At 36.0% G+C, this 126,625-nt stretch overlaps 3 protein-coding genes across 5 annotated transcripts; 2 read left to right on the forward strand and 1 right to left on the reverse strand.

Annotated features, from left to right (window-relative positions):
• Positions 1–245: 245 nt before the first annotated feature.
• Positions 246–33,291, reverse strand: LOC145683378 (signal peptide peptidase). Its single transcript, XM_081754712.1, has 8 exons — positions 33,070–33,291; positions 31,036–31,134; positions 27,754–27,836; positions 21,032–21,206; positions 19,019–19,202; positions 12,711–12,831; positions 6,722–6,910; positions 246–773 (listed from the first exon to the last, which is right to left on the reverse strand). Exons 1-8 carry the CDS (start codon positions 33,250–33,252, stop codon positions 698–700), a joined length of 1,110 nt encoding a protein of 369 aa, XP_081610838.1. The 5' UTR covers positions 33,253–33,291; the 3' UTR covers positions 246–697.
• A 134-nt stretch (positions 33,292–33,425) lies between these two features.
• LOC145683368 (solute carrier family 2, facilitated glucose transporter member 10-like) lies at positions 33,426–69,622 on the forward strand. The gene is made up of 6 exons (XM_081754702.1): positions 33,426–33,590; positions 37,943–38,277; positions 40,523–41,211; positions 45,971–46,622; positions 51,958–52,090; positions 55,966–69,622. Exons 2-6 carry the CDS (start codon positions 37,959–37,961, stop codon positions 56,105–56,107), a joined length of 1,935 nt encoding a protein of 644 aa, XP_081610828.1. The 5' UTR covers positions 33,426–33,590; positions 37,943–37,958; the 3' UTR covers positions 56,108–69,622.
• Positions 69,623–91,972: 22,350 nt separating this feature from the next.
• Positions 91,973–126,137, forward strand: LOC145683386 (tRNA wybutosine-synthesizing protein 2 homolog). 3 transcript variants are annotated; one of them, XM_081754723.1, is made up of 6 exons: positions 91,973–92,350; positions 98,825–99,177; positions 104,572–104,722; positions 111,832–112,035; positions 112,434–112,497; positions 122,527–126,137. In XM_081754723.1, exons 1-6 carry the CDS (start codon positions 92,271–92,273, stop codon positions 123,043–123,045), a joined length of 1,371 nt encoding a protein of 456 aa, XP_081610849.1. In that variant the 5' UTR covers positions 91,973–92,270; the 3' UTR covers positions 123,046–126,137. The 3 variants fall into 3 exon arrangements, with proteins under 3 accessions (XP_081610849.1, XP_081610861.1, XP_081610852.1); XM_081754735.1 differs by having other exon boundaries at positions 99,025–99,177; XM_081754726.1 differs by lacking the exon at positions 111,832–112,035.
• The last annotated feature ends 488 nt before the right edge of the window (positions 126,138–126,625 follow it).

The raw sequence follows: 126,625 nt of genomic DNA on the forward strand, positions 1-126,625 counted from the left end.
GAATGAAATTGTGAAATGAAGAAAGTGGGAGGAAACGGGAGTACCCTGAGAAAACCCATGGACATGGTGTTTGTCCACGACAAAGTTCACTTCGAGCGAGCAGAGATCGAACCAGCGACCCCACGCACCAGAAGTGAACGCTCTGCCACTGAGTCACCGCGCTCCCAATTGTTCAAGTAATTTTAATGGCACTAAAATCAACAATTTGATGTTGGAAGGATTAATATGGGAAGAAAACAATGAACTAACCAAAAAATGTTATTTATTTGCTGTACATTTTTCTTTTTTGTTTCTGAACATAAATACTGTTTCTTCTCAGCATAAGCATTTTGTTACCTTCTGAAAAAGGAATTAATGGAAGTTCTGCAATAATGGTTTCGCTATACTTAACTCAGCAGTTGTTAACATCGATGTTCGTATAGTTATTATCTTACACGAAAAATGTGCGACAAAACGTTAATAAAAAAAAAAAATTAAAAAAAGAAATTCAGAAGAAAAAAATAAACAATGTCCCCTCTAACAGTGTCCGATGTATAAAAGACCTGAGAATCTTCATGCCAATGAATGGTCCTGTTTTGGTAGTAAAAAAAAAAATCATACATTCTTTATCATAACAAAAGATGATTTGTGCATTGGAAGAAAAATAATGTCACATGAATTTTATTCTTCGATTTCTTTTCCCCTTTCATGGGAACTACTACTTTTCTTTCTTGCTCTTCTTCGTTTCTTTCGCCGTTTCTTCTTCCACTTTCTCTGCGGGATGATCTTCGTATCTGAAAAGCAAACAGTATGTGATTATCAGTTCATAATTTCCTTATGTCTATAGCAGACTATTTCACAAGGAATATCTTAATTGTCAGTTTACGACTTTAACAAAAATAATAATAATTTCAGTTTCTGTTTCTTTAAATTATGCATGTATTGAATGGTAAGAGTTTATTATCTCCCAAACTACTTTTCAAATATAATGACTTTTGTTGCATTATAGTCGCAGTAACGGAAAAAATAGGTATATATTCGTGGACTTCTGTGTTAATCGTTCATCGAATAACTGATGCAAAAAGCGGGAAAGCTTTCGAAATTCTATAAAACAAACTGCTGAGCCATGGTAAATACTAGTCATAGAATTAAGTTATAAATAATGTTATTATTATTATTAAATATTCTGCCTGTTGGCAGATTCTGAAATTAATTGCATGATGTATACTTCTGGTACTTGACAATATTGTATTTTTTTTTTTTTTTCTTTTTGACAACTGTAATGCTTACATGAGAATTTCTCATGTTTTGTAAGCTAATGAAACAGGCTAATAAATGAATGAATGAATGAATGAATAGGAGACCCCTTTCCCCTTAGGTTAGGGTCTGGAACTGCTTGCTTTAACTGGCAATATTTTCTTCTCTTCTTATATCGATAACAACAATCATTGATAAGTTGTTCTTCCTACTTTTTGCTTTCCTTCTATCTTACTCTCTATGGCGGTACGAAGGCTTTTTTTTTTTTTTTTTTTTTTTTTTTGCAAGATTGTCTAATCTAGTTGACCTTTCTAGGACGATCCTAGACAAGAGTATCATTTTCTCTCCTACTAGTTTTGAAACATCTTCGTTTGTTACTTACTCTGTCCAATTTATCTTCTCCAACAGCACATTTTGAAACTAAGTACAAAGGTTGATTCCCTTATATTGAGTCGAAGTGAATGTGCAAGTGTACCGCGCATGCGCAATCCCTCACTGTGAGACTGTCACGAGGCAAACAACAGTATCTCGTTAGTTACGCAGTAAAGTACTGAGGTCGAAAGTAGTCTGATGCCGCCGAAACTGATCAGATTCTGGGAGTTGTACATTGTAGCCCTTCCTGAAGCTAAGTTCATGGCGCGTCGTCGCGTATCGTACAAATCTGTAAGGTGTGTCATTTTCGTCTACGGGATGCCATTGTGAATCCTATTACACGAAAATATGCGGCATAGAGTCCTGGGCTTACCATACCGACGCGAGCAGCTAGATACCAGCCTTCCGTGAACAAGATCCCGCAACTATTACCTGCAGTTCGGCGTATGGCGAAGTCCGAAAATACCCACACACAGCGTGCGATGACCAGGAAATGCCGCACATCACAGGCGACAATCAACCACCCCATTCACAGGGATTTATGCCTCATGATTATTCGCAAGAGCACCGAGCACGCCTTGAAGCAGTGTCATGTGGCTGAGCGAAGAAGGAACTCCAGGAGGCTGTATGAACGTCATTTCGCGGGTGATCAGTGGACGTTGGTTGTTACTCTTGATGAAAAGTGGATTTATTTCACAAACTGTACATGTGATGCCATTATAAACAGTCCTGTTCACGCAAAGGGCTGAAACACATTCTTCCGCCACTGTGCGACGAGATTCCTAAAAGGGATTCATGATTGTGTCCGGTTTCTCGTAGAGGAGGAAACCATTTCCGAAAGGTGGAGCGAAATGTCAAAATGAATGCTGCGTGCTACTCGACTCATATCCTGACCTAAATGTACCAGCATGAAATCTCAGCATTGCACGGGCAATATGTGAACCAGATTGAAATGCACCATAACACGGCGAAAACATCGCTGGAATTCTATCGCCGTATGGAACAGAAAACTGGAATTTCGGCAACTCCCTTCTCTGACACTCATGTCAAGAGTCCAGATAGCAGCCCAATGGACAATTCTACTTTCAGACTCCTCAAGCCGCACCTGTCCCATCGTCGATACAAGAGGAGTGGGATGCAATACCGACGCAACGTATTTTTTGATGCCGGGTAATAGTCTGTAGAGCTGACCCGCAGATCGAACACGACAGTGGTGAAGACAGCATTTCCTAGGTAAGTAGAACATTCAAATTCGGCTCAATATACATGAATCAAACTCTGTATTTCTTCTCTAACTTTCATAACGTCTAAGTCTCTGAACCATACAATTCCATGCGCCTGTTTATTTCAAAAATGACGTTAACTCAAAATTCCTAACTTTTCAGAAACGTTTAAAAGTTTCGAAACGCAATGCAAACAAATGGACGCAAGAACGACACTAAGTGCTATCTAGCGCCCAGTTTTGAAAGCACATCTGAAATTTTTACCAAATTTCATCAAGATTAGCTTTCATTTTCTGCTCTTAAGTCAATAAGGGCGATTTTTGAGTTATATCATTTTTGAAATAAAAAGGTGAATAGCACCTGACTACATTCTTCTTTACTTCAATGAATGTAAAGCCTGCTAGTTAGGAATGATCTTTTCTTGTTGAATGCCTCTTTTGCTACAGCAATTCTTGACCTGATGTCTTTGATGCAGTAAGCATCTCTCGTCAAAATATTTCTCAGATATTTGAAATGATCGACCTCTTCAAGTTCTCTCTGATCTACTCTGATCGTTAAGGGCATATTTCCACGCGATATTCTCACCTTGTTCATGATCTGTCCCCCAAATGGAAATCTCCAACTTCCGTTAATGCTTGCATAAATAATGTACTAGGTATTTTCTCTAGAAGTTTTACTATTATTCAAGTATTTCTGTTTCATAATATCGTTTGTATGAATCAAAAAGATGGGATTGCATGGACACTCAACCACAGATATTCGCAGATGTTATACATGGCCCACTTTTTTGATGCGATAGATGTCTAATCAAGTTCTCGTCACATTCATGCTTGTCCCTTCAACTGTTTCGCCTCCCTTAAAGTATTGTGCCGACGCGGTGTTGTTTACAAAATTTCTCTAGAAACGTCTCTGAACAATGGTTACCGAATAAATTCGAAAGTGTGAGAGCACACAGTTAAGACTTCTCTGTCGCTGATACCGCCATTTTGCATACCAGCGTACCAGCGCCGGTAGTGAGCAATTTCGAAAATGGCAAATTCTTCAGTTTGCCAAATAAAATTTGGAGAATTTTCCTTTAATGTAAGATCGGTATTTTTATAATAAATTCATTACAGTAATCACAGGTAACTTTCCGTTTTTTGAACCATTAATTTTCAGTTGTACTATGTTTTGTGAAACTATTCCCTTACGAAAGACTTCGTAGTAATAACGAACAACGAAAACATAACTACTTCTTAGTACTTCACAGCGAACGAAGAAAAGATTGCTACTGGATCCCTCCTGTGCAAGGTCCATACAAGTCAGGATTCTAGTTACCCACCTCCCGCAGATTCTGCTTTCCATTACCTTTCCATCTTATTGAATGAACTAAAAAACTCATTCCCAAAGGCTTTCCGAAGGCTGGTTCACGGTTATGTAGCAATATAATGTATGATATGCTGTCTATCAAACCAAACCGATACGACTGTATGTAACACAACAGAACGCCATGTGGTCATATTTCCGTACTGGGTTGACAACACAGTCGTTTCTTCTTTTTTTTAACATTTATGAATCAACTAAAAGAAATGAAACTACACATTATACATTAATAAACAGAAGGGATAATTTTCTGGTTACCCAATTGATTTTTTTTACGTAACCCGATATGCCTTGGTTAATGTAATCTCAGCGGTTTTCACTATCTAGAAAATCAGATTTGGCCATTCAGGAAAGAAATATCCCTTCATTTCTGGAATTTCCTGACAAACGTTCAGACTCAGCCGGAGACCAGGGAGAATGTTATTGATCCCTTACTCTGTCGATCCAGACCAAATTTGAAGGCGATTTTCAATTATCGGAAACACTAATTAAGACAGCCAAGGTACGAACAAGTCCTTTGAACCTCAACCTTTTCTCTGTCACGTCAAAATATTAGTAGTTTCATTTATTTCACACTGTCGTAGCCTATGTCTCCCCTTTTTCTATTTTTAAGGCAGTCGCTTCATTCCCATTACGCACAAATCTAACATCCTTGAGACTCCAATATCTCAGTAAGGTACCTGTAAACAAGCGACAGAAGGCCAGTACCTTTAGGTAAACTTTTGCGCTACTTGCAATTGTGTTCTACATGAAAGCCCTATCTTTGAACGATCATTTTGCATTGCAGTTTCAATTGCTAGCCGCATCCCTACAAAACTACACGATTAACTCTTTCCACACTCCTAGTAATTTTCCACAAACTCTCAACAGATCCCATAATCTGTTTCCTACAGCAATTTAAGCAACCCGAAGCCGCAAAAATCCTCAGCAACGCATGGGTACTTAACAGGTATGTGGGCATATGGGATACATCCAATACCAGTCTCACGAGATATGAAAGTAGAAGGGCGGTTTGACTCGCAGCCTAGTCCTGATGGATCATAATCTTGTTAGAGATTTACCGAAGAGGACTGGAGGATCAGCTCGGAAGAACATGAATATATTTTGACGTTTCATCCTACCTCGTGAATGGACAGTTCCTCATTGTAGCTGTAATGAGCCGATACTATGAATTCGCATGGCCAGCTCTCTATTTTCGAAAGAAAGATCCAGGCTTCATTAAGTGTCACCTCACACTTCCATTGCTAATCCATCAAATAGTATTCGTAGAAATCCGTAGATTATCTTTTCTTTAGCAGTGTGACTTTAAAACAAACGATGAACTTCGGCTTTATGCCCATACCTAAATTCGTACCGTGAACTGTGTAGTTCGATACTTTCACACGATTTGGAATAGTCTTCTGCTTGGTGGATTTGGTTAGTTCAGTAAATTCTTCACTTTCCCCGCAACCCCTGAGAGTGCTTTCGCGCATAATCTATTCATGTTCCTCTTGACGATCCTGCATTTTTGTTTTTGTTTTTGTAAGTCCCAATTTTATTCATTTTAGTGATAGTTAACTCCCTTCCAGAAAATAATCATTATTTCATATTGTATTGCTTCCATATTTGATTGCATAAGTAACTAAAGTTGGATAGGACAGAATTGTACCTTTCCAAAAAGGAATAATGTTCGGCTGCAATTCCCACAGACTTCACTCAGCTATATTTGTAAGGTTTGTGAGAGTCTGTACAACAACTTTTCTGCCTTCGCTCTCAGCATTACTGCCAGACGCTATAAAACACGCCACCAAAACCATGAACCCACCTTGCGAAAACTATTCAACCCGCACACATTTTTCGTACATGTGAAATGTCCCGTCCACCTTAGGCGTCCTGAATCATGTAATGCTTCACAGCCCATAGTTATTATAGAACTCCGAGGGAAAAAAAAAAATCTGTAGTCCCCATTCACTCACTTGTTCATCTAACCACTGCAACAAATATCCTTCTTAATACTTACGACAGCCTTCTGCCTCTGTTCTCTGCGAGTTACTACCAATCTTTCAAACCAATACAACATAGCACAACGGGTAGAATTATATTTTTATTTTTTTACTTTCGTTTTCTACTATAACAACAGTGACGACAAAACATTTTGATGGAGCACTAGCATCTTTGTATCATTAACATACATACTTTCTCCTTTACTGCTACGCGTAAGTAGTTCATATTTTTCACCTTGCCTACATTATTATTAATTATTACTTTTTAATTACACTTGTTAGCAATAAATTACAAATGAATTTTATGTACTTTTCATGTTGGCTTGGAATCTTACGAAATGCTAGAAACTAATCTTACAGTGAAAATTCAATCCATTGATATGCTGATAGAGAGATCAAGCGATCTCAAAAAAACATCTACAATATCTCCGTAGTGTGTGTATATACCCCCAGCTCGGATGTCTATACATGTTAATGGGCTACAACAAGACATTAATTTTTATATAAGGAAAGTGCAATATCTTTAGAAACCTTTTTAGTACTTACTCGAACATGGCTTTAATGTCTCCTTTCGCAACAGCCAATAACAGAGGAGTTCCTAAACATGCAGGGACTAAGTACAACAATGCCGGCTGGGCATGTTTAAATAAGTGCATTACAAAAATTGTTGATATCAATCCAAGGAAGTACGCCACAAACGTAGCATAAAAGTATGTATTGGAATTTCGCTTTAGACTGAAAATAAAAGAAAAACAATGAAAAACAAATCTTGATTGTTATGGATATTCTTATTAAATTTATTAATCTTTAAAAACTTACCTATTTATCAATACTTGTTACAAAACATATATACTTAAAAAATACACCACTATAAGCACTTTCGCCAAATCCTTTATTGGAGAGAAAAGAAAAATTGAAAACGGAAAAGTCTTAGGTTAAAGCCATATTCGGCTGTAGAGTCAAGTGGTTATGTAACAGATAGGAAACATAAAAAGTTTGTATAATAAGAAAAAGGATTGAAAACAATAAACGAAGAAATTACCAATAGTAATAATAATTACAGAAAATAAATAACCATCAGAAAATACAATATCAGGGTGGGTCAATTTAGAGAGAGAGTGAGTGAGTGAATAAGAGAGAGAGAGAGAAAGAGACACATTGGTACTATGTAAGGCTTATTCTGTGAAGTTCGTTTAGTTCACTGATCCTTTGCCAACGTTCCACGACATTCACAATCCCACAGCGATACCATTCAGCGATTTTGGAGGCCCAAGATCGCCCACCCAGTTTACCATACCATTAATTGTTTCAAACTGTTGTCCTTGTAGAAAATGCCCGAAGGAGTGAAACAAATAACCTTAACGGGCGAGGTCTAGGCTGTGTACGGACATACGAATTCAAATCCCAGCAATTTCTGGATACTATGCGTGACCGATAGTACGAGACGTTATCAATCTAAAGCATAACTCTCTTCCTGTTGATCAAAGTCGAGTATTTTCATCACATAACATCATGATCCATTGTAATTGTTCAGCGAAAAGGTTCTCATCCACAGGACAGCTGTCTGGAATGAGTTCCCGAATCAAATCTCTTTTTCATCTCTTGACAAGTTCCGACGGCAAAATCTGTTTAATATTTTCTACAGAATCCTCGAAATAAGTGAGTTGTTTGTCAGCCTACTATGGTGTCAGGTCGTGGGGCAGACAAATCTCGGCTAATGAAAATAATAACTAAGGATGCTTTGGGATGATCCTATCTGTTTTACCAATTGATGTGAACTTGTGGATGGATCGGTCGTTGCAAGCTGCTCAGGAGGTCCCTGTTTACAGTCATCAGTTTCTTGGCCTATGACTTGTCTTCAATATTCATATAGCCTGACCTAAACGGCACTAACTATTTTTGGACTGTCCGAATATTTACAGTTTCTCCCTTTCTTACAGCACAGATTTACTTTGCAGCTTCTGTAGCTGTCAACTCTTTCTTACAATGATGTCTTAACAGTATACTTATCAAGCTCTACGTTCGACCGTCTCAGTTTGTAATGTGGATGTCTACATGACGACTGACACGCATCGCTTATCATATTAGATCATGCTTGTGCCCGGTGTTTCCACGTAACAGAAACAACACAATACATTCAGATGGGTTCAATATTTGATTCACTCCAGTTTCTTCAAGATAAGGCAGAATGAAAAATGAGGGAGGGAAATAATTGTAATAATAATAATCATTATTACAGAGAGACGATTCAGTCTGTCACGCTAATTTTTAATCCTTTATTCAGGCTAATAGTTGTTGCTAGTTGCGCTCCTCCTGCCTAAAGATGAATAAGTGGGTACCACCTACATTATTGGCAGCCAAAAAGGAACAACGATTAACAGTCTGTTGTTGCTGCTGTCTCAGCACCGCAACACACTTATATTTGGTCTAGTGCTCACCAATGGCGAAAAGCGGCTCCAGTATGACACTCCCAAGCGTACCAGACATTGGTTGTCATGACGTAAATTCGTGCCTCATACCTGAAGACCACTGTGAACCCACGCAAGATTATGCTCTGCATTTGGTAGATTAGTCCCAAGTGATATATTACGAGCTTTTAATACAAGGCCACACTGTCACTACGAATCTAGAATGAAATTTCTAGTTTAACCGCTCACTGCACCGATCACTGCAGACTTGCACTCACATCAGTTGCAACTAGTGTAACATACATTGCAGCAGAAGGTGCTAACGCCGTTAAACGCAAGGTCTGTTATTCCTCCACGATGACAATGCGAAACTACACTTGACAAGGCCGACCAGAGATACCAATCAGCGACTTGGATGGAGACACGGTGCTATCCACCATACTCATCGGACCTAGCACTACCAGATAAATCACCTGTTCAATTCCCTGGACAATCACCTTCGCGGGAAATCATACAACAATCAGGCAGACCTGCGGCACGCATTCACAGACTTTCCGTCCAAGATACCCGAGTTTTATCACCAGAACATCGTAGCTGCAGAAACGTTGGTAAAGGGTGCTAGAAACTGTTGGAGATTACTTTGAGACCTAACGCTGAGTACCGTGTGCTGTAAAGTATGTAGGTTACCTTGTAGTTTAAAAGTCTTTTCAAGACAATCAATCTCGTGTAATTAATTTTACGTTAACTCAAAGCCTACAGGATAGGACTCAAAAGTAATGAGCTTTCATTCGAAAAGATAGATTTATTGATCTGATCGGTACAACTGACTAATAGTCTTCAAAATAGGCACCTCCTGCATCAATGCACTTCTGTAGGCGGCTTTTTCATGACTCAAAGGCTTCCCCGAAGAGCTGTTCCGGGATGGCTGCAAGGGCTGCCTTGACATTTGCTTTGATGTCCCCGATGGAGTCGAAACGCACCCTCCACCGTATAGGAACTACTGTTAAGGCCGATGCTACCGCTCCGAAAGCTGGGAGCCAACTGACCCGCGTTGCGCTGTGAAGCCAACACCCACCACCACCGTCGCTGTCAAGCGGAGCGCGCTGGAGGGTGCGCACGCGTCAGTATAAAGTGAGGCTCATTACTTTTCAATCCTACCCTGTATATCAAAACATTAATTTCGTTTCACAATCTTACAAACTATGCAAATTCAATATTGAAACTAGTAGTAAATCTATAACTTCTGTTTGCAATATAGGAATAAAATCAGGGATGGAACATATTTTTACGATACTGAATTCATATCAAGAAACAGCTTGTTGCTATTTCTGTTTTATCCATTATAGGATTAGTGCTGTAACCGGAATCGTAAAGGAGGTGGGTAGAGATCGGCCTCGTTGCGCCTTTGATAGTCATCAAAAGTAGTGTTCATAGAAGCCAGTACATCATATGAGTATGAACTTCAAGCAATAAACGATAATTTCTGTAAGATACATATGAAAAATATTGTAACAAGTCACATAAAGAATTCCGTAAATAAAGTATGGTTGTTTGAGCAAATCGAGGAAAGAGAACGATAAGTCACATTTTTTTAATTTTCGTGTAAACTGAAAACCCATACAATGACATCTGAAACAAGTTTTCGTGCCATCTGCAGGTATATTTTTAAAATTACATACATACTGTCCTGTGGATCCATTCCTACCCATTCCACATAACTCAATTTCACCAGAAGTGGCGCTTATCATTGTCTTCCTCCGAACCGCTCAATATTCTGCAAATTTAAACGATTTTTCGAACTTGCAACAATAATTTTATTACAAGGCACTTCATGAATCATTATACTTCTTAGTTTTACGAAGACTACAGTTAATAAGCTTATCAACAAGTATTCATGTACTGTGGTGAATGAAGCACCTCATACTAAAATTATTGTTGCAAATTCGAAAAAAAAAATGTCTAACTTGCAGAATATTGAGTGGCTCGCGAAAAGACAATGAAAAACGCCACTCCCGGGGTTAGGACGGGACCACAGATCAATATATAGACAGTTTAATTTTAAAAATTATATCTACAGATGGCAGGGGAAGCTTGATTGGTATTAGTCATTGCATTACATGGGAATGCTGAAGTTAGAAGAGCCACTCAAATAACCATGCTTTGTTTGCAGGATTTTTTATGTGACTTGCTACAATAATTTTTACATGTATCTTATAGAAATGCATGGACTTCATGTATTATAATATACTGACTTTTATGAACACTTTTTATGACTATAATGGGGCGGAGAAAGAACGATCTATACCCTCTTCTTTCCACTACTTCCGGTTTAAACACACACGCAAAACTACACACAAAACGCGTTCTTAGGACGCTGTATCTGTATCACAAAACTGCTTCTTAATGTTCTTAGCGTTTTTGTTTTATGGAAGTAAGAATTGAAACCGGAAGCACTTGAAAATTCCCAATATTTCCAATTTTGGAAGTGTGGCAAGTGGTGATAGTATCTTCTCTTGAGAAGCTGAATCGATTGCAAAAAGCCGCTTGTCGCTATCTATTACCGTTTTAGTTCTACGGCGATCAACGTTGAAACCTGAAACAGTTTATTTCTACTACTTCTGATTTAAACAGAGGGTTAATGGAGGATATATCACTTATTTTTGTGACGCTGAATCGATTGTAGAAACCGCTTTTCGATTAATCGATTGCAGAAACAGCTTTTTAATATATTTTGGCCGTCATTGTACTACGGAAACCAGTATTGAAATCTGAAATACTAGTAAAATTTCAACCACTTCTGTTTTTTTATTATTATTATTATTATTATTTTTAGAATGTTGCGGGTTTATTTCTACCACTTCTGCTTTAAACAGAGGGTTAACGGAGGATACATCACTTATTTTTGGGACGCTGAATCGATAGTAGAAACAGCTTTTCGATTAATCGACTGCAGAAACAGCTTTTTAATATATTTTGACGTCATTGTACTATGGAAACCAATACTGAAACCGGAAATACTAGTAAAATCTCAACCACTTTAGTTTATTATTATTATTATTATTTTTAGAATGTTGGGAGGGTGACATGTTCTCTTGAGACCGGAAATCGATGGCCAGAAACCATTTGGTACTGTTACCACTTTCGTTCTACGGGAAAAAAAGGATGAAACCGGAAAAGGTTGATTTTTACTACTTTTGGCCTGACTAGAAGGTTAACTGTGGAGGTGGAACCCATTCTTGGGACGCTTCTCCATGTTTTTTTTACCGTTTCTGATCTTCGCATAAGTCAGTATTGAAACCGGAAGTACTAATAATTTCCAATCACTTCCAATTTCGGTAGAGTGCTGCGGATTGTAATGATATGTTTTCTTGAGATACTGAACTGATTTTAAAAAACAGCTTGTCGCCATCTGTTACCATTTTAGTGATATGGTGACAAACGTTGAAACCGGAAATTGTTGATTTCTACTACTTCCGGTTTAAATCGAGAGTTAACAGAAGAGACGGAACCTATTGTTGAGACGCTGAATTAATTACAAAAAAACCGGTCTTCGATATCTATTACCGTCTTTGCTCTGGTATCTGTTGACAGACGGACAGACTTAAACGTTCTATAATACTTTCGACACTTATGCATAGGACAGTTTGCAAGTCTAAAACACTGAAAACCGAATTTGTGAAATAGATTTAGATTCCCCACTTTGGATAGCCATCAAATATGGGCGTCGTAGTAGTACCAAACTATGTGTTGTAAAGACCTTTCAAACGACATGTTCCTCAATCCCTATTTGCTATTTACAATATTTTATTTGTCCTTTGACTACCCTCGCTGAATTTTGACAACTCCAAATTTTATCCCTCTAAAATGGAATGCATGTGTTTCGGAATGTTTCATAGAACTGTTTTTTTGGCAAACAAGTAATCCTAAATTTACGGCACACCCAGTACTTTGACGCTAGAGGACAGCAGTTCCTTGCTATATTTGCTTCTAAAATTATGCTGATTGGTGTCGTCACGCGACGATTCTATGCTACACTTCAACTAAGTTCGTTAGTGGCATTCACTCATGTAATTTATAGATATCAAAAAACTACTATTTCAATAACAAAACAAAAACAGAAAACATACCTGTAATCAAATCGTAGAAGAAGAGCAATAAAAATACCAGGAATGACAATGTCTCCGAGACCAAGCATTGCAAAATTGTTCGCCTGTAAGCCTTTCTCAAGTAAATCTTGAGGAAATACCACTAAAAAAGAAATGAAAATGAGTAAATAATATCTACATTACAATATTATACAGACTTATATGAAATTGTGGAAAATTATTCTTTAAACACAGAGTGAAAAAGTGAATAACTAGACCGGAACTCGAACCCGGGATCTTCGATATACTGTGCCGATGTGTTAACCACTATGCTTACCCAGTTCGCTTCCCAGAACAGCCACACACTCTCACTCCTGAAGTCGGTGTACTCCACTATGACCACATGGCCTGTACCACAGCCTAATTCGGTAATATCCTTCTTTCATTAATAGATATACTCATTATGATTTGCTAATAAAATTGTACGTATTACAATGACATCCATTGGTCATGAAATTTAGTGAGCATTTAGCTTTATACGATAATGGAATTTGGTCTTATTATCCGAACTTTTCGTACAGTGCCTTCTGCTTTATAGAACCGACCATGCATTTTGGTCGTAGTAAGCAGCTGGTTCTATAGACCGGTAGTTCAATTAAGTGGAATCTACTGTATTCATGAATCATACAGAACTCTTACGTGATAAGGTTCCAAAAGTAGGATTAACATAGACATTAATATTTCGTCTTTTATTGATGAGCATCGCTAAAGGCTCAAAAAGGTTAAAGCAGCAAAGAATCAAACCACTTAGTGTAACGGTCCATTTGTGAACTTAAGCCTACTCCAGCGCCATCTGCTGCGCCCAGCTGAACTACGTCCAGTCTAGTGGTCAGCGCGCTGCAACGCCATGTTCTTAACAGGCACTCAGAAGCTTTCTAGACCTAGTGGCAATCACGTCTTTTATTCAAGTGACTCGCCAGGTTGCTTCACGACGCTGAGTAGACGCCGAAAATTGGGAAACATCGATCAGGAATCGAACCCGGGACCACGCGGATATGAGTCTAACGTTCTAACCACTAAACTACGGAGTTCCCTAAAAGAAGCAAGGAAGTTTAGCATGAAAGAAAGAACAAGAAAAGAGCACACACGCTCGAAACTACAAAAAGTCTTGATTTAGATGAACTACCATACACTAAGAAGACCAACTCTCTTCCATCTTCGATAAAGATTTTCAACAAAGAACGAAGTACTATGCTTTTGTTGAGGAGCATGGTGCTTCAGTGGTACAGCATTCACCTCTAGTGCGAGAAATTTCTAGTTCGAGCCAAGGCCATGTCAGTATGTGGTAAACAACCTGCCTGTAGAGATTCTCCCGTTTCCTACCACATTTACATTCTACCAATTCTTTAAGCATCATTCATTTTCAATAATTATTCTCTTCTTTAGCTTAGAAGGTATAAACGTAGGATGTAATACTAGAAAATTCATTTAATTTAACTACATTCCTGTTGTGTTAACGCTAATTTTAGAAGTATACCAGATAAGATTTTTACTTCATAAACAAATATTTTTAACTCATTGTTAACACACGTCCCATACCAAACGTACACTAATTTTTGGGTAATCCTGTCCTGTTAGTCTTTTGAACATTTTAGAACAAACACTACCTCCGTAGAAGTGCAAAGAAATCATTGACATAAAGGAAGCAACTTTTGTATTATAATAAGTACGATACACCCAAATACAAGTGATAAAATTTTAATTTGGATAAAGAACGCAGGAAACAATATACGTATGATTAATGATATTTAAAAAGTGAAAAAATGAACAACTAGACTAGGTCTCCAGCTTTAGATGTCGGAGTATTAACCACTACACTATCAGTCCTCTCCCTGCTCAGCTAGAGCCTTTCTGTTTCAAGTGTGCCTCTGCTGGCGCTGCTGTCAATGTATGTTTTCCCGTACCTCCCTCGAAAGAGGATGGATGTTACTCTGATAGCTGGATGCGGACAGAGTTACCACATTACAACATTCCGAATTATTTCACGGTCTTCGCTGTGCACTATCTTGTTAGCCATTCCAAGTAGCTTTCGATCTTCGCTCGCCAAGACCAAATGATTGAATGACAAATTGGCAACAAAACCGAGGTTATTCACTTCTCTCCCCAAAGCAAAGATAAGGTTTCCTTATAACGATGTAAATAATATCAATCTGTACCTGTTTTATGTAATGATCAGAGGCGTAATAATTGAGCAGAAATATGCATTTTGAAAAAGAAAAGGTTTTGTCGATAGATTTTGTTGATATGGTTGTTATGTAAAGAATAGTGGATGTCAAGAAGAAATATATTTGAGAAATGTGTGTGATGTATTGGTTTACAGCAGTCATCTTTTAGAATAAAAGGAGTGTAAGCTGTTAATAGCCATATAAAAGGTCTTGCTGTTCATAATATTTATTTAATAATAATAATAGTTCTCGTTACATATGGTGCCGGAACCCGGGACCCTGTGAAGGTCTTGAAGATTAGTAAAGACAGGGTTCGGACTTATGAACTTAAAATATACTTATTTGCGTAGCGGAAGAAAAATTGAGCGCAAGACCAATATGGCCAATGTACATAATAATGGTAGGTCAACGACGGAAGGTGAGAAACCCTCATCACTGCAGCTATTGTTCGGAAAAGAATACGTGGAAGAAACTATATGTGACATTAATTTCCAAGTATCTCCAGATTCTTATTTTCAAGTGAATACTTCGGGAGCCGAGCAGCTTTATACCTCGATCGCGAAAATGGTTGAGGTTGACGAAGAAACTTCCTTGATAGATGTGTGTTGTGTCACTAGAGGGATTGCACTTACTCTTGCTAAGAAATGTGCTCAAATTCTTGGCATAGAAATGTCGAACCATACAATTGAAGATGCAAGAGTCAATGCTGTGAAGAACGACATCACAAACAGCGAATATTTTGTTGGACGGGCTGAAGATATTTTGCTCACCGTAGTGGAGAATGTAGCTGAAAAGAAGATACTTGTTATTGTAGATTCACCTAGAGCTGGGTTTCATCAGAAGTTGATTAGTGAACTTACACACTGTCAGCTGATTATCTTATTCGGAAGACTAGATCCTGAAACACTACCGAAGGCAAAGAACCCCATTCCATTGTCCATTAAGAAGCAGGCCAGGAGGAGCATGTTACGTGACGTTGGGTAACAATTATAAATAATTTACTTGTTTCTTTAATAGCTCATCTATGATTGATTCATCATGAAATACTTATGTAGTATATCTATTGTCTTAAATATTTTTTTTGTTGTTCATTTATATGTCTTTATGATAATTCTAAAGCCCTATGTTTATCTTCATTTATTTGTTTGCTCCAAAAAGAGGGAAGATTATGCTTAGTTGAAGTTCATGACATTAATCTTAAATCAAAATCTATTTTTATTTGTTTTGTGTAGATAGTACAATTATTTTCTTTTGTTGTTTTGTTAATTTCATAAGTTATAATAACATATAAAAATGGCAAAAGGAAACGTTCACGAATTCTATTTGTCTTATCTTAATTAAATATTTGTTTCAATTTTATATTAATTGCAGATCATAATTCGCTATCATACAATCTGTACCTGTTTTATGTATTGTGATTGCTAAGATTTTTGCATATTATATTGCCTTCTGATTTTGTTAACATCTAATAGGACGATAGTCGTTATTTATAAATAATGTTGCCAGAACATGGATGACTATGTTTAATATAGATAAAAATGCCACATTATTTAATACGGGAAGGAATATGTAAGTAGTACCCTTGTAAAAACCATTAGATAGTTTTCATTCTTTTTGAATAGTCCCATTGACGATATATTTTTTTTTATTTTTTTTGAATCGACGTTATTAATATATAGATATATGATGATATAATTAATACTACATATAAAAGAATATAATATTGTAATATGAATATATAAGGATAAGAGAAGAAAAATAATTGTATTAATGCAATTTTTAAATTCATACGAGGGCTATTCAAAATATCAATATTTGGAATTTTTTTTTTTTTATCCAGGGTTCTTTCCTTCACAGTATTACTGTTACGTAATTCCCGTTCGAGCGACAATTTATATAACGATGTAAATAATATCAATCTGTACCTGTTTTATGTAATGATCAGAGGCGCAATAATTGAGCAGAAATATGCATTTTGAAAAAGAAAAGGTTTTGTCGATAGATTTTGTTGATATGGTTGTTATGTAAAGAATAGTGGATGTCAAGAAGAAATATATTTGAGAAATGTGTGTGATGTATTGGTTTACAGCAGTCATCTTTTAGAATAAAAGGAGTGTAAGCTGTTAATAGCCATATAAAAGGTCTTGCTGTTCATAATATTTATTTAATAATAATAATAGTTCTCGTTACATCCTCCGTAAGAGGGCGGCAGGGGTGGGGCAAAAGTATGTTTCACATATTTTCCGAGGGTTCACTTGAAATAAGAAAGGCTCTATATACTTCAACTCATGAGATTGATGCTTAGACATTAAACCTATAGAGGAATTAGTGAGAAAAATAGACTATTCCTTCATGTACCATACAATACATAATTCAACAACTAGAGGTGCTCTGTAACAGACATAGGCTGTCGGAAATCCGAGTTCGATTTACGATTTAGTCGTGAATTTATTTTATCCTTTGAATATTACTGAATTCATATAACACGCACAAAAACTTAAGAAAGGTGAGAATTTCGGAAAAAAAGCAACTTATACTAGAACTTCAGCATTTAGGTTCAAAAGTAGCGACACGCAACCACAGCAGATACGAATAAAGCCAAATGGATTTGAATTAAAGCCATTTTGATTTAATCTCTAATTTTAAAATGTAGAGAAATGTTTGCTTTCTTTAAAAATAACTCAGAACGCAGTGAGTATGTGCTAGTTTTGTAATTAGTAGAATACTTGCTCCAAATCAAGCTTGTCATCTCGGATAAGATTCTTTAAGCCTAGAACAGACATATACGAACAAGGTACAAACATTATACACACTTTCTGTCTAAGATCTTTAACAATTTTAGAAATTTCTCTAATAATTAAGTAATGATTTCTGATAAGTGTTTTTGAAATCTTTTCTTAACAGATAGATTACACTCAATTTTTCTTCCTTACACTTCTGAATTTACAGATAGACAAAGTTTTCGACAACGATCGAGGTAGTCTTTTTTCGTTAGTCTGTTCTATTCTATTGTATCTACTAAAGTTGTAAAATGATTTAAATCAACGGTGAATTCATTATAAGGTAGAAAACGAAATGCTTAAAGATGAACTGTAGATCCTTCCTTACTGATGAGAACGCCAATCCAATATCTCAGAATTTTTTTTAACTATGGCATAACACAATAAGATGGCCACTGGACAGGTTGGATGCCAAATCTCCCGTCCTTTTGGTGCTCTACTAATGAGACTACAAGTACAACGCCCCCCCCCCCTTTTTGTGTGTGTGTGCTACATTCCTCAAACACATACTGGCCAGTATTCTGCTGGCTATACGTAGAACCAGTCCCACAACGTTCACTATTTTGGTTGAGGAAACACTGAAATTAATCATTTAATTTACTTCTTATGCACTTCATACCAGCCACCATATTTATTGTGATCTTATCTTCCTCTTAGGGGGGTGGGGGCCGGTGGTTTACTAGTAGAGCGCATACCTCTGATGCGTGGGATCCCTGGTTCGAACCCCGGCCAAGCAAGTTTGTCGTGGACAATATCATGCCCGTGGTTTTCTCGGGGTACTCCCGTTCTTCCCACATTCTCATTCCACCGATTTTTCCATCATCGTTTACTTGCCTTACTTATCGTCTCCCTTAGCCTCAAGGGCATAATCGTGGGACATTAAGAAGGTTTGAAAGATCTTCCTATTACCCTTTAGTGCACATGAAATAATAGACTTCAAGCAACTACAGCTTATGAAGCTAGGAGTATGTACCATTGCCATCGACACAACAGGTCATCATTAAACCGTGTTTTGTTTTTAGCCATTTACGTTCAGCATTATGTAGTTTTACACTACTCTACATTTTGGCCTTCATGAAGGTCTCTTTTTCTATGAAATTTTAACTAGGTTTACACAGAACACGACAGTCGAATACACCCACTTTTTCTTTCAAGATGCTGTAACTTCTGTTCGACTACTTGCACACACCTTTTCTTTTCTTTCTTCTCGGAAAACTAAACATTCCACGTACAACGTGAGAGATGAAATTTCCAATTAAATATATGGCTTTGTCTCATTCTACCAAGTAGCCTCATTATATAAAGAACCATAGAAGATGTATTAAATAATGATAAACATACTTACGTTTAATAGGTGCCTCGAATGACTTTGCAACTGTTACCATAACGTTGGTTCCAAATACCCAGAAAATGTCGTAGAAAAATAGTCCACACAAAAGGATGCAGCCTGTCACTACGTTGTTCAAATGAAGCAATTCCACTCCATTTATGGCAAATGCAATTCCGAACAAGTTATTTGCTATCCAGTGCTGAAAAGGTACACAATACACATTGTAATTTGTAATCTGCTAATCTTGATTGCTAAAGTATACTTAATTCTACCAACAATTTAGTCTTTTAATCATGTTTCGTATTTTCAAATTCTGTTGAAAAGTCTAAGAACTAGTGGTTTCTGCATGCCATTTTAAAATTTAGTTCCGTCATTTTCAATGCCCAACATGATCCCCAGAAATAATTATTTTATTTATTCATCTACGAAAGGTGGGAGGCATACATTTAAAGTAGGAAACTCGTGTTATTATACAGTTCAAAACCTTTCGTCTTCGCGAATCCTATCGAGGAATTTGAAACTTAAAATATATAAAATAATAATTATGCCTGTTTTGCAGTATGGTCGACTACTCTGAAGGAAGAATACAGGCAAAGTATTTGAGAATAAAATCCTACGACACATATTCGGACTCAGCACTAACACGAATGGTGGAAACTTCTTAACGAGGAATTACAGAATTTATATAGTTTACCAAATATTGTTAGGGCCATGAAGTCTAGGAGGCTCAAGGTGGGCAGGTCATGTATCTAGAATGGAAGAAAGTAGGAAAGCTTTTAACATTTTTACTGGAAATCCAATCGGAAAAGGTCCATTAGGAAGACATAGGCGCAGATGAGAGAACGATATTAAGATGGATCTAGCAGAAATAGGAATACAAAGTAGAAACTCTATCCAATTGACTAAGAACAGACGTCGATGGGAGAGCTTTAGCGAATACGGTATTGAACCTCCGGGTTCTATAGGCCATAAAGTTAGTTAGTTTTGAAAATCGGAGATCACTAACCGATAATTCTTGGGAGCAGAATGGATGAGGGACCATCTGGCTATTCTTATTTTGTAAAAAGCCTTCTTATCTGAAAGACTTCTTTGCATCGAGCTGATGAAGGATCTAACGTGAACCGAACTTGGACGATTTCAAGTACTCTGTCAAAATTCTTTCCCCGAGGCAGTAAGAGAATCCTCAATAGTAAGCCTTCTATTGTCTACGATCAAGGCCTTAATAAAAACAATGTATTCTGCGGTGGTTATACAAAGTGGGTTTCCGGACCTTCGCAGATCTTCAGTTGACCATCAACCCCACTTCCATACAGTACAGTCAGCAAAGGGCTGAGTTCCCACAAACATGCTCCAACTGGCGATCGAATATCGGCATTTTTTCCACAATGTGTAGGAAAAAAAAAAAAAAAAAGGCTCCTCTACAGCGAAAGCCATCACTTCAGGTCAATATCAAAAAGGCTTTCTTTCGGAGGTGAATTTGTAGAAAATAAACACAATTAGAAGCTTGAAAGTTTGCACAGTTAAACCTTTCATTCATGTGTAATTATATTATTGTACCCTTATTAATTTTTGTGAAAAATGGAGTGAATTAGCTTAGCGAGCGGAAAGCGAATGAAAGGGTGGGACACAAAAGAACGATTTTAGATATTATTAAGAAGAGGATGAGAAACTGATGGGGCATTGGCTAAGAAGAAATTGTATCATTAGGGACGTGCTAGAGGTTATGGTGGCAGGAAAGAGTGGGAGAGGGCGAAGAAAGCTACAGTTGATGGACGATAACAAAACAGAAAAATTATAAGTGAAGACGAAGAGGTAGCAGGAGACCGTGGAGCATGGAAGCTACTTAGTTGCGGCAAATGACCTGTCAATAATGACAGAATACCTATGATGATGATGATTAAGTTCTGAACTTTTGCAAAACGATTCGTACTTACGATAAGGACTACGTATAACAAGGCCCTCACATTGAATCTACTTATCTACAAAGAAATAATTAGAAGGTTAGTAATTTATATACTCGATTCTTACCTTCTGCATCAAATACCATGCCCCAACTAAAGAGCAACACGCTAAACATACTAAGTCATGTGACGTAAATTGGTAATTAATGAGATCTTCCTGCAGGTCTCCCTGGCCTTGGACAAACTGCAGGCGATATGGAATGTTTGGAATTGCCGCTGGCACAAGTGAGCTGATGAGAGGGCTGCAATAAACAAAACAAAATAAAAATCAATGCAAAAACTTTTCTTTCGCATAACAGAAATCGGGGTTCACTCGAGTAAATGGTTCTACCAAACAGAAAATTTATAAATAAAATACGATGTGAAATCTGACCTAATCTGGAAATGTAAGAAAACTGTCACAATTTGGTAAACAGTAAAATCGTTTTGTAGGTAAGAATTACTACCAGTATGAACAAGCTTCTCACCAAATGACGGTTTGTCATATGAAAAGCTTTATTATTTTGTGCAGCAGAAAATAGATATATACAAAAAAGAACAGGAAGATGAATATGAAAAAATGAATTTGTTTAGTATGTTCTATTTTGCACTCTTTGCATGTTTGGTAATGTTTTTAAATGAATATTTTTTCACTCGCAAAATGAGAAAAAAAAAAACATACACACACACACACACAAAACACACTTCTCGCGTCTCTATTTCACTGCGGCTGGAGGATGCTAACAAGCTCCAAGAAAAGGAGCGGACGAGCAGTAGGCACGAGCCATCTGTTGCCAAAAAAGGAAAATTTTCGACCACTCTCGCAAAAACGAAAAGAAGAAAAAGGAACAGATTGCCTAAGCACGGGCTCAAACAAGTATTTTAGAAGCTCTAACCTAACCTGAAAATGTAAGAAATGTGTCAAAAATTTGGTAGAACCAAACTGAAAACCCTAACCTAATCTATCAATGTACAAAGTCTGTAAAAATTTGGTAGAACTGTCCAGGAATCTAACGATTATCAAGAATTATTTTATTAGAAAACACGTTATTTTTGGTAGAACAATTACAAAATTATTTCGAGATCCTAGAGAAATCACGTTTTAATTTAGTGTCGTTTATTAGCTAATACTACCTAAAGCAAAATAGAAGCTTAATAAAATCTAAGACTAGGTTTGTACATGATTCATTCCTCAAGAACACAGAAAGGAACGAATGTCTCACAGGTGCGTTATGGACATATTTTAAAACATCTTTTCTGATATTTATTTATATATTTACTAGCTTCTGGTGTTTCACTCCACATGTTTGTGCGGTATTTATTTTACGGTTAACTACTGTCAGGGTCTGAACCAAATTTGGTGGGCAAAAGCCCATCGCCTAAAGAATAAAGATTGCTATATTTGGTGCGAGAGCTCGGGCAGGAAAAGGCTCGGCTCGGCAACACTAGCTATGTTTTACGGCTTTGCACGCTGAGAGCTTCTGGGTTCGGTTCACCGATGGTGTTCCACGTGTTTACTAACAAAATTCCATACACACGAGGGGCTGATCAGAAAGAAAGGTTACAAAGCCTGCAGTGAAACGTGTATATGTTACTTCATACAACCAATACAGCCAACAGATAGTACATACATTAGGTTATTTTTCGACATAGTCCAAATATCGGCTCAGGCAATTGTTGCTCATAGAATGGATTTGAGATTTTCTTCCTGGTAAAAATCCTGTCTTTCCGTGTTCAACCACGTTGCCACGAACACGAAGTATTTTACCTGCTCGTCTGAAGCAAAGCAACGGCCTCCTAGGTGCTCTTCAAGTGGGAAAACAGGTGAAAGTCGCTTGGAGTGAGGTCCGGACTGTAGGAAGGGTGGTCGATGATGTCCCACTGCGCTCCTTGTAGGTCAAGCTTTTCTCTACCAGCCGCAAATTTTCGATACTATACTGCGACATACTGACGAGACATTACAGTCTCTCCGTAAATCGTTACCAGCTACCGGTGAATTTCAGCCGCAGTTTCATGTTTCGCCCACAGAAATCGAATAACTGAGAGGACTTCATCGCCAAGTCAGCTTCCCAAACGAGTCGCCATTTCTATTTACCTACAACTAGCACCGTAGGTGGCGGATGGCTGAAACTGCACAGTTGCCAACTCCATGTATATAATTACAGCACATTCCTCATTCCTTTACAACAGACGAAACTTCAGAAATATCGACCTTGTACAGAGATTGTTCAGCCTACGTTTCGCCATTTCGTTCCTTCCCCCTCCCGAGCAGAATGGACTCATCCGACCTGGCTTGTGGCGTCTTGCAGTGTTGTGCAGTGGCTTCGGAGTTGTTTTTCCGCACGGATGACAATAACGCACAAAACAGGACCACTGTTGTGAGTGTTGTGTTAAATTTGTTCTCAAGTGTGTGGGTTTCTGCTCTGTGACCAAAATGCCGCCCAAACTAAGCCGGTTTTGGCAAGGCTATGTTGTGGCTCTTTATGACGCCCACTTTAGTGTTTCTGTCATTAGAAAACAGTGCAAGAAGAATGGTTCCAACATCAGTTTAAGTGGAATAAAAAATCTTATTAAAAAGTACAAGGGCAACGAAGCTCCACCATTTGAATCACCAACGAAGTTGCCTAGGAAGCGGGAATGCACCAAGGCCATCTCCACCATGCAGAGGAAACTTCGCAAAATGGCAATGCAAGAAAATCCGCCAACACAAAGGTGTATGGCTAATCGTCTTGATGTGTCTTTGGGGACTGTGAACCGGACGTTATACCATCAACTCAAGCTGGAAAAAGTCATGAAAGCGCGGCCATCTTCTCACGGATGCCCACCAAAAGGAACGAAAGTGTAACGCCCGGAAGCTGTACGAACGGCATCTGGTAAAACAAATGTGAATGTACACTCATGTGGTAGATATGATTGTCGCATATCTATAACTGTCTTCTTGTAAGAGTATAATTTGATAATGATTTTGAGGGGTACTTTTAATACTGCTACTATGTGTATAATTGAGAAATGTATATTTGTGGTTAATTTCATAGGAAAAGAAGTATAAATACGAAAATCAGAATGAGTAAAACAAAATGTTGCTAAATGGAGAAGGAAGTTTTATTTTCGTTTTATTGTTCTTATCTACTGCACTTTTCACATGAAATTTGCCGCATACATGTCTTTGCCGATTATACACATTCTAATGTTATAAGAAATACCGGGCGAATTCGTTATCAAATTATATTCCTACAACAACATATTTATAGACATGCGACAATAATTTTGGACATGAGTGTACGTCGTAATGCTCGATCAAGCATGGATTTACCTTTCCGACTGCGGCAAACCAAAAGCCATCATGTACCGAGAGAAAGGCGCCAAGAACTTCAGAAGGTGGGTCCGTGTCTGTAAAGAATCTTTCCCAAAAGGGTTCATGGTCGTTACTGGCTACTGTTACCAAGGTAAACTAAAGATTCGTAGGGTGGCGAAGAACTGCAAAATAAATCGCAGTATTTTCAGGAGCAGATCATGCGGCCGACCTACGAGCATGAGATTCCAACAATGTACAGAAATGACGCCAATCTGGTGCGCAATCACATGGACAAGGCCTCTTCACATACCTCACGATTGTCCCTCGCATTCTACAGGGAGATGGAGGAGGCAAGTGGTATACAGCTTATATTTTTTAATGAGGTACCTGTTAAATCTCCAGATGCAAGTTCTATGGACTATTGTGGATTTGGATTACTGAAGCGGGCTTTGGGAAAACGGTGTGTGACAACTGTGGAACGATTTTGGAAAGCTGCGCAAAGGGAATGGGACAAGACTCCCCTCCCAGTTCTTCAGAGAAGCCTATTACAGTGGAAATTACGCTGTCGGGCTATTGTTAGGAACCAAGGGAAACACATCGAGCACTTACCGACCTAGCGCCACGGATTCTTCTAAATTTTTAGGTAAGTCGAAATTGGCCAAATGTAGACTGAACAACCTCTGTAACTTTAGTTTTTGATCCTTCCTCGTAGTACACTAGAGTTCCGTTTAACCGGATTTCATGGGACCGATGGAGTTCCGGTTGAACGAAAAAACGGTAAAACCGTAATAAAGGTATTTTAAATATATGCACAATACTGTATATTTGTACACAAATCTCAACGAGTAGTTGTTTCTTGACCTTTACAGTGTAGTACACGAGTTAAAGTAAAATGTTGATGGAAGAGAGTACAGCCAAAGCACCGTAACAATGAACTTTCTCTTTGACAAATTATTGTTAGACCAAAACAAATACTCCACTCATTCTTGATGTTTCTAAACAAAAGTCGCGCACGAGTAAAGGCTTATATATATAGCGAGATTGGGTTACCCCCGAAAATTCGACTAATCGTAACTGTGGTATACACGTACATAGTATAACTGCAGACATAGAAGAAAAATAATTTATATTGAGTGCAATAATAATAAAGATGGAAAAATATATTCTAAAGAATTCGCCCAAAGCCTGCATTTATCAAAAACCCGAATATACTGTTGGCGTTTCTAACTATGTTTTGCAAAATAAAAACTAAACACCAATTCAGCTAACATATATATATATATATATATATATATTGCGGAAAAAAACTACATATAAACTAACAGATATTTACGTAAAAGTACCATCTCAGCATTCAGTTGGTGGGGGAGCAGAGTGGTTCGGCGGCAGAGGGGTGCCCACATTTGCTGCGAAGTTCAATCCCAAGCCATATTAGTTCAATCCCAAGCCATGCGGAATTATGGTGAACAATAGCGTCAGTTAGTCTCCTCAGTGATGCCCCCTTACCTCACATTCTCGTTCCCCCAATTACTCTTCTCATTTGGTTTTATCATCCCTCTCTTTTGGCACAAAGGTACATTCGTGAGACGTTAAATTAGATTTCATCGCATTCTCGTGGTGAAACTGAGATAAGTTCAGGTAACCATAATCAAGGTGATTGATCGAGGAATTCGAAATCGGAAACTTTTCATGGCAAGCAAGAAAGCAACTAACTAAAATTATTATTATAGATTTGTTCAATCCCGTGCTACTTGCACTTCCGAGCTTTCGACCCTCCCCTGGAGTCTTGGTCACGAAGGACAAAACGGAAAAAAGAAAAATAAAAACATCAGAGGGAAAATAATAAAAAGCACGGAGTTAACAAGGTAAAAAAATGAACTGAAATGAAATCTTTGAATGTTATGTCCCACGGTCATGCCGGCTAAACTAAAGGAGACGGTGATGAGAAATGAATGAAACGGTGGAATGAAGAAAGTGGGAGGAAACGGGAGAAACCCGAGAAAACCCAAGCACACGGTGTTTGTCCGCCGGAGTTACCAAGGGGAGAGTGCTTACAACAACATGCTTTGCTAAAAACAACGATCAAACGTCAAATGATAATGATGGTGCGAGTTGCGATGTAGTTGAGTTGATTTGCACGTTCTTTGTGTAAGGTCGCAAACTCATTTTGATTTCTTTTTCTGCCAATGCCGTGTGAATATTGTAATTACTGGTTCCTATTCACCATTTAACCATCCCTTGTCAAAATTAAATTTAGTTTCTTAAACTGAATAAACAAATTTTCAAATATGAGTCTCTCTACTTAATTTTTGCCCCCGAATAAAATTTTTGAATCTTGTATCTTATGTGAGCTTCTTTTACATGTTTCAATAGACCTGACACCGGGCCTTTTACTTTTAAATCTCTAATGTGTTTCTTGACACGCATCTTGCAGTTCTTCTGGTTTTGCCTATGCAACTCTCACGCCAACTACATTTCATTTCATAAATACCTAACTTCTCATGGGGATTCGTGTTATAGCTCTTAAATTGTTCTCTTCTAGAGTTGGGGAGGGGGGGGGAGGTAGTCCAAAGTCGTATGGAAACTGTATTATGTATATGTATCTTATTCAATGCAGTTGTCAATCTGGGAAAAATAGACAATTCCACTCATTTCATATCAGCCATGTCGGTTTCAGGCCTATCGAAACGTAAATTCCTTATAACCTGATTATACCAATCAATTAATAATAAGATTGCGTAGTCATTCATACTGTAATGCTTCAATAAATGTCTCTATTTCTAAGTCTGATTCGAGAGAGGTAATTCAAATGGCACGCAATAGGAAATTCTTCCAAATATTTGCAGAATGAGTGGATTTATAATGGATGTACTGTGTGCCGGCTGTAGGCTTGTGGTGGACACTGGTAATGAACTTATTTATATTTCCTTTTATTGAGATCTAAATAAGTCGATCTTGCTTTTCATTTTCTACCGTAAATATCAAATCACGATGGATTCTCTTTAATTTATTCAGTAAAGAAAATCAAGCTATCATACGAGAAAGTACGTTGTCTACAGATCTGTAATAGTGTACCGTACCCAATATCCGTTCTCTCAGTATCTCATTCTTAAATATATAAAGTACGAAATTAATCAATAAAGGAGATAAATTGACACTGGATTTCTCGCGCTAGCCCTTGACGGTAAATATTATCCTCGAAATAGGAGCCGCGGTGGCTCACTGGTAAAGCGTTCACCTCTGGTGCATGGGGTCCTTAGTTCGACCCCAGCTCGAACCTAGTGAGCTTTGTGGTGGCCAAACACTGTATACGTGGGTTTTCTCGGGGTTCTTCTCTTTCTTCCCACTTTCTTCATTCCACCATTTCATTCATTTCTCATCATGACAGTCTCCTTTAGCCTAACTGGCATAACCGTGGGACGAAAACTTAATGATTTCATTTATACTATAAAAAGTAGAATATCCTTCAGATATAATTTTAAAAAGCTGAATACCTTGAAAAAAATGTAACTTACCTTAACAAATGAGAAAGTGCAAGTATACCCAAGAAGAAGAAGTATACTGTTAGCAGTAAATTTATGTACTCCTTAGAAAATATCTGAAATAGTAAAAAGTAAATATATCTTTGATCTGAGGATGCAAACACAGATAATAGGTATAAATACTACCAACTATCATTAAGGAAAAGTTCTAGATGCATCAGTATCTTTCATATTAGACTGAAACTAAGATAGGAAGGAAAACATAACTACTTGAATCAGTCTATTTATCATGATGTGCAAATATAAAGATTTCTGAATATGTGCTTTGCTAACTTAAGAGGTAAAATTATAAGGTAATTCCCTTCCTGCTAGTTTCTAACAATTCTGAATTCTTCTAATCTCTTTCACTGTCACAGTTACAAAGTTGAAGGAAGAAAAATCAAAGCTGGGTATCTTCAACGGTAAGGTCTTGCGTACGCGAAGAAACGAGTACTCCTTCCCCCCCTCTTTCTTCCAGGTGAATATTTTAGTAGTACTATTAGAAACACACACACAAGCAACAAAGAATGTTGCTGATTTTGCATCCTCTTACAAAACTAATAATATGAGGGGTTACCATTCCTTGGTGACCAAGAATTCCCTGACTCTTCCAGTTTACGATTTACAACTTTCTAGGCCTATATAATTTCCAAGGACTTTTTTCAAATATCTAGGCCTGACGATGCAAGTGACAAGCACGATCTTTGCGATACATCTGTGAGAGAGTCTTGTAGAAGTGACAAAAGGGATGGGACATTAAACATCTAATCCGGATGTTTGTCGAAACCGCGATGAAGCTCTTCCGGGGAAAAGTACTACCAATATGCACATATGAAATAGAAATAATATGAATCTTTCTAACAAAGGCCCAATTGAAGAACCTGGAAAATGTGAAAGCAAAATATCTGAAAACAGTGCTTGGGCTATCAAAATATGCTCAATCTCGCCACACTTACGTGATGACTAGGGAGACATTTCTGATATAAGACCTAAGGATGCAAATGCTGCTGCCATCTATACCGGTGGTAAAAAAAAGTCTCCTAAAAAGAACTTTATGTGAAAAGAAATGCAACCAAAGTTGAGTTTACACCACTGCAGCAATGCAAAATAAAGAACGGATACAAGAAGATTAGGATCTCCGCTATATGATAACTCGCTTCGCTACGCATGGATTTTATCACCTTATCTGTAGGATAAAGGTATTCCATCTAGCTAGTGTTTGTGTGTTTATGTGAGCTGTATGGGGAAAAGTGCGATACATAACTACGGTCACGAACTATGTGAATGACTAAGTGTCACATTCGCGATTCTGTTTAAAAGTTTAGTTACTACATGCACATTAGGTGCACTTAATAATGATTAAATTAATGTTGAAGAAAAAAAAAAAAAAAAAACAATATTTTTCGGAACCCAGGGGCCCCTCACCTAATGTATGTGCATATATAGGGAGAGTGTGTAGATGTGTTCTACAAAATAAACTAACTTATTTTTTAAAATATCTCCTATCAAACAGTAGGGTAAGACAAAAAGAGAAATGTGTTCCGAGAAGTAAAAATTTGTACTTAAACTCCATTACTTTTCCAGGTTCTACCAGATTTTCATTAAATTCTTTGACTTTTTAAAGACATTTTACGAGTAAGCCGAATTCTCTAACTTTTAAGGATACCCAGGTTTTCCACATTGGCAGTAACCTGAAACATATATGTATTAGAGCACACCTTCAGAAGTATTTTAAAACTTACTAAGCTATATTTATTTTCGTGGAAGTACAGGCAACAAGTAATATGTGTACTTAGTAACATGTGCAAATTATAATCAGCTGGCTCAATGTTTGCTACTAAAACAAACAAAAGAAAATTTACTTCATGCTCAATCTAATAGTCGTGTATCAATAGCCTTTACGTGTGCACATATGCATAATACATTTTTCTGAAGTATATGTGGAAAATGAATAGTCCATTAAAACCAAGTAAACTTAACACACGTGCTGCGGAAACAATGCCTGAATCTGTTGAATCATTAGAATACAACTAAAGGCATATTGAAGCTCCTTACCCGTCTTGACAACCAGTGTGAAAGCTTTCATGCCAAAGAAAGATACAAATAATTTATATGACACCTGAATATTAACAAATTCAGAGGTATATATTATAGTTACATGGGCGCATGGGGGGATATTCAAAATTAACAAAAAATTGGCTACTCACCAATGAATCCTCCCTTGAAAAATTTAAAGATTTTCACGTTTCGGAACTCTCAGCTGGTTCCTTCCTCAATGGCAAGTAAAAAGGATTAAAACGGAAAGGAGATAAAACGAGTAAAACCAGGAATACGTACCACTATATAAAAGTAACGTATTAAAAAGATCCTGAGATGAACAGAGCAGAAGGATCTTTTTAGTACGTTACTTTTATATAGGGTATGTATTCCTGGTTTTACTCCTTTTATCTCCTTTCCGTTTTAATCCTTTTTACTTGCCATTGAGGAAGGAACCAGCTGAGAGTTCCGAAACGTCAAATTTTTCAAGGGAGGATTCATTGGTAAGTAGCCAATTTTTTGTTAAATTCAGAGGTAATTTATATTTGTTTTTCTACGAATTAAAATCACCATATTTCAAATAAATATCAAAATGTAATGCATGAAACCGCACAATTGAAGCTATATTTTGTATTTAATTAGAGAAAAACTTAATTTATCTCAATGTTTTATGCAGATATTAGCTACGTAATTAAGCAGAATAACCTCGAAAAGAAATATACGACTGATATACAGCAGCTTGTATTAATCCCGCTGTATTGAACTGAAAGTATAAAATAATTTTTAGATTAGATTGTACCTATATAAAGAAATACGTTCAAGAAAACCAAAAGAACTGTATATTTCTACTTTATTAGATGATAATTACGTGGTGAACCGGTATAAATCTCACTAATCTCTGTGAAACATTTACAAACAAGATTTTACTCTAGTTTCCCTGAAGCTGCGGATTACTGAAGAAAATAATGCTAAGAACAATGCAAGTGGAACGGCATTCCATTTTGAAGGTAAGAGAATCCGAGGGAAAGAGACCGCCTGACTTCGAGAATAACCTTGCATCCGAATTTTCACGAAAACAGCGATCTCAGAAGCCAAATGTAAGGAGCAACAGATGTGAACATCTTATACGACTAAATAAAAGCACGTTTGGCAGTTTAGTTTAAATATATAAAAATGTCTATTATTAATGTTCATGCAAATATAAACACATATTATCAATAAGATTATGACGTCTGTTACCTGGAAGAATAGATACAATCCGAACAAAGCAGCGCTCGCTATAATAGGAAACATCGCTGCGTCTCTATGAGACATTGTGTCTGGCTTTTCTCCTGATTCCTGAAAATAAAATAAAAACAATGAAAAATCAATGGAAAAGTAAGCAATTGTTTTAAATAAAATTTTTAAAATGTCATATTACTGTAAGTTTCCACATAAAATAATATGACACATATGAAAATATTGTGATAGTTACAAACAGAGGATTATATTCACTGTGTAACGAAAAAATTGTAAAGAAAGAGTGGTACACATTGAGAATATATATACCTTGCATTTTCTGTAAAACAGACTGTTATCGTATTTTACAGGCGACCTAGCATTTCTCGATTAACTTTGGATGGGCATATATTTTAAGGCTATTAATATAGCGTTTTACGCAATATAGTTTAACATTTCACGTTTATGCACCAAGGTTAAGAGAAACAGTGATGATAATGCACAAAATATAGAAAAGAAAAACCCATTCGCATGGTGTTTGTCCATCACAAAACCTACTCGACGCAGGCTGAGGTAGGACCAGAGATCCATTCCTCCAAATGGCCACTACGCCTTACATGTGCGTCAATTTGCACCAAAAAAAAAAAAAATCTTGCAGCAATCGTTCGTTGTGATATAAAATTTCACGTGTAACTTCTGCCAATAGGCGAGTCCCTTAGATTGAAAAATTAAACATAAAAGCAAGTATGAACAGACATAAAGACATTCTACAATGTTTCATTACATAAGAATGAATCATAGATGACATGGATTTTTTACGTCGCCTGCGTAAACTAATTACTTGAGAATTACCCTTTCATTGTGATATAACATATCCCACACTTCATCGGTATCGAAACCGCTCATCTACACCAAGCGATTCAAACAAAATTTAACATGCTCTAAAATTACCCATATGTTGGCAGCGTTACTTTCAGCAACACAAGCTGATTAAAAAATCAAACTATATCAAGAATTCTTACGTGAAATTGTAGTGTTCCTCATTATCATCTTACAGAAGAGAGAAAATGGATCAACTTTACAATGCCAGCCCCAGCTGGTATACTCACTCACAAACCATAAATTACATTTAAAAAAAAATATATATATATATATATATAAATGGATCAAAATTTCCCTAACCTTCATCTAACCCGTGCCTACCCCTACCCTACTCTACTATACCCTTGCTCGTGGGTTTTCTCGAGGTTCTCCCGTTTCCTCCCACTTTCTTCATTCTACCATTTCATTCATTTCTCATCATCACCGTCTTCTTTAGCCTAACCGGCATAAACGTGGGACGTAAAACTCAAATATTTCATTTCATTTTTTACTATACTCTTTTAAAACAGCTCCACTTAACGATGCGCAGCAGAAGCGTGTTTTGTAAAGTTTACCCGAGAAAATACATAAGTACAAGGCTGAACATGCAAACAGTTAACAAGTGACCTTAAATGTAAGTCATGTTCTTGTTAAGGCATAAGTAGTCAATATCTAAGCATTAATAACAATGAAATCGACGAACTATATTTACAATCGTGTGAGCAGGGAATGCGGTTTCATTGTATGTAATTCATACATGATCATTACCGTTATGTTGACGGAATAACGCGGGCGGAATTGCCAACAACTGACACGTCAAGAAAGACTGACGTGTTCAAAAAAATTAAAACCACATAGGAATGAAAACTAAAGCCTATAGTAGCGTGTTTACTTATTACGAAATAAACACAATTACTGTCATGGTTAATTAGATTATGCGAAGCTATTTGCATTACTATCTATATTTCCCCTTCATAATATAAGCAATTTTGCTTGTTACATACATAAATTATTTTCTACAACAACAGCTTCCATGAACCAGACTTGTAAGTAATACGCTCCAAATTAACACACTGAAAGCGTAATTTCATACACTATACGTACATACCAATTACACATGCAAATAAATTGTGTGATTCAATATTACAGAAGTGACATATGTTCACATTTGTGCAAGGAAACACGTATCCTTACCTTCTGCTCCTTATGGTGTTTTACTGATCGGTAAGCTCCGAAGAAAATAGGCAGCAATGCCATTATTACTAAACTCCCGTATGCAACAGCCATTCCTTCTGGCGTCGCAGGTATTTTTGCTGTTGCATTAGCAGCATCTTCTGTCAAATTTTGAGACGCTGCATCTTTCCCTACGTTCTCCATGTTTATTGTGTGGCACAGTGGCAGAAACCTATAAGAATCTTGAACCAGACGGCAGGAGAAAGTTTCCTCCCCAATACTAATATATAAATTCTAAAAACATCTCAAAATTTAGTTCACTATAAATCTATTTTTATCATAAAAATTTGTAATATGCCATCACTGTCAGTAAACTTTCTTCCAACGAAATGTAAACTTGTTTCCGTGCTTGATCATCATTGACGGAAATCGAATGGTATCGAGAGTATAAAAATGGCTGAAGGTGTATGTTGTGACAGCTGAGAGTAGTGGGTGGAAACACTAGAACAAAAGAGTTCGGGAATGTGAAACTGTTTTCACAGGTGAGGCATGAGAAATCAGTATCATTTTAGAGAATATGCTGACCTATTAATGTTGTCAGATTATTGATTAAATGGGATTGCCATATTTGTCTATGCAGATTATGTTCAATCACATGAAAAAATCCAATGCTTCTAAAAACAAATGTTAGGAATCGTGTAGATGATATATCCAAACACGGACATAAATAGTTTTTTTTTTTTTTTTTTTTTTGTAGAATTTTATTGAAAAGTAAATATGTGAAGAACTGTTGTATACTATTACCATCAAATAAAACGTAAAGATCAAGTTTAGCTACATCATTTGAAACAATTGTTGCAATTTTTCCTTCTTATTGCCCTTCAAAAGGTTTGCGCTGAGGTGACAATACCCCACTCGATGCTAGTGTAGTTTTGGCGTACAATACTACATTTTCGAAGAATTACAGATAAAATTTGGAGCTGGTGTAATATTGGTGCACCACATTTTGGAAGATTTACAGATATGTAAAGACATGTTTATAAGGAACAAATTTCTGTAGAAGACAGAATTAATTCAAAGTAATACAGCTGTATTTTAGGTTTACAAGTGTAGAGTTACTAGTATAAAATCATTACAAGAAGGCCTATTTTGTGATGGATAAAATGAAGTGAGTGCATAAGAAACATGACTGTTAGATGCTTTTTTCCACCGGCGGTGTATTTCTGCACGGTGTACAGAACCTGTATTTTATGTTTACAGGTGGAGTGTTACTAGTATGAAACAAAATATCAAGTGCTCTTGAAACTCGTATCATTGCCAAAACCCATTTCTTTTTTACTATCCTTGCTTACGCGCATACCCACCATTGATGAAATGCCTTCCTTCAGACGCATCCTGGCCTCCAGTTACGCCCTGCTCTGACTCTGTTAGATAACATTCATGCTTTTTAGTGGACACGTAGGACGGATTGGTTTGTGTTTTTTGCACTGTAGTATTTATACCACACATCCGGAAGCCGTAGTTATACGCAAATCAGAAAAATAAACACACTGCTGAACAAGACTGCACTTATTTAATATAAAAACACATTTACACATTTCGATCTTCTAGCCAAGATCCTCATCAGACATCATATGGTACGTCTGATGAGGATCTTGGCTAGAAGATCGAAACGTCACATATAAATGTGTTTTTATATTAAATAAGTGCAGTCTTGTTCAGCAGTGTGTTCATTTTTCTGACTTTATTCGCAAGACGTATGACTATGATTGTGTATCAATATGCGAATCGTAAAAGAATTTAAAATTGTTAACAACGTCTTCTAGTAGTCTCCTTGAATTTTATATGCCAAATAAGATATTTTCATGTCTCCTAGCGGAAACATTTTAAAGGACAATAAGAAGGAAATCAGTGAAAGAATTATAATTTTTCAATAATTCTTTCTAGTGATGTGCCAAAAGTAAGCCAGTAGGACCCCACTTGGTGTCGATAATGTTGAAGGAGCCATCAGAAGTAATTCTTGAAAAATTACAATTCTTTCACGGTTTACGTATAAATACAGCATCTGAACTGCTGCGATAAAAACTACAGCGGAGAAAAAAACAACATATGCTAGCACGAATACTATTTAAACGATTCAGCGCAGGCCAAAGCTGGGGCGAGCCAGCAAGGGTATGGCAAAAAGGAGCAGTTGCGCCAGCGACGTGGGTATGCATGTTAGCGACAGTAGTGAAAACACGTGGGTTTTCACAGTGATACGAGTTGCTGTAGCACTTATAATGGTTGCACACTAGTAATACTACACTTATATACATAAAATTCAGCTAGATTTATCCTCTTACTAGTTAATCCTCTCGCCTGCAAAATTGGTTCCAGTATCATCCTACTTGGGGGAGGGGGGCCACACTTACGTTCATGAAATATTTTCTGTTATCACGAAATACACTCTTACTGTCTTAGAAGGCTGAGTATAAAACACGGACCAATTAAAACCGCAAACTACCTTGTACTAGGTGGCCACAAAAAAAGCACGAATGCTGCCTAACCAAATCATGGCAGGAGCACAGCACAGAGGCATGAATGGTAGTATAGTGTGCCTCCGTAGGGAGCAGGCACGTCAGCTACGGTGGGTATACTTGTAAACAAGGATAGTGAAAAAAAACACATACCTTGCTACCTTATACAATCTTATTGTGAGATCAATTAATTTTTCTCCCGTATATTTTACAAATTTATGTCGTCTAAAATAGTATAACGGCAGGGTTCTGCAACACTGACCCGCACGCTCATTGAATTATAATAAGGAAAGTAATCAACCTGGTTACGAACTCGTCTTCAGTCGCTATCGCTTGTTCGGCATTACTATGTGAATTAAGTATTGAGCTTTGATAAAGAAAGGAACCAACCTGTCTACTAACCCACCTTCACCTATGTGTGTAGGCCAGCGTTCTAAAGCTCATTCAACGAACCTTCTGATCCTGATGTAAACATTGTAGAATTGTGTTACTCCGCCAGTCATCGGATGATTGGCTATCGGTCAGCGCTTCTTTCGAGAAGCACGTGCTTGTACCCTGTCGATGTTTTACTTATTCCTCGCATGTGGCCATATTGTTAACTGTGATTCGCGCTAAAGTTGGATCAAAACCATTTTCAATGCATGCGTATTCTCTTTTATTGCATTAATTCAATTTAGTTCGTAGATAGAGTGTTGTTTCTGTTGTCTAATTCTAAGGAATTCTGGTAATGAACCTTATAAGCAAGGACTATTTTCTTCTGCCGCATGGGTGTTCTGAGGCTCTCTAACCAATAAAATAAACAATCACCACGTGTATTTGTTTACATGGGGAACTGAACGTTCCTTGAATAAACTTTAGAACCTGTCCTAGGATAACACCTTTGTTCTGTATAAACATGTCTTTCTTCATAGTATTGAATTTTACCTGTAAATTTTGTAAAATATGTACCTAAGCTTCATTGGTATCAACTAAAACATTACTGTTCTAGACCAGGGACTCCACACACTAGAAATGAGCGCCTTATCACTGAGCCACCGCTGCTCTTATCGGGTTTCATTGGTTAATCTGCTTCCGCCCATTACTTAAACTTAGCTTCGCGCTTTAAGGCCTACAGTTTCTTCAGTTGGTCTTCTCATAATGTAGTGGCTATATATTTATTGCATTTCAGTTGTATTTATATCTTAATTTCTTATATATATATCTTGTCTTATTTATATTTGTATTGTGTTAATAAGAGTTCTACATATTGTACGAAGGCGAATCAAAAAGTAAGTTACACTTCCAAGTTATGGCCATTTATGAAACCACCTACACATTGGCAACATGACTGCCTTCAGGTGTTCCCATTTAATTGCGAAGTATTTGTACTTCATTTGTTATTATTATTATTATTATTCGTGAACATTTTGAATATGTTAATTTCACTAGACGTGTATTGAGAATCAGTAGTGTAAGTAGTGTGTTTTGGTAAAAACATGTTAGAGGTATGTAGGTGTTGCAAGAGAGTGATTTACAGTTAATCTTTTTAAGTTCTAGTACCAATTTTTAGGCATAAAAGTTGTTTCTTCATTATTCGATTAAAAAAGTACAAATAAAGCTTTTTCTCGGTTTTTTTTTTTTTTTTTTTTTTTTTTTTTTTTTTTTTTTTTTGTTTTTTCGAGTCTAGAGTTGATTTTAAGTTTAACGTTCCTTTCAGCAGCGAGGCTATATAAGACGGGACCTACTGATCAACGTGGGATCTGAACCACATGAGCTCCCACTGGGAATCGAACTCGGGCCTCCCACGCCAGAGGTGCGTATACTAACCTCTTAGCCACGAAGGAGCTCTTTTTTTAAGTCTAAAGGCATTGTAGAACTCGTTACGTATGGTTTCACCCCTTTCTAACATAGAGACATAGGGGGTGATGACATAATAACTTTAAAATTTTTTTTTAAAGTTTTTGCCTACTTTTATTATTTTTTGGCGGGCTCACTTTTGCAGCTAGAAGATCGAAATTTTGCACACACATTCAGTGCGCCCCTTAGTATTTTTAAGATTTCTGCGTTAAAACAGGGGGGGGGAGATTCCAGAGGGGCAAAAAAGAAGTAAAAAAGGGATATTTTTAACAAAAAGTCCCTTTTTTCGTGATTTCCCCGCCTCACATACCTGATGGAGACATGTGAATAGTACCGTTTGAAAGGCTGTTCTATTCTGAAGAGAATGAGGTACGAAACATAATCCTAGGTTAAATAGCGATGATGCTGTAGGCGCTTGACTGAAAGTCTAATTTACCTTTTTAAAAAAGGCCAAAACTTAAAAGGGTTAATACAATAAACAATCAGTGGATGTGAAAGCACAAAGATGTTTCCAGCTCTTAATTTTATTATACTTGTTCCAGTTTGGTGCTGGAGAAAATGTCCGATGAGGAGGATACCACAGTGCTTTTAAATGAAATCAACAACCGGGAAGATGACACGGAGGAACCGCCATCTATTCATTTACCGTCAAATAACCTCCCCAACAATACAGAAGTGGAAAGTGAATACTCACAACATTATGTAGTGGTGGCATCAGGTGTTGCAGCGATTGGAGGCCTCCTGTTTGGTTATGATATTGGCATTATTTCGGGAGCCCTGCTGCAGCTCAAGGAAACCTTCAGTCTTAATTGTATCCAGCAGGAATTAGTTGTTAGTTTGATGGTTGTAGGTGCTATCGTTGCATCACTGACAGGAGGTAAGTTTCTTTACCCATTTTGTTGTCAATCCTATAGTACGATTTATTACTATTATCTCGCAATCTATTATTTATTAATGTTATTTCTGGCTTTCTGTTCAGGAATCGCATAGCTCTTAATCCAGGTAACTTCATAATTGCCACAGGATGCTGAATTAAAATGATTTTGATCGTAACTGCTCCCGAATCGAACTGGGGGCTACATGTTATACAGAAAACATAGTTGTTTAGAGATATCGTATTCACCTTCCAGTTTACAATAATAATTCAGGTTTGAGGTCAGCAATCTAAAGAAATCGAGATCAGATAGGGGCGTGCGCTAGAATACTGACTTCATATTTGATTGATCGGGGTTGGTGTTTTTTCTGTTATTCTTGTACCTTTACATTGTTACCCTAGTTAAGTGTTCCAATGCTATTTTGATAGGTGAGGTGTTCAGGGATGGGAGCCTGTAGTTATCGTTTGTAAAAGTAAAGACCTGAAAACTGGTGTAGCTATTCTTAGAGTTAGTATGTCTTTTGTAGTGTGCCGAAATGCAAGTTGTAACCTATCTACGTACTTCGGAAAGGTCTATGAAAATAGAAAATTAAAGAAGAAAATAGATTTGCATGAGGAAAGGTTGTATGACATTCGGAAAAAATACAAAACTAGAGAAAAATAAATAATACTAAAATTTCATGGAGATAATATAGATCAATTCTTTATTGACTTCGGTGTGTAGCTGTATTCATTTTTGCCTTAACAGGGTTCCTACTGGTCGGGGAAGTCAGGGAAAATCCTGCAGGTCAGGGAAACTTAGGGAAAAAGACTGGAAATCATGGAGAGAGTCAGGGAAATTTTATAAAATATATTTTTTCCAACATTAATTGTACATCAATTTCAGCTTAGCCAACCATTAATGATCACAATATGGAACGTTGCTTAGATTTTTATGGGTGGTAAGCAGGGCCGGATTTAGGCATGGGCCACATGGACCCGGGACCAGGGCGGCAATTTTTTTTAAAAAATATTTAAAGAAGATAAAACTATTGAAAATTCATATTTCACCAAGGACTCAATATAATAAGCGAAAGCTATATTTTATTGTCCGTGACTACGATAATATTGTAGCAGATATGGTCATAAGTCAGTTGGTTATTATGGTGATTTGATCAGTTGTCGGTGCATCTGCTGAAAAAGTGTGGTAGTAGGCAGCTCGACACTCATACTTTCACAAATTGACAAAAACTAAAGACCAAACTGTCTTCTTGATTTTGTTTAAGGATACTTCTAACTAACTCTATGGCCTATGGAACCCGGAGGTTCAGTGCCACATTCACAAAAGCTCTCCATTGACTTCTATCCTTAGTAAACTGGATCCAGTTTCTAAGTTGTATTCCTGTTTCTGCCACATCCATCTTAATATTGTCCTCCCATCAGCGCCTAGGTCTTCCTAATGGTCGTTTTCCAATTGGAATTCTAGTGACAACTTTGAAAGCGTTCTATTTTCTTCCATTCTGGCCACGTGACCTGCCCACCTGAGCCTCGTAGATTTGGTGACCCTTAGAATGTTTGTTAACCCGTATAAATTATGTAGTTCGTCGTTATGAAGTTTCCGCCATTCCCCACTCCCGTTCCTCTTGGCTAAGAATATTTGTGTCAGGATTTTATTCTCAAATACTTTCAGTCTACGTTCTTCCCTCTGAGTAAGCGACCATGTTTCGCAACTATACAGCACAACATGTATGATTATCGTTTTATATATTTTAAGCTTCAAATTCCTCGACAGAATTCGCGACAATAAAAGATTGTGAACTGAATAATAACACGAATCCTCTGCTTTTAGTCGACATTTAATTTCTTCGTGAATATTAGGATATTTCTAATTTTTCAGACTGCATTTAAGCTGCAAAAATTCCTACTATGTACACACTACATTGAAAATTGTATATACTAATGTATAAATAATAATTTTTGAAACTGAATTTTAAAACTTACAAGTATCCTTAAACACAAGGAAGAAGACGGTTTGGCAACTATGTAAATAAAATCTTGATTTTTTCTTCTTTCTTCAGGAGGTCTGTTTCTCATACCATTCTTTCAGTATATAGAAAGGAAAATATCAGGATCACAAGTCGAAAAAAATCAACGCAAGGTATATTAAGCTTTTATTTTCTATACTATATATCATTGCGTAAACAAAATGAATAAATTAACATATTATAATTTATGATTATACTTATAATATGTATGATTCTCTTTCCAGGTTCGATTATTGATCGTGTGGGCAGAAGATGGTCAGTCTGTTTTAGTTCATTCCTTTTCCTCCTTGGTGCCTGCGTACTCGCATTGGCAAATTCCTACAACTTCCTCCTTGTCGGCCGATTTATAGTAGGATTTGCTGTTGCTCTGTCATCTATCTCTGAATGCATTTATATTTCAGAAATTTCTCGACCGAACAACCGAGGAATGTTAGTAACCCTTAATGAACTCGGAATCACTTTAGGATTCCTTATTTCTTACCTTGTAAATTATTTGTTAATATCCACCGAGAACGGATGGCGAATTATGTTTGGTGTGAGTGGCATTCCAGCCGTTATTCAAGGTGTAGCAATGGTTTTTCTGCCGCATACTCCCCATTTTTTGCTGCTGCAAAGGAAGGAGCAGGAATCAGAAAAGGTCATTAAAACGCTTTGGGGATCGGAAGATGTGAAGCAAGAACTGACGAACATTCGACTGTCGTTAGCAGCTGAGAAAGACCACAACTGTTATACTCTGTGTGGCTCGGTTGACAATATGTGTGGACGAATGTTTATTGGGATGGGAATAGTATTTTTTCAGCAGTTTACTGGACAGCCTACCATTCTTTTCTATGCTTCCAAGATTTTCACTTTGCTTGGATTCTGTGGTAAAGCAGCTTCTACGTTGGCTACTGTTGGCCTCGGACTTATAAAGGTAAGAGTCTACAAGAAAAGTTAGTTTTGTAACGAGATATTTAAATTTATTTTGTTGAGAGTAGTCATAGTGACGTATAAGGGTTTTATTATCCTTTAATAATAATCAAACAGTCAGAACTAAAACAGATTTTTATGCAAATTACTATCAATTAATGATTTTCGTATTGATTCGGAGAGCTAATGCAAATTGGGTTTAATAATGTTTTTATTTACATAATTTACGAAAGCTAAATAGATTGTGTAGTAAAGTAGTTAATGTTTTATCACTAGGGCGATCATTATTTGATATAAGCTCGTAAATCTGAAGTAATTACAGATTACTACTCTAAATAGCTTCAACTGACCAGATAGAGTCTAGCCCATGTGAATGTACCTGAATGTCGCTTTCTTCTCAAGGATTGGAGCGGTCCCGAGTTCGATTCCCGGTGGGGACACTCGATCGAAAAAGTGTAACACCTTTTCCAGGCCAATCATCTTGAGTGGGATTTTTTCTGGGTTTCCCTGATTTACACCAGGCACATGCTGGGAAGGTACCTAACATATAGGTCTCAGCCGGCTCCTTCCTTCCCTTCGCCCGCTGGCCGAGGGACGTCATTCTCAAACGTGATGGGCTAAATGATCCTAGATGCCGAAAGCCCAGAAATCTAAATCCCCCTTGCTTCCCCCAATCCATTCTTCCTCTCTATTTCCTCGGGCAGTGTGATCGCCGAGGGACGTCATCCCTCATATAAATGACGGGCTAAATGGTCATAGATGCCGACAGTTCAGAAATCTAATTCCTAATCGTAATCTTCTCAGGGATTGAAGGATACATATTTCTCTTACATAAATCTGGTCAGTTGTCTCATGACAACAGCTTTTAGGAATAGGTTTATCTGCCTCTTAATTTGGCAGCACTAATGCCGCGGTGATTCAGTGATAGCGAGGTCACCTCTGGTGCGTAGGGTCCCTGATTCGATCCCAGCTCGCGCCAAGAAGGCTTTATGGTGGACAAACACCGTATACGTGTGTTTTCTTGGGATTCTCCGGTTTCTGCCCACTTTCTTCATCCCATCATTTGTTCATTATCATCACCGCCTCCTTTAATCTCGGTGCATAATCGTGAAATAGTAAGCACACACAGCCACAAAAAGAATCTCTAAATTATGCCAATCAATACTGGCTTCGAGTCCAGCCGGCGTTTATTCTTCCTTGGTTCAAAAGGTGCTAAGAATGACAATTCTGGCCAGCAGTCTTTGCTCTCCTTAATACCAAAAATTGCAGCTGAAGTTCCGGTAAATACCTACGTTTCCATAGTTAGATTGCTGAACTGTCAAAGAGAATGTCTTTACAAAGAAGTATTATCAACAAATGATTACGTAAAGAATATGAATGATGACTGGCAGAAGTTCGTTTACTCTTTCTTAGCTACGTCCCTAAGTTTCTCTCCACATTTCCTTGAGTCCAGTTAAGAATGCTACTTTTATATGAGGGTCATAAGCTCCTTTCTCCCAGACGAGTATAGTTTCTCATAATCTACGTGAACTGCAAGTGAATCATTGTAAACCGAAATAAAATGTCCCGTAAACTGACGTTACTTTCTTACTCCTGAGAAGTTCACTCAAATTTCCCATTGATTTTAAATTATTTTTACATTAGAAGTTGTTCATCTGACCATGACCTCATATTAGTTTGCTCTAACCTAAAAATATTTAATTGGTACCCTAAAAGCAAAAACTAAATTTTTTGCCATTACAACTCATGAAATACTGGTTTTGCGCGTTCATTAGGATGGTGCATGCGGAGCGCGTTAGTTTCTGTGCCATTATATCTGATTTTCTAGCCCAGAGTTCACTACTTTTTAATTTAAGTAGCTCCCTAATTGCCTCACGATTAAGGTCCGATTAAAGGCAATATGCATTATTCGTACGTGAGATTTCATGATTGTAGGAATAAATTAGAAGCAGAGTGGCGCAAGGGTACCCATCCTAGTTCGTGCCAAGTGAATTTTCTGGTGATCAGACACCGTGTGCATGGGTTTTCTCGGGATTCTTCTATTTTCTTCATTTCATCTATATCATCCATCTCTCAGTCTCGGAGCATAACCGTGCTGCATTAAACTAGAAATTTAATTTTATTTAACACAATCATTCATAGAAATTAACCATTTTGTTTGGTTAATTCCTATGATTGATTATGTCAAGAAGAAAATGATGTAAATAAATTAGTTCTTCAATGTTGTAGAGTACAACAACAATCAAGAAGCAATAGGTATTTGTTTTAATACGTATCCTTTTTCGTATATATACTACCCCGTAGTATGTGCAACATTGATGACTTACAGTACTTGACATCACTACGACCCGAATTTGGCGACTATTAACGTTAACTATGACTTTTACAGAGGTGTAATTGAAATGTATAACTGAGAAGCCAGACAGAGTGCCGTATCTAGAGGGTGGTATCCGGGGGCAGACCATCTCCAACATCTTCTCACCTCAGTTGCTTGAAAACGCTCACCTTTGAGTCTAGTTTTTTTCATGCGTTATGTTATATTCGTCATGTAGTTCAAACAAAGCAATAGAAAAATATATCGCAGTCTTCACGTTTTTAAGATATGCGCATGCGCACAATTATTTGCGTATTATGCGCAGTTCTGCGCAGGTGCAGACAATTCGTTTTAATTTCGTTTTAAAGCTATCATATATCTATTATGGCTTGCAAAGTTTGCTTGATCTCGGTGGAGCCGTTCTCGAGATATCACGACAAATGTCATCTTTAATGAATCGACTGTATCTCAGAAACTACAGCTTTTTCGACAAATTCCTGCTAGTTACATTAGTTTTGCAAGATGTCCTATTAGTCTACCAAGTTTCATCAAAATCGGTTGTTGTAGCCCAGACACCTTATGGATATGTCACAGGCTCTTAAAAAAAAAAAAAAAAAAAAAATCGCTGTTTGATTCAATAGGATGCGTATTAAGTACTTGTTAAAATTTCTAGTTACTCAGAAATACCCGTTGAAGTATGATTTTTGAGGAAGAACAATTTTAATAACATTAAATTCCTACACGTGGCAACCTAGCTGTTTTCTTACATGTTCCACAATAATGTTTGAATCATTACTGATGGTACATACAATGTCCTATGATTCAAACATTATTGTTGAATATATGCAACCTCGTCCAGAAAGTTCAGAGAATGTGTCTATATTTCGAATAGATTATTGTCTTTACTGAAACAGCAGTTATTGTCCTTCGGAGTATTCCCCGTTGATAGTAATGCACTTGTCTTTAGGCATGGCCTTCAGTTGAGTCGTAACATTATGTTGGATATCCGAAAACTTCTGGCCCTTCAGGGCTGATTTTAATTTGGAGAACAAGAAAAAGTCCGGGGGAGACAAATCTGGAAAGTAGGATGAGTGTTTGTGTGACAACTCCCCTGTTGGCCAGTAACTGCTGCACCAGAAAGGCAGTGTACAGCCGGGCATTGTATTGGAGCAGGTCCAATCCCTGTGCTTGGTGTACTGGGGGCGTAACCGCATGATCCGTTACAGCAGACGTTTCAGTATTTCCACGTTCGTAGCGGCATTTAACGTGGTGCCCTCAGGAAGTTCTTTATGAAAGAGACCCTCAGAGTCGAAGAACACCACCAGGATGCGGGATTTCTCATTTCGCACCGTCTTGCTTTTCGGCGACCCTGGACCCCACCACTCCATACTTTGACGCTTGCCTTCGGCGTCGTACCTCAGGCCCAAGGCCTTGTCAGTCGTGATGATCGTTTTGAGGAAATTTGGGTTTCGATCCGCCATGTCGATGAGATCTCCAGAGGCGTCAAGCTGGAGTTGCATTTCTTCCAGCGTCAAAGTGTGGAGCACGAGTCAGGAGCAGAGCTTGCTCTTTACCCAGATCCTGCGTAACTATTTGGTGGGCTGTGTCCCGACTAATTCCCACTTCTTCCTATCATTCCCGCTTTCACACGATGATCCTGGGCTAAAAGTTATTTCATTTCCTTACGTTGTCCAGGGTGCGTGCAGTTGGACCGGTCGGCTCGGAAGCGTCTTCCACGGTGTCCCGCCCATCTCGGAAACTTTTAAACTACTCATAAACACACTTCAAGGTGATAACACGTTCTTCGTAAACTGTTGTCAGCATTTCATGAGTCTCTTTTGCTGATTTTTCCAAGTTCGAACAGAACAGCATATTCGTTCGCTGCTCCATTGTGGTATTCATTTTTCGTTTCAGCTGCGCGCACTACGCCCTTACTCTATAGTGTTCTATTTACGATAAGCACACCTGCAGCACCGCCACTCGGGATCTTGTTCAGACATGTTTTGACCTGTCTGGCGCAGGATGCGGCAGTAGCGCACACTTACGACCATAAGCAGTATGACATCATTCACCGAATTTCCTGGACAAAGTTGTTTATAAAAGAAATATCAACTTAGTTAATTTCCGTATTGGTTCCATTCATTTGCATTAGCCACTAAGTACATAATCTTTTCTTAAATACATGTCCTTTGTACAAATATGTTAGGCGGTATAATTTATTTTGTAAGCTAATTAGTTAGATTGAAAATTAGCTCGAAACATTCCATATAGATATAAAACTCTTTCAGGGCATAATTTGGTATTTGTCTTTCTGTATTGAAATCTGCCTTATGATACTCATTCATTATCAATTTGTATTTACTAATGATTCAGTATATAGATGAAAATTTCGTTGATTTGGTACAAATTCGTTTAACACAATATTAATAAGTGAATTACCTTGTTTCAGGTGGTAGCAACTTGTTTATCGTTGGCAGTTGTTGATCGAGTTGGACGCAGACCGGCTTTAATTTTCGGAGCCACGAGCATGATGATCAGCATTGCGTTACTAGGAGTGTTCTCCACTTTAGAAGAGAAGAGTAAGGAATTGGTGCATGCCGAACCTTGCAGAGATTACTTTAGTTCCATCCACGTTTCACCAAGCTTGGAGCCTCCACACGGATTTCATTATGCTGCTGGCATCATGCCTGTCTCTCCGGATCTTCCATCGGGAAGACCTCCAGTGCAGGAAACTACACCACCGTTGCCAGATGGTGCCAAATTTTTCTTCAATACAACAAAATACCCAATGTTGCCAACACCAATACCGTTAAAATTAGCAATGCCAAAAACTAATACTTTCGACAATCAAAAACAGTCTGATTCCGTAAGGGAGAACGTATCTTGTGATACAAATAGTTTAAGTTTTGGTCTTCGTTATATTGCTATGCTATCGTTAATGTGTTATGTGGCTGCATATGCCTTTGGATTTGGCCCCGTCACATGGTTGGTACTCACGGAAATCTTTCCAACGGCTGTCAGGGGGCGAGCAATGGCTGCAGCAACTTCGTTGAATTGGACGGCAAATTTGATTATCTCTATGACGTTTCTTCAGTTTGTAGGTGAGTAGTCAAAACAAAATTTAGTTATAATTTTAACGTATGTATATGTATCCAGTTTGTCTTATTTCTAATACGTAAACTGAGAATTGTGTCTCGAAATTTCCATATACTAGTAGAATACCCGAGTGTTTTCTGTGTGTTTCACGTAACACTAATATGTGAAATACGTTTGGTTCAATGAAAAGCATCCACCTTGTAAATACACAGTACGGCAATTAGGAAACGAGACTAATTCTTTTCCTGCGAAGTTAGTTTTGGCACGGAAGTGAGACTGAAAACACGTGCAAAAATTTCCATCTCAAACGGTAGCCAATATGGCGCGTGATGTGGCGCAGTATTGACTGACGTGATTATCTCGTCACCGTTTCAACAGTGAAACAAAAAGTCAATATCCAGTTCGGTGTACACTTAGAGAAAACTCCAACAGGAACATTTGAGACGTTGATACTGCTTATGAGGACAACCACCTTTCTCGTCGCCGTGTTTCTGAATGTCATAAGGGGTTAGTGCTGCCAGGAATGGAAGATTATGAGCGTCCAAATCCAAGCAGATCTGTCAGAACGACTGAAATGATTGATGAGGTTCACGATATCATTTTGAATGCCCAAAATACAAGCCTCAGGATATCATATCTTGTTGGGGTGAATAAGGAGATTGTTCGTCAAATGAAACAAAAGCTGTGGGGACTTTACATGCCCTATTCCTTAACGGAGGAGTAAAAACTAGGAAAAGTACAACATTGCTGTAGCACTAACGTATAGTTCATGAGTTTTTGGCCCAAAAAAAAAAAAAAAAAAGTATTCAAGTATTCAGTTACCATACCAAGCCTACATGCCAGATCTATTCCTTTCTGTTTACTTGGTTTCCTCTCAGTAAAAACAGATTGGCGAGTTTTTTAAATTTTCACCATTCAGAAAAGAGTAACGGAGGTGTTGAGAACATCATTCCATGACTTGACTGGATCGTGTAAAGCTGTGTGTGAACAAAGAAATGAACCAAAATAAGTTGATTCCCCTTGTTTTCATTTATTTTGTTACAGGCCCATCTTAATTTCCTAATTGCTATACTCTGTGTTATATGTCACCATCATTAATCTGTATAAACAGAAAGGACTGTGTCATATCTGTCTCCTCATCACGCCAAAACTATATAATTACTCGTTAAGCGTATGAAACATATTGTAATAATTTAATTAACTAACCTAAATAATGTTCGTTCCAATGTATAATTTATCTTCTTTCCAATATTTCAAATGCGTTGCTCGAGCATTTTTCGTTAGGGCTGCAAAGTTGTAGGTCATTTTTTATGTACAAGCTTCACATTGTTGTTGTATTTTAACAGTGGTAGGATAATGAAATTACATAATATGTGTTTTATCAATACTAGTAGTCTTGTCAACCTGCCCCGATAGATACGAGGGTTGTACCAAAAGTAAAGTTTCCATTTTTTTTTTTTACCAATACAAAAAATTGTTTATTGTTATTAATTTATACATCGTTCGAAAGCTTACACTGTTGTCTATTTTTCAACATACTCTCCATTTTTTCAACACACTTTGGAAGACGGTGCTCCTGCTTTTGTATTCGTAAGTCGAAGAAGTCTCCCGCCAATCCGTTGAGGAAGCGTGTGAACTCTGCTCGGAGTTCATCGTCGCTCTTGAAGCGTTTGCCACCTAAGTGTTCCTTTAGCTTGGGGAAGAGGGAAGGACAAGTTCACGGACAGTGACCCTCCGATCTTTGAGCAGCTCAATGTTGATCTTATGGACAATCGCATTCGACACCGGCGGTCTTCCACTTCGTTCTTCATCGTGAACTTCGGTGCGACCCTCAGCAAAAGCCCTGCACCATTTCCAAACGTGCTGCACGGACATCCACTCTTCACCATAAACCTCAGTCAGTTGCCGATGAATCTCCACGGGCGGTAACTTCCTTGCGTGGAGAAACCTTCCTTGCGGTAACTTCCCTTGGATTACTGGCTCGAACCTCGCACTTGGCGGGAGCGCCAATCAACACTTCCATCTCTTACGGCTGCCAAGCGAACACTGAGCAACCTGAAAAAATTGAGACTATATTGAAAAATAGACAACAGTGTAAGCTTTCGAACGATGTATAAATTAATAACAATAAACATTTTTTTTCTATTGGTAAAAAATATGGGAATCTTACTTTTGGTACAACCCTCGTATATATTACTCTATTTATTAACTATGTAACAGTTAATGTATGTGTAAATTTAACGTTAGTGCAGTAACTTTATTAATAAAAGCCTGTAAATTTTTGTTTTTAGGGATCCTTACCAGTGAAATTAACAGATTAACAATTACAATGTAATAATTAACACACAGTTTTACCTATGTTGGTTTTAAATTTCTAGTTAAATTATTGCCTGTAAATTATATATATGTGCACAACCACTTTGATAGTTCCATCTTACCTGTCCTGAAGAATCAGTACAAATATCGAACTGAACCACTTGAAAGAAACTTCTTAAACCTTATAATTAACTCTATTGGTGACGTTTATTTGCTTGGATTCTGTATAATAATACAGAGGATAGCATAGGTTATCAATAAGGGAATTTAACAGTAGTAATTCAAAAACTGTTAACCTTATTTTTCCTATGGAGAAAATTGATGAAAATGTGTAGTTCTGCGTGCACTCCGATTTCTTAAGAAACGCGCACAAACAAAGACGACAATTCGTTGTTGAAACATTTTGCATTTAATTGCCGCATGGGTGCTTCATTGAGTACTTTTTTGGTTTATTGATATACATCATATTACGTAAGTAATTTTACTCTTATTATCCTCCTACCTCCAAACATTTCTTTAATATAGGCTTCTCGCGTAGAATTCTATACACTCGGCCAGTACGAGCGAGATATCCTGTGTATGAGGACCGCAGTAGTTCAATGGTGGAGCGGTTGCGTTTGGCGCGTGGGGTCCCTAGTTCGAATCGAGGTTCCACCAAGTGAACTTACATGTTAGTGTTGGACGAACATTATGTGCGTAGGTTCTCTCGTTTTCTCCCACTTTCCTCATTCTAGCATTATATTTATTTCATCATCACCGTGTCCCTCCTTGACTCTGTGCATAATCGTGCGACCTTAAACTCGAAAAAAAGAAAAAAAATATATCTGCCCATCGTAGACGTCTCGACCGTATTATCTGCATAATATTCGGTCACTTGTAAGAAGTCGAGTGTTGTGTAACTCTCAGTATTCATTCACGCTAAACATTTTTCTCAAACTTGGTTTTCAGAAGATTTGTTTTTGTTCTGTACGCATCAGTAACAAACTTTCATTGTTTACAATAATTTCAAAATCGTGTTAAGTGAGTTCACTCTAAATCTTATTCCTGAAGCTAAGTTTCTGATTGACCGGCGCGTCTTTTTTTTCATGCGTAAATATTACGAATCCATTCTTCAAATTCTGCCCTATATTTTTCAAACACACTGTACGAAGGCTGCTGAAAAAGTTTCTGCAATCAATATTAAAAAAATGGCTGTATTGTTTTTCTATATTTATCTTTAAGATCAATACAATTTGTATACATTCAAACCAGTTTTGAAACTATTTTTTTCCTTTGAGGCTGCTACCTCAGAAACTGCTACTCAGAATGCGTCAGCGGCTGCTTCAGGCGACACAAATTGCTCACCTCACATTTTTCACGTGTAGGAACAAAAAGTAGTCACTAGATGATAAATCAAGTGACCACACATAGTGAGTAAATAAAATAAACAGTTTGGTGTGCTAGAAAGGGAATTGGCGTTGTAGTGGTGAAGAATGCTGCGATGACTTGGATTTTGTTTTCCGCAATTCATTTGATAACCTCTGGCAACAACTTGTATACCAATCAGCATTTACAGTCCTTCAATCTTCTAAAGCTATAGTTGCCACATGTTCGGTATAATCGAAGAAAGAAGCAATCACCTGCTTGGCAGCACTCCTTGAACGAACAAATTTTGTTGGTATCATCTTACTGTGTAGTATCCAGACAGTGGATTGCTTTTAGTTTCGGGTTCACATAAACAGATCCAAGTTTCGTCCCCTGTAACGATGTGGTACACCAAATTTTACTGGCTTCGGTTGAATTTTTTGAGCATTTCTTCACACAAATTGACACGAGGCTGTTTTTAAGCGTCGGCCAAGTTCGTGGAATCCAACAGCTTGAAAATTTCCGTATGTTCAGGTGACAATGTAAAATCATATATATTGCTTTCATGTCAATATTCAAAGATGCCCGAATCTCACGATATATCACATGCCGGTCTCCCTGTCATGTCACGCACAGTATTAACAGTACTGGCAATAACAGCGACCTTCATAAAATCATCACTGAGAAATGTGCAGTCATGGTGGTGATCCCAAAAGCCGAATGAAGTCGTTTGATGCATTGTTTCGATGTTACATACATTTAAAATCATAAGAAGCCATAGTGCTAAAGTGTTCACGAGAAATTTCCATATCCTAAACAAAACTGCTGTGAAAAATAAACGAATGGGCTTAAATAACGAATACTTTCAAAAATCTAGGATCAGTATTAACAGACCAAAACCATATTCACGAAGAAATAAAATTTCGACTGAAGACAGGAAATTCGTGTTATTATTCAGTTCGAATTTTTTTGTCGTCCCGAATTTTGTCGAGGAATCTGAAGCTTTAAAATATATAAAACGATAATCATGCTTGTTATCCTGTATGGTTGAGAAACATTGTCGCTTACTGTGAGAGAAGAATGCAGACTGAAAGTATTTGAGAACAAGATCCTAACACGAATAAGAGAGACGAGTAAATGGCGGAAACTTCGTAACGAGGAACTGTATAATTTATACGGTTTTCCAAACATTGTTAGGGTAATTAATTCTAGGAGGGCAGATTATGTAGCCAGAACGGAAGAAAGTAGAAACGCTTTCAAAATTTTAACTAGAAGACCAACATTGGAAAACGAACATTAGGAAGACCTAGGCGCAGATGGAAGGACAATATTAAGATGTGTCTCGCAGAAATAGGAATACAAAGTAGAAACTGGATGCAATTAGCTAAGGACAGAAGTCAATGGAGAGCTTTCGTAAACGCGACATTGAACCTCCGAGTTCCATAGGCTATTTAGTTAGTCAATGGACTTAGTTATGGACTTAAGCAATCAATCAAATATATTATAAACATAGAAACTTGTGTTCTTCGGAATTTCATAATAGTGGAACAGCAGCGCCACTTTTAGTAGTCGATTGCAGAACTTCTCTAGCATCCCTCATATGTAGGACAAAGTAAAGCTTCAATCTTTTACGATACCTGCTTAGTATATGTAATTAATAAAATACATTGATCTTTACAGACACCTTCACCATAGGCGGGACGTGTCTTTTCTACAGTGTTATGTGCCTGATTTCCATTCTCTTTGTATTCCTTCTTGTACCAGAAACAAGAAACAAAACTTTGCAACAAATTTCACAGGAGCTTAAAAACACGTAAGCAATATATTATTTGATTTTAATTATTTTATAAAAATTACTTTATATTTTTTTTCTCTTTCTCAGAATATGGTTGTTTTTATATATGATACTATTATTGATAGAGACTGCAATAAGGATAACTAGTTAAAAATTAAATACATTATTGGTTTAAAATGTATTTAATTATTTACTGTTTGGTTTATTATTTACTGTTTGTTTTGCATAATTGCGTAGTCATTGTAAGAATATAATTGTGAACCTGGATGCGGTAATGGTCCAGACAACAATAATTTAAAAATGAGAAATACACGCTTCAAAATTTCCATTCCCTTCTGAAAAGTATATTACAGCGCTTATATTTGGCAGTTAAAATAATGAAACCCTCACCTTATATGCTGCACTGTAGATGTGTACTAGAAGTTCAGATTTAGTTTGTAATTTGTTTTTTTATGTACTTGTTATGGACCTAGAAATGTAGATGGTGGTTAGACTACTTATTGTATCCAAGTTCACAATGCTCAAATTGATTAATTTGAAAATTAACTTGAATACTGTTGACGTTTAGGGGAGTAGAGTTTTTATTTGAGTGGTATTTAGAATGTTTTGTTATACAATACTTGACGTTAATTTTAAAACAGTAATTGTTTCAGTAATTGTTAATTTTCCAATTAAGATTGGAACGGTGTTCTAATAATTAATATACTGCTTTTAATTATGGTCTCACGGTGATGATTCTATTTTGTATATTAGTTGGACGAAAGACTTAAAGGGTTTTGCAAACGTATAACGAGTTAAAAGACTCGTGCATGAAAAATCAAGATCCTACATCAGAATTATCTCTGCAATATACAAGATGAGTCGCCATTTTAAGAATGCACTACGGTGCGCGGTGACTGAATGTGGTAGTACGACACTACGCGAGTCACAAATGTTTTGCTACAAATTTACACCTATATCGATTTTCCAAGTTATTTCAATACATTTTTGTATGCTTTGAAGGTTTTAAAATCCTTTTTGACTCACCTTGTATTATTGGCAACTATGACTTAAATTCGCCATATAACAATTGTTGATACTTGACAATTGCATTTACATCATTGTAATAGTACGTTAGTAGTTATAGCAACATATGTATTTTCTTTAGCGCGAAGAGTTTCGAGAAGAACTAAAGCAAAATTAGTTTGATTCACTATTTCAAGAAATACTTTTTTTTTTTTTTTCAGATTGAAACTAGTATTTTATTAGATATATTAAAATTTTAAAAATAGTTCATAATTTAAATCACATTGGACCGAGACCACGTATTAACTTGTTTTGGTACTGTGAACTATCAATCAACAGTTACAGTTTTAAACAGAATGGGCACCACGAAATAATGAAATATTCCAAGAACGATGACTTGTAGTTGCTCATATACGGAATTAGATACAGTGAGTACCATGTTGCCAGACTTTATTCACAAAAACTACTTCAATTTTCCTAATTCTCCAGTAACAGTCACTGGAATATCAACACAGAACAAACAGGGAATGGAAGTCCAGCGTTATCTACCTCTACAGTTGAGAAAGCAACATTGAAGAATCAGTTTGTTTTTGAGTTCGTAGTGAGAAGTTCTTGAAAAATATCAGTGTGTCCAGTTGCATTAAAAGTACGAAAGAAGTATTTTAGTCAGCAAGTAAAATGTATCGATCGTATACCAGAAGCAAAATCAGCGTAGCCTGAATTTTGCTACTCTTTCTTCGACATTTTCTTGGTTGAATGTATTTTTGATTATTTCATTTCTCGTACAGCCAAATTTTCAGGCGTTGGCTACTTTCTTCAATAGATTTGACTAAGAAAAAACACCCAAACTCGTAGTTACATTGATACTCCGTGATAATTTGGTTAAGTATTCAATCTGCAATAAATTCTGTATAAAGTGAAAATTTTAGAACAGTAAATGCTATAAAAAAATTTTAAAAAGAATGAATCAAATTAATTTTGTTTTAGTTCTCGAGCTAAAGAAAATAGATATATTGCGGTAAGTTGCATTTCATTATCTCTTTTCACTTACGAAAAACAAGCAAAAGAAAAATGTTGAATTTTGTATTACTTTTAGTATGTCAGGCTCTTAACGTGCAAGTAAAGTAACGTTTCACGTAAGATTTAAGATTTTAACAATATATTTACGAAGTGCCTTTTAGAAGTGATCAAAATTTCTGTTACCTAGCACAAAATTACTTCATAATATCTCCTGCGTAAGAGTTCATAGTAATAAGACTTTCTAAAGAAGGGAATTCTAGTGCATGGAATCTGCATTATCATATCAATTTTTTGACCTCATCATTGTTTGATATGAATATGAAATTGTGCGAGACAAAAGTCTAAAAAATGATATTGGTTGCCCAGATTTAATGAGGAAGGTGTCAAGAGACACCGAAAAATCGCAGTTAAAAAAACATTAAATGTGAGGCAATAACAAAAGATAAATTAGAGACACTTCTAGCCTTATTTTTAAATTTCAGTTCTGTTATTAATATTGAATCGGTTGCTACTACAGATTCATTGATGATTGTTCAATGTTCTTGTATCTTAATAATGAATAATACTTCTGTTACTGTAAAGCGCGAGAACTGTTATTTTTAGTACAATTTTCTATTGATTGATGTAAGACTACAGTGAGAAAACATGTTACGACATTCACTTGTTCCACAATTATAATAAGATTTCGTAAATAAGTAAAAACAACTCTCTCTTCATGAAGCTGATTGACACTTAACATCACATGCCACCCGTTGAGAGCTGCCGAATTTTATTTTCTACCACCTATTATAGAGTGTGTATATGCAGCTTTTATGTTCGTTGTCAGCATGTAGTTTACTACAAGGTTACTTAAAGATACAATCCTTTTTCTGACATCTGTTAAAGAAAATGTTCTTTTTACTTGTGTTTTCTTTCTGTAAAATGTTTTTTTTTTAATATCTCAATAATTGAACCTTAACAATAGTCAGCAATCATTTAACAATAGTAGGCTGTTTTAACATTTTATCATGTAAGTTTCAACTGGTATTGTTAAATTCAATTAGTTACATTCTGACAGTACATTCGTCTAATATTGCTCGCGCCGTGTGGACTTTGTGGTGGACAAACACCGTGCTCGTGGGTTTTATCGGGGTTCTCCCGTTTCCTCCCACCTTCATTTCACCGTTTCAATCATCTCTCATCATCATCGTTTCCATTAGCCTAACCGGCAAAACCGTACGACGTAAAACTTAAAAGATTTCATTTCACTTTTTTGTGTAATATTGTAATAATTTTAACAGTACTAGTTCTGTATAGTTATGTTAGGTAATATTTTAAGCTATAGCTGGGGATGAGCAAAAGGGTTTTATTATATTTATTATTATTATTATTATTATTATTATTATTATTATTATTATTATTATTATTATTATTATTATTATTATTATTATTTTCGTTCGTAGTTTATATAACTGATATGTTACTGGTAAGTGTCCAAATGGTCGTTTGAATGTAATTTTAGATTTTTAATTTGACAAATATCTTTCATTTGCAACATTGGTTTTAACGGTTCAGGGTATGCAGCTTTCTTATATGAGACTTACTGTACGTTATATTTTTATAGCAGTGGTGAAATTTTATTACAAAGAAAGTTACTGCTTTTGGTAACAGCTTCCAACCATGTCTGGAGATTATGAAAAGCCTCTAGCAAAAATGGTAAGCAAGCTCCACTATTTTTTTTTTAAAGAGTCATCAGTAGTTAATACACGATTCTCGTATATTCAGCAGCATGTAAGTTCATTCAAAAAGAAACAAAGCGTTTTTCTCCTTATTTTGTATACCACATTACCTGAAGTTATGAATTTAAATGTTTTTCATTGTCTTTTTAGGTCATCCAAATCACGAATGTTACAAAACTTGCAAGGATTGCCTTGTTTCAAAGACACACGATGGACACTGAGAACTTCAAGGAGCTATTCGCATGTATCTTGCCAAAATACAGATATACTTATGGAGAGCACCGTAATATAAGGAGAAGCTGCCCTTCTTCAGTTTCTCGCCTTGTAAAAACGAAGCATTTATATTTTTTAGAAAGATGATGATTGGTAATTTGTCTGTGATATTGTAGTGGTTGCATTTGTAGAATGTATTTTTGGATATATAATTATGTTTCGGTTGCAAGTAAAACATTCGAGATTTAAAGGAGAAAAAAAAAATGTATATAAGAATATCTAGGTAACATTTGATTCTGCTCAGCAAAGCAGATTTTGTGAAAGCAAGTCTTCACTAGGCCAGTTGTGTGTCTAATGTTTCATGACTTCTGGAACAAAGTTAAAAAAAGATCGGAACAATAAGTCCAAACGGGTACTTAAAAGTGTAATTTCAATTACACATCTTACAGTGTGTGTAATTTCTAAGTTTAGACACAAGTTTAACCATTTTTTAAAATAGTAAATTGTTAAAAAAAGAAAAAAGAAAAAAGTTAGTACAAACTAGCATATGACAATGTTAATGTAGAACATGTAATAAGTCTTTCGTTTTCTCTTTACCTTTTCCAGTTAGCAGTGACGTAACTAGGAAGGGGGGGGGCAAACGGGACTTGTGCCCCAGGCAACGGATTGGGAGGGCGCAAAATTAGGCAAATATTTGGGTGCGTGTTTTGGTTTGGTTTGGTCAGGGGAGCGCTAAGGTGAGTTCTTGCCCCGGGCAACACCTAGCGTAGTTGCGTCGCTGCCAGTTAGTCGAGAATCTATTTCATTCTCATAATATAACCTATTAATGACTTCATGTACTTACACAAAATGTGTATTGCTCAGCACATAGCTTAACTGTTTGCTTCATAACAACTCTTATAATAAATGTTGGCTAAACTTTCTATCGAAACATCAATGCATTTAAATACACAGTATATTTTTGGGGATATTTACATTAAACAACATACATCACATTTTATATGTTATTATTTGGAGACTTTTCGTCAAATGACTTGCCACTGAAATATAATGATTTTTAGTATTACTAGTATTATTTATAAAATGAGTATATATACATAGTTACTATCAACCGTTGGCTTGCTGTCCGTGTTGAACAATTTACGAATGCTTAGCAGTAGCACGTTGTATTGAATGTGTTCATTTCTTGTGTTATGTATACGTTTTGTGACACGTCAATTTTTTTTTTATTTTTTTTTTTAAGTCGAACTAAGCTGGTAAATTACCACAGTATAATGCACAACTAACAAGAGTTTAGTGAGCGTGTAATGGACTTTTTTTTAATAAGTTGCCCAATTTAGCGATATTAACGTTAGTAGGGGTGATATATTTTATTACGTTTTTGACTCGACATACTGGCTATCTAAATGTTGAAATATAGTGAGGGTAATTGCCTAAAAGATTTCACTTCTATTTACATAATGACTCAAAACCATGGAAGACCTTCTCTGGAGTTACGGGGGGGAGGGGGGTCATATGGCGAGATCCTCGCCAACAACTTTCAGAAAAAAATTAAAATATACCCCTTTATGTTGTATTATAGAGAATTAAATACGAAAATGCTAAAAAACCGAGTTTTTATATTAACAGTTTCCTGCGGAAAAACTAGATTCCTCACTCGACTGAGGGGTATTCCAAACCCCCGGAAGATCCTCCCCCATAGCTGACAATCCCTAAAATCCCTCATGCTCAAAACACGATATTTATATGCATTAAGGTAAGAAGACACACACACACACACACACAGAGACATACGCATAAGAAATAGACAATTCAGTATGGCATATCAAAATATAAACTAGATGAACTTCGAGACACGTCTTTTTTATCAGCTTAGAAATTATTTCTACGTAAGAAATAAAATCCTTTTACGTGCAAAATCATTCGTCAATTACTGTGTATAAAAATGGATATTTATTAAAGGTATTTAGCATCTACTCTCCAGTGACGGTAGGTCTTGATCACTGAAAAACCAGTGGCAGCTTCGACATGACACAAATGATAATATTGCGCATTCTTATAAAACCAATAATTACCTGTTAACAGTGTTCTATTGTTCTTGCGTTGGTGGTAAATTTTCGGTTATTTTGTTCGCATCCTTCTTCGCAGCTGCTAGCTAGGAATGGATTATATGTTGTTAAGTTTAGGTTAGTCATAAAACAAACTTTCCCAATTAACATTTTGAGTCTATAACGACATATTTATTTTAATTTAAGTTTGCTCTACTCATAACTACTCTGAACTCGTATTAAACCAACGTAGTTAGCAAACTCGGTATAAAGTGTAACCCAGATCACCGAAGATGGTTCTATTGCATACGAGAAAAAATATTATACTAAAAAAATTACCACAAATTACAGCTTTTGGTAGAAAGTAGGCTCAAATTTAGGAATAACTGAGTTTATATTTAAAATTAAGAAATAATTCTCTTTCTAAGAAACTATACATTGTTAACAGGGTATAGTGTGCTTTTTGAAATAAATAAAAAATTATAATTATTTTTAAAATATAGTAAAATTTAGTTACTTCAGCTTACAAAACTAGTTAGTCAATGTCAAGAATTCAAAAATTATTATTATTTAACTAAAGCCTCCTTAACTTGTAAAATTAATGTCCAGGTTTCCATTACAGAAGGCTGATAGGTTTTATCCGAACAATTTTAAAAGTGTATTTATCGTATGGAAAGCCTGTGGGGCCGCGGTGGCTCAGTGGTATAGCGTTCACCTCCAGTGCTTGGGGTCCCGGTTTCCTCGGGGTCTCCCGTTTCCTCCCACTTTCTTCATTCCACCATTTCATTCATTACTCATCATCACAGTCTCCTTTAGTATCACCGGCATAACCGTGGGACGTAAAACTCAAAGATTTCATTTCATTTTCCTATGGAAAGCCGTGCAACCAATATTATAGCCTGTCGCCGAGCATCGCAATTTCTGTTGCAGCAAATTACGTTCAAGCATAAACATAGGAATTCCATTCTATTCCTCCCTACAAGTTCTCCAGAGGTCTGTGAAATTATGGAATCGGCAGGGTGTAATCATGATTTTAATGGTCCAAATGCGCAGAAGTACGTTGAGCTGACTTGAAGACTTTTTACATTAAAGTTATCAAAGAAGAGAATACGGAACCCCAGTTTCTGTTTTATGTCATGATAAAACCGAAGGGATGACCTGGCAGTATAGGTGGACACTTTGTGTGGATTTGCATTGCTTCCGTGCAAATTGTTTTTCCTCCATATTGGTCATGATGGAATCCTGGAAGTAGAGTGTTCATCTTTACATGTTTGCCCACTTTACTTGTCATGTGCATTACACTACATGCTGATGGTAAGGTAAACTTCACTTCCGGTGAAATCACGATTCGCTGCTCGAAACTTTCTCGGCACTGGCGGTAAAATTCCGTTCTTTCCCCGCCTGAGGTGTTACAGTATGTAATAGCCCGAATGTTACCATTATACGTGAGGAAAATGTAAACCCTATCCAATATGACAACCGCCTACCATCAGTGCTAAGTGTGTTTCATCAGTTGTTGCATGTTCAGCAGTGTAGCGCAGGAGGAAATTAAGAATCCAGCCTTTATGTACGCACCACATGTTTAGACGAAGACGAATGTGTTGCTGGCAGTAGACAACCAGATCTAATCCCGGTCATGTAACTTTCCTGCTTGGCAGTCGACGAATTCCACGAAACAGCTTAGGCGACACTTTCGCTTGTAACCTCAACGAGCCCACTTTGTTGATGAATTCTTCTGCATGAGTTGGGGGCACGGTGGCTGAGTGGTAGAGCGTTCACCTCTGGTGCATGGGGTCCCTGGTTCGATCCCAGCTCGTACCAAGTGGGCTTTGTGATGAACAAACACAGTGTTCGTGGGTTTTCTCGGGATTCTCTCGTTTCCTCCCATTTTACTCATTCCACTATTTCATTCATTTCTCATCATCCGTGTCCTTTAGCCTAACCAGCATAACGTTGGATGTAAAACTGAAAGATTTCATTTCAAGAATTCTCCTGCATGACTTTTTTTTTTTTTTCTCAATACCTTTAGCTGTGGTTTCTCCGATGGTTGAACCATTTTCTCGTCACTATTCGATTATATGAAAAATGTGTGTAAAAAAAAGGCACCATATACCCATCCTATTAATAATTCGTTTCAGCCATATTTCACTAGCACCAACACTGCACTCCTGCAGCAGCAAGCTGTGACAGCATAATCGTCAAACTGGCTTCAACCGGTCAACCTTCTGTAATACTGACAGCGAATTGCCTAAATTGTGTGTGTGAGGTCCTTGGTTTGATCCCACCTCGCGCCAAGTGAGCTTTGGGGTGGACAAACAGCCTGTACGTGGATTTTTTCTGGGTTCTCCCGTTTCGTTCCACTTTCTTCATTTCATACATTTCTCATTCCATCTCCTTTAGCCTAGCCGGCATAACCGTTGGACGTAAAACTTAAAACATTTTATTTGTCTAAATTGTGTTGGAAATAAAGTTGAAAGTTCACTGAGTCCGAAACACGCTGACTTGAACTCTTGGCACAGAAAAATCCAGTCCAGAAAAATCACAGCACTTGAATATACGTTAAACACTATAATATTGCTTCTGCCCAATATATTTTTGCTGCGTAAACCTGTTATATTTTCTAGACTCAACACAGAAAAAAATTAACACTAGAAATTGATTGATTAAAACCTTTGCAGGAAAGTGCAAGTGTATCATAAATAGCGAAATATATATATATATATATATATATATATGTATGTGAATGATACATTCGCTGAAGTACGACATAAGTAACTTATGTAATATTGAAAAAACTCCATAGGTACTATTAATATACACTTTATCTCCGGGTGCGGATAACTTAATAATAAAAATCAAAATATTTCGATAGTTTATAGCGTTGAAAATGCTGATGCATAATAATTTTAACAATAAAAGAGTCTTAGTTGGAACTTAGATACTAGTCTTAGTTTAAAGAAATTTTGACAAATAGTAAAGAAAGAAAAAAAATTGTGTAGTGAATAAACTTCTTAAAGTAAAGTGTTTATCCTTTGTAGAGAACTATAATTCCTATTACATTAAATGAATATAGGTGATTTAGGTAACGAAATGTATACACCTTGTGCCATTTTTCTTTACTTTTTTAAAATCTTGTGATCAAGTATACGAACTTCGTCATGAAGAATCAAAACATTCCTTCTTTCTCATAATGTTCACATTTTTTTTGTAACTATCTTTCACAATTTCAAGAAATTTAAAACATTACCTAGTAGGTGATTACACTTTTCGATGAAAATAATGTGTTGTCATTTATTTATTTATTTATTTATTTGTGGATATTAGGGAATACAAATTGAATAAATGAATAGAATTTCTTACCTACGTACGGTACAGATTTCTACAAAATAAAATAAGAGGCGGTGTTGTAGCTAAAGTCACGCTTTATTGGAAAAATCTATTCACTCGATCAATTATGCAACTCAAGAACATTTTAATTTATCATGCGCGCATTATCAACCTAACATAAGACTCTTTCGTTTTCACACACTTTTTGAATCAAAAAATCTAATATATTTCAGGCAAAACTTTTCTTGTAGGCCTTATATCTGGAGAACCACATGCAGTGTAGCCAAACCCAAACTATCCCTTAACTCAGTATGATGTACTAATTCCGTAAAAAAAAAAAAAAAAAAAAAAAAAAAAAAAAAAAAAAAAAAAAAAAAAAAACCGGAAACTCTGTTTAGGGGCCGTTCAAAAATTTTAAGTCCCCTGATCCAAAAATTAATTATTGACCAAGATTGCAATCTTTTGATCCATTTTTTATATCATTCCTAAAATTCAGTTTAAGTAGTAGTTTAGGATAATTGTAGTTAGTGGATTTCTGTTAGAATATGGATTTAGTTCATCGTTTTCATGGAAAATTAACTTCAATCTCTAACAATAGTTTTTTAACACATTAATATTAAAATGGCACTTTACAATTCATCTGGCAAGCTCAAGTTGCAGACAAGATTTTAACAAAAAGATTTGAATGCAGAAAGTGATTATTAGTTTTTCAGGATTTCTAGGAAAATTTGTTCCCATGATTTACTTCTCATTAACTCCTCTAGGATATTATTTTACTTACAAATTTCTGTAATTCGTGAATTTTTATAGTTCCAAGCTTTCGACTCTCCCCTGGAGTCTTGGTCACGGGAGGTTAAAAACAGGAAGAAAAACAATAGAAACATCAAGGAATAAAAAGGAATGGACTGGACTTACCAAGGGAAGAACTGTGTTGTACAAAACACACGTTGTCCAGTGTGTCAGCGATCTTCAAATTAGATGAAGCGAACAAAAATATAGCGGAGTCAGTGTGCGCGCCATTTTTGTTCCTTGTTGGAAGGTTGCCAACTCATGTTGTTATTTTTATTGTCATGCCAATGCTGTTTTTTTTTTTTTTTTTTAATTCCCACCTCCCATTCGTCACTCAACCATTCCTTATCTAGATTTTTTTAACTGAATAAATAAATTTTCAAAACACAGTCTCTCTTCTTCATTTCTAGCTCCAAATAAAATTGTGAATCTTCTACCCTGTGGTGCGTTTCTTTTAAATGTTTCGATACGCCTAAAATTGGCATGGCAATAAAAATAACATGAGTTGGCAACCTTCCAACAACGAACAAAAAAGGCGCGCAAACTGACTACGCTATATTTTTGTTCGCTTCACCTAATTTGAAGATCGCTGACACACTGAACAACGTGTGTTTTGTACAACACAGTTCTTCCCTTGGTAAGTCCGTTCCTTTTTATTCCTTGATGTTTCCATTGTTTTTCTTCCTGTTTTTAACCTCCGTGACCAAGACTCCAGGAGAGGGTTGAAAGCGTAGAACTCAAAAGCAGGTTCAAGAATTACAGAAATCTGTAAATAGAATGATAGAATTTCTGAGCGTGGTTTTGTAATGTGTGTCCTCTAGGATAGCCCAATAAATAGAAGATCCTTTTAACAAGTCTGATGTGTGATAATATTATGGATTACTGAAGAAGGCAATGCAGTGTGTTGAAATAATTAATTATAATTCATTGAACCGAATACTAAAGTAAGAAATTCTATTAATTTATTCTCATTTAATTCGGTAAACGTATAAATTGTGATTTTAACCCTACAAGTAACATAAAATCTAACCATAAGTATGTAAAATAGTTGTAGATAAAAGCTCCTCCATAATGGAAAAGTGCCTAAGAACAATATTTCTTTAGGTAACTTGGGCGATGTCGTTTTCAAACAAAAAAGTATTTTTTAAAATGTATTTTTATATATATATCATATTTCATTAAGTATTGAACACAAGTATTTTACCAGCTTGCTCTTGTATAATTTAATCAATGGTGCACTATTGTTTTGTAAGTATAAATAGTGCAATATACAAAAATCACGTTTTTTGCCGAAGTAACAATCAAATTGAAAGGTGAATTTATGTATTTGTAACAAAGTCAGGCGTAATTTTAGACAAAGTAATTGAATATATATATATATGTATGTAAGTTAGCTCAATATTTTCACTAAATATCAAATTTGTAATGATTCTTAGATAATCCATGTTTTGGTTCTTAGGATGCAGATAAGTGTTGTAGTCTCGTATAAAGCAATGTTAATGTGAAAGTTAAGTGTAGAATGTGTATTTGAATTATTCTCAGCTGCATTTATGACTTTCTTGTGTCTTTTCATATGTCATCATTTAATGTGATTTTTATTGATTCACGTATAATTGTATTTTACATTTTCCTCTTCATGTAACGTAGAAAAATTTTCAGGCTAATTTTTCAAATGTATTCACAATATAAAAAATATGGCACATACTTTGTATATGATACACAAGCTACCTCTTTGTAGCAAGCTCATGGTAACTCAAATTATTTCTTCGTGAAGGAAATAGTAATAACACTCTCCAATGTATTGTTTGCCGAAGTAGAGAAACGTGATTTTAAAGAGCTTTCCAGATTCACAAATTAAACAGACATGTTGACTTTTAATCAGTATATTTTCCTACAAGAAAAGAATTTTAATTAAAAGTTGAAATTTTATATATGGCTTGAAGATAAATTATAAGTAATCTTACATATATGAATAACTTGGTACTTTATAATTACACGTATGCTTCCTAATAGGTGTTTAAGTATTTTATAACTTAGACTATTAATATTAACAAAAATGAACTATTAAGTTCAGTGTTTCGCCTAACGATGACTGCATTGGCTAAAACGAATAACAGGATCAACACAGTGTGGCCGCATTTTTACTTTCTGTGGAGGATGAAAGAGATCTCTCGCTCTCCCAGTATAATTCAGTCCAACAATGTAGAGACAACAACAGTTCAGATCCATTTGCAGCATAACATTATTTTGATCTAATAATCAAGATGGTTGCAAGTGACTTTCCTGATGTACAGGGCAATTCGAAATGAATGATACAAAAATAAGTTACCTTCAATGAATTTATTATGGAAATCCCGATGCAACATTTAAAAAAAAAAAAAAAAAAAAACGAACACTGCAATCACACTATATTCACAATGTTGCATGTGCGCCCCTTTTGTGAGGCGGCAAATGTCTAAACGATAATTAAATTCTTGTAACAACCGTGCTTGTTTGTGGTTTTTCTCCCTCCTGTCTCCTGTGCTTGTTTACCAAATGTTGTCGGGAAATGTCTGAATAATGGTTAAGCTTTAGCATGTTCAAGCATAAAGAAAACCTCTGCCACTGATGCCAATATTTGGCGTACTAGTGCCTCTAGTGGACAATTCCGGAAATGATGAGGTCTTAAGTGTTACGAAATGAAACTTGAGGGTATGTAAGATTTTTTTTTTTTTTTCCACATAATACATTACAGAAATCACAGTGAACATTTTTATTTTTGTTTCGTTCAATTTGAGTTACCCTATATAGAGAGCAAACTTGTTTCTCCACTGTTAAGAATCTTGATAGAAAGAAAACATGCTTACTTGTAACATAAGAGCTGATAGGAGCTCAGATTTGCTCATTAATAAGATTTGTTTTATTGTTGATTTCTCTTCCGTTTGTGTAATTATATGAATACGAGAATTTAATGTGTTTCACTAGTCAAGCATTATTTGTGGAATGCTCCAAAAATATTTAGCGGAAATCCTATAATAACGTGCTAAACGTGTGTCGATATTAATTTTGTATGTTAAATTCTTTTTTTTTTTTCTTTCTTTCTTTTAATTGCTGATTTCTTTTAAAGTATTATTGTAATAAAGCGTAGGTTTATGAATCTCAATTGATTAATCTAAAAGTACCGTTTATTTTTTTACGTTTCGCGTACTTTGTTTCATACTTCAAATACCAGACTGTTATTAACTTCTGTTCTTAATAATACAAATGATTTTCCAGTTAAATGTTTTAACTATGTCGTAACTATTTTATACAGTCCCGTACTGATCAGTTCACTGTATTTTATATCATCAAACTGGTAGACCTAATTTCCTTATTATTTGCTCTTAACATATTTTTACTTATAACTTAGGTCCGGAACAGTCGAAGCAAATAAATCCATAAACTAGAATGTTATACTTGATCAGTACAGAGGTGTGTATCTACTTTGGGCCACCTTGTACAGTGTTGTTATCTGCCGAATGTTGTGAGATATATATCTACATTTACAAATGTAACAGATATAAATATTAATTACTACATCCTTGTCCGAAAGCGTTATTTTTTTAGAGGTAGCATTATATTATTACTATTATCTTTTATTGGTTGTGACTTATAGCTAATTTATTGTATTGTTTGAAGACTTAGTCAACTGATTCAAAAGTGAAGATAAAATATATATACAGTAGATCCATGTTAACCAATCACCAGGGAACGTGGCCCTGGTCGGATAACGGAAAAGTCGGTTAAAACGGACGTCACCATTTTAAGTCTCTAAATTGAATAGCGTCTTTACTATGGTAGGAGAAAGGTGTACAGTATTATAATTCAATAAATTGAACTTAACAAAATCAAAAGTTTCGACCACAAGGTACTCGAGTAACACTCAGTTGAACGAAATACTGTATACTAAATAAAGTACATTAGACAATCATAGAAACCACACACTTATTTGTGTATGTATATTGATTGAAGAAAAACACAAAACTTTAAAAAAATCGCCTTCTAATAATAATAATAACAAAAGAAAACAAAAGACTAGCGATTTGTAAAGAAGCTTACGTAAAGAGAAATATTAACATTCAAATATTAAATATAAATAACCACTCATTCTAGCTTTGTAGGTATAATATAATAGGTATATTATATCAAATATTAAAGAACTGTGTACGGAAAATACATTTTGTAAATCATCCTTACAAGTATGTACGGGCTTCTTATGCTTTCTATATTCATTCTGTTGAATTACGAAATTAGTTGAAGATGGAAATAATTTCGAAGACTTGTTAACTTATGATTTTATAGTGAACGAAAAGAATATGGATAAATATTTCTTCAATTGATAGCGTGTAGAAAAAAATATATAAATCTGAATTTCTCTAGAATTAATGAAGCTTTTTGTCAACTCCTTTGAGCACCGCTAAATTGTTTAATTCATGGAATTTCTGTTAGATTATGATGTGCTTTCTTTTTTTAATGTATTTTAAGGGATAATCCTCAAGAGACAGTTACGTTGTGCGTTGATTGTAGAGACATTCTGTGTGTATTTGTACTTAAAAAAAGAAAACAAAATGTTAAATTTAACGTCCGGCGATTGCACTCCGAGGCTATGAGAGATGATGATGATGGTCATGATGGAGAATTAAGATAGTGAGAAGAAACAGAATGGCCCCGAAGAATCCTTCGCACACTGTGTTTGTCTACCGAAAACCCCCTTTGGCGCAGATTCACTTATTGTAATCATCGTCTTCCTTAGCCTAAAGGGCGTACACGTTGGACGTTAAACAGAAAGATATGATTTAAAATGATTTCTTTAAGATTAGTATTAATGACTTTTTTTTTCTTATCCCTGTACAAGGCATTGTCATGGCGAACAAACATTGGAATACAAAAACCAAGGCATGAAATAAAATTTTTATCCATAGCGTTCCATCAAAAACAGCATTTATATTTCTTTTCATAAGACAAAATCTCGTCGGATGCTTTTATCTAAGGTTGTTTTACAATTATATTCCAGTACTTCTAAGCAGATGAAGTACATTTAGAAATGACGTTTGTTCATTCGACAGAATCCAAGTATTTTATTTTTCAACCGTTATAGAAGAAACTATACAATATTTATATTATATTACTCAATTATCAATTTATATATTAACATGCACGACATTAGTTTTAGGTGTAGATATGTTAATTCTTCTGGAGACCACATTACATGTTCACTTGTAAGATATTAAAGATAATTCATGATTAAAAATATATATATTTATGTTCAAAGTATTCATGAGTTACGACTGACCAATATTAGTAAATAACGAAGATGTGATTATGAAATAAATTATATAAAACATATTTGTTTTTCCTTTTGAATCAGCTGAGTGCAGTAGGACATGAATTACAATTGCAACCAATTTTTGTCATGAAGCCCAAAATAATTAAAACTTTTAATTGTATGACTGCTCAATCGCGGTCTTTTATTATTTATATCATGAGGACAATGAAAGTAAACTTTAAAAAAAAAAAAAAAAAAAAAGTTCTAATTTTAACCTATGGTTAATCATTCCTTCTGTACTGACGGTGTATAAATATAGTAGCCGCGCTCTGAACGTTTCCAGTTTTCCAGCTTAGATAATAGATTAAAGAAATAGTGGTCACGACTGTATGTACTACAAACAGTCAACATTCCCTGTTTACTGCCCGAGTTGAATCGAAAAGAGGCAGGCCAATTTTGTGGTTGAGAAAATAACAGTGCGAGAGGTATTTCAAAGAATCTATTGAATAAAACGGCATTCGGTTGGAAAACTGGAAACTTTTTGGGCAAGACTGTATTTTTACGTTTCTTCTTAGTGCCATGCTAATTTTGTATTGCAAAGTAATACCAACCACCGAATAATGATGCTGTATTAAATATGTGACTATGTGTATGTCTTGTATGTTTCATAAAATAATGAATAATAAGCTTTATTTTATGCGAAGCTTTGTAAGGAAGACTTCTATAATAAAAATGTTTAATATTATATACTGTAATCATTTAATTTCCAATATTTCTTAAATAGTTTATATGTTTCTGCATAGTTGTCAATTACAGTAGTATATGATCTTCAATTAAATGTGAAAAGTCTATTTTGGAACCTACAGCTTAAAGCTATTCATAGAGAGTGCATATTTTAGTGTAATACTTTAAAAAGTAATACAAGCGATCAACATAGGTATTGTTCAGCTGAAATGACTTTACTAATTAAGCTAGTTAGATCTAATGTTGATTATCCACTAGCAATATGTTCTTCCCATTATTTCATATAGAAGATAATTTATGTAAATACAATTAATCTTTCGAATAAAGCCACTTTTTCCTTCTTTGCTGTACCATTCCTTGAATATCAAGAGAGTTGAAAGCCACTGATGTAACAGTAATCTTCATTAGGGTTCACTCGAGCAGACGGTTCTAACAAATAGAAAATTTATAGGTAAAATACGATGTGAAACATTTTTCGTGAAAGAATGAGAGTGTGAATATAAGTAATTACTGTCAGTGCACAGCATACTGAAATGAATTTTGAGTGAAATGTACTGTATGTATAAGTGTTGCTGACAGTCACTGACGCTCGGGCTCCCCTGCCCTAACTCGAGTAGATAGTATTCGTGCTTTTTAGTACCCACCTAGTACAAGTTGCTTCGTGTTTTATGCACTTTAGTTTTTATGCCATACGTCCACACTGTATTTATATTCAGAACTTCTCGAGTCACTTTGCAAGTGGTAATGAAGCTCCTCATTTAGTGCATGCTCTGCTAAAAGAAATACGAAGCTCTAACTTAACCTGAAAATGTAAGAAATATGTCAAAATTTGGTAGAACTGTCTGCTCGAGTAATGCCATTACTAAAGAACAAGCACAAAAATATGTAAACAGTCTTAGAGGAAATATTTTTAAGCACAAAATATGTTTCAGTTAAAGTAATCCAGTACACTGTAATATTTATCTTCGTGAAACCCTTCAAAATGTTACTCATGAGTATACAGTTTCGTAAATTGTCTTTCAACATTTTAGAGTGAGAAATTAACAAGATCTCAATTTTTAAAAACTATGTTTATATATAATTTATTTGATTTCATTATTCTAGTAAATCTACTTTGTAAACTGACCTGTCTATATTGAGGTATTATTTAAATTACTGATAGATCTTAAGTATCGTAAATTTTGGCAACATTAATTCTGAAGTGCCTTGTAAACTATATATACACTTTTCCATAAGTGTAAAGTACAGGAAAAAATAAAGAAATTTAATATGAACTATAACAATACCTTTGGAATTATATATGCAACCGTTGACTCGTGATAACAGTTGATGTAAAAATATATATGTACTTTTCTGTCAGATGTAATTTTCTTAATAATTAAAGGCTCATTTAATTATTTTACTTATTATTATTTTTTAAACTCAGAAACCAGTAGCAATATGAAAATAAACTACTGTATCTTTGCAGAGTAATGCAGATAGATTAATAACAAAATTCATGGAAATCAGTTGAGAGCGAATTTTAAGGTGCAGCACAACACCTTTCCAAAAATATTGTTTTCATACCGAGAGTTCAAGATACATATTTCGGGGCATGAAATGAAGTGAAACGGGCACAATTATTGAACATTTTCGTGAGATTAACACTTTTTCCTCTTTGATTCGTCAGCGCCATCTTTATTCTCCCTTTGTTCTTTTTTTCTTAATGGATAGAAAGATAAATTATTATTTTCACTCTGTTTGAGCAGCTACAATAAATTTCAAACCTTATTTTGTAACAACAGTTATAAAATACAGGATGAGGTAAAAGTCTGGCTACACCCCTATAAAAGTCGAACGGTGTGAGGAATCATAATGTCGTTTGGTATGGGGTGTCAATAGGTGGGGGCGCAACTTATAGGAGCTATGGCGACAGCGACGGCCATCTTGGATTTGGGTTACGTTTTTCAAATGGGAAGGGGATCATGCCGCATATAATTTTACACTGCCATTTTCTAAGAAATACACCTGTGCAATACATTTTGCGATATCTTGATTTGTGTAGGAGTTATGACCTGTTAAATTTGGGACGCTTGTCAGAGTCGGCATTACAGGGTGACCAGACATACTGATTTTCGCAGTACAGTACTGTTTTTTAAAGAGCTGTCCTGCGTGTTGCGAAGACGCCTAGAAGATCGAGAAATGTCTTTTTTTTAATGTCCTGACTTATTAAAATGAAATGCCCTTACAGTAACTTATTTGCAATATCTTTGTTTCATTCTTTATTCACAACATTTTAAATCACATCCAAACTTTTCGTGAATGATGAACCGCTGTTTTATAACGCTCCTCAAAAGGTTAGCAAAGGAGAACAATCAACGAATCATTGGTTTTACTGAGAAGCTTCTTGAGATATTGGTAAGGTAGGAAAGAATTCTACTTCAAGATACAACAGTTATGCTAACAAGATAAGTAGAAGTTCTCTCGTGCCGGTTTTCAGGCAGAGATGAGCTACATTGTTGATTTTTATCTCGTATACAGATGGTGATCAGAAAAATGGAAACACCTGAACGAAATTGCAACTTACCAGATTAATATGGTGTCGGGCCACCTTTCACCTTCAGAACAGCCTTGATGCGACGTGGGATGGAGGCATAGAGGTCGTGAATGGTAGCAAGTGGAATTTTACACCATTCCTTGTGCAGGGCATCGGCCAGTTCTGTGTGAGAGGATAGAGGTGGAAATCGTCACCGGAGTCGTGTTTCCAAGACGGACCACAGATCAGATGTTCAAATTATGTTGAGATCTGGGGATTGGGCAGGCCAGGGGAGGTGTTGAACTTCATCCCGATGTTCCTCAAACAACGCTGTGTGAATGGGTGCATTATCATCCTGGAAGATGACGTAATTGTCCGGGAACAACATCCGGACCATAGGATGCAAGTGGTCTCCTAAAATTGCGACATAATCGTTGGCAGTGATTCGTCCGCTAAGTGTGACCCCAATGAAAACTATGATATGGCGGCCCACAGCATCACCGAGCCGCCGCCATGTTTCACAGTTGGGCGGAGACACTGCAGATCATAAGCTTCTTTGGGCGTTCTCCACACATAAACACGGCCCGTGGTTGGGAATAGGGTGAAGGATGACTCATCCGACCATATCACACGTTTCCAGTCCTCAACGGTCCAAGTTGCATGGTCGCAGCACCATTTGCGGCGTGCGAAAGCGTTATGGTCCCTGATGAGCGGTTTGGCCCGTGCAACACGACCCCGCAAGTTCATGTCATGTAATTCGCGGCGAACTGTGATTGTCGAAACAGGGTGGGGGAGGTGCTGATTGAGTTCCTCCGTCACTTGCTCCGCAGTGGCACGACGGTTCTGCGTGACAATGCGCTTTAATACCCGGCGTGACCTGTCACTCATGATTTTCTTCCTTCCACTGTTCCGCTTCCCCGATGTGGTTTTCCCGTGTGTTGGGTAGGCCGTCATCACCTTCGACACTGTCCCACGCGACACACCTAACACAGTAGCCACTGCCGTCACACTCACTCCACATAACCGCGCACCAACAATTTGCCCTCTTTGAAAATCTGAGAGGTCTCCCATTTTACACTACCTCCGTCTGCTGCAGCCACTGGACACTGCTGTTCCACTGCGCCTGACGTAGTATGGAGACCGACCTAACACACCACCACCAGCTGTCCGGCGCTGCGGGCGCCACGACACCACTGCAACCCATACATCTGATGTGTTGCCAACTACAGGTGTTTCCATTTTTCTGATCACCATCTGTATAATTGATTTCAAATAACCCCACAGATAAAAGTTAAGAGGTGTGAGATCAGGAGACCGTGGTGGCCATTCCATAGGCCCCTCCTACCTATCCAGTCACCTAAAAACTGTCTGACCTCAGTAGCATAGTGAGGAGGTGCACCGTCCTCTTGGAGGAAAAAAGTTGGGAAATCACCCTGCGGATTCAACAACGTTGGAAACAATCACGGAGCATGTTAAGATACCTCTCCCCATTCAAGGTTCCATCAATAAACACCGGACCCAAGATTCTTGTGTCCCAAATCCCACACCAAACCATCACTTTTACACCAGCAGCACTTGTACAGGAATCCACCCACGAGGGGTTTGCATCTGATTAGTAACGGTGATTCTGTTTGTTTCCCTCACGTTGCACATAAAAGTTAGCTTCTTCACTGAACAACACCTGTCATATGAAGTTTGGATTCCTGTTAGATTGATCCAGAGCCCATTCTGCAAACTAGCCAGCAATCAGGGTCATCCTCACGAGATGATGTTGCGACTGTAACTTGTACGGGTGCCATTGATGTGTGTGCAACATACACAGGATTAAACGCTGATTAATACCGGATATTGCTAATAACGGGCGCGTACTGCGATGTGGACTATTCACAACCGATGCCATAATTGTTGTTGCACTCTCCTCGTTGGTGGCTGTTCTTGAACATCCACTGCGTGGCTTGTCAACCACAGAACCCGTGGCACGAAATATCTCCAATAACTTGGAAACTGCCATATATATGAAATATCATTTCTCTCAGAATGTCGGGCATTGAAGTTAGCAGCAATCGCTCTGGTACTTCGTCCACCACTCATTAACACAATTTCAATGCGTTCCTCCTGTGTAAGCATTGTGGATCACCAGCAACGATAAACAAAATTGGTCACCTCCTTGCAATTTTAAACTTTAACAGGTCATTAACTTTTACACAAATAAAGATATCGCAAAATGGATTGCACACGTGTATTCCTCAGAAAAAGGCAGTGTAAAATTATATTCGACATGACCTTCTTCCCATTTGAAAACGTAACCCAAATCCGAGATGGCAGATTCCAAGATGGCCGCCGCAGTCGCCATAGCTCCTATAAGTTGTTCCCCCACCTATAGACACCCTATACCAAACGACATTATGATTCCTCACACCGTTCGACTTTTATAGGAGTATATCTAGACTTTTGTCTCACCGTGTAGAAGGTTTCAGTCGTAGCCTTTGCCTTAGCTAACAAGGTTTGAAATTACACCAGTGAAACATTGGGAAACGACATTCCTTAAAAAAAAAAAAAAATGTCTTTGCATCTTTCATTATTACTACGGAAGCTAAAATAAGAAGGAAGCTGAAAAAGAATTACTATTGGAAAAAAAAAAAACGTTCTTTAAAGGGTCTTGCTGCAAGAAAAAATGGCTCAACTTTGGGTTACAAAACATTTTTCCATTCTGTCCTTCCTTCCCTTTGTTGGCTTGTTGCAGGGGCGGATCCAGGAAGGGGGAGATCGCCCCCCCCCAGAAGAGGAAGCTTTCTTATTTTATATATATAAATAAAACACATCCCAAAGTTTGGAACCCTTAAAAGTAGCAGTATGACACCCCCCCCCCTCCAGAAGTCGGTCCTGAATCCGCCCCTGGCTTGTTGCTAGTAGGTCATCCTCCAGACCTTTTCAGGTTTCGGGTCACATTCTATCCTTGCTTCTGAGTGTAATAAAAGAATTTTCTGAAGAAAAGGCGCATTGGCAACAGAGAAAAGAAGTTCAAACTATATTGGACCTAGCCGGTATGTAGTGTAGCATGAGTGGGGCTTTGATATGGTTAGTAAAACGCAGAAGTGCGTACAGTGGATCACTGAAACAGTAACGGCATACTTCAGCGCCGAAAATATATATATATAAAAAATACACTCGTCTTTCTCTTTTCTTTTCGCTTCTCATTTGAAGTACTCATATACCGGATGCCCATTTACGCTCCTTGTAAAAACTAACATATAGTATCTATTTGCAAGATTTCTCGTCTCGAACCTAACTCAAAAAAACATGCCGACCAAAGAGACTGTCTCTATAGCTATACAATTATTCTATAATTACGTATTATAGTACAGAACATGCGATACACAATGTACAAATTTAGATACAAATTGGTATTTGTATCGCAATTTGCTACACAAAATTGAATATGTAGGAAAAAAACGCTGCTACGTATATATAAAACTGCTTTGTGAGGCTTCAAACATTAGTATTTTTGGAACACATAATATTGACTTGTGAAGTTTTAGGTAGCAAGATACACGAACTTGAGTTTCCCCATGGTTGAACATCGATTTATTGGCATCGGTTAATGCTCAAATCTAATTAATAATTTATGTTATCTTATATATGTATGTTTGTCCTGGATATCCGTAGAATTTGTCGGGATTCTACCATTTCCTTCCGCATTTTCATTTTATCAATTCTTCGTCATTCATTCTCAATTCTTTGTTGATTAAAATAAAAATGTTTCACGACATTTTTAATAAAAATTTGATTCAGGAGCAGATCCGGAGGGGGCAATCGCCGGCCCCCCAGAAGAGGAAACTTTCTTATTTTATATATAAATAAAAACCCATACCAGAGTTTGGAGTTCTTAAAAGTAGCTCTCAGTAGCAGTATTACAACCCACCGCCCCCCTCATAAGTCCGTCCTGGACCCGCCTCTGATTTGATTTTATATAATGTTTATATTGTTTTTCGATGTTCACAATCCTCGTCTGAAGCTGAAAATTAATCAATAATTAGAACGTAAAATCTTTCCCTCTCCAATGTTTAAAAAAAAAAAGAAAAGAAAAGAGAAAAGAAAAAAAGAAAGAAAGAAATTCCGCGATATCTTTTATAGAAAATTAGATTTTATTCAGTATAGTGTGTATACTATCTTTACAATGTCGGTAAATATTACTTTAAAATATTCTGATTTTTATACAACATTGTGCACTTAAGACTTATTCCTAACGTTTAGGGTTGGAATTAGTGAGAGGAACAGGGCAGGATACGTCTATAACTACCACGTGGTGAACACATAGCACCACGTGGCCAGTTTTTAACCTAAATTATGTTCCTCAAAGAACATTTATCACGTTATATAATTATACAGTTGGCAAATGGGGTCTATTTTATTTTATGGGGTATAGGTACTTGATGCTTCCTTCTCAAAATTTACGAGAGGAATGTTGGTCTACCCATTAAATTTGGCAGTTGTAAAAAGAATGAAAATGTTTTCTACGACTCGAACATGTCAGTGTAAATTTAGGTGGTCTTGTTTATACTTTTCTATAGATATAAAATTGCCAAAATATTCGTATTCCCATGTGCACACTACGTGGTCTGTTATTGACCTAATTAATTTTCTTTGATAAATTTATCATGTTATGTGGTTATATGTTGAGCACAGTGGTCTATTATCATCAGGGGGGGCCGAAGAAATTTTTCTAAGGGGGCCATCTCCTTAGTTACTATATTACGTTCGGTATTTAATATACGTGGTTTGATAAATTACGTACGTATATATTTTCGTGAGCCAGGGGAGCGGGCCCCCCTGTTTGGGCGCCCATGATTATCATGCATAAGACATAGGCACATTAATGCTCCCTTCTCAAAATTTGGGATGAATGTATTGGCCCCCCACTTAACTTAAGAACTATAAAAGAATAAAATTTAATAAATGTTCTCTAGGACTCGAACGTATAATTCTACAAATTTTGGATGGTTTATTTTGTGTCCTTCTATGATAAAATGAATGCCAAATCTACACGTAACTAACACTTCATATTTTTGCGTGAATTTAGAATTATGGCGGGAAATTTGAAACAACATGAGGCATGATTTTGAATGTAATGGCCAGAGCCCACTAAGATGACATTGTATTGCAACATATCATAATATGGAAGGGTTCTCATTCATTTCTTTTCTTGAATAAAACATGGAGACCCCTACCATGGTACATCCCTTTGAAAAATGAAATCTTTCATTTTAACGACCCACGAGTTTACACTTTAGGCTAAGGGAAGCGGATGTTTGAGGCAAGTGAATGATGATAAAGGAATTGATAGAATCAAAATGTGGGAGGAAACGGGAATATCCTGAGAAAACCCTCATACATGATGTTGAGTATCAGAAGCTTACTTGATCGAGGGTTGAACCAGAGACTCCATGCACCAGGGTACCACTGAGTCACTGTACCCGCTTGAAATTCTACGAGGTATACATTTGCGTACCTTTAAATTTTGGAAATTGTCAAAATTAAAATTGGTAAATCGTTTCTAGGACTAAGATGTATAGTTCTGTAAATTTGTATGGTTCATGTTGTTCTACTATGGGTAAAAGATTGCTAAAAAAAAAATAAATAAATTTAGGGGGTTAGTGATGTAATTTATCCTACAAGATGTGGTTTTATTCTAATACAGGGTTGAGCTCCATCATAACTAAGTCGTTAGCGTACGCGCCTTTTGCGTGGAAGACACGGGTTCGATTCCCGACGGGAGCTCCTGTAGTTCCGAATGCACATTAATCAGTAGGTCCCGTCTCATATAACCTTGCTTCTGAAAGGCACGTTAAACTCAAACTCAACTCAATTTTAATATATGGATATATGGGTGAATACAAGGCGTCATTTTAACTCATTGGACATGAGTACTTTGAGAAATTTTTCTTAATTTTGGGAAGGGGTATATTGGCCCAGACCATAAGTTTGTAATTTTAAAAAATGCTATTTTTTTCTAGAATGTTGGTATATACAGTACATTCATAAATTAGGATGGTTTGCGTTGATCTCTTGCATGATAAAAAAAAATTGCAAAAAATTAAATTTGAATGATTTTGACTTATAAGATTAAGAAACTTTATTAAATCGTACGATTAGAGACGAAATTTTTTCGCAACAATTTTGATATTTTGTAGCATTATTATCACAATTTTCGCATTTATGTCGCATTACTAATCACAATTTTCGCATTTATTTTTTTAAATGTAGCGCCTTTCTTTTAATATGGTACTTGTAAACAGTATATTTGTAGTAGTAAGGTGTATCTAATACAAAAGTGAGGATATATATCTTGATTAGGCGCACATCAGTGAAATATAGAAATTAATGCAAAATTTTAAACACACTCTAACATCATCGTTAGTGAAAGGATAACATGCAACAAGACAATACCACCAATTCTTTTTTTAAGTTTGTTCCTCTGTCAGCAGCGGCGCAAATCTGTCTTCAACATTTCATGGGACACGTAATACCTTTTTATTTTTTTGGTTAAGCAATGCTCAAAATATTTGTGAAGTTGAAAAACAATCAGGAAGCACAGTTGTCTTCAACATTGGGATGCGGGCAGATTTGAGGCTTATTCTGGGGGGGACCAATTTCATCTCACTTTCCTTTGTGGTAATCGGACACTAATCATCACATTTGTTTTTCAAAAAGCACATTTCAAATCGGATTATTGGGGGCACAGTCCCCCCAGTTCCAAGATTGGAGGGGACATGTTCCCCTCATCCCCCGGGATTTGCGTCAGTATCTGTCAGTAAAAATCATATTATACTTGGAAAAGATCCCTCGGCATCAATAATCGAGACTGGCAACCATATTGAACGTACGAGCTGACAGTAAAAGACCTGTCGTTAACTTTTAAATTGTTTAACAATGATACAGTGTCAACTTCCTTATCCCCCCTGTTGAGAACTTAAATAACCTTTCTTTTAAATTCACCGTAAGCAACCAATAGATCATGAACATTTTCACCACAAAATACAATCAACGATTTAAATAACAGTTCAGTTTTTTTTATGTCTACATCTTTATGAACTGAAATAGTTTCTAGATCAAATAATTCCAGAGTTTTTCGTAAACTCTCCACACAGAATTGCCGTTACTTGCTTGCGTGTAATTTTGCAACTCCATCAATACTTTAGATACGCAGGTTTTCAACTTTACTTCGACTTCAGCCTGGTGAGAAACACTACCCTTGTTAATTAATTCTGCAGTAGCAGACCCAAATTTTCCTACTTGAGCTAACTCTCATTTATTTTGCAAGTTTTTCGTTTCCCGACAATAAGGTGAGCATAAGAGTCCCGGCTGGCCTTAGTGACGCACAAAGAGGCGTTGAAAATCAAAGAAAAGTGACAGCAAGCCATGCAAGCTTACGGATTTTATGGAGAACTTAATTTAGCGTCGTGCACATGTTTCGGTAAAATGCAACGATTTTTAAGTTAAATAATATTGCAAATGCGATTTTTTTAGCAATAATTAGCAAGCATTCCACTTTTTCGCTTTTATTCGCATTTATCGCAAGTAATGCCGAATTTCGCAAAAAATCGCAATAATATAAAGGTGATTTCTGGTTTTTAAACGAAAAGTTTGAGGTTTCCTGAAACGTATAAGCATTTTTTTTTAACGTTTCGGACATATCGCATTTGCGAAAAAGTTTCGTCTCTACATATGATGAATGGATAAGTACAGAACATAGTCTAACGTCATTGGTGAAACATTATATTATGTAAAATTTGATCGGTTGATCCTTCGCCTAACTCAAAATTTTTTGTTTGTAACTTTATACGTAATTATTGTAACATGTTAATACACATCAACGATCTCATACTTCGAAACTTATGTTTGTAGTTACGACTGATAGTCTAAGGTATATGGTAGAAAATTATGGAGTTAAAACCAGATATGCAATTATTAAAACTAATTGCTAAGCAAGAATGACAATTTCACACTTTGATCTTTATTTGTAACTGATAGTCGAAGGTCATTGGTGGAGAATTATTTATGATGCAACCAAATTGGCTGATCACATTTATATCTTTGTTTAAATTTTTTCAAAAGCTTTGTTTCAATTTTTTGGTTCAAAAAGATTTTTGTGATCACTATATGAATTTAAATAATCGTTTAGAAATGTTCACCCTACTATTGAAGTTATGACTCATAATTAAGGCCATTGGTGAAACATTATTCCTGGTGCAATCTCATTGCCTGATTGCTGACAAATCTTTCGTTTTTTAATTTTTGGAAAAAGTTCAAAATTTTTTGTCTACTGTTGTAAAATTTGCTTGAAACTTTATGAATGTTACGACGAAGTTACGATTCATAAGCTAAAGTCATTGATGGAAAAGTTTGGGCATGAAACATAAATATTAAAAGTCATTAATATGTAACAATAGTAATTTGACACTGAACTTTAGTCACAGCTCATAATCTAAAATCATTAGTGGAAAATTTTTGCTGTAATCTGATTGGCAGATAATGTTGAAATTTTAATTCGAAAGTTTTCAAAAAATGGAAACATTTTTTAAAACATATTTTATCACTGTTTTAAAATTTTTGTATGAGGATTTTCTGAACTTTAGGGTTGTAGTTACAACTCATAGTCCAAGGTCATTGAGAAAAAAAAATAGAACTTTAAAAAAATGCCAGCAATAAACTTTCCGGAGGCACCAAGCGCTTTGAATTTACCGTACCACTCGGTCGCAAATTCCTGGCCCATCAAACTACCCAAAGCTACTATAACCCTTTTCATTCAACAAATTTGTAGACCTAGCTACAATTCTGTTCCACCCTCCGTTGTAGATCCTGTCTATTTTCTGTTTGAGCTTTTTACCGTTCCCTTCGTAATAAAACTGGCCGTTTTCCTTCTAATGCAGGGATGCAAATAAGCAGCAAAATTAAACTAGCTCAAGAAAAAAGCTACTAGTCCACATCCCACAATAGAAATCTTTACTTATCTTCGATATTTTAATAGTGATATTAAAAACTCACCCGCAAGGATGAACCACCCATCCCTGCATCCCTGTTCTAATGGTTCTTCTTCTTTTCCTTTCGCTGCAACATTTTTTCTCAATTAGCTCCCGTCGCACCCGTTTTCCTTCCTTCCTTGTTTCCTACGGTGCAGATGCTATGGGTTGTGATGTTTGAAAAGGTAGATTAACTTGGGGTGTTTACACAGAGGAATATGAGTAATACGTTAATTGAGAGTAGTAGTTGATGTGATTACAAAGAAATAAAATTATAAGTTTCGTTTGGTAACTGTGATGGAGTACGGGAGGGCTGTCTGTACAGGGAATGTATAACCTGAGAGATTTGTATGTAATCTCGTTTCCTCAGTAAATCCTGTGCAGCTTCCAGCGAACTTAGGCGAGTTTGTAAAGTTTGTAAAGTCTGAAATGATTCCAATGCTTTCTCTATGAGGTTGAACCTACTGCCTATAGCAAAGCGGATGTGGGATGGTATCTCTTGCGCAGTGCAGCAAGGGGATAGGTAAGGAACCTCTTACCGAGAACAGCGCAGAGGTAAGGTTAGAGAGCCTATCTCCAATCCAGAACAGTGCAAAGAGAAAGATAGAAATAATCAGCTGGAACTGATGTCTTCTTGGTCTCGACATGCACTTTTATAGACGTCCTATGAAGAGAGAGACAGTGGAGGGGTTGTAGAAGTCCTTCGTTGTTCTCCGTGTCCTTCTTCGTAGTTCTTCGTATGTGGCTTCTGCCGGTTACTTAACGACCCTCGTGGAGAAGCCCATGTTGTTGTTTACAAATATGAGGAGGGGATATTGCAATATACAACAGTTTTGTCGATCTCTTAACGCACCTGGATCATTTATAACGTACGTTTACTTTGCCCTGCTATATTCATCCCTGTTGTTTTCTCCCAATCCCTTTTTCTCATTTTCCGTATACACTTCCCTCTCCATTTCAATACTCCCGCCTCTTACTAACACCACTTCCACCCTTCTATTTCTCTTTTTTCTCCTAACACTACATATTTGTACTGCGATGGTTCTGTCCAGGGCTTGAGTTTGGGTCCAGTTTTCTATGTCTCCTCTCTTCACTGTTGTCTCAGCTTTAAACCACTCACATATTTTTCTCCTTTTCTCACTGAGAGGGCACAGAAACTCAGTGGTAGAGCGCTTACTTCTATTGCGAGGAGTCCCTGGTCCCCTCCTCGATCAAGTAAGTTTGTGATGGACAACTTCGTGTCCGTGGTTTTTCTCAGGGTAGTCCCGCTTTGTCCCAATATCTCATTCCCCTAATTCTCCCATCATCATTCACTTGCCTTATTCACCGTCTTCTTTAGCCTAAATGGCATAATCGTGGAATTGAAATGAAAAATTTCAGTTTATTTTTCTAAACTGAAGCATACGCTCTCTTTGCAACCCTCCTTCACTCTTTTCAGCATCAGAATTCGTCCATCTACAGAGCCACAGATATAAATCTTTACAGCCCTCCGCCTGACTTCGAAATTCTCCTGGATTCTCTCTGACATCGTCTACTTCTTTATTGTTGTACTTCCTTAAGTTATACCACTTGTCTAATTTGGTCTAAAAACCATGAGAGCTCCATCTCTGATAACGCCGCACGATATAGAAGTTCTTCACGCAAATTACATTGATGTCTCAGTATCTCCAATAGATCTTTTTCCGCTCTTCATTACACTTCTTTTTCAACGCTGGACTTATTATTGTCATAAACACGCCAGAAAAAAAGAAAAACAAAAAGTTTGTTACTAAAGTGATAAAAAAAAAATTTACTGGTAGCACATGCTTTTGCCAATTAAAATGACTTTACACCCTGGAGACTATGTATAAAAAAACTATTAAATTGTAATAAGTGTAAACCAGCACGAAACTGAACTGAATTAACACTGACGAGACTGACCCAGCAATCTTTGGTATTTTAACCATTAAAATAAAATTTGAAACTGAAGATAAAGTTGAGATAAACTTTTGAAATAAAGTGAGTGGAAGCAGCGGAGTCATTCATTAATTCAATTATGATCCACTAAGATGTTGCTGAACGAACAACAGATCCGAACATGTTACAACAGGAGCTCTCCTGGAAGAAGAAGGAAAATGGGACTGGAAATTGCGTTCGCATTGAAAGTTGTTTCTCAATTCTATTTTTACTAACGGTATTTATTTTAGCTGTAGATAGGGTAACAAAATTGGCATCATCTGAGGGAATATTTTAAATCATTATACAACTTGTTAAATCTTTGCAAAACAGAAATTTGTTAGTTATCAATAAACCTTTCTGTTCACGTTGAATTTAGAAATCATTTTTTAAAATTCAAAGCAGACCTTTCTTCTTTGCTCTTTTAAAGTACAAAAAACATTTTAAAGATTAAAACATTATAACGCTTGCGGTATTAATACAAGACTGGTATTGGCAGCATACTTGTTGTCATTGTTACCCATCTTAGTTCGTTCAACACGACTTTTTTCTTCCTTACCTCCATTTTCTTCTCCGTAACAGATGTCATATCCCTTCACTTCTGAACGCCTGTTTCTACTTCGGAAACAGACTACTTTTTCTGTAATTGTGATTAGGATGCAGACAGCGACTGCTCTAACTTTATCGTTACAATCACAGCTATAAAGCCAGGTGTACTTTATTACTAAAATTGTTTTAATATTAAAATTGACTTAAAAGTTACAGTATGATCAAAATGCGAAAATATACAATCAATGAAGGGGGGTAGCTCATCCGAAATAAAATTGTTAACTCTAGAAATTGCAAGAAATAATCTAGTATAGTGGAGCCAAACATGCATAATTACTCTAAATAACTTAAAGACTGTATCAAACTAGAAAAAATGTCGAAAAGTAAAATTGTTTGAAATGAGAAGAGTTAAAATTTAACACTTAAATAGTTATATGTCTGGCCACTTTTGACCGACCATTACACCGTCAATCATCTCACTTTCTCCTGTCCTGTTGACTATCAAAACCGCCTCACTTTCTGTTAAGTTCCATACATTTCTTTGTCTTGGTCCTTTTAATGTTTATTCTCTGATTTCTTCACCATATCCTCACCTATTATAAGCTCGGTATCTATATTATACAGTGTTGGGAAGTAACGTAACGCAAGTAACGCGTTACTTGTAACGCGTTACTTTTTAAGTAACGTTTTCTAGTAACGCGTTACATTTTTTCAAAAGTAACTGTAACGGTAACGCGTTACAAATTTTTAAGTAACGTACCTAGTTTGCGTTACTTTTTTCGCGTTACATTTCAGATGAGTAACTACAATATATGTATATTTTTTTCAGAAACAAATGTTTCTTTCCTGTAAGTGAATTTCTCAGAATGAAACAATCGAGCATATACTACGTATGTCAGTGACCCACAGTCATAGACACACAGAGAAACAGATAAGTTCGTAGTGTCATTTGCTGTTTTTGGTAGATGAGGACAGCCCTAGGTAAATCACGTGTACTGATTGCAAGAGCCTGAAGATTTTGTCGTAGATTTTGACAGCTCCAAATCAATACATTCAGTGAGTGAACTAGGAGTGCAACTATTTTACTTTGATTTTTTTTTTTAAATAAAGATGGAGAACTAAAGTATTTTACCGTTCGAACATTTGAAAGAATACTTTTTTCTTAAGAGCTGAGGATGGTGGTGGACAGAATTTAAAAGTAAAGTGTCTGAAGTACCCCAACGGAAAATATTTATCAACAACTAGGGTGGCATAATTAAAGATTTACAGTAAGGTGTTAATATAAATAAACTGTGTTCTAATGAGCAGGCCTACTTTATTACTAGAAAATAGTTTGCTGATGGTATGTAATATTCGAGTTCTTTCAGATCAGTTTGCTTATCCTAGAGTCCCGTTGATTATAGAGTAGTATAATGTTTCTCTACAGTATACTCTTTATTTTTAATTTTACATAACAATATTGTTATTATTAAATAATTAATTTAGCAGAATAATAATAAGCAACCATTTTTTCTTACGTATAGGGATGAGCACGAGTCAAGCTAAAACTCGACTCAACTCGAATTCAAGTCGAGTTTCGAGTCAAGTCAAGGGTAATATCCTCGAGTCGAGTTCCGAGCCGATTCAGTTTTTCGCGTCGAGTTTCGAGTCCAGTCGAGTTTGATAAATGGGTCGTTCGTTTTAAGTTGTTTTGAAATCATGGCCTGATTACACTGGAAAACGATAGCATGAGAAATGTAAGCTATGGAATACTTTTAGTGTTGCTCACGAGAGGGGACACGGCTCGCATCTCGTCTCGTCTCGATAGCGAAACCACAAGAGATTTTTATAACAAGCTCAGCTCGGCTCGGCTCAACTGAGAAGATAGCTCGAGCCGGCTCACTTGGGATGAACCATCGGCTCGGGCTGGCTTGGTGGGGATGAGCCATGAGTTCCGTTCGGCTTAACTGAGCCGAGGGCTTTTGCCGAGTCGGTTGGATGAGCTGTTGGCTCGGCTCACTTCTCGGTTCGGGTCGATAGTGAATGGGGGTGAGCCGAGCTGCTCGAGTCGTTGACAATTCTAAACCCGGGCCGAGCAGTTTTGAAGATATTTGGCCAGTGCCCTTTAACTTTTAACAGTGTTTGGCTCGAGCCCGAATATTCAACCTAGACCCTCAACCCAAACTCAGAAGCTCGTGAACAATGTCCTTGACTCCTAGACTTCACGACTACCGAGGTTGGTAATCAACTAGTTTTTTAGTATTCAAATACAAACCACCTATCTTTCTTTTTATATACAGTGTTGTTATAATAATAATAATAATAATAATAATAATAATAATAATAATAATAATAATAATAATAATAATAATAATAATAATAATATAAGTGGTAGAAGTAATAGTGTCATTAATAATATATATAATGTCTATGTAATATACTTGAAAAATGTACTCGAAACTACACAGCGGATTTGGCTCGAGTCGACTCGAAACTCGACCCCAATTCGAGTCGGATTGGAGGAAATTTTTCGAGTCGAGTTCTCGGGTCGAGCTCAAAGATGTTTGTTTCTAGTCGAATCGAATGTCAAAGAAAACTCGCTTGTGTCCATCCCTACGAGTAACGCATTATGGCATTTTATCAATGTTACATTATATGAAAATGTTCATATATCAAGTAAAAATTTGTTCTTGCATTTACATAAAGCGATTCAGAACGTGCAATAATAATAATAATAATAATAATAATAATAATAATAATAATAATAATAATAATAATAATAATAATAATAATAATAATAATAATAATAATAATAATAGCGGTAGTAATAGTAGTACGGAAATTTGAAGTCATAATTTTTTTTACATTTCTTAAATTTCGGACCTAAAAGTAACGCGTTAGTAACGCGTTACTTTCGAAGTAAAGTAACAGTTACTTTTTTGGGGCAAGTAACGCGTTACTAACGCGTTACATTTTAAGAGAAAGTAAAGTAACTTGTAACGCGTTACATTTTTACAAGTAACTTACCCAACACTGATATTATAACATAGTTTACTTCATATTTTATAACTAGATCTATAGATTCATCTCGATCATCCATCTTTGTGTCTTGAAGTTGTCGATATAACTCGGCAGAGAGCGATTTCTGTTGAGGAAAGCTGAAAACTAAGTGACTCAGAGATCAGTGCTGGTGTAGGTTTGGCGCACCACAATTTGGAAGGTTTACAGGAAAAATTCAATACTTTGTGTGAAAAGACATATTTAAAGGAACACATTTCTGTAGACGATAGAAATTTATATAACGTAATACAGCTGTATTTTAGGTTTACAATGGAGGATTACTAGTGTAAAATCATTACAAGTACTTAACAATGTATTAAATAAGTGAGCACATATGAAAGATGACTCTATTAGATGTTATTTTCCACCAGCAGTTTTTCTGCGCATTGTGTAAAAACTGCACTTTATGTTTAGAAATGCAGCGTTACTAGTAGAGGGAAACCATGACAAGTGCTATTGAAAATTGTATCTCTGCAAAAGCCCACTTCATTTCACTATCCTCGCTTACGCACATACTCACCATCGATGATGCACCTGTTCTCTTCGGACGCACGCATGCGCTACCGAGCGGGCCCGGTAGCTTCTCTCTGCCATGACTCGGTTAGATAACATTCTTGCTTTTTAGTGGTCACCTAGCACAGGTCGGTTTGTGTTGTTGTACTGTAATTCTTACGAAACTCATCCGGAAGCCGTATTTATACGTAAATCGAAAAAGAATTGTACTAGATGCAGTTTTCCTATACGGAAACATAGATTTATAAAATTTACAGAAGAAATTTTTAATATTTCAATAGAATATTATATAAGCAATGGAAATATTGTGTGCACTAGCCTCTGAGATGAGTATTTACGTGAAAATATAGAAATTAAAGTCGAACCTGAAATGCACATAATTTTCCATAAGCTGCCATAAAATTTTGGCAAATCTGTAATTTTCCCATTTTATGTCTAGAATATTTTTTCCAAGAAATATTACAACTCCGGTAGTTTCTGTTCACATAAGTTTAGTTCAGGTTAGTTACGGTTGGGTTATGTTATGTTACATTATATTAGCATAGGGGTCTAGCATAATTTTCGAAAATGAAAGAATTTCTCTTTCTTCTATTAATATAAGCTTAGTTGAGTTCATTAGGTTAGATTTGGTTAGTTTGTGTTAGGTCTAAGTTCTTGCATCTTTCATTTGAGCTGTAAATTTGTAATTTTTTTTTACGTTCTCCTAGATCCCATCTGCGAGACATTTACCTAAGTGAGTGCATATAAAAAATAATCTAATTCGTATCATTGCAAAAACCCACGCGTTTTCACTACCTTCGCTGACGCGCCTGCTTCTTAGGATGCACCCCGAGAGTCCCCAAGCTAGCACTCGGGCCCTGCCCTGACACGGTTAGATAGCATTGGTGCTTTTCAGTGGCTACTTAGCACAGGTTGATTTATGTTTCTGTACTATAATTTTATTACTATACATCCCGACGCCGTATTTAAAAGCAAATCGTAAAAGAATTGTAGTTTTTCAATAAATGCTTTTGATGGTCCCATTGAATTTTATCTATGCCATGAAAAATATTTTCATGTCACTCAGCACAAATCATTTAGGTAATAATAATAAGGAAATGAATGACAAATTATAATTTTTCAACAATTATTTCTTGTGGTGCACCAAAAGTAATCCTGCACGATCAGAAGATAAATTAGCAAAACATAACGCATCCGCTGTTTATTTTCACTTGTTTTGTTTTCACTTTATCTCATCTTATATCGCTTAATATGAAATCGTACGAATTTTCATTTCAAAATAGAGCGTGCTCTAAATAAGAGAAATCTCATAGGATAGTTCACAACATAGGAAATGACATGCGGTCTGATGCCATACACGTTAAAGCATTTTAGACGGAAGCATTTATTGTAGCATTTCTCGTAGCAAAAATCGTATCATCGATATCCTACCGTGTAAAGTGGCAAATGCTATAGCATTTCCCATGCCATGACATATTGTATGGCATTTCTTGTCGATAGAACCGGCTCTATTTCGTAGCATTTTTCCCAGCATTTCTGCTCCGATTGCAGCGCCGAGGTGTGTTAAAAAGAAGTGAAAGATTTTATATCCATGCCAAATATCCATGCTTTTTGTTTTGTGTGGGTATTGAATTGTAGTAAAGAAAAATGAGTTGGAGTAGAGATGCTCTTTGTCCACATACTTTTTTGGGATTTTCGTTTTTTTAATATGACCGGCGAGAACTGTTGTTACAATTAGTATAGCTTTAGCTACCTCACGCTTAATTTCAGAGACATAATTGCGCTCTTCTCCAGTGATTTGTTTGCTACGACAGATGCTTATTAAAATCATTATCGTACCATTTAAAAGCACCATATACTTTTGATGCCATAGAATATTATATGAAATTTTTGGCAGCACATCTGGTACGAGAAATGCTACGATAAATGCTTCCGTCTCCTATTTTGACTCTAGGACAAATCGTAAGAGATTTGCTAGGATCTATTCTATAGTGTATAAATGGCTTTACTTGCTGTTTTGCAGACTTTGAAGTGAACCCGCTTCGGAGAATGAAAGAGCATACCTCGAAAATGATTGCTGAATGTAAAATAAATCAAACCAGAGAGAAAGAACTATGTTTTTGTTTCTATGAATTTCTGTGTGGATCCATATAGTAAAACTGCACGTTGTATTTTTCCAATAATTACTTTTAGTGGCCCCTCAAATTGTATCTATACCAACTGAGATATTATGTCACCCAGTATAAATCTTTTAGGATGCAATAAGTAGGAAGTTAGTGAATGAAATATTATTTTGAACAATTATTTCGAATGGTGCACCAAAAAGATCAACCATTTTGGTACCCAGACACAGTGGCGGCCGGTGGATTGTGGTTTCGGGTGTTATAGTACGAACGATCGAAGACAGAAGATATAAAATTGACTCGTCTACTAATCAGGATAACTTTAGATGCAAATGCTATGTGACATGTTAATTAAATAAAATTATGTTTTAAAAAAATGCAGAACATTTAATCCGATTAATCACCGTATTTAATTAGTAAGTTCATTCTTCTCTCTTTGATTGGAACAAATCTGCCTAATACATGCTGGTTGAGCTCTAGTATTCTTATTGTCAGGTTATTCGATGGAAAGCATAACCAATGGTGATAACCTTTCTTGGGACATTCAATTTCTTGAAAGTGTCAATTCTTTTTGATGTGAAAAAAACTTTTCTTCTTTTACTGACGCCATAGGTACAGTTAATATTAATTGCAGAAGCTTTGTAGATTCACTAAATATTTTTTCTAGATTATTGTGAACAATTCATTCTAGCAAACTCAGTCCCTGACAGTGATCCGAATTCCTCTTCAGTGTAGACTGAAGAGAGTTCGTAGCACAGATTAGTGTTATAAAACAAATGTACATTGAACACGCTTTATTCACAATTTATCTAAGAAAATTTAAAATAAATTGTGGAAATGTATCTAGTGCATACAACATTACTGCCATAAGATGTCCTGTAATTTTAAACTTTTTTTTTGAAAACTCTCCTGGACTGCACTTTGCTTGTTTTGTCTAAGCCTTAATTGTAAGTTTTTGTCAGTTGAAAGCTGGGCAATTTTTTGTAAATTATTTACAGAAGTCATGGTATGCAATTCATTCAGAATTTGTAGGTTATGTACAGAATTAAAGCACACACAATAAAATTAAATCTAATAACTAATAACCAAAACAGCGGATACAAAAAGAGATAATGGTATATGAATTGCGAATGTCACATATTCATACATAGGTCTGTCAACTGGCCGGCTTTTCATTGGCCTGACCGGAAAAAATGCTGTTATTTTGGTTAAAGCCGGTGACGGGTACAAACTTCTCACCAGCCCCTATATAACTTTTTTTTTCAAATTTGTATCTAGTTCGAAGTATAGATATTGAAAAGTAGCTGTCATTCTGTAAACTCAAAACTCTCACCTTTCACCATCTATCAACGGTTACTATATTTTGTTCTCCTGTTTAGAAAATTTTGGAGAGCTGACAGGGATTATCAGGGAAAATTTGAAATTTTCTTTCAAGGAATTTTATACATTTATTAAGAGTGGAAAAGGACTTCTTAAAGCAATTTCCTATAGTTGAAGTAGAGATTATATGTTTAAAGAGTGAATTTCATTTTCCAAATCCAAAATTGTCACGTAAAGATTATTACACTTTTGTTCATCTGTTTCGATAATTTTAAAGAAATGGTAGTTACTGGTAAATACAATAAATTGATCAATGCCGATTAATCAATTTCAGTTTCTCATTTATAGCACAATGTATCTGTTAAGCTTATTAGTGAATGTTCTAAGGACATACAGAATATATGTGTTAATGCACGTTTGTTCACGATAGTACATTTCCTTTCCATGGATAGGTCCGAACAGAGATACTTCACGCTGAGACCTTTATCATAGAGAATTTTGAGGAAGTGCCGGTTTTTTTTAAAAAAAAAATACAGTTGGCAACCCTATTCATATATCAACAGACACACACACACACACACATATGTGCGTAAAAGAAAAAAAATACATTCCAAATCATCCGTCTTGTTTGTTACGCAATGCACGATGAACACAATATACTTCCACATGAGGCGAAACAATGTTTATCAACGTCATACGTTCTGGAAAGCAATCTTGAAACCTGCCAGATATAGGAACAACATGTTGGCTGGGAGGGGTCCAAAGTATTTAAGGAAGGTCCAATACGTCTACTTAGTAACGAACCTGTCTTATACTGTACCCGAAAAGATAAGTAATTCTTAATTACTGTCACCTATATTTTTAGAAAAAATGATAGAACGATTATTTCTATAAGAAAAGAAAGAGTACATGATGTGGTGTAAAATAAAATATTTATCATACATCAATCATTTCTGTGTTAAACAAGGATAGTTCTTTAGGAAAGTCTACAAATGTTAGTCAAGTTTCAAATTTTTTGGGAGGTCCAGACCCGGTGGACATTCCTCGTGGCTACTCCTCTGTGCATTGTTAACTAGTCCCAAATTCAATGTGGCGTTCCCCTTGGGCGGCGATTCGGGGGGGGGGCAAGTGGGGAAAGTTGCCCTCCCACTTTTTGAAGTGACCCTGTAATGTATATAGTTTCATTTGGAAATGAAAAGTTTTTTTTTTGTATGTATTACTGGTTCATAGAAAAAATGGTGCCATATAATATTTGTCGTTGCGTGAGTACGTATTGGTTATTTGCCTTCCCCTTGAGTTAAGAGAGCTACAGGAATTGCGTTTTAATTCCAATTAAAAGCAATTAACATTGCAATTGCGTATTTCTTTAAATGTCATAGGATACAGATATACCTGTAGTATTTACTGTCTTTCATTGTAAGAATAATGACATACATTTAATGACGTGGGTGGTATTAAAAATATAGGTTGCTCATTAATCCACAGTTTCAATATAACTTCTACAAAACAAGCCTCATTATTCATTACTATGATTACTGATATCCCTTCTATTTATTTGTTTTGCAAATTTATTATAAATAATCTGATCACAATATTCCAGACAGAATTGTAAGGTGGCCATGAGCAAGCAATCAAATCTCTTCATACACTTTCGTTATTTATGAGAACCTACTTGCGTTGCTCTTGTCAATTTACTTAATAAAATATTAAATACGATATATGGTATTTTAACTAAAAAGTTAGTATCCTATTAGTTATACAACCTTTCGTCAAACAAAGTGTTAAAAACAACTAGGAAAACTAACAGTGATATACGAATATTCAGATCATGCCTTGCCCCCCACTTTTAACGTCCAATCGCCGCCACTGGCATTCCCCATCATACAGTTTTATCAAGAGTATAAAATATACTTATTTTATAAAAGAAATATGTACTGTATATACTAAAATACTATGCACAGAGGGGGGATTCTTCATATTGACTTATTAATATTTGGTTCACACATTACTGTAGAAGAAACCTTCATTATCTATATAAGCTAAGAATTAGTTGTAAATGCGGATCTACTTTCACTTGATTTCTGCTCTACTACATATTTTCTTTCTTATTTTGTAATTCTGCTATCACTTTTTTAAAATTGTCATAATATTGATTTGCTTCAGTATAAATACCGTAATTTAAAAATATGAATGCATAAAAACAAATTCCATTTGTTAATTGCTAGTGAAATAAAATTCAGAAAGCTCATTTAACGCGAAAAACCTTCTTATTCACTGGAAACCGTGCTGTGTTGCAGAAGCAGTGCAACGACCAGACCCTTTAACTTCTGAGATAGGGGAAAGGAGTCTTAACATTCGCTCCAATTCCCGTGCTGAAGGAATCTGGTCGTTATATGCTCGCTACAACACAATATAAATTAGAGACTCTGTGACGGACTTTTCACTTTTTAAAACGGACAGTTAGAGAAGTAAAGAAAAAATGTTATTTAAAGTATATATGGGAGTATTAGAAAGTATTTTTTCTGTTCTTTACTACTATTGCTAATAATATTTTTTTTCTTGAAATACTTTGGTCGTTGCGCAACGCTGCAACACTAACATTAGCCGCCACTGCCCAGACATAGGAACCATGAACTCATATTAATTTTAATTTCAAAAATTTTCATCGATATACTTAATACAATTTGTAGCCTATAGGAACAAATGACTAGGTCACCTTATCCGTAACCATTGGTTGTTAATCAGAAGAAGAGGAAGAAGACAACCGCTGAAGATGAAGAAGTAGAGTTGAATATTGAAGTTTTTGAGTTGTGTGTTGTAAATAAATAAATAAACAAATAAGTAAAGATGGTAAAATAAAGAAAAAAAATGCTTGATTTCATTAAATAATAGAAAAAATGAAATCATATTTCAACACGTAACCATAAGAAGTTTTTGTGTATTTGAAAGAAAAGTGCAAGGAATATTTTACACTAAATTCTACATTGAATCACAGGAAACATTATATTACTTTCATTTCAACGTCAAAATTATAGTATGGATTATTGGGTACAAAGGAAAGAAACGTTACCTTCTAAATGCATTGTAGCAGACATTGAGAATTGGCATGATTTGTGGTAAGTCCATGAATTTAAAAGCAAGTAATTTTATGCGTAACTAATCCTTATAATAAAGTAAGCAGATTCTCTTTACGAGGGTTAATTTTTATAATAGGTATAAATGCTAGATGCGGACATACACAAGAAAACGACAGTGCAGTAGCACCAAGAAACTTGTGCGAGGTGACTATCAATAAACGTAAGGTTAAAGTCCACCAAACTTGAGTAAATGTTGGGCGAAACTGGTGGGCCAGCGCTCTTTTTCGTCCGTAGAGAAAGCTCAGGTTAGGGGCGATGGGTATGCATGTAAGCGAAGATGGTGGAAATAAGTCATGTTCATGTTACTGGATAAATTACTTCGCGGACAGCTTTATCGTTACAGAATATGATAATACTATGCATTGGCAGGAAATCAGTTCGTCATGGCTTTATAAAGTTTCACCATAACATTACGAATTACGTTAACATTATTAGGCATATCATAGATAATATACCGGTATATTTTGTTTATTTATACCTTGCTCTTTTGAAATAGTAGACTTTACGGCAAATTTTTAGTGGAAGCGACCATCTTTTTTTTTTTTTTTTTTTTTTAATACAATTTTGCTAATTTTTATTAATATTAGGTTTCGCTAATTAGGGCTACACTACTTACATCATTGTATTGATCTGTCACATGCGGTACATATAATCTGTAGAGCATTTCATTTTTGTCACTTTGAGGGCTGTATCGTCGGAATACACGAAAAATTTTTTTTTTTAAAAAAAAAGGTTCCAAAATATACCAAATTTGGTAAGAAATGTACTTTTGATGAAATATCTGCTCCAGAGCCTCGATGTGCAGATTTACTTTTGGAGGGCTTTAGTATAAGCACGCGATAAGAACTATTGTGCAAAAGACACTAACCAAATTATCCTAGTTGGTCACTAAAAGGCAGGAATGATATCTATTCGAGTCAGGGCAGGAGGGGGCCCGAGCAAAAACGAGGAGGTGCGTCCATACAGAGCAGGGGCGGTGGGTATACACAAACGAGAATAGCGCATAACATAGTATATGACATGAAACACTTACCTTACGTGTGGATTAGGATGAGATACTGAATCAGGATAGACCTTCGGAACAAAGGCATATACACTTTCCCAATTACGAGTAGAAAATTGTGTACAATCGTGTAGAATGTACGTGACTTTTCCACACTACATTTTCCGCGATTAAATCATAAGTGTACCTCTCCGGCGAATAGTCCGTTCCGCTCCTGTATACAGTGCCGCTCACGACATCAAAAACAAACAACTACTGCTATTGTCTTAACTGTAGCTATTGCCCTCACCTGACTTTCACTCAGTCTTCCTTACAAACCAAAAGAAATTGTCCAATTGACCCAATAAATTTTCTAAAATTGGTGGGGCGTAACAGAAATTAACACCTCATTTCTACAAAATGCACGTCTATTCCATCCTTAAATGAGACACAATTACGTTTTCCTTACTTCAATTCATTTCTTCTGTAATGTATATTTTTTTTATCTACTTTCGTCCTCTTCTTCTAGTCAAACCCCAATTTTTCTTCCGTAAATTTTACAAATCTGTGGTTCCCTGTAATAAGATAAAAGGGGTTTACTGGAGGACCTATTCTACCAAATAGAAAAGTTATAGGCAACCTAATCTAACGTAATCTGGAAATGTGAGATATGTGTCAAAATTTGGTAGAACAGTCTGCTCGAGTAATGCCTTTAAAATAATTACAGGTTACTTAAACGTCTATTCGGAAGTATTTATACTTCCTTAATCCTTACAGTGAACGCAAGACGCATCACTCTGTGAGTCACACAGTTTCAATAGTTCGACTAATAGTTGTCGATAGCTGCGTTGCTTCCTACCTGATGCCAGCAGATGTCGCTAATGTGCTGGCAATTTGCGGAGAAGTCGAAGGCTTGTGGAAGGAACAATTAGTGTCTTTAAGGTACAGCTTACAAAGATGGGAATAACAAGAAAACCCACTCCAGGTAGTAACTTTGGGCAGACACGGACGGTGGTTCTAATCTTTAACCATTAAAACGAACAGTTGAAACAGAGAAATCTTTCTTTACACACATACCAACCCTTGCCTGTGAGCTACGGACGCCCTACAGCGTCTTCCTTTCTTCATAGCTCTGCCCGGGCGTGAATTAAAGGGAATAGCTTTAGTGACAACCTGGCACACGTTGATGGGTGTTTCGGGCACAGTTACAACGAGCATGGATTATCTGTAAAGGTAGACGTTATCTGCCCTAAAACCTCTAAATCAGTACTACTTTCCACGTCTTTGTAATGATATGAACTGAAACGTGTAATGTGAACTTAACCGGAATAGAGGATACTATGTATTAACAAAATATATGGTAAAATCTGCTCTCCTTTTTCCTGTGAACTACTAGTATTTAGTTTGTAATAGACAAAATAGTTTTAACATACAGTTACTAAAATTAAATAATAATATTATTTAAAAAGTGGTTAACAGGACACCTAAACAATATCATACGTAATCAAATGCAGTTGAGTTCGTTCCTCTAGTCGCTGCATTAACTTAGATTTTGGGAAAAATGTTATTCTGGCAATACTGTAATTTCTATTGATGGCAAAACTGAAGATTCTTCAGGTTCATATTTCCTGTTGTAGAATAACATTATTTATAATTGTGATAAGTTACATTTCATTATCTCCTTTCACTTATGCAAAAGAAGCAAAAGAAAGATGGTAAATTTTCTATTATTTTTATTAAGTCAGGCACTTAATAAGGAAAAAGTGGTTCCCAACAAGGACTTTTGATAACAGTGATTCAAGGAATGGAGAAAACTAATCCAAATATGTAGTTCTACAAGTAACGTGATTTTATAAAATGTACTATGAAGTAAATAAGAAGTCATTTCAGCGTAGTGCCAGTTAGGTGCTTCAGTGAATAATTACTGAAATATGCACTAGGGCGAATTTTTCTTACCTTGCTCTACAAACTCCGTTCTTGTTTAAGCTTTTGTTTTCATATTTTTTTAGTTAAATCTCTGTGACCCTGATCTCATGCACGTGCGCTTGAGCTAAGACAATCATCACTATAATTCCGCTCAAAATAATGTTCCGTTTAAAAAAAAAAAAAAAAAAAAACTGCCTTTGAACATTCGAGAAACCACTCTCATTGTCAATTAAAATGAATACTGTAAATAGGATCATAGTCACAGACATGACCGAAACATTACGAAAACAGAATCTTAAACAATAACGCAGTTCTTAGTGCAAGGTAAAAGTTTACTTGAGTATAATTTCAGTGTCTTTTTTTATTAATAAACATTAAGTAAGAGTTACATTTGAAGGGTAAGGAGAAAAAAGAAGGAATGTCACAAAACTGCATTTTCGAGAAAACTGCGTTTTAATATTGAAAACCGCGTGAAAAAAAGAATAGGGTTAGTTAAATCTTTTGCCCCTTTTTACATGAACATTTCTACATCTACGTGTGCATGGCATATACAGTCAAATAGTACCAAGAGTCACAAGCAGATAGGACAGAGCACCCGTTAAAGCATACACATGGACATTTCTTGTTTTCTCCCTTACCCTTCAATTTTGTAATATTCATATCTTCTATCAAACTTACGAGGGAGAAACTTTATCTGCTTGGGAAAAAAGAAAGTTAAGAACTCTATAGAACATACTTACAGGTTCGATGTTTCCAGCTAGTTTATAAATACAAATGATTACTTTTAGGTGCGCCTAAATAAATAACCTTTTTTAACACACACACACACACACAATAACAATTTTTTTTTCACACAGAGAAACAAATGTTTTATGTATCAAACCGGTTATTTAAACCAGTTCGTAGTTAATTTCAAGCCCTATTTGCTTTTCGCATTGAGTGTTATATTAGGTAGTCTAAGTAAGTGGTAAGTTGCGCATAAGATGGCGTAGTATCCCAAGTCGAAAGGTACACTCATGTCCAAAACTATTGTCGCATGTCTATAAACATGTTGTTGTAGGAATATAATTTGATAATGAATTCGCCCAGTATTTCTTATCATGTTAGTATGTCTATAATCGGCAAGGAGATGTATGTGGCAAATTTCATGTCAAAAGCGCAGTAAATAAGAACAATAAAACGAAAATAAAACTTCCCTGCCCATTTAGCAACACTTTGTTTTACTCATTCTAATTTTCGTATTTCTAATTCTTTTCCTTTGAAAGTTGCCACAAATATACATTTTCCGATTCTACACATGGTATCAGTATTAAAAGTACCCTGCAAAATCATTATCAAATTATATTCTTACAAGAAGACGGTTATAGATATACGACAATCATTTTGGACATGAGTGTACATGAGTCGCAGCGGGTCAGGCCCAATGTCATTTAATAGCTTACAATTGAAGTTAATAGACGTGCAAAAAGTGTTGCAGTTTTCATGAACAGACAAAGTATTGCACCGTAAAGATGAGAGAACTTTTCGTAAAAATTCGCCATCTTACAATTTTATTTTGATAAAGATGCAAATGCTGCGTAGACCCGAAAAGAAATTTGTTCTATTTATGGGCGAAAAATGTTATCAAAAGCAAGAGACAAAAGATGATTTAGTTTCTTTCATTTTCAAAATTTCGATGTTCAAGATACTCCTCGCAGTGAGCGACCAATCACAACATGAGTGAATGATTATCTGGCAAAAGGCCAGCAAGACCGGCATATAAGCTGTGATAACATCACCAACGTCCTAAATATCCATCACCAAACAGTGTTAAGCCATTTGGAGAGAGCTAGCTGCAGATACAAGCTCAGTGTTTCGGTGCTATATGATGTGACTCAAAACCAGTGACTCGATGCAATTTCCATTTAAGAATCTTCACTGAAACGTAACGAATTCGAGCCTTTTGTGGAGCAGTTAATCAGGAGTAATGAAAAGTGGATAACCCTCAACAACAGTGTGGGGGGAAAGATCGTGCTCGAAGCAAGGAGAATCTCCACAGTCTGTGACAAGCCCAATATTGACGCCCAGGAAGATTATGCTATGCGTTTGGTGGGATTGGAAGGGCGTCGTGCATCACGAACTGCTGCCGCCGGGCAAAACGATAGACTCGGACATGTACTGTCTCCAAGAAAAGCAAGTGCACCTAGTAATTGAAAAGAAATGTCTGGAACTGATTAACAGAAAGGGTGTCAACGCCAAACCACATTAATTTTTAAGAACCTGTCAGAAATTAAGAGAACTTGGCTGGGGGATTTTAATACATCTACCTTATAGCCCGAACATGGCACTGTCAGACTATATATTTTTTTTTAAACTCCCTGAATGGTATTAAGTTAGTTTAAAAGATGCCTATGATAACCATATGTCACATTTTTTGACCAAAAGCCCAGAAATTCTATACTAACGGGATAAAGATGCTGCCAGAAAAAACAGCAGGTCACCAAACAAAATGGAAAAATAATGGAACTTTGTTTCTTTACAGATAACTACTAGCTCTATCTATTGAAGCAAGATATAATCGGAAAGCTGGATATCTGCTCAACAAAACGAGACCACAATTATGACGCCCGATTAAGGGAGTGTCAAGTTATAGCAAGAAAAGTGAGTGTATCTGGTGTCACCTCGTCATAAAAACAAAGAGCCAATACTAAATTTTGTTTCAAGCTAGGTAAAACGTTTACAGAAACATTGATAAAAGAAGTGTATGGTGATGAGTGCTTATCTCGTACACGCGTGTTCGAGTGGTATGCGCGATTCTGGGACGATCGTGAATCCTTGAAAGACGACCCAAAGCCAGACAAACCGAAAAACAAAAATCGCAATGAGTTGATTCGATGTGTGCGATGGTTTGAATTCGACTGTGAAATGGGTGGCGGAATCGTTTGTATAAGGCCCGAGTATCGAGCGCCAAGCAGTTGGTCTTTATTGTACGACAGTGCACCATGTCACGGAACCGTTGCAGTTCGTGACTTTTTGGCTTAAAAAAAAAAATGTGTTCTTCCACATCCTCCGTATTCGCTTGATTTATTGCCGTGTCACTATCTCATATTCCCATAATTAAAACTGGCCATGAAAGGAACATTTTAAGACAATGTTTCAGTCTGCTTGACGAGGGTCATTGAGGCGATTCCGAAAAAGGACACTAAAAACTCTGCTAGCATTGGTTGAACGTGCCCAATTGATGCGGAGGGGATGTATTTTAAATAAAAAGAACTGTAGTTGGTAAAATACCTAATTCGTTTTGTTTAATTTAAAAAGTCCCGTTATTTTTCCGACATAGCGTATACCGGTACGTATTTTCATAACGTTATTTTCAAATCCCAATAAATGTATTCTTAATTTTGACATCAAAAGGCTCAATATTTTTAGACAACCTGATATCTCTGAATTTTCTCCGGGTAACTTTGGTCTTTCCATTATCTAATTTCATTATCTCTTTCATCATCATTCAGTTGTTTCTGTCATATGGAGAACGTTAAACTAAATATTTCAATATTTGTTAATAGGAACTACCTGGAAGCTCATGGTTTGTTAAGCGAAGGTGTAAAATGCAGAAGACGGGAAGGAAAGTATATTATACCCATTACAGATGAGTTGCTGAATCAACCGGAAGTTGAGTATGTGGAAGGTCACACATATCGTCTGAATAATATACTGTTCGATGTTATAGTTTATAATGGGCGACCAATTTCTGTTCCCCCTGCAGAAGTTATGAAGAAAGATCTGATGAATATGATGAAAGAAAAGGGATTATGGAAAGAAGAGTTGGAGAAGGAAATTCCCAAATCCTGGGAACGTTTTCAAGATCTTGTGGTGTTTGATCAAAAATATTTCTCAAGCGTGTACTGGGAACAAGCAGGTAAGAAAACTTCAGTATTTATTTATCTTTAAATTATAAATAATAGTAATATTAATACACTTTCTTTCAATTTATCTATCTATCTATCTATATGCATATACTAGGGCTCAAAAGTTTTCGATGAACACCCCGGATTTTTGTAAGCATTTACTGTGATCTTATTTTGGCACGATAACTTTACTACCTTGCATCAGATGTACTCCAGCCTAAAGCATAGAATTTGATGATAGTTAAATTGAGGACTGAGAGATACTGTAGATATGTCAAATTATAATTCTTAAAATTGAAACCAAGAAAGACAATTTGATATAAATATTGCATAGTGAAACAAAAGTGTGGAAGGTGAGGCAAGATACTAGTTTTGTTTGGAAAGTGTAAACATAGAGGGTCAATGCAGTGACGAAAATTTGAAAGAAAAAGCAGTTTTCCAAATTTTGCAGTTCTCTATACCTTATAGATATGGTGCCTTTAAAAACAAGCTAAAAATGCCATTCTTTGAAAAATGTTTACGACTGTCAGTATACATCCTTCTCTGCTCAATTATCACTCAGTGAAAGCGTATATGTAACGCTTGTCGTTAGTATTTCAACGAGCAACAATAGTGCATACGAAACCATCGTAAATACTTTTCAAAGTATGGAATTTTTGGCGTGTTAAACGTTAGCATATAAACAAGCTATAAAGAACTGCAAAATTTGGAAAGCTACTTTCTCTTTAAAATTTTTGTCACTGTATTGACTCTCTATGTCTGCACTTTTCAAACAAAACTAATATTTTGCCTCACCTTCCACACTTTTGCTTATACTATGCAATACATATATATATCAAATTGTCTCTTTTGGTTTCAATTTTAATAATTATGATTTGACATATCATCTGCTGTACCTCTCAAATTTGACGCCATAGGCAGGAGTATCTCTGATGCAAGGCAGTAAAGTTCTCGTACCAAACTAATAGGATCCCAGTAGATGCTTACAAAAATCCGAGGTGTTCGAAAACTTTTGAGCAGTAGTGTAATTTAAAGGTGGAACTAGTCATCACATTATCTTCTTCATTTGTTTGCTTTATTTAACCTAACTTTGTAATACAGCCGCACTTAGTGCGAAGTTTACTGATGGATGCTATACAGAGACAGATTATAGGTAAATAAACACCTCTATTTATAAACTTTTCCCTTTTTTGAACTGTATTCGCTTAACCCATTACTGTCCCTTGGCAACTTAAGTTGCCACGGCAATTTTTCGTTATAGCGCAGAAATTCATGGATTGACGTTGCAGGTTTTAACCATGAAGGTACTTTGGAGTCTGTTTCGTCATAGCATCGTTGCATTTTCTTTGTATGATATATTGACGTAAGGTTAGCATTGTTTTTGACTACAATGTGTTTTGAGGAGAAAGACTCAACTGGATTGATTTCAAAGACTCCAGAAGGAAGGATTGAAGGTCTGTAAAGGAGGAGTAACTTGATTTTAATAGTTATGTTTTCGCAGTGTATTTTCTCCCTCAAAATTGTAACTTTCCAAAATTTTCCCTTTTTTTAATATGTATGTGCCATTTGGCAACTTAAGTTGCCGGCCTAAAAATCAAGAAAAAATAAATATTTTTCAAAAATATTCTAATTTCTATTTTAGAGTACTATTAAGACCAAATAGGCGAAAAGAAACTTTTCAAAATACCACTGGGGAATTCTGGGCACTAATGGGTTAATACAGAAACCAAATAGTAGCCAGAGGATTACCGATCAATTTCTTGTTGATCGTCTTTTAGCTTGAAACAAAATCTTATAGAATTAGTGAGTTCCATGATTTTGGCCTGGGAGACTTTTGTTTCATGCAAACATTGGGAAAGTTATTTACGGGATGCGGATTATTGGGGACGCCGTTTGATGAAGCGATTTAGAATAGCCCAGACTTTTTTAATTGTGTTCATATCTGAGAACTAACAGACTTATGGCAGTTTTTGGGTGCCATTTTGTGCCTGACAGGTTTGAGTGTTTTTGATAGTATAACAGGGTTCGCTGTACACTTACACTTTCTTTTTGATGTCTTTTAAGCTGGATAATAACTCGATTGACGGTGAAGAATGGAATATGAATATTTCGGTAAATTTGTCTTTGGCTTGCATCGAAATTGCATTGTTATATTGTCCGACTACGCTCGAAATCTCAACTCTTTGCCTCGCGGCATCGTTGTTTCTCTTACGGAAGTTTCACACTGTTCTCATCGGGAATAACAAACAAATTGCGATCATTAATGACCTTCAGATCATTACATTTCATTATACTTCAAAGTGTCTTATTCACTAACGATGTCTCTAGATACATATTTAAAAGGAAAAAATAATCTTGCAACCACATGAAAAATTATAACACACTGTTTGAAGGATTCCCTTGACTTCTGTGGACGACTTTGTTTCCTTCTTCTACGTTGCCAAACGTGTAACATGTTGATGGATTTTTTTTTTCTTCCCGAAAACCCTATAATTAGAATAAAATATCTTTTAAAATGAAAAATTAATATGAGTTTATTCCATACTTCCAAGTTATGATACTCAAAATTGCTTTAAGAAAAATGGTTCCTCTTGAAAAGCTATTACAAGTCTGAAAATGTTCCACATGTTAGATGTACTGAAAATATATTCTAATTATACTGGCAGTTATAAAGTGTCCAAATTGTAGGAAATTGCGTCTCAAACAAGGCAGCAAATGTCAAATATGCCTTGAGATTTATTTTAAGAAGTAGATGTGAAAAACGTAGTACGAACACTCACTCACTTTTCCCAGAAGGACTTCCTAAGTTGAAGAGAATAAATGAAGTACTTATGGTTGAGCAACTTTAGGTGTCAGTTTTATGAAGTAGTTTTACACTACCTGAATTCAGTTTTTATTTTTATTTTTTAATTATTTTATTGTGCCAGCTGTTAAACATTTATAAATATTCAAGTTTTTTTAAATTCCCTTTAACGATTCATGGTGACTTAAAATACAAATCAGTTGCTCTTGGCTATAAAATTTATCAAATCAAAAAAAAAAAAAAAAAAAAAAAAAAATCTTAATTAAATAACAAGTAATAAAATGTAAAAGTGTTCAAACAATACGGTTTATAAGGACGTAGCAACATCGCATTAGCTGCTGAGTGTATATGCCAGACTCAGGTTCATAGTAGAGGAATGGAGAGCAATATTAATAAAGTTGATTATAGAATAGTAATATTATCCGCAATAAATATTCCTTTTCCTCGCTTATAGAAACTTGATAGATAAATTGCACTTGTCCTTAATTATATAACGCTAGAATTTATACTGTACATTCATAGTGTTGAGTCAAGGTATACGCCACGAAGAGAAATAATATATATAAATACACATTTAAGGAATAGAGGAAATAACCGATATTTTATAAACATTTGATCAATTATAGGCGGTGGATGATTCAGTAAAACTGAAAGAGTAAAAAATTGCTACTACGCCGTGGATCTATCCCAGCTGCCGGATCTATTACTCAGTCCTTCTTCAGTCCAATCACACATCTTTGTGTCATCAGGTTGATATTCAGCTATTTAGATCTCATGAGCTATTTTCTCGTGGCTATGGTTAGCGTACTTCTCTTTGGCGCGGAAGACTCACGTTCAGATCTAGGGCCGTGGTGGCTCAGTGGTAGAGCGCTCACCTCTGGTGCATGGGGTTCTCAATTCGGTCTCAGGTCGCGCCAAGTGAACTTTGTGGTGAACAGACACCGTGTGCGTGAGTTTTCTCTGGTTTCTCCCGTTTCCTCCTACTATTTTGTTTTCATTCCACCATTTCATTCATTTCTCGTCATCACTGTCTCCTTTAGCTTAGCCGGCATAACCGTGGAACGTAAAACTTAAAGATTTATTTATTTATTTATTTATTTATTTTTTTAATGTTCGGATCTACGATTAGGCGCAGCTCCACGCAGTGATGATTTCAGAGTTCTCCCGGGAAAGACTCTGAATACACGGAGGGGTAATAGTATTCATGCGAAAATACTGGTACATCACGCCGAGCATGATCGGAGATATGCCCCAGGGAAGAATTTTGTATCTACGAGGGCCAGTATGTTTCTTCCCGGATCGCCCCTTGGTGTCTTCAGTGGGCTCATATCTCATATAGTCTCAGTACAGAAAAGCCACTATACTCTAATCCAAGGAAAAAATAGGCAAGTTTGTCTGCGCAACAAAATAATATAGGTGAATTACGAAGAACCATTCAAAAGAGTGGCCTTCCGAATACCATTTGTAACATTTTGAGCGTCGTTAACTTTCACCCACAGTGAGTGTAGGGTAAAAAGATAAATTATTTTGTTTACGTAATTCTAGTTCAGTATAATGAGTATTAAATACATAGGCACTGGGTTACTCAACAGTGTCAGTCATGCGTGTGAAAAGCTGATCACAAATTTTAAGACTGAACGATACGTAACTGTTGAGAGAAACAACTGCGTAGCGCAGTGGTTAACTAATAAGTACGCAGCCCTGACTAGCGCCTCGACTGAGAGGCTCAGCTTGAAGTGGCATACTTGGCTCCCTCTCTCCCTCTTAATATATTATTAAATAAATTAGTTTATTGAACTAGAACCGTGTGGGCGTTTCTGCATCATTACACTTTACGGATCATCGTGCCGTATAAATGTGTACTGAACAATGAAACATAGTGTAGCCGTAACTGAGTGCTAGATCCTTATCGAGGACAAGTTGGTTGTTGTAACTTACAATAATATTCGAACAAAGTATGAAAAGTTTCTTCAGGTCTTTTTAAAACAGAATGCCAACAGCAACATCACCATCTACATTTTAGGTAAGTAGAAATATATTTAAAAACGCATTGCATTGCTTTATTTGAGAAGAGGATGGAGTAGATCCGTAGTTATAGCCTAGAGCACAAGAGTGTGGTAATTGCGCCCTACCAGTACAGTAAGCCAGAGGTCCTTACATCTTACTACTATATTTGGAAAGGAGATAGTGGCGCAAGAGTGTGGTAATCCTATCTTGCCAGTACGGTAAGCCAGAGCCCCTTGTGCGGTGTTTGGTTTAGTATCATTTCACTTCATGAACTTTTTATATAAATACGCTTTCAAACTCTTACTTTTTTGGGCCACAGTGGCTCAGTGGAAGAGCGTTCACCTTTAGTGCATGGGGTCCTTCGTTCGATCCCAGCTGCGCCATATGAACTTTCTGGTGGACAAACACTGTGTGCGTGAGTTTTCTCGAGGTTCTCCCGTTTCCTCACACTTTCTTCATTCATTTCTCATCATCACCGTCTCCTTTACCCTGGCCGGCATAACCATGGGACGTAAAACTTAAATATTTAATTTCTTACTTTTTGCTAAAGCTAAAATTAATAGTATGTAACTTTTGCCATATTTTGTTTTTCCAGGGGAAGATGTATGGAAAATCGTATGTAAAGCACTGCATGTGAACCGAATAGCATTGAAAGGAGCAATTCATGCAGACTCCTTCAGGACTCCAGATGTTAAGCTTGTCTGGGGAGAATCTTCCATTGTCCATCATCAGGATAATGGCATTAAGTAAGTGTTATATATTAATATTAATTAATAATACAATATATATATTAATTAAGAACATGTTATTATATTATCATTGCTAAAAATGGAGTTCCTTAAGTGAAGCAGCTGAGTTTTGTTTCAACCCATGAAGAACTACAACTGGAACAAATGATATATGTTCATTTATGTCCCAATCAACTTTTGAACTTTAGATTTGACAATTAGATACATTTTGTCACTATATCTGATGTATTTAATGAAGAGTTTGCTGGCAGTAAATATGTAATGACTCGGGAAAAAAGTTTTTTTTTTCCACGGCTGTTAGGCCTGGGAAGATTTTATTTTAAGATTTAGATTTTAATGCAGAAATACGTGTGTTGTTTAATAAGAATAGACATAAATGTATTTGAGTATAATTGTATAATTTAAAATTTTAGATTCACTTTAAAAGATAAAAACTATAAAGGCAATAGCAATATTCTTTTCAAAGCCAGATATTTCATCAGCATAGTAAAATATTGTAAACAGCTTCTGGTGAAAGGGAAAGTGTCCTGCCAAAACAGTATAAAAAGCTTCTATTTCAACAACAAAGGTAGATTTGGATACCTGAACTTAGATAGGCTCAACGAATTACTACAAGAATGGCAGCACATTCTCCTGGGCAAGTAAGTTGTCCTTCTTCATTTACTAAATTGTTATGATAACATTGGCTCTTCTAGATTGTTGGAAGGTTTTCCAACGACAGGTTAAAATCTCCACTATACTACCAAATCATTGAATTACTGATCATTTAAATTTATCTTGTTCCTGTAATCGTTTCTTTAATGATTGAATTAGTTTGTTGTGTCCAGTGTTTAAATATTTCTGCATAAGCTAATGACACTTGTATTACCGCTAGGATTAAATATTTCTTCTCTCAGTGTCTTAAAATTAGCTTCAAGCAGAATGTGACATTTGTTTGTTGATTTATTATTCATGAATAAAATCGTGTTAGCTAACTGTTCATTAAACCTTTCATTAACATACATAGATGTCTCAGATACCTCTAATAACTGTAATAATAATCAATATTTTTAAGAGACAGAACATAAGAGTATGTTGTACCTTTCTTTTTCCGCTATAGCTCGAAATAAGATTTAATTACTGTATTCTGAAAAAAAAAAAAAAAAAATTAAAAACACGAAAAATCAGGAATAAAAATCATATGGTTAACTAACTAACTCTATGTCCTGCCGCGTTCACGAAAACTCTCCACTGACTTCTATCCGTAGTCAACTGGATCCAGTTTCTATTTTGTATTCCTATTTCTGCGAGATCCAGTTTAATATTGTCCTCCCATCTACTCCTGGGTCTTCCTAATGGTCGTTTTCCGATTGATCTTCCAGTTAAGACTCTGAAAGCGTTCCTACTTTCTTGCATCTTAGCTACATAATCTGCCCACCTGAGCCTCTTAGACTTAATGATCCCATGAATGTTTGATAACATATAAATTACGTAATTCCTCGTTATGAAGTTTCCGCCATTCCCCACTCCCATTCCTTTTGGGTCCAAATATTTGTCTCAGGATCTTGTTCTCAAATAATTTCAGTCTATGTTCTTTCTTCATAGTAAGCGACCATGTTTCTCAACCATACAGAACAACAGGCATGATTATCGTTTTATATATTTTAAGCTTCAAATCCCTGGAGAGAATTCGCGACAACAATATATTTTGAGCTGAATAATAACACAAATTCCCTGGTTTTAGTTTACATTTAATTTCTTCGTGGATATGGTTTTCGTCTGTTAATATTGAGCCTAGATATTTAAAAGTATCCACTTTATCAAAAGTATTGTTCGATATTTTTGAAATTATAAGATTAATCGATAGAAAAAAAAATGCAAATCAGTGGACGTATCGGGTTTTCTAGTTTCAACAAATTGCTTGTATTGCTTTGAAGAGTCATTTTCAACGACAAAAGTATTTTAGTAAATATTTTAATAATGTTAGCAATTTGTTCTGAAAATGTAGTAGTTCGATTTCATGAAACAATATTGTTGTTTACAATTCGTACATAAACTAGAACTTACGTTAGTAACATTTTAGGAGCCAAAGTTATATATTTTATGAAGCACATTCCGTGTCAGATCCATTTATCTATACAGAAGTCCTTTTCTGAGTTTAGCGTTGCAATCCCACGACCTAAAGAATCCATTTTTTTAATACTAATGCTGAAGTTATGCACTTAATGTACTCATGGTGCGAAATAGTTGGTATGTGTACAGTACCTAAAAAAGTTTTCTTTTATCATTATGTTTGTCAATGCATGAACTTACCCAATAACTTTTTTAAGATAGTTAACTTTGGTATGTGTAAACAAATTCAAAAACAAAATTACAAAGCAGCTTTTATCATCATCATCATCATAGGTATTCTGCCAGTATTGGTAAGTCACTTACTGCAACTGAGAAGCTTCCATGCTCCACGGTCTTCCGCTAACCTCTTCATCTTCACGTACGATTTTTCTGTTTTGATATCGTCCATTGATTGTAGTCCCCTTCGCCCTCTCCCTCTCTTTCCTGTCACCATACCCTCTAGCACATCTCTCATGATAGAGTTTCTACTCAGGCAATGTCCCAACCACTTCCTCTTCTTAATAATATCTAACACCTTCTCATTCGTTTTCCGCTCTACCCAGCTAATTCACTCCATTCTTCTCCACACCGACATTTCGAAAACTTCCAGTCGTTCTTCATCATTTTTGCGTAATGTCCATGTTTCTGACCCATACAGTACAGTACTCCACACGAAGCATTTTATAGATAAAGGATTTTTAAATTAGTCATAAAATGAGTTTTAAAATGTTTAAAGTATTTTTTATTGTTTTCTGTAAAATTACGTTTTAAAAAATAATAAACTAAAAATACAGTCACGGACAAAACTTTAATACATAAGTTGAACGTAATCCGTGACAATATATATACATAGGATTTATAGAGGCTAAAATTCGAGGGACAGACAGTTAAAAAGACAATACTCAAATTTTCTGTTTCAAACACCTTGTCATGATGTATCATTAAACAAAGAAGCAATTCGTAAAGAAAGAAAAAAAGTTTTACCACCGTTAATATAATACCACACCCAAAACTGTCGTTAAATTCTTTAATTTTGTATACTGAACTTATATTATTCTAGTTTCTAATAGGGTATCTGGAGCTCACAATAGTGTTTGCCAACGGAGAACGAAATTACAAGCAAAATTTTATATCAAACTCTAAAGGATATTGTGTCTGTTCCTTGATTTATGATACCTTTGTCTTATCTGTAAGTTTGAATTTAGGCACCCTGTAAAACGCATATGGCAAAAGGTGTATAACTTGTAGATACTGGCTTATGTACTTAGGCACCAAACTGACACCATAAGATATGCTGGGTTGCATACCTTACACTTCCTGGCACCCAAAGAAATGCCAGTTTGCAAACCAAAATGAAGATAATCAGCTCCTGACGAAAGATAGGATTCACAAGTAGTGAATGTTGTTTAGACATGTTTTTAAATTGTAGAATCTATTACAGGAAAACAAAACTGATACATGAATAAGGAAGTCATTAAAGAGCCAAAGAAGTTTTCTTTCTTTTTTTTTTCATCGCGTATAGTGTTGTAAGGACCTGGAGAAAACCGGAAATTTTGGTTAAAAAACCAGTTTTTTTCCCGAGCTTGGAAAAAAATGTAAAAATTGGGAAAATTAAAATTTTCGAGTACTTTAGTACGTTATGCTTTTAAAATGAAAACTATTTTATATATACTAGTTTACAGTTAAGATCAGTGAGTAGTTATATTTCTTGTATTAGAATAGGTAAAATTTGTGGCAACGAATATATTTGCACCACTCCTTTAAAGTAAGCACCGTGATAGAATGGAGTTATGGCTACAAAAGATACTAAAATATAATCCTAGTTAGATTAATTAATATAGACGTATTTAAATTATCTTAAGTAATATTATAAAGTTACCGTTTTACGGCAGGGAAGTGTTGAAACAACAGGACCAGAATCATTTTAGTTATAACCAGTATGTTAAAATCAAATATATATTTTATGGAGATACGTATCTTCCGTGTGCTGTGTAAAATTTGCGGAAATTTTGAACCCATTACAAAAAATATTTTGTTCGGAAATATTGGCAAAACCTGGAAAATATAATTTAAAAACATTTCTTCGTCTGATGCTAATCTTATTTGCTGTAACGTGTCTGCAGAATGTATACCTAGGTGTATTTCGCTAGTAGGAAAAATATTTAAAGCAACAACTTTTAATTTTACTTTTTATTTTTCTGATTTCTGATAAAAAAAAATCCTCTTTATTATTTGTATATTTTTCGAACAACTCAAAAAGAGAGATGATGTTATTTGCATATACACACAAACGCCGTACAAGTGCGTAAGTTTGAGCAGCAACAAATATATTAATAAATTTAACATGTGTAACTTCCGTTCGTTATTATTAAAGACTAGCAGAATACCCGTTCTTCGCACGGGGAGAATACGTTTCATTTTGGGTATAAGGGGCACCAATGAACTTAGGGACCCCAAAAACTTAATTTGACACTACTATAGTCATTTTCAATTACTTTTACATGTCACCCTCCCCCTTTACTAGTACTAATGGGGCTGAATTTGGATTTAAACAGCTTCGGAAGTGTTAATGCTCATCTCAGAACCCTCAAAACCATGGATTCAACACTAATATCGGGCATCTCTCCCCGCCCCCAAGTTAGAGGATGAATTTGGATTTAAACGGCATCGGAAGTGCTACTGTTCATTTCAGTGACCCTAAAAACTATGGATACGATACTAATATCGGTAATTTTTGATCATATTTATATATATCCTCTCTCTCCTTGTTACGGGGGTGAATTTGGATTTAAACGGCATCGGAAATGGCACTGCTCATCTCAGCGATCCCGAAAACTATAGATTTGACACTAATATCGGGCACTTTCAGTTATTTTTATATATCTCTTCCTACCCAAGTTGCGGGCCTGAATTTGGATTTAAATGGCATCGGAAGTGTTACTGTTCATCAAAGCAACCCCCAAAACTATGGATTCGACAGTAATATCGGTCATTTTCGATCATTTGTATATATAACTCCCCTCTCCCCCACCCTCAGGTCACGGCGCTGAATTTGGATTTAAATGGTATTAGAAGTGTTACTGCTCATCTCAGCGATTGCGAAAACTATGGATTCGACACTAGTATCAGTCGTTTTCGATCATTTTTATTATATCATCCCCTTCCTCCTCCCTAAAGTTTTGTCGTTGAATTTGGATTTAAACTGCATCGTTCATCTCAGGGGTCCTGAAAACTATGGATTTACACTAATATCGATCATTTTGCATCATTTTTATATAGTCTACCTCCTCCTCCCCCCAATTTGCGGGGATAAATTTGGATTTAAACGGCATCGAAAGTGTCACTGTTAACTTCAGCGTCCCCGAAAGCTATGGATTCGATACTGATATCGGCTTTTTTCCATCTTTTTATATACCTTCCCTTTCCCTTCCCCCAAGTTGCAGATCTGAATTTAAATTTAAGCTTCATCGGAAATGTCACTGTTCATCTCAGCAACCCCAAAACTATGGGTTCGACACCAAGATTGGTAATTTTCAATATATATCCGCAGTTCCTTCCTCCAAGTTGCACCTTCAAAGTGAAATGCTAAAATCCATCCTAGGCCCTAAATTCATCTATGTTGAAATTTTTTATTGAGATCAATCTGGTGGGTCAAGAGTTTTTAAATTACAAATATATTCACTGTCGCACTAGAGAACAGGTATTTGTTTACTTACAAAATTTTGTACATAAAATTTATAGTAAATTTTGTATTTGAATATTAAATGATAGTAATTATATGTCTAACCGGTAAGTGCATGAGTAATATTGAAATTTACCTACCGCTCTTTCTTTTAAGAAATAATTTGGTAAAAATTAACAAAATTTCACCAGATCAAAGAACACATTAAGGACTTAGTTTCATTCAAGAGCCCTATTTGTTGCAAAACAGAAACGCTTCATGATGGTAGATGTGTATGCAATTGTAAAATTTCTGTAATTAACACATCCAGGTATATACGACTAAGAGGCACATAAAGGAAATGAGTGAAGACTATTAATTTTCAAGAATAATTACAACAATTTTATTTTCGAATACTTCTTTTTTAAAATATTCGCTATATTGAAATTTCTCAACTTACATTTTTCACGCGTTCGAAAAAAAAATGTCCCATTACTAGTAAAACCAACCTAATGCAAAGATTTTTGTTATTTTCCCAATTTTTCCGGAAGGAAACCGGATAAAACGGTTTTTTACCAGCAGGTTCAAAATTTACGGAAATTTTACAACACTAATCGCGTAGTGGTTAACGCACCGGCACGATACGCTGAACATCCCGGGTTCGAATCCTGGTCCAGTCACCCACTTTTTCCCTCTTCGTACACCATTGAATTCGCACTTACAGAGGATTTGGTATATCAAAAATCCGGTTATTTCTTCCTTTCATTAAAATATAACGATAATACTAGCGTTACAGGTGTTGTGAATATGGAGACGGGATTGTCCAAGCACAACAGCTAGGTTGTTGTGGAACAAGCCATGTTTTCTAAGTAAATAGCTCCAACTTCAAGAATGAGAGAGTGTATGACTGTTCTTGGAAGCGGATTGCGTAGCATAGTGGTTACATCGGCACGGTACGCAGAAGATTCCGGGTTCTATTCGTGGTCCACTCATCTACCTTTTCACTTTTCGTGTATCAAATAAACGTAGCTCTTCTAGCAAAATAATTTCTTAAGGCAAACGCACAGAAGATAGCAAACACTTATCGCTGAAACGTCTGCGTTCCGATTGGTATTAAAGTACTTAGGCGAGTACTCATTTTTTGTTATGATTAAATACATCTGACATTGAAATCGTAGTGTCATGGGATGTTTAATAAGAATTTGAATCTTAAATACATCTGGGACACAATAATAAATTAATCAATAAATAATCAGTCGGGTAGTACCCGAACTAAATGCTAAATAAGTTAAATGAAACAAAGTAAGGTTATAAATTAAATTTCCCATAGTTAATGCCATATTTTCTTTGGCAGGTATTCTTGGGATATAAGGACATGCATGTTCTCGCGTGGTAACGTGTCTGAAAGGCATCGGATGGGTTCTTTGAACTGTGAAGGTGAAGTAGTAGTTGACCTGTACGCTGGAATTGGATATTTTACTCTGCCAATCCTTATAGGTTCAAGAGCGTCTCTTGTTCATGCATGTGAATGGAATCCTGCAGCAGTGAGTGCCTTAAGGTAATAAATAAATATGGCTTCAAATAGTGTTATTCTGTTTTTAGCTTAACATACTAACGATGCTCCACGAACTTGGTTTCCTGGTTGAATTAAAAATATTTGTTCAAGTCTGTGCAGATTTTTAAATTTTTGTAAACTGTATAGTAACTTTTGAATATGATGTTGTATCCTTTTGCATCTATATGATATTTAAATTGAATTAAATTTTCCTACTGCCCATTTGTACTTTTAGAAATTAAAGAGAGAGAGAGAGGGTGAGTGAGAAGGGTGGGGTGAAGAGAAGTTCGCAAAAATAACATAGAATGGATTTGACTTGGACTTTCGTGTTAAGGCTAATTATTTAGAAGTTAACTGATCCCAGAGTATACTTATACCTTAACTTTCTTTTCTTTTCTTAGGAGAAACTTAGAAATGAACAACATTGAAGACAAGTGTATCATTCATAAAGGAGATAACAGAGAGGTATGTAGTTTCGGCTGTGTATTATGAGTGTAACATACTATGAATCATGTTGCTATGTGTGCAGCTAGTTTTGCAATACTAGCTCTCAATAAGTAAGTTTTACTGTTATGAAAATTAACAAACTACACGAGTTCCTTTTTCATTTTATTATATTGGGTTGGTTCATTAGTTCGTTCCGTTTGGAACTAATGGACACATATTTTGTTTGAGGGTTGAACTAATCAGACAATCGGAGAATGATGTATTCTCCCACATTGTTCACAATCTTTTGCCTTGAGCTCCTTCGCGGCTAAACGGTTAGCGTATGCGCCTTTGGCGTGAGACACCCGGGTTTGATTCCCGGCGGGAGCTCATGTGGTACGGATTCCACGTTAATCAGTAGGTCCCGTCTCATATAGCCTCGCTGCTGAAAGGTACATTAAACTCAGAATAAACTCAACTCAACAGTCTTTTGCTAACAGTAGGCAGTTGTTGAATGCCTTTGTAATAAAAAAAAAACTCAAAAAAAAACAAAAAAAACTCAGTAGTTTGGATATATAGAAGTCATCAAAGACAAAAGTCACAGTGAGTCAGGTTCTTCGAATGGTCGTCGTCAAAGTGGAATAGGCGACCAGAGCGTGGAGCATCGCTCAGGCTAAAATTTTCACTTCAGAACCTGTCAAACCATTTCCGTGTGGACCTTTCAGAAGTAGCGTCCTCACTGTACGGCACAGATTTGCTTGTGATTAATAAAAGTGGTTAAATTAAAATATTTAGACTTAGGTTTGGCAGATGATTTTAGAACCCGTATCCCACGCTGTCGCCTTAGAGCATGAGAGGCAGGTTTTAATTTTTTTTTTATATAGAAGTAAAGTAAACGAACCCTAATTTACCTCAAGATGCTTAGTTATAATTTTATTTACACTATGTACATAATGCGATTATTTACACAATATTTAAGTTACAAGTTACTAATATGATTGTCGCTAGGAAACCAACTACGATGGTTCAGATTGTCTTTCTTAGCTGAGTTCTTTACTAGTGGAGGTAGTTGAACTTACAGGTAAATGTGGATACCTCTCACCCAAAGTCCGAGGTTACTTCCTTTTCACATGGCTAACTCAAAAACACTCTTGACGTCTCGGCTGCTCCCGTGATTTTTTCTTCCGTCCATTCTGTCCGCCTGAATCTTATTATATTGCCCAATTTTATCAGTCTTTTAACTTCACATTAAAGACTTGATGATTTTTTGGCAATTAAAAGGTCTCATTACCTTCTATATCAATTGTCCCTTAGGACAAGTTGTTATAACCAAAAAATATTTTAATGGTTTCTCTTTTTTCTCTCTCTCTCATTAAATCTGCTTTCAACACACTTGGATGCCTCTGCGCCACTAGAACCTTTGTTGAACTCGTACTTCTTGTCAGTGACACTTCATGCTTCAGGTCCTGAAAGACAGAAATTGAGCAACCTTAGCAAAACCACAAATAGAGTTACACATTACTGATAACACTAGTTAACAAAGGTTTTGTTACATAAAAGGAAATACCTGTTCTTAAAGGAACTTTTTGCGCTGAATTCGAATATGCACTCGGTTTTTCTCCATCACGTACGATTTTCCCGTAACAGAGGGATTTTCGGGAAAATCCCTCAAAAATTTCCCTTTTCGTTTATTTTACACCCCAAGATCTTGTCCCCTTGCATATACTAACATAGAAATTATACCTAAGTATACTTTGATTCATATTTAACAAACCCTCCAAGTTTCGTAATAATCGCTTTATTCTTTCGAGAAATAAATATGTTTGTATGTATACTGTGTGTATTGTTTATTGCACCTTATAGTAATGCTTTCAGATCTCTTAAGTTGAGATAAAACGTTTTGCTTTATTACCACAAACACATATATAAAATATAATACAATATAATTTACAAGTGTGACAATTTACAATAAACAATAATACAAATGTACCAAAAGGTCATGAAAAGACAATCAAAACTATCACAATATATGAAACTTCCATTGGGTTACAAAAACGTACACTACTTCCTTCTTTTGTAAGAAATGTTGCATTCTCTAACAAGACCCCAACAATAGTCCCCCATCATTGAAGGATCCCATCGTCCCTGGTACCATTTCTCCATTGCCATTATATCTTGGTGGAATCTTTCCCCCTGTTCGTCGCTGAGAGCACCTAGGTTAGCAGGAAAGAAGCTGAGGTGGGAATGCAAAAAGTGGATTTTTAAAGACATCCTACAACCCAACTCTTTGTATTTCTGTATCATGTCCTGTACGATTTCTGTGTAACTCTCAGCTTTGTTATTGCCCAGAAAGTTGCGCACAACACAGTTAAATGCTGTCCAGGCAGCTAGCTCAGCACTGTTTAACTTGCTGTCAAAGCTATCATCAAGCATTAATTTCCTAATTTGGGGACCAATAAACACTCCCGCTGAAATCTTAGCATCACTCAGGTTAGGGAACTTATCTCGCAAATACTTGAAACCTTCACCAGATGTGTCCATGGCTTTGACAGTTTTTCATAAGTCCTAACTTAATATGAAGTGGCGGTAGTAATATCTTATTAGGATCTACCAAAGGAGCGTATTTGACGTTGCATTCTCCAGGTACGTAATTCACTCTAGGTTCCCATTCCTTCACTTCATAATGTTTGTCATCAGCTCGGCTATCCCATAAACATAAAAAACATTGGTACTTCGTGTAACCGCACTGCAGTCCTAATAAAATACCAACTACCTTGAGATCACAACATATTTGCCAACAATGGTCCTTGTAATTTATAAGATTTAGCAAAGTTGACATGGTGTCATAGGATTCCTTAATCTTCACTGAGTGCGCAAGTGGTATAGAAGGTTTTTTATTTCCATTATGTAAAAGGATAGCTTTAAGGCTGACCTTTGACGCGTCGATAAATAACCTCCATTCTTCTGGAACGTAAGGAATTCCTAGCTCCGCCATCAACCCATTTATATCCGTACATACGCACACATTATCTTGCATTGAGAAATAGCTTGAAAATTGAACATGCCTTTTCCTGTACACTGATATGTTCGTTTCTGCATCCAATAAGTTCCACTGCTGGAGCCTTGATCCCAGAAGTTCCGCCTCTTGTTTTGTCAGGTGCAAATCACGGACTAGGTCATTAAGTTCACATTGCCGGATGAAATGTGGCTCGCGAACACAGTCAGGGATGAACGTTGGATCCTTGGATGTACATGTTGATGTCGATGGTTCATCAAGGTCATGATCATCATCAGAGTCTTTTGGCCATATCTCTTTCCAGTTGGTAGGGGGCTCGGGAAGTGGAAGTTCATCCCCGTGCGGAATAGGTCTAATTGCGGATTTAACGTTGGGATAACTTATTGTGTATTTGCTTTTTTTAGAATGTCCCTTAACTACTGTGAGACAAAAATAACAATCATCCAGCTGGTTGGTGGGTTCTCTCCACACCATTGGTACAGCAAATTTCATGAACCTCCGTTTCCCTTTGGCCCATGCAAGTAAAGTCACGTAGCACGACGCACAAATTATGTTGGGTGCCCAAGTTTTGTCCTGATCTCCCACACGACATCCGAAATATATATAATATGCTAGTTTCACCGATGGCGTAATGGATCTACACTGTCCTTTAACTACAAACTGGCCACACACATAACAAAAACTATTTGGTGAGTTAACACACGAACGCCGTCCTCTTGACGCCATTGTACTGATCACAAACTAAACTTCTGGTCTTAGTTGGGTATAATGCCGTTAAGATCAAACATGAAAGCACTCTTAGCAGCAAAGACAACTTTGAAAGTGAAGTAGTGTTAAACCACACGTCAATATAAAAATGTACAAAACTCCCTCACCAGGTGTCAAGAACACAGGAAAGAAAGAAATGCGCGGGGGGAGGGGGGAAACGATACCGTAGTGGAAAATTCAGACTGCATTAGTTCATTGTTGTCAACAATGAGTCTGTATTCCATTCTTTCTTTCTTTTGCATTCTGTTACATTTGATAACAAATATTGATAACCATTTCATGAACAAAACGAAAAAACTTGGAGAATTGTATATATATGTATTAAGATATACATATACTGTACGTTTAAAAAAAATATACGTTGGAAGTACATTCTATTTTTATACACGTTTCTAATTTACAGAGAGCAATACAAGTGTGTTGTTGACTATTGTAAATATTCATTTTTATGTCTGTGTTTGTAGTAATAAAGCAAATCGTTTTTACCCCAACTCAGGAGATCTGAAAGCATTACTATCAGGTGCAATAAACAGTGCACACAGTATACATACAAATATATTTATTTCTCTAGAAAGAACAAAGCGATTTTTACGAAACTTTTAGGGTTTATTAAATATAAATCAAGGTATACTTAGGTATAATTTCTATGTTACTATATGTAAGGGAACAGGAGCTAGGGGAATAAAATATCTGAAAAAGGGAAATTTTGAGGGAATTTCCCGAAAATACCTCTGTTACGGGAAAACTGTACGTGATGGAGAGAAACCGAGTGCATATTCGAATTTAGCGCAAAAAGTTCCTTTAAGATCAGATGATTTTTCTCATGTAACAAACAAAAAGTTTAAATTTGTTAACTAGTGTAATATACCTACAATTTCGTATATTCGATAACACTGAGCTCTGGCAAAAATAAATAAATAAATAAATAAAATTAAAAAATAATAAAAAATTAAATTAAATAAAATTTAAAAAAATAAAAATTAGTAAATAAATAACTAAAACTAAAAACCTGAAAATGAACACCATGAATTAATAAATCATCGCAATACTAGATTTTACCTCTCTTTTTTCCTTTTTTTATGTTGCTTCCTGTCTCTCTTCAAACTACTGATTAATATGTTAACACTCAACAAGGTAAAAAGAGAATTAATATTATGTCGTAGACACGAGAAGATATGTTTTCTTTGAGTGTGATAATGCCAAAATACATAAACACAGAACGCTGTTGTCCCCTTCCTGGATATAACGCAAATTTAATTCCGTATACTAGCGAAAGTATATCGAATCAAACTAAGAGTAAGTTACTCAAGTGTTCGTTACCGTTATTTCCATAATTTATTACTAATATCTAGAGAGAATTTAGTATCTTTTGCAAAAAAACTTGGATTTTTCTAGTTTCTTGCCTGAGAATCTGTTATCGTATATAATTAACTATGTTTAAGATTGTTCCGTACCGGCAACATGTCTGATTTTTGTAGTTTTAATAATTCTTGTTCAAAACTACGAGGGTTGAGGCATGTCATGTCAACTAGTTTTTCGCGAGAGCACGAAACTCAAAACTATTTAAGGTAGATTAAATGCAGAGTATATGAAGCAGGAGGAGAATACGGAGGGCGCAATTTGTTTGACTAAGCTCCAGCAAATGGTTTCCTTTCTCCCAGTAGCATATGAAATGATTGAAGCGAAATGAAATCTTTCAGCTTAACGTACCATGTTTATGCCCATTAGGCTAAGGGAGGTGGATGATTAAGGTAAGTGAATGATGACGGAAGAATTGATGGAATGAGAATGTGGAAGGAAACGAGAGTACCGGAGAAAACACACGGACACGATGTTGTCTACCACTAACTCACTTGGCCGGGGATCGAGCTAGGAACTTCATGGACCACAGATAAGCGCTCTACCAGTGAGCCACCATGTCCCTAGCTACAGTAAATCAATGATCATATCAGGGGCCGCGAAGGCTCAGTGGTAGAGCGTTCACCTCTAGTGCTTGGGGTCCCGGGTTCGATTCCGGCCCCCGCCAAGTGAAATTTGTGGTGGACAAACACCGTTCTCGTGGGTTTTCTCGAGGTTCTCCCGTTTCCTCCCACTTTCTTCATTCCACCATTTCATTCATCTCTCATAATCACCGTCTCCTTTAGCCTAACCGGCATAACCGTGGGACGTAAAACTCAAAGATTTCATTTGATTTTATTTTCAAATATTGATATGTTAAAATAAGAAAACAAAACGAATGCTTACTTATTCAGTCATATTGTAGAAATCAGAAAATTGAGGTTGTCACTAGCTGCGGGGGATAATCGCATTTACTGAAGACAAAATAAGTACATTGCCAAGTGATCAAAGCAGTGACGTAAATGATCAAGGTAAACATTTTTAAACTTCACATTGTAACAATATAATTTTGCGGGGGTACACCCCAATACTTTATTTTTACTTCCTCGTAAGGCCTCAAAGAGACTAGAGGAATTCCCAATAGGTTCAATGCGGTTATACAGCTGCAATATGTGTTGGATGTAGGTTAGATTCAAATTTAATATCAAAAAAGGGACGTTTCTGCAATAACATTTATTTTAACAAAACTATATATGAATTCAACAACAAAAGAAATACTAAACGTTGATAACAATAATTATGGAAAAACTCTCATATCAAATTTGTCGTCAGAAACGTCATCTTTCGATGCGGTCATATCATTACATTTTAATGAACATCGGAGCATGACAATTATGTTTCAATTTTAATTTTGCAAGAATTAAATGTCCAAAAAGAAAATTTAATATCAGTTTCCTGATTTCACTTAATATGCAATTCACTAGCCCATATCGCCATAAATAATAAGGCATCCCCAATCAAACCAAACATTCAAGTTAACTATGTCAAAAAGAAAGAAAAAAAGGGGAAAAAAATACAAGAAAAATAATATAAAAAGAATGATTAAAGAATACTCATTATCCTATGCTAATATGGACTATTACAATAATAACTTACGATACCATAATACTCCAGCTCATGTTAAACCACATCGAAAAGTATGGAATAGAACGATTATTCAATTACATTACGAAGCACAATTCTACCGTTCCATTCACACGATGTACCAGCTTTCAAATGCACCTGACTCAAGGTTGAGTTCTTTCACATCGGTTCAGCGAGTTCCCAAATTTGCCACTAGACGTCACTATGTCTTTGATGCGCATAGAAAGAGTCTATCACTGCATACCTCTAGCGACTAAACTGGTAACTACTTAATCCACTATCTTACTTGAATCTAAATGCTCACAAACTTATACACCTCCCCTTTTTTTTTTTTTTTAAATTCCGTTACAACATTCACATTCTCAGAGTTGAGTCCATTCTTATTCCTGATTATGTTAAAACTACTAAATCGATATTTTGCTGTAAATCACAAGAGAAAAGTGAAGCCTGTCCATTACGTGGTGTAAGGACTTAACGAGGGATGGTCGAAGAAAGAAAGAAAGAAAGAAAGAAAAAGACAAAGCATAGAACTTTTATGTTATTCACTGTAACATAACGAAAATTTATTTCTAGATTAATAACATGTTTGTCTTGGTGTAAGTTTGAAGACTTCGGATTCTGTTCATGTATACCCAAAAAGCAGACATAAAAATGATGACTCGTCTGGAAAATTAGTTAAGAGTAGAAGTAAGGTCATAAGTGAAGTTTCTGTGGGCCAAAAACACTACACTTGCTGACATTTATAGACAGATTGTCGAGTTGTAAGGGGAGGGCTAAATTTCAAAGCAACATGCAGAGAAATAGTGTCGTGCCTTCAAAGAAAGACGGACCAATATTGTTATGGTAACCCTGGACACAGTGATAGACCCAGTACTTCAACCACCGACGGTACGCTTGGAACGACTAGAGCACCCTTTCTACAGCCCTGAGCTAGCGCCTTTTCCCTGTTCAAAAAAAAAAAAAAAAAAAAAAAGCTGGCTACCATTATCTGACATGGGATTATGTCAAAAGCGCCGCCTCACTATGGCTACGTAAACTTGACACGGATTTCTATACAAATAGTATGGAAAACTTGATCTACTGTTGTGATGTGGTTGAACAAAAATTGCGATTGCATGAAGGACCAGTGTTGATCGCCCTCTATCATCAGGTGTGTTGATCTTTCGGCTGTCTCACACGTAAGCCATAATGAGCTTTTTAACCTTTTTTCGATCATTCCTTGTAGATGATGTTCGTTGGAGAACTTCTCTTTTTATACTTTTTGAAAATGAAATGAAATCTTTAAGTTTTACGTCCTACGTTATGGCGGTTAGGCTATAGGAGACGGTAATGATGAGAAATGAATGAAATGGTGGAAAGAATAAAGTGGGAGAACCCAGGGAAAATCCACGAGCACGATGTTTGTCCACCACAAAGTCCACACGGCGCGAGCTGGGATCGAACCAGGGACCCCAAGCACCGAAGGTGAACGCTCTACCACTGAGCCACCGCGCCCCCACTTTTATACTTTTTGAATAGCAGTGAAAACCTTTTTTTTGTTTTGTTTTGTTTTGTTTTGAGCTGCACCAACATGGTTTATAATTTTGACTGACTGATCTCCATTTCTGTATTACAAATGTAAATTTGAAAAGTTCCGTTTCTATATTTTATTTATACACTAAGGAAGTTTCTTCTTGAATACGATGGAAAAATACCGTTAAATGCTTAATATTCAGAACGTTATTGTGATTATAGCAATAAAAAAAATAAACTTTACCCTTTTTCGCAAATTAACTAATAGAGTTAAATAACGCCAGGCGAGTGGCCGTTTTGATGCAAGTACGCTATTCCTACCTAGGTATCTCCGTGTTACTCAGTGGTTGACATTATTAATGTTCCAACGGTCTCTGCTAAGAAAGAAAAATAGTTTTCATGACGTTTGCGTATTCCTCGTATTTCTTTCTGTATTGTTTAGAGATTTTGATGTTCTCATTGTATTGAGTTATTTTATGTACTTCATTACATCTTTTGTAAGAATTACATTTAAATACAAAATAAACTCACTTTTAAAAAGCGATCCATTTGTTGATTGGATTTATTTTACTCGCTTCTTTCGTCAGTAGCGAGGCTATATGGTATGAACCCTACAGCTTAAAAAAATGTCACGGCACCACCAGTTGTGTTCTATTGTCAATTGCAGTACAGCTCAATTTATATTGTGAAGCATTAAACTTCTGTCAGATTACTCTTTGTAAGCTTACCAGAGACTGTTTACAGTCCATATATAGTGGTGTTTAACACATAGTTGAAGAAATACTATAATAGCACATAGCATCGGAGTGACGGCAAGGCTTTTTACTTGACTTACACATATTTCAGTACAACAGGATTTTTTTTTTCTATTTTGATCTATGAAATAAGCTTGTTGTGTGGCTGTATGTCTTTGCTATGTAAATGCGAGCAGAGAGGTTATCCTTTATGTACAAATGGGAAAAATGAGAGTTTTATACAGCATTTAGTTTGACATTTGTGGTAACCTACGAATAACCAACTTTTCAGAATGAGCAAATTCTGCAACATCTATGAATCGTTTCCATAGCTTTTTTTCGTGCATCCTACATCCCTTTGCAGTAGGTAATGACACAAATTTGGCAGCAGTCTGAAAAATAAATGTATGCGTCTTTCAGTTTCAGCACAAACATCTATTTGCCACCAGCCAGGCTGCGCTATGCAGTTTACAGCAGTTCTTTTATTCTTGTAGTGTGCCGCGTTTGAAGGGAGTACAGGATTTCACTTCACACTCTCAAACGTTGATTAATGACAGTGGTAACAGTTCATTAATTAACCCATCCATATTGACCCCACTAGTTATTTTCCAATATGCATTCTTTTAGTAAGTCGTCCGACGTATGTTGCAAAGCATAGAAATTATCACTTCTTCATTTTTGACAGGCCCTGTTCCGAGTACGTTCTCAGCGGAGTATTTAATCACAGGACTTTTTTGTGTATATAACAGATTATGATGATATGGTCAGTTATCTGTTCGACAGTTAATCATAATTATTACCAAATTGTTTTTAGAGCTAAACTGCATGCAAAATAAACGCTGTTATGTACTCTTCCCAATACCTTTCGGGTTTGGGCACTATTTCTCTGCTAAACGTACTTCATTTTGAATTATGCTAGAGTAAAACAGTTATGCACCAAGTGCGACGCGCATGCGTGTTCAAATACACGATCCAAATCGTTCGTGTATATTGTATATATTTGATTATTTACTATACGCTGTACAGTTTAAATTATCATTATGTTCTTTCTTAAAGGTATGTCCTAAAAATGTTGCTGATCGAGTAATATTAGGACTAATTCCTACAAGTTATCCAGGTTGGATGACAGCTTGCAGAGCATTGAAGAAAGGCAAAGATGGTGTTCTCCACATTCATGAAAACGTAAATGAAAAAGTGGCTGGTAATAAACAGAAAGAACAACAAGTTACGCAAGAGCAATTTAAAGATAACCTTTTTAGTGAGTGTACTATATGTGATAATATTATTAGCATACTGAACAAATCAGATATTGAGTTTGACAATGATTCTTATTCCTTTTATATATCAAGTGATGATGGAAACTTATTACCTCAATATGATAAAGAGTCACATCTAAATTGTAAAAGCAGGACGTGGAGAAAGTGGGGACTTCATGTTTGTCATTCATTTTGTACGCTGCTGAAAGACGTTCATAATTGCCATTATAGGACACAAGTCGTTAATATTCAGCATGTCAAGTCGTATGCTCCTCATGTGGATCACCTTGTATGTGATTTGAAATGTACTCCTTTATGATTTCAAGTACACGTGCAAATTGTATTTTCATATTTAATGTGTGTGTGTGTGCTCTTCAGCTGTGTCTTATTTTGTATTTTGAAGTTAATAAAATATCTGAAAAATTACCATCATTCCGTAATAAAGAAATAGAGTACAGTATTATCACAGATCTGATAGAAAATGTATAAAAGAATAAATAAATAAATATTTCAGAATTTCTTCCAGTATATCAGGTTGTATAAAAGGTATTGAGTTTTGGAGGTTGAAATTAAGAATACATTTATTATGATTTGAACATAACATGAAATCATGTATGCATCATCTTCGATGACATTCTGCCATATTCCCGGAAAATTCCGTCGCATAGAAATTCTGTGATATCTAGTCAAAATGATTGCGAACTACTTCCACAGGTCTCTACAAACTAGTTTAACACGAATCATTGAGTTCTGGAGAAAAATGAAATGAAATCTTTGAGTTTTATGTCCCACGATTATGCCGGTTAAACTAAAAAAAGACTGTGATGATGAGTAATGAATGAAATGGTGGAATGAAGAAAGTGGGAGAACCCCGAGAAAACCCACGCACACGGTGTTTGTCCACCACAAAGTTCAATTGGCGGGTTGAATTCTGTAGAAACCGAAATAAATGTAAACTGAATATAAAATCCGTGTAAACTGAATATAAAGTCTCAAAACGAAAACATTGAGTAAACAGTCCAGATGTTACTTCAGAACTAATGGGACACATAGGTACGCGCATTCTTCTGGGGATTGTTTAAACTACTTCCACAGTGAATGCTGGATAGCCAGTTTTTCACTGGGTAGTGTTAGACACATAGGACACATTTTTACATTAAACTGAACTTTTCCATTTTGGGCACTTAGCACGGATTTTATATTCAATCTACAAATGATAGTCTGACGATCCCAGGTCCGGGCTATACAATGGATGCATTAAAACATTCCATCCAGATTCTCTCAATTTTTGACGCGTCGTTAAAAATATATGCGGTCTTGCGTTGTTAGCATGATATAAGACATCCTTTCTCTTGACCAGTTCTGGCTGTTTCGTTTCATTTGTTAGGTGCACTCACACTAATTCGAGTCTATCGTTCTGCCCGAAGGCATCAGCTCGTGATGCAGGATGCCTTTCCAATCCCACCAAACCCACAGCGTAATCTTCCAAGTCGGTAGTATGGACTTTGCAACAGACTGTGGAGCTTCTTCTGACTTCGTGCATGATCTTTTTTCGCAAATTGTTGTAGGTTATCCACATTTCATCTCTAGTGATCAAGTACTTTAGAAATGGCTTCAGTTCGTTACGTTTCAATGAAGATTCACAGATAGAAATTCGATCGAGTAAATATTTTTGAGTCAGATCATATGGCAACCAAGCGAGTTTCTTTTTGCTCCCAGCTTTGTCCAAATTATTTAACGTTGTTCGATGGTGGATGTTAGGTCATTGCCGATGTTATGATTGCTTATAAGCCTGTCTTGTTCGACTTTTGCCAGCATTATACACTTTTGTTGTAATTGTTTGCCCAGTGCGGGAAGCACCTTGACATCATGGATGGATGAATGAATCCAGAAATTTTGTTTAAATTTTTAGTTTAAAAATTTTTTGCTCGTAGTTTTAAATTTTTTTAGTTAAAAAATTTCTGAACCCTACGATTGTAGTCAGGTCTCATAATGTAAGATTATTGGTGGAAAAGTTTTTCTTGATATAATCTGATTGACTGATTACTTTCAAATCTTTGTTTAATTTTTTTGGAAAAAGAGTTTGAAAATCTTTCTATAAAATTTTTAGTTTGAAAAGTTTTTCGACCACTGTTGTAAAATTTCTTTAAAAATTTCTAAACCTAAAGCTCGTAGTCTAAAGTTATTAGTGGAAAACTATCCTTGTTGCAATCTGATTGACTGATCACTTTGACATTTTAATTTAGAGGTTTTGAAAATTCTTGTTTAAAAATTTTTTGATCACTGTTTTATAATTTTAGTTTAAAAATTTATTGAATATTAGGATTGTAGTTCCAACTCAAGTCTAAGGTCATTGATAGGAAAAATTATGACTTGAAATCTGATGGATAATGTAATTATTAAAGCTTTTGATTTGTAACACCAACTTCACACTTTGAACTTCAAGCACAACTGATAATCTAAGGTCATTGTCAATATAAAACTATCTTTGATAACAATTTGAGTGGTTGGTTACTGATATTTTTCTTTACCAGAAATTTTGTAGCTCACTGAAAAAAATCACAAGTGTAAGAAGGAATCGTTTCGGAATTAGAACAGTTTAGAATAAAATGATCTGGGAACACTGTACAAAGGAATTGCATCATTATGACGCTACTATGCATGTCAGAACTAGTTTATGCAACGTCAGCAGAATTGCGTCACATCCGTTTATGACGTGTACATCACTGTTCTGATATGTAAGTATCATATCCGTCATAATCTCATCATTGCACCTTGTTTACAGTTTCTAAACATATATTATGTGATGAAATTATTTACCAAAATTTTTACTTTACATCAGAATACACTTTATGAAATTGTATTGAGCCAAGTTATTTCTATAAAGTGTGGAACCAGGTTACTTGTGACTCTGGTTGTGGTAAGAATGTTATTTTGCTTTCAAGATATCTACTCATGAAAATTGAAAAGCAACGAGAACTATTAAGTTTTTAAAATACCAGTATTTTATACTTGTTATACAGAGAACGTTTTGGAAGAAGCCATCAATTCAAATTTATTAGACAATCCCAATAAATATCATCACATCTTAAAGCTTAAATGAATTCTTAGTGCTGAAATGTGTTGCAAAACAAGTGTATTTCTGAAAATACTATTTTATAAAAATGTGCAGCAAATTATAATTATACAACATTTATGAAGATTATGTGAAACTTCTCGATATGGATTGTGGATACACACACGTTTATTGATAAACAGTTTATTTCTGCCGATATTGATTTTCCACCTATAAACATTGCCATAGACTTGAGAAAACTTCAAGTTGAATTTACAATATCCGAATCCTTTATCTTATATGGGTATTTGAAGTTAAAATAAACATGACCAGTGTATGTATTTATAAAAAGTAGAAATAAAATTATGGTTTTAGTTAATCTTTGTTTTTCCTTTCATTTCATGTACAACCCAAAAATGTCAAAAGCAATTATAAACGGCTGTAATTCAATTTAAGAGTCCCTATCACTGCGAAATTAAAATACCGCTAATTTTACAGTAATTATATGGTATCTTCAAATAGATAAAATATAATCGAAAAGTGGATCAAGACCTCCCTAGACGATGTTATTTTGCATGAGGTACCGCTATCATGAGTCACCTAGTAGCTTTCTGTTTGCAGTTATTTAGAAACGCGAAAATAAATGCCGATTTTCTATATGGCTGGAAATCGAAAGCAGATAAATGAGTCATGATAACGGTATCTCACGCAAAATAATATTGTCTAGGGCGCTCTTTTTCCACTTTTCGATTAATTTTATCTATTTGAAGATATCACATAATTACTGTAAAATTAGCGGTATTTTAATTTCGCACTGACGTTCATATATTGGGTTAAATAACTA

The sequence above is a fragment of the Thermobia domestica genome, chromosome 1 (genome assembly GCF_964235325.1).
Source record: "Thermobia domestica chromosome 1, izTheDome1.hap1.1, whole genome shotgun sequence".
Classification (NCBI taxonomy): domain Eukaryota; kingdom Metazoa; phylum Arthropoda; class Insecta; order Zygentoma; family Lepismatidae; genus Thermobia; species Thermobia domestica.

What these genes read in the sequence shown, in the direction of transcription:
- LOC145683368 (XM_081754702.1), top strand. Translation starts at nt 37,959, where the DNA reads ATGTCCGATGAGGAGGATACCACAGTGCTTTTAAATGAAATCAACAAC. An exon ending in GACGTTTCTTCAGTTTGTAG is followed by an intron (nt 46,623 to 51,957) that starts GTGAGTAGTCAA and finishes TGATCTTTACAG; the next exon opens with ACACCTTCACCATAGGCGGG. An exon ending in TCACAGGAGCTTAAAAACAC is followed by an intron (nt 52,091 to 55,965) that starts GTAAGCAATATA and finishes TTGTCTTTTTAG; the next exon opens with GTCATCCAAATCACGAATGT.
- LOC145683386 (XM_081754723.1), top strand. Translation starts at nt 92,271, where the DNA reads ATGGATTATTGGGTACAAAGGAAAGAAACGTTACCTTCTAAATGCATT. An exon ending in CGTGTACTGGGAACAAGCAG is followed by an intron (nt 99,178 to 104,571) that starts GTAAGAAAACTT and finishes TTGTTTTTCCAG; the next exon opens with GGGAAGATGTATGGAAAATC. An exon ending in GCAGCAGTGAGTGCCTTAAG is followed by an intron (nt 112,036 to 112,433) that starts GTAATAAATAAA and finishes TTCTTTTCTTAG; the next exon opens with GAGAAACTTAGAAATGAACA.
- LOC145683378 (XM_081754712.1), bottom strand. Translation starts at nt 33,252, where the DNA reads ATGGAGAACGTAGGGAAAGATGCAGCGTCTCAAAATTTGACAGAAGAT. An exon ending in ATTCGAGGCACCTATTAAAC is followed by an intron (nt 12,832 to 19,018) that starts GTAAGTATGTTT and finishes TTTCTTTTTTAG; the next exon opens with TGGTATTTCCTCAAGATTTA. An exon ending in GACATTAAAGCCATGTTCGA is followed by an intron (nt 774 to 6,721) that starts GTAAGTACTAAA and finishes TTTGCTTTTCAG; the next exon opens with ATACGAAGATCATCCCGCAG.